At 47.8% G+C, this 131,412-nt stretch overlaps 3 protein-coding genes across 5 annotated transcripts in view; all 3 read left to right on the top strand.

Annotated features, from left to right (window-relative positions):
• LOC122929091 (transcription factor E3-like) overlaps positions 1-1,181 on the top strand; it is a 14,482-nt gene extending 13,301 nt beyond the window's left edge. Inside the window, exon 10 of the mRNA XM_044282549.1 lies at positions 1-1,181. This exon is cut by the window's left edge and continues 2,653 nt beyond it. The gene's annotated coding sequence lies outside the window, so the exon portion shown is untranslated.
• An 8,579-nt stretch (positions 1,182-9,760) lies between these two features.
• LOC122929085 (GRIP1-associated protein 1-like) lies at positions 9,761-71,350 on the top strand. Of its 2 annotated transcripts, XM_044282539.1 has the most exons (28): positions 9,761-9,918; positions 11,820-11,886; positions 12,208-12,269; positions 12,911-12,937; positions 13,728-13,835; positions 13,913-14,057; positions 15,226-15,365; positions 15,446-15,494; positions 16,525-16,595; positions 17,036-17,071; positions 18,909-18,940; positions 19,639-19,686; positions 19,766-19,865; positions 22,022-22,099; positions 22,231-22,323; positions 22,618-22,752; positions 23,958-24,053; positions 24,127-24,339; positions 24,745-24,858; positions 26,172-26,249; positions 26,633-26,728; positions 27,426-27,482; positions 31,158-31,257; positions 56,585-56,712; positions 57,325-57,447; positions 58,628-58,721; positions 65,845-65,999; positions 69,391-71,350. In XM_044282539.1, exons 1-28 carry the CDS (start codon positions 9,877-9,879, stop codon positions 69,478-69,480), a joined length of 2,577 nt encoding a protein of 858 aa, XP_044138474.1. In that variant the 5' UTR covers positions 9,761-9,876; the 3' UTR covers positions 69,481-71,350. The 2 variants fall into 2 exon arrangements, with proteins under 2 accessions (XP_044138474.1, XP_044138475.1); XM_044282540.1 differs by lacking the exon at positions 22,231-22,323 and having other exon boundaries at positions 9,762-9,918.
• Positions 71,351-91,575: 20,225 nt separating this feature from the next.
• Positions 91,576-130,732, top strand: LOC122929087 (potassium voltage-gated channel subfamily D member 1-like). Of its 2 annotated transcripts, none has more exons than XM_044282542.1 (7): positions 91,576-91,658; positions 109,758-111,296; positions 122,980-123,142; positions 123,635-123,718; positions 125,124-125,216; positions 125,564-125,796; positions 129,633-130,732. In XM_044282542.1, the coding sequence occupies exons 2-7, from the start codon at positions 110,182-110,184 to the stop codon at positions 129,823-129,825; spliced, it is 1,881 nt and encodes a 626-aa protein (XP_044138477.1). In that variant the 5' UTR covers positions 91,576-91,658; positions 109,758-110,181; the 3' UTR covers positions 129,826-130,732. The 2 variants fall into 2 exon arrangements, with proteins under 2 accessions (XP_044138477.1, XP_044138478.1); XM_044282543.1 differs by lacking the exon at positions 91,576-91,658 and adding an exon at positions 93,430-93,458.
• Positions 130,733-131,412: the final 680 nt, after the last annotated feature.

Raw genomic sequence — 131,412 nt, 5'->3', positions numbered from 1 at the left:
GTGTGACAGAGGAGTGAGCGTGTGACAGGAGTGTGCGTGTGACAGAGGACTGAGTGTGTGACAGGAGTGTGCGTGTGACAGAGGACTGAGTGTGTGACAGAGGAGTGTGCGTGTGACAGAGGAGTGTGCGTGTGACAGAGGAGTGTGCGTGTGACAGAGGAGTGTGCGTGTGACAGAGAAGTGTGCGTGTGACAGAGGAGTGTGCGTGTGACAGGAGTGTGCGTGTGACAGGAGTTTGCGTGTGACAGAGGACTGAGCGTGTGACAGAGGAGTGAGCGTGTGACAGAGGAGTGAGTGTGTGACAGGAGTGTGCGTGTGACAGAGGAGTGAGCGTGTGACAGGAGTGTGCGTGTGACAGAGGACTGAGTGTGTGACAGGAGTGTGCGTGTGACAGAGGACTGAGTGTGTGACAGGAGTGTGCGTGTGACAGAGGACTGAGTGTGTGACAGAGGAGTGTGCGTGTGACAGAGGAGTGTGTGTGTGACAGAGGAGTGTGCGTGTGACAGAGGAGTGTGCGTGTGACAGAGGAGTGTGTGTGTGACAGAGGAGTGTGCGTGTGACAGAGGAGTGTGCTTGTGACAGAGAAGTGTGCGTGTGACAGGAGTGTGCGTGTGACAGGAGTGTGCGTGTGACAGGAGTGTGCGTGTGACAGGAGTGAGCGTGTGACAGGACTGAGTGTGTGACAGGAGTGAGCGTGTGACAGGAGTGAGTGTGTGACAGAGGAGTGTGCGTGTGACAGAGGAGTGTGTGTGTGACAGAGGAGTGTGCGTGTGACAGGAGTGTGCGTGTGACAGGAGTGTGCGTGTGACAGGAGTGTGCGTGTGACAGAGGAGTGTGTGTGTGACAGGAGTGTGCGTGTGACAGGAGTGTGCGTGTGACAGGAGTGTGCGTGTGACAGGACTGAGTGTGTGACAGGACTGAGTGTGTGACAGGACTGAGTGTGTGACAGGAGTGAGCGTGTGACAGGAGTGAGTGTGTGACAGGACTGAGTGTGTGACAGGAGTGAGCGTGTTGGCGGGTGTCTTTGGGGTGCAGACAGTGGACAGTGGGGATTGTGCGGGTGCAGGTTTCACCCGTTTCCTCGCTGAGAATGTGTTTCTAGAGAATTCTGTTCTGTCTTTTATATACTACAAGCTGATAAATGTTACTGTATTACTTTAAATAAAACCTTTTACACACTACGGCCGGCTCCGGACCGCCAGCTCTTACCCCATGCCGGGGCCCTCACGCCAAATGCTGTGCAGATTTAAAGGGTTAATGAGCAAAATGCGCTCAGATAAGGCTGCACATTCAGAGGGGCGGTGATAGGAGATCAGACGTAGCAGTCGCCTGAGGGGGGCCGATTAGTTGCTGTGGGGGACGTCGTCACTTTTTGGTCACATTGGTTTTTATGCAGAGGTCTTTATGGACATTGTCAGCTCAATGTGAATGACAGGACTCTGCATCGCCATCTGATGATCAAAACCGGTACTGCATGTGTTTTTTATTTTACTCATTATTTATTTATTTACTTTACATAATTTGACATATTCCACAGCGTTTTACAGACATTATCGTCACTCACTGTCCCAAAATGGGGGTCACAATATACGTTCCCTATCACTACGTCCATGGAGAGTGGGAGGAAACTGCATAATAAAGATTATCAATCCCTGACACTGCGGACGTTATAGTCTATTTTTCCCCACCTACATACGACCCCAGACCAGACCCACCTACATACAGACCCCAGACCAGACCCACCTACATACAGACCCCAGACCAGACCCACCTATATACAGACCCCAGACCAGACCCACCTATATACAGACCCCAGACCAGACTCACCTACATACAGACCCCAGACCAGACCCACCTATATACAGACCCCAGACCAGACTCACCTACATACAGACCCCAGATCAGACCCACCTATATACAGACCCCAGACCAGACCCACCTATATACAGACCCCAGACCAGACCCACCTATATACAGACCCCAGACCAGACCCACCTATATACAGACCCCAGACCAGACCCACCTACATACAGACCCCAGACCAGACCCACCTATATACAGACCCCAGACCAGACCCACCTATATACAGACCCCAGACCAGACCCACCTATATACAGACCCCAGACCAGACCCACCTATATACAGACCCCAGACCAGACCCACCTATATACAGACCCCAGACCAGACTCACCTACATACAGACCCCAGACCAGACCCACCTACATACAGACCCCAGACCAGACCCACCTACATACAGACCCCAGACCAGACCCACCTATATACAGACCCCAGACCAGACCCACCTATATACAGACCCCAGACCAGACCCACCTACATACAGACCCCAGACCAGACCCACCTACATACAGACCCCAGACCAGACCCACCTATATACAGACCCCAGACCAGACCCACCTATATACAGACCCCAGACCAGACCCACCTATATACAGACCTCAGACCAGACCCACCTATATACAGACCCCAGACCAGACCCACCTACATACAGACCCCAGACCAGACCCACCTACATACAGACCCCAGACCAGACCCACCTACATACAGACCCCAGACCAGACCCACCTATATACAGACCCCAGACCAGACCCACCTATATACAGACCCCAGACCAGACCCACCTATATACAGACCCCAGACCAGACCCACCTATATACAGACCCCAGACCAGACCCACCTATATACAGACCCCAGACCAGACCCACCTATATACAGACCCCAGACCAGACCCACCTATATACAGACCCCAGACCAGACCCACCTATATACAGACCCCAGACCAGACCCACCTATATACAGACCCCAGACCAGACCCACCTATATACAGACCCCAGACCAGACCCACCTACATACAGACCCCAGACCAAACCCACCTATATACAGACCCACCTGCATACAGACCCCAGACCAGACCCACCTAAATACAGACCCCAGACCAGACCCACCTACATACAGACCGCAGACCAAACCCACCTATATACAGACCCCCCCAGACCACACCCACCTATATACAGCCCCCCCAGACCACACCCACCTATATACAGACCCCAGACCAGACCCACCTAAATACAGACTCCAGACCAGACCCACCTACATACAGACCCCAGACCAGACCCACCTACATACAGACCCCAGACCAGACCCACCTACATACAGACCCCAGACTAGACCCACCTATATACAGACCCCAGACCAAACCCACCAATATACAGACCCCCCCAGACCACACCCACCTATATACAGACCCCCCCAGACCACACCCACCTATATACAGACCCCAGACCAGACCCACCTAAATGCAGACTCCAGACCAGACCCACCTATATACAGCCCGCAGCCCAGACCCACCCATATACAGACACCCAGACCACACCCACCTATATACAGACCCCCCCAGACCACACACACACCTATATACAGACCCCCCAGACCACACCCACTTATATACAGGCCCCCCAGACCACACCCACTTATATACAGACCCCCCAGACCACACCCACCTATAAACAGACCCTCCCAGACCACACCCACTTATATACAGACAGATAGACCAAACCAACCTATAGACAGACCCACCTATATACAGACCCCAGACCAGACCCACCTATATACAGACCCCAGACCAGACCCACCTATATACATACCCCAGACCAGACCCACCTATATACATACCCCAGACCAGACCCACCTATATACAGACCCCAGACCAGACCCACCTATATACAGACCCCAGACCAGACCCACCTATATACAGACCCCAGACCCACCTATATACAGACCCCAGACCAGACCCACCTACATACAGACCCAAGACCAAACCCACCTATATACAGACCCCCCAGACCACAAGCACCTATATACAGACCCCCCCAGACCACAAGCACCTATATACAGACCCCCCCCAGACCACACACACCTATATACAGACCCCCCCAGACCACACCCACCTATATACAGACCCCCCAGACCACACCCACCTATATACAGACCCCCCCAGACCACACCCACCTACATACAGACCCCAGACCAGACCCACCTACATACAGACCCCAGACCAAACCCACCTACATACAGACCCCAGACCAGACCCACCTATATACAGACCCCAGACCAGACCCACCTACATACAGACCCCAGACCAAACCCACCTATATACAGACCCCCCAGACCACACCCACCTATATACAGACCCCCCCCAGACCACACCCACCTATATACAGACCCCCCCAGACCACACCCACCTATATACAGACCCCCTCAGACCACACCCACCTATATACAGACCCCCCAGACCACACCCACCTATATACAGACCCCAGACCAGACCCACCTAAATGCAGACTCCAGACCAGACCCACCTATATACAGCCCGCAGCCCAGACCCACCCATATACAGACACCCAAACCACACCCACCTATATACAGACCCCCCCAGACCACACACACCTATATACAGACCCCCCAGACCACATCCCACTTATATACAGGCCCCCCCAGACCACACACACTTATATACAGACCCCCAGACCACACCCACCTATAAACAGACCCTCCCAGACCACACCCACTTATATACAGACAGATAGACCAAACCAACCTATAGACAGACCCACCTATATACAGACCCCGACCAGACCAATCTATATACAGACCCCAGACCAGACCCACCTACATACAGACCCAAGACCAAACCCACCTATATACAGACCCCCCAGACCACAAGCACCTATATACAGACCCCCCCAGACCACAAGCACCTATATACAGACCCCCCCCAGACCACACACACCTATATACAGACCCCCCAGACCACACACACCTATATACAGACCCCCCAGACCACACACACCTATATACAGACCCCCCAGACCACACCCACCTATATACAGACCCCCCCAGACCAGACCCACCTACATACAGACCCCAGACCAGACCCACCTACATACAGACCCCAGACCAACCCACCTACATACAGACCCCAGACCAGACCCACCTATATACAGACCCCAGACCAGACCCACCTACATACAGACCCCAGACCAAACCCACCTATATACAGACCCCCAGACCACACCCACCTATATACAGACCCCCCCAGACCACACCCACCTATATACAGACCCCAGACCAGACCCACCTACATACAGACTCCAGACCAGACCCACCTATATACAGACCCCAGATCACACCCACCTATATACAGCCCGCATTCCAGACCCACCTATATACAGACCCCCAGACCACACCCACCTATATACAGACCCCCAGACCACACGCACCTATATACAGACCCCCCAGACCACACCCACCTATATACAGACCCCCAGACCACACCCACTTATATACAGACCCCAGACCACACCCACCTATATACAGACCCTCCCAGACCACACCCACTTATATACAGACAGATAGACCAAACCAACCTATATACAGACCCACCAGTATACAGACCCCAGACCAGACCAATCTATATACAGACCCCAGACCAGACCTACCTATATACGGACCCACTGTGACACTTCGGTGTGGGAGGGAAACACCACACTGAGCATAGGAGGGAAGGGGGAACAGGGAATCAGGCCTGACAACTAGGGAAGGAAGATGGACACCTCCTAGGGAAACCCTAACCAAAATCCTGACTGACTACCAGTATGAACAGACCCCAGAGGTAAGTGAGTTCATACGCAGGAATACCTAGAGTCCTATCTAGCCCTATAGGACCCTGGTACTAATGGCAGGGACAAGACTACCTGTTCCTCCAAAAGGAAGGACGAACAGGAGTCTCCTTCAGGCCTAATACAAACAATAGGGAAATGCAACACACAGAACCCAAACAAAATACAAAAGGGAAAGGAAAGACTTAACTTCAACAAGGCTATGGAAGCACCAGGAACTCAGCCGAGATCCAGCCACAAACAATCCACAGGCACAGAAGCTGTAAACCGCACAGCATTGTGGGAGAAGCAACTATAAAAAAGGAAGGTGAAATGACAACATAAGCAACACCTGAGGCAAGCGGTGCGGCCATTACCAGAAACAACACAGACGCCTATTGATCCACAAGGAAAACCTGTCAGATCAAACCACGTGTTGCCAGTCTCACAGATCTCCTGCCACTTACTGTCGCCGGGACGTCCGTATGATTCGGTACCTCTGTGACACCCACCTATATACAGACCCCCGACCACACCCACCTATATACAGACCCCAGACCAGACACGTCTATATACAGACCCCAGGCCACACTCAACTATACATAGACCCCCGACCACACCCACCTATATACAGACCCCAGACCAGAACCACCTATATACAGACACCAGACCAGACCCACCTATATACAGCCCCCAGACCAGACCCACCTATATACAGCCCCCAGACCAGACCCACCTATATACAGACACGAGACCAGACCCACCTATATACAGACCCCAGACCAGACCCACCTATATACAGACCCCAGACCAGACCCACCTATATTCAGACACCAGACCAGACCCACCTATATACAGACACGAGACCAGACCCACCTATATACAGACACCAGACCAGACCCACCTATATACAGCCCCCAGACCAAACCCCCTATATACAGACCCCAGACCAGAACCACCTATATACAGACCCCAGACCAGACACGTCTATATACAGACCCCAGGCCACACTCAACTATACATAGACCCCCGACCACACCCACCTATATACAGACCCCAGACCAGAACCACCTATATACAGACCCCAGACCAGACCCACCTATATACAGACCCCAGACCAGACCCACCTATATACAGACGCCAGCTATGGAAATCCCTATGCTTAGAGCTCCCTCTAGTGGCAGTGGCAGGCAGAATAAATTCTATGGGCAGTGCCAGCAGTGACAGCATCCAATAGGTGACATAAAACAGCCTCTATTCTACCCACATGTACAGTGTGGCGTTTTGACCCACACAGGGGTCTTCTCCAAGTGCCTCAATGGGTATTTACATGTTGCAGATTTGCTGCAGAAATTTAAACGGGGCCTGCAGAAATCCATGCACATCCTGCAGAAACAGCCCAATTCAGCTGTATAGTAATTAAAGGGTATTCTGGGGGGAATCACTTAAATTAAAAATGGGGTTGGATACATGGTATATATTATATAGGTTATATGTTAATATATCAAACCATCCTTACTCATCGCACCGATCCCCCACCAGTGCCGTTCTGCCGCAGCTCCGGTCCCTGCTACCCTCCGCTTCCTAGTCTCTGACGTCGGAAATGGCTTGCAATTACTGGCCACAACGGGGACCCCTCAGCCACACTGCAACCCCCGGACCACCAGGTCTAATGTCTATCAATATTAACCTCTTCATCACCTTAGAATACCAGTCTGACTACCTACCGTCAGCTATTAAAGTGAGACTTCAGTAGTCAGAAATTATCCCCTGGATGGGGATGGCTGTTTGACTGATGGGGATCTGTCCACTGGGACCTCCACCAATCGCAAGAGCAGGGGTCTTCTCCTCCCCCTCCCCCATATGAGCAGAGTGGTGATCGCACCCTCCATTCATCTCTACAGGATCGCCAAAAAAGCGCTTTGCTGTATGTATGGCAGAGATACAACCGCTAAACTACTCTAGACCACCAGGAGTATGGCAGAGATACAACCGCTAAACTACTCTAGACCACCAGGAGTATGGAAGAGATACAACCGCTAAACTACTCTAGACCACCAGGAGTATGGCAGAGATACAACCGCTAAACTACTCTAGACCACCAGGAGTATGGAAGAGATACAACCGCTAAACTACTCTAGACCACCAGGAGTATGGCAGAGATACAACCGCTAAACTACTCTAGACCACCAGGAGTATGGAAGAGACACAACCGCTAAACTACTCTAGACCACCAGGAGTATGGCAGAGATACAACCGCTAAACTACTCTAGACCACCAGGAGTATGGCAGAGATACAACCGCTAAACTACTCTAGACCACCAGGAGTATGGAAGAGATACAACCGCTAAACTACTCTAGACCACCAGGAGTATGGCAGAGATACAACCGCTAAACTACTCTAGACCACCAGGAGTATGGAAGAGATACAACCGCTAAACTACTCTAGAGCACCAGGAGTATGGAAGAGACACAACCGCTAAACTACTCTAGACCACCAGGAGTATGGAAGAGATACAACCGCTAAACTACTCTAGACCACCAGGAGTATGGAAGAGACACAACCGCTAAACTACTCTAGACCACCAGGAGTATGGAAGAGACACAACCGCTAAACTACTCTAGAGCACCAGGAGTATGGAAGAGACACAACCGCTAAACTACTCTAGACCACCAGGAGTATGGAAGAGATACAACCGCTAAACTACTCTAGACCACCAGGAGTATGGAAGAGACACAACCGCTAAACTACTCTAGACCACCAGGAGTATGGAAGAGATACAACCGCTAAACTACTTTAGAGCACCAGGAGTATGGAAGAGACACAACCGCTAAACTACTCTAGACCACCAGGAGTATGGAAGAGATACAACCGCTAAACTACTCTAGACCACCAGGAGTATGGAAGAGACACAACCGCTAAACTACTCTAGACCACCAGGAGTATGGAAGAGACACAACCGCTAAACTACTCTAGACCACCAGGAGTATGGCAGGGATATTACCACTAAACTACTCTAGACCACCAGGAGTATGGCAGGGATATTACCGCTAAACTACTCTATGTAAAGCATGTGATGTCATTGATATGGACAGTCAGCAAACACCACATAATCAGGGGATTTTGCCCCCTCACTACTGCGTTTGGAAGCTCTATGGGAACCACCACGGATTTTGCAGCGGATTACACGTGTGACACGCGGATTTCACTTCGGATTTCGCTCTTTGCCTGTCTGAGGGCGGCACAGACGTCAGAAATCCAGAGAACTGAAACTCACATTGTCCATCAATTTTCGGACAGTTTTCATACAGATTTTTTTCACGCAGCATGTGGATGAGATTGGGGGAACTCTCTGCATATATGTCCACATACCCGCCAAATACGCTGCCACAGAAATGAGATGTAAAGGGGTTCTCTGGGAGTACGATATTTTAGGTAACCAATATCTGATCGCTGGGGGTCCGGCTCCCAGCACCCCTGCTCATCAGCAGCGCCAGTGACGTCACGCTTATTGGCCTAGTCGCATTCAAGTGAATGAGGCTGAGCTGTAATACCAACCACATCCACTATCCAATGGAGGGCGCTGTGCTGGGTAAGCTTTGAGGAGAACAAAGCCCTCACTAGCGAGCTGCCGCCTCATCAGACAGCGGCGCGGAGGGGCTGCCGGGAGTCGGACCCCCACAGAGATAGATTTTGCGTAGGATTTGTGTGGATTTTCAGCACCAAAATATGTCGTGTGTGGGCAAACCTTTAGAAACCCCTAGGCACAGCAATGGGGGCTGCCAGGTGCTGGACAGCGAAGGGCCCATACCCAGGAGCCCCACTACTGCCTTTGGCTATATCGCTATCATATACATTGTGATCAGATATGGACCCTCTTGTCATGGAGACCACAGCTGTAATAGTCATGTATAAAATATGTGCATTCTGTGGAGCACTAGGTATAGGAATGGGAGACATTTCCAGCTACAATAATGTCGCACAAATGCAGCATAAGAAATAACGCATCATGCAATGTCATATATGGCCAGCAGGTGGCGAGCGTTCGCTTCTCTGTCTGTTTATCCCAGCCGCTGCAGCCTCCTTGGTAGAGCCCAGTTCCTGTCTGTTCTTGGGTTCTCTCTATGGTGCTGGGTGGACGATACCATTGAACAGGGAAGCGGGGGTGCACTGCCGGTGTCCACGGAGGGTGACAGGAAGATGGCGCAGGCTCTGTCTGAGGACGAGTTTCAGCGGATGCAGGTAACGTTTTCGCTGAGGCCTGGGCAGGTGACGGCTGACGTGTGACGTCATGAGAAACAACACGGTGACGTCATGTTGGGGAGGTTGTAGTGCAGTGTTTCAGCCCATAATACTGTCGGTTTTCCTCTCGCAATGAAATGAATGGAGGATGAGCAGCCAGCTGTCCTGCTGCCAGTCATTGTCATCCAGTGGTGTGCAGTGCCCATCACCAGGCTGTGCAAGCTTCCAGTGATGTCATACCTGGCTGCCAGGTGTGCCAGTGATGTCATACATGGCTGCCAGGTGTGCCAGTGATGTCATACATGGCTGCCAGGTGTGCCAGTGATGTCATACATGGCTGCCAGGTGTGCCAGTGATGCCATAAGTGGCTGCCAGGTGTGCCAGCGATGTCATACGTGGCTGCCAGGTGTGCCAGCGATGCCATACGTGGCTGCCAGGTGTGCCAGCGATGTCATACATGGCTGCCAGGTGTGCCAGTGATGCCATAAGTGGCTGCCAGGTGTGCCAGCGATGTCATACGTGGCTGCCAGGTGTGCCAGCGATGCCATACGTGGCTGCCAGGTGTGCCAGCGATGCCATATGTGGCTGCCAGGTGTGCCAGCGATGCCATATGTGGCTGCCAGGTGTGCCAGCGATGCCATACGTGGCTGCCAGGTGTGCCAGCAATGCCATACGTGGCTGCCAGGTGTGCCAGCGATGCCATACGTGAAATGAATGGAGGATGAGCAGCCAGCTGTCCTGCTACCAGTCATTGTCATCCAGTGGTGTGCAGTGTCCATCACCAGGCTGTGTAAGGTTTCTGTGATGTCCTGTGTCAGCACCCTGCAGTGATGTCAGACATGTCGTACAGATGTGTCAGTGATGTCAGGTCAGTGTAAAGCACCCGTCTGGACATAATGAGTAGAGCGATGGCTTTTGGAGGGGAGATGCCATGTCATTATGTGTAATGCTGTTTGCCAGTCACTGATGCCCTGTCGTCCTGGTGATGTGCCCCTAACACCCAGATGGCATTGTATGGTCCTGTCAGCAATATCATTTGTCGCCGTTAACTTATCCCCCAGTATTATAGGTGGTTACCTTGGATGATAGGGGGCCACCCGGGATGATAGGGGGCCATCCGGGATGATAGGGGGCCACCCGGGATGATAGGGGGCCACCCGGGATGATAGGGGGCCACTGAGGATCGTAGGGGGCCACTGAGGATCGTAGGGGGCCACTGAGGATCGTAGGGGGCCACTGAGGATCGTAGGGGGCCACTGAGGATCGTAGGGGGTCGCCCAGGATTGTAGGGGGTCGCCCAGGATTGTAGGGGGTCGCCCAGGATTGTAGGGGGTCACCCAGGATTGTAGGGGGTCACCCAGGATTGTAGGGGATCACCCAGGATCGTAGGGGATCACCCAGGATCGTAGGGGATCACCCAGGATCGTAGGGGATCACCCAGGATCGTAGGGGATCACCCAGGATCGTAGGGGATCACCCAGGATTGTAGGGGGTCGCCCAGGATTGTAGGGGATCACCCAGGATTGTAGGGGATCACCCAGGATCGTAGGGGATCACCCAGGATTGTAGGGGATCACCCAGGATTGTAGGGGATCGCCCAGCTCTCCCTTGTACATTCTCTACATTCCTCCCGGCATCCCGCGGTGCAGGCCTGGTCACACGGTCATGCGATTAGTTCTGCCTCCATTGCTCGGCAGGGTCACTAGGTTTGCGTTTGACTGGAGCAGACGCCGTGCTCTGTATATGACGTCAGCGCCTTCTTAAAGGGACCACAAACCTAAAACCTGCATCTTGTGCTTTATTGCGCAGTTGAGTGCGGTCTGTTGTTCCCTGTTATCAGCCATTTCCACATGAGGAGAGGCTGAGTGTAACCCCCCAATCACATATATCATCTATCACAGGCTCAGCTCCTGGAGCTCCGGACCCAGAACTACCAGCTGTCTGACAACCTGCGCAAAAACAACCAGGGTGAGTGTATAACCCCCACCATCCCCGAATATCACCTCAGCTTCCATTTCCTTCTCCACTGCACTTTTCATCTCTCTTAAAGGGGTTTTCCACCTTCCTTTTTTATAAAAATCTGATTACTAACACGGGCCGGGTCCTGTCTGACAGATTGGTTGCTAAGGTGCACTTCCTGTAGTTGTCCCTAGCAACCATTGTCTTATTCCTTCCAGAGTTTCCACTGATATGATGTCAGAGAAGAAGTTAAATGTTCGTTTGGGTGGGGGGCCCCTTTACTGTCCCGGGTGGCTCTGTATAACGTGTATTATTATTTTTTTCTTACAGAGCTTGCATCTCTCCGTCAGAAACACGTGTCCCTGGAGAAAGATTTTCAGAAGGCGCAGAAGGTCAGTGCGGTAAATGTGGGTGCTGCACCCCGGGGGCGACAACGCGTGCAGTGGAATAAAACAATGGGGCAGCCGTCCATTGCAGCCTATCAGATTGTGGCTCTTAGAGAATGAAAGAACCAATCTGATTGGTCGATAAGCACTTGTTTTAGTATTGTGTTATACCCAGTGCAGGGGCGGAGCATGACACAGGGATTCTCTGTTGGTTGTCACGCTCCGCCCCCTCAGTCCCTTCATAACACAGTGTATCAGTGTCACCTGTCCTCCCAATATATAATCCTATCCACAGGTTAAGGTGTTAGTATCTCATGTTTGGGGGTCCAATTACTGGACATGTTCTATTTTTTTGCGGAGCCGCGGCCCGGAAGTTCGGGGCCGCACTACAGAAATGCGGATGCGGAGAGCACATAGTGTGCTCTCCGCATCCCGTTCTGCCCCATTAAGAATGAATGGGTCCGCACCCGTTCCCGATATTGCGTAACGGATGCGGACCCATTTGCGGACGTCTGAATGGAGCCTAAAGGAACAGCCCCTTGATCCATAGCACAGTGCAGGCTGGGTGTGACTGTCTTGTGTACGTCGCCGTCTTGCTGTTTTGTCTCAGTTCACATTTGCTGCTGTTTTTTTCTTTTCTTTCACAGGCCCTCAGTAAAAGCAAGAAAGCCCAGGTACGGTGGGAGCTCCGAGAACCATGAATATGGCATTTCCTTCCTCTTGTTTGGGTGCTTGCAGCAATCTATGTGACAACTGTGGATCTCCATCATCCTGTGTCACGTAGACCTCCTCCAGGCCACCCTCTGTCCCCTGTGCATGATGTAAGACTAGTCGTTGATTAGCGCCTGCTCTAAGGGTGGCCATACATGATAGGTGAATGTCGACCGAACCCGCCGACCGTCTAGTGCGGGGCTAGGCAACCTCTGACACTCCAGCTTTTGTGAAACTACAACTCCCAGCATGCATACTTGCTCTGCTCTTCTAAGAACTGTCATAGAAATGAATGGAGCATGCTGGGAACTGTAGCTTCACAACAGCTGGAGCGCCGAAGGTTGCTGAACTCCGATCTAGTATGTTTGGTGTTCCCTGGTGGCAGTCGAAAGGAAGGTCGAGCAGTTGAATTTCAGCATGCCCAATCCTTTGTTCTTTCAGGAGATGCTGCCAATGGAGTCTGTGAGCAGCTTATTCTCCTCCCCTTACTGAGAGCACGTGCATGCTTGGCTAAGCTGAGTGTGCATGTGTATGGAGGGAAGGGGACAGGAAGAAATAGCTGCTGACTGATCAGCGCCCATAGATATAAAATATGGGATGAGGTAAAAGGACTTGCGTGTGATGAAACACGTGAGAAGCTCGGGGGCCACAGGGCCCAGGCACAAGAATGGCACAAGGTGCCGAGGGTTTGCAGTTGGCAGCATGGCAGTCAGTGGTGGCCAAGTGTGACTTCTTTGCTTGCTGTTTCTGCAGGAGGTGGAAGCATTGCTGGGCGAGAATGAGATGCTCCAAGGAAAGCTCCACAGTCAGGAGGACGACTTCAGGCTGCAGAACAGCACGTTGATGCAGGAGCTATCCAAGGTACGCCGGAAGAGCAGAGGGTCCGGGGGGGGGGCTCCTCCTCTGTTCCCTCTGCTCACTCATGTCATTGTTCACAGCTGTGTTCCCAAATTGAGCAACTGGAAACCGAAAACGGGCAGCTGAAGGAAGGCGTTCCGTCTCAGGAGGGCGTCCCCGTGGCCGAGGAAGGCGAGCTGAGAAGACTTCAGGCTGAGAACACTGCACTTCAGAGGACTATTGGCTGTAAGTCCCTACACCTTCAGTAGATGTCCTCCCCATACACATGCACGCTCAGTTCGGCTGAGCGTGCATGTCTTCTCAATTGGGAGACAGAAGTAAACCACTGAAGGACATTGGATCGGTCATATTGAAATGCAGCATGCCCGATTCTATCTATCATAGGGGGAGAGCATATACTTTCCATATATTAGGCTGGGTTCACACCTGAGCGTTGCGCAAACGCGCGTTTTACGCGCGTTTTTGTCGCGCATTTTTATGCGCATTTTTTGTAATAGTAAACGCGCGTTTGACGCGCGTTTGTGTGATTGACTACAGTGTCCTATGGCCACAAACACGCGTCAAAACGCCCCAAAGTCGCTCATGTACTTTTTTGAGCGTCGGGCGTTTTACAGCGCGTTCGTACGCGCTGTAAAACGCCCAGGTGTGAACCATTCCCATAGGGAATCATTGGTTTCTCCTTGTTGAGCGTTTTACAGCGCGTGGGAACGCGCTGTAAAACGCTCAGGTGTGAACCCAGCCTTAGATGGATGGCCAGGTTCAGCCGGCATGTGTACGGTCCCGTTTAGTTATATCGTACATTGTTGTATATTTGGGGTCCAGTCTGTTACCCTCTTAGGCCTCATGCACGCAAAAACGGATCCGCAAAAAAAATACAGATGACGTCCGTGTGCATTCCGTATTTTGCGGAACGGAACAGCTGGCCCCTAGTAGAACAGTCCTATCCTTGTCCGTAATGCAGACAATAATAGGACATGCTCTATTTGTTTGCGGAACGGAAATACGGAAACGGAATGCACACGGAGTACCTCCCGTTTTTTTTTTTTTTCTTTGCGGACCCATTGAAATGAATGGTTCCGTATACGGTCCGCAAAAAAAACGGAACAGACACGGAATGAAAATATGTTTGTGTGCATGAGGCCTTAGGTACTTGAGAGCTTCTATGGAGATTATCACCCAGCTTTCCCTGACTACTGAATAGTGACCCTACCTACTTATACTTTGCTACAGCCCCTTCCCCCATAGCAATGCTGAATAAGGTCACATTCACGTGTCTAGGGAAGGTGAATGGCCAAGCAGCCACATGGGATGACAGCCAGCTTTCCCACAAACATACAGAACCTGCCATGTCCTCTCCACTCGGTGGGTTCATGTGTCGATCTGTGCCTTTCAGCTCTTCAAGAACGACACGAGAAGGAAATAGCGTCGCTGAGGAGCCAAGAAACACAGGCCAGTAGTGTCCGCCCCTCACGTACAGGCCCAGAGAGCGAGGCCCAGGATGCACAGACAGATGGACAGGCCCTCGTACAGCAGGTGATCTACAGATAGCTGGTGTCAGTAATAGCGGCTTTTATATCTAGTCATTGCTCTAAGGCACCTGTCATCTCTTACAGGATGGCGAGCAGGCTGGGAGCTGGGAGCTGAGAGACGACAATCTGCAGGGTGAGTGGGCAGCATGAGTCAGCCCCGCAGTATACATGACACTGCAGCGGAGATCAGCAGCCTCCCGCGCTCCAGCTGTCGTCAAACTGCAACTCCCAGTATGCCAACTTGCTAAGCTGTCCTTAGAACTCACGTAGAAGTGAATAGAGCATGCTGGGAGTTGTACTTTTGCAAAAGCTGGAGTGCCTGAGGTGACCCCTGCGCTACAGGGTTATGTTTCTAGTACACAGAGGATAGCTTCCGGAATCTAATGTAATCCCCGTTATATTATTGGATAATGAAAGACAGCATCCCATAGGTTTGGGTAAAATGATTGGTCACCACCCCACCCCAATGCACATGTATCTCATCTTGTCCGAGCGTGTGTGTTGTCGGGAGAGGGGAGACTCCTGGTGGCTGCTTATTTCCAGTGGGAATGAAGGATTGGGCATGTTGAAATCCAATTGCCCGATCCTTCATCACCACATACGTTAGATCAGGGATCAGCAACCTCCGGCACGCCAGCTGTTCTGAAACTACAACTCCCAGAATCCTCCTTTCACTTCTCTGGGAGTTACATGCTGAGAGTTGTAGTGTGCATGCTGAGAGTTGTAGTTTCACAGGAGCTGGAGTGCCGAAGGTTGCTGATCCCTGCGTTAGATGGTTGGACGACATTCATCAAATGTGTATGTCCACCTTTTATAGGGTTGTTTACCCCCTGGGGACCTTTTCCACAGACCTGCTATAGTAATCATACTTACCTGATCCCTGCTGCTGGGTTCCAGCTCGATCGCAGCCCTGCTGCAGCCTATGTCTGGCTGCAGCGGTGACGTGTTACCTATGCGTCACGTGACCCGGACCCTGGCTGCAGCAGTCACGTTACCTGATGTCAAACTGGATGTTATTATTATTATTATTTATTATTAAAGCGCCATTCATTCCATAGTGCTGTACATATGATGGATGTTCATGGGAGACCCGGGACCTGCAGCGATGGAGCTGTTTATATCCAGCTCTTTTACTATTCTGTTTTTAACCTCTATTTCTTCAGGTGTAACGCTGAAACTGGCGACCCAGACGGAAGAGAACAAACTGCTGAGGGACAAGATAAACACCCTCCAGGTCAGTGCCGAGGCGCGGCGGTGCCATAGTAATTCTGGCTGCTTCTCAGAGAGGCTTTGATCATAAAGAGCATCTCCTCTCATTCTTATTTGGGTGTCTCCCCTGCATATTATACCTGCATGTAGCCCGTGCCCTAGAGTCAGAGACTGGCATCGGTCTTCTCCGGCAGTGGGTCTGCAGGGTGCACCACCAGCACTTTGGTACTCCATATTGTGAGTGCACTGGTCCTCCATAGAGTGTGGAGATCCATTGTGGTACTAGGCAGATGCATGAGGGCCTCTTAATTAAAATATAGGCCCTCGTGTATAAAAAGTTTCTGCAGTCAGTAAGTTAACCGATCTAGTTGGTAGCTACGGGCCGTGCCAACTCCTATGCACAAGACTTATGTTTTCTGTTGCTTGAATTTCATTTTCACTCTGGCATCTGATATTCCTATACAGGGGGAGATCTCCAGGCATCAAGAAGAAAACACCAAGGTATGAAGGTGGTTATGCAATCGCCGCAGATTAAAAGGTCTGCAGCTTTCTAATTTTAGGTTTCAGATTTCCACCATTTGCAGGATTTCTGCTTGCTGTCAGTGAATGGGAACAGTCTCATGACCCTTACAGACCTAGTACTTGCCACAGCGGAGGGGTTACTACTACTGTTGAATGCCAGACCTAGTCTAGACCCTCCAGTCTGGACTGCAGACTGACACATTTATACCTGCACTGATACATTGTAGCAAATTATCAGAAAATTGATATTTTTGTGCATCTGATTAGAGATGAGCGAATCGACTTCGGATGAAACATCGCTCCGTACAGTATTAGAATGTATTGGCTCAGATGAGCCGAAGTTATTACTTCGCGTAATAACTTTTTAAATAGATTTCTACTGTAACAAAACATTTCCCGAACTCTGGTTCGGTTCCAAGTGGTACCTTCGGCTCATCGGAGCCAATACATTCTAATACTATACGGAGCTCCGTACAGTATTGAAACCAAATTTTTTTGCGAATCGACTTCGGATGTTTTATCCGAAGTGGATTCGCTCATCCCTACTTCTGCTGTATTTAGCTTGCAAAAGATAGATGTGCCGGGTGCAGTTGTAGCAAAGTCCCAGCTGTGAAAAGTGTCACTGGCTTGTCTTAAAGGGGTTTTCTGAGTGTTTAACACTGATCACCTGCGCTCACGATAGGTCATTAGTATCTGATTGGCGAGGGTCCGACACCCAGGACCCCCACTGGTCAGCTGTTTGAGAAGGCTGTGGTGCCCGCAGCGCCATACATTGTATAGTGGCTGTGCTTGGTATTGCAGCTCATCCACTTGAATGTAACTGAGCTGCGCCTAGGCCACGTGACTGATTAACATGACGTCACTGGCATAGGAAGAGGCCGCAGCACTCGCCGAAATCGGACCCCTTCCGATCAGATACTGATTACCTGTCCTGAGGATAAGCGATCAGTATCAAAATCTTGGAAAACCCCTTTGAAAGTTCCAGATTTTTGTTCATTATGCAATGACTAAGCTTTATTTACATAACTGGAAAATCCCTTTAATTCTGGGTGGTTACTACCTACCAAAAGTGATCGAAGAGCAATTAGTGATAGGGTCACAGTTGCCCAAAGGTCATTGAGGGCTCAGCCCGTCTGGTCCAGTCCGACAAAAGATCTACTGTAGAGGCAATTACTGAGAAAGCTCTTGCTAGCGACGATAGGTGGCAGATCACATAGGACATGGCGGCTTGCTGTGTATGGGGCTGCAGACTGCTCAACGCACCCATGCTGCCCCCTTGTGCAATGCGCTGGAAAAACAAGTCCGTTCCTTAGAGGCCACAGCTCACAACTTAATGGATCTGCTGCTTACGTCTTAGCATCAGATGCCTCAGGACACTTCTGAGATCTTGTGGAATTCATACCTTGACCGGTCAGAGCTGGTTTAGTGGCTGGAGGGGATCTACATCGTATTAGAAAGGTGGTTTTAAAGGGGTATTCCGACATAAAAACACTCATCTGTTCACCATGTCCCGTTTCCATTGCCCATATAAATACTGATGCGTTGTATGACTGCTGCGGCGTCACTGGTGACATGCGCATGAACAGCACATGGCCGCCGAGCGGTGCCATACCTCATAGTCTAGTATTCTCATCTGCACTGGTTTCCTCATTAGATTATGTGGTGCCATCTTCCTATTGTTTTGGGGGTCAGTGTGATAAACACATGCACAGCCAGTGGTTCAGCATTTCTGGCAGTCCGGTGCAGTAGTCCCAAATTATTGGAATTTTTTCTATTATCCTGTCCGCTAATCTTGATTTTAATTTTTCTGTGACAGATATCTGAAAAGTTAAAGAAGAAACATGACAGGTAAGTGACTGATGGGTGCAGGAGAAACTGTATAGCCATAGAGTGGGATATGTCGGGCAGAGGCCCTCTGTAAGCTATGAGGAAAAAAGACACCCTTGGCCTCCGCTGGGGTAATGGGGGCCAATGGCATATACAGAGCTCTTTCAGCGAACGCCATCTTGCCCACCCTCCTCACCGAGAGTCAGGGCTGCAGGACGCTGCGATGTATGTACACGGTGCAGTGCTGTTTACGGGGTATTCCCATCTCAGACATAATGGCATATTACTAGATTGTGTCATCAGTGCCTGATAGGTGAGGGTCCCACCTCTGGGATCTGTTCCTATCTCCAGAACGGGTCCCCAAAAGGAGAGAGTACTGCACATGCGCAGCATGCCCTTCATTCATAGCGGTGAATGGAGAGCGCACTTGTGCATGCACGGCCACCTCTCTATTCTCCGCTATGGGACTGCTGGAAATAGCCAAGTCAGCGCGCATCAATTTTCATAACTCCCATAGTGGTAAATGGAGGGTGTCCGTGCTTTTGCTCACTTAGCTATTTTCGCCAGTCCCGTAGAATCGGATGAAGGGCGGCCATGTATACATGACTGCTGTAGTAAGGAGCAGGACCCAGAGGTGGGGCCCGCACCTATCTGACATTGATGGCATATCCTAAAGCTTAAAGGGGTATACATAAAACCTTTCCCCTCCTCCCGAACAGCTATCTACGTCTCCAAACGGACAAGGAAGCCCTGTACAACGACAGCAGGTAAGCCGATTATCCGCAGGTCGGGGGAGGGGAGGTTCTGATCATGTTCTGTGATGTAACGTTACTGTCTCCAACCCAGAACGAAAATAGAGGAAATCCAGCAGAGGAAAGAGGAAGAACTGAAAGCTTCCGCCTTACGGAACCAGAAGTTGCAGCAGGACCTGAATGCCGCTCAGCAGGTAAGCGAGGGCTGATCCTTCTCTAAGGGTCATTTGTGAAATTCCTGGATATTTCAGGAACATGAACTTCGGGCTTCCATGTGCTGCGCAGTATTTCTTGTTCTGCCTCCGAGCATTTAACCAGTTCCAGTCCGGTCCATTTACCAGGTAAAGAGCAGGCGTAGTTCTGACGTATTAGCCTCAGTGACAGGGAATTGCAGCCTCTGTAGAGCTGATCTGCAGGGCCGGTGCAAGGATTTTTGCCAACACAAGCGAAGCTACATTTTGGTGCCCCCCCACCCCCCGTCGCAGCTCACCGGGCCATGATCCCGTCTGCAGCAGCTGGCTTCTCCTCTGTGTGGTCCTGGTATCTTCTCTCTGCTTCAGACAATCGCTGGTTTGAGGACCGTATTTTCCGCCCTATAAGACGCACCGGCCCATAAGACGCACCTAGGTTTTAGAGGAGGATAATAGGAAAAAACTATATTTTCCATTACACCTCAGGTCAGACCAGCAATCAGACCCCCAATGTTAATCAGACCTCAGATCAGACCCCCATGTCAGCCATCATGCCCCCATGTCAGCCATCATGCCCCCCATTTCACATTTCGCTCCCTCCATGTCAAATCACCCCCCTATGTCACATCAGCTCCCATGTCACATTTCTTCTCTCCCCCCCCCCCCCCATTTCACATTTCTCCCCCTCCATGGCACACATCACCCCCTCCTTTTTACATCACCCCCATGACCCCTATTGTGTCACATTTCTCCCCCTCCATGGCACTGCCACTGGCGGTCACCTACCACTCCAGTTGGTAGTCTGGCTGTGTGTGACTCACAGCATGAGTCACCACCAGCTCCCTCCAGTCCCTGCTGCTGCCCGCCGCTGCGAGCCACTCCAGTCACACCCCCTGACCCCGTGAATGGCCGTGCTCACTCACGTGCTGCTCTGTGAGTGAGCTGCCGCTGGGGCCGCACACGCACGCAGCGCAGCTGCACAGGCTGGGGCGGGCGCCCAGCGTCGCTGCGGTGAAGTGATCTGATTTATTTGAAAAAAAAGGTTCATTATTTTCCGCCCACCCCTTCTCTGCGCTGGGTGTGCCCTAAGGCAGCCGCTTGGTCTGCCTTATGGTAGCGCCAGGCCTGCTGATCTGGGTCTACTGACAACTGCAGTCCCTTGGATTGCAGTATTGAGTGGCATTGCCACATGACCCATATACAAAGCGCTCGATGAGGAAGGCGAGGACAGTAAGAAACCATCTCTGCCTTCTCTGTGTATAATAGAGGTACTGAGTTGATAAAGCATGTTGTGACCACGTGTATGTAAGGAACATACATACCATAGAGAGAGTCCTTGAGGCTTCTATGGGGATCATAGGAATAGAGGGTACCCCATGATGATGAGGTCCTGTGCCGGGCTCCTCTATGCCAGTAATGGCAAAGAAAGACGGAGGTGATCATAGGGTCAGTATGTCAAGTGATCGGGTTCCAAGGTGGGAAAGAATAATGCTCATCAGTTATTGTGCGAAATTACGCACGACTCTAGTAAAGGCAAACGGGAGTGCTGGAGTTGGTCCCCTCCACAAACACTAGCCAACCGGTAGGAGCAATAGAGAGTCACCAGGAGAGAACAGGAATTTGACCGGACTGGTCCGACCTGGCTCAGACGTCTGGTAGGCGCAGTGATATGACCAACGGAGTGATGATAACATTCCTGCGGCTGATAAAACTATTTGTCAACGCATTTTGGAGCTATGGGGCTCCTTTTTCAAGTCTGAAGGGGTTAAACTGGCCATCTGGTTCCAGCATTATCCGGATTCACTGGTGACTTGTTCCATGCAGATCATAGCTGGAACCAGACAGCCTGTTTAACCCCTTCAGACTTGAAAAAAGATGCCCCTGACCCCCGAAACACGTTGTCAAACTGTTTTACTATCACTCCATTGGTCGTGTCACCGCATCTACCAGATGTCTGAGCCAGGTCGGACCAGTCTGGTTAAAGTCCTGTTCTTCCCTCGTCTCTGCGTTTTATACCATCCATATCTCCTGGAAGGAGGGGATCTACAACCTGTGGCTCTCCAGCTGCTAGGAAAGTACAACTCTCAATATTCCCAGTGGCTGCTGTGGGTTGCTTCCTAACATCTCGAAGAGTCTTCTATGGATGTGTGTCTCTACAGGTCTGTGCTGATCTGAAGGAGCAGATCCAGAGCTTGAAACAAGACCATGGGAAGTCCCTTCAAGGACTACAGGAGCAGGTACGTGGGGCACTGACTGGGTGATGCTGAGTGCCGACTTATGTTTCTGTCACTGAACTCTCCTCTTTCCTGCTCTTCTCCTGTCTTCTGCTTGCCTCTGCCTCCGTCTGCTGCTGCCTTCCTGGGTATAGGTAGCGTGGCAAAGTGCGGAGAGCCAGGAGCAGGTTGACAACATTTTGTCAGAGAACGATGCCCTGCGTACCAACCTAGCGGCCTTGGAGCAGGTATAACATCCTTCACTTTGTACCAGATCATCAGTCCGGTGGAGACCGACCCAAATCCTCTCAATCATGTCATGTCTGATGATCCCTCAGTTCAATCCCATGATTCTAATTAAATTGTTCACCTCCCCCCACGTATCCTGCACCTAATCACCACCAGATTACCAGACCGTTTGCATGGGTGACCCTTGCACACCTTGCATGTGCCACGCACTCCTATGTTGCTTCTGCTTAAACGATCTCCCGAATATTAATGCTGTTGGAATCCATTGCAGACCTTTTCTTTTTACAATTTAGATTCAGACATCCAGAACCCAGGAGCTAAGTTTATTACGGGACCAAAGTGCGGCTCTGACGGCAGAACTTCAGCAGCTGCAGAATGAGAAGGAGGCTCTGCTGGCCCAGAGAGAAGACCTTAAAACTCAGCTGCAGGTGGGTATATTAAGGACCTAGAAGATGGTGGTGGTAGTAGTTAAAGGATCTATATGTTGAGGCCGGGTCCACACATGGGTAGCTGCATTATGCATCCATATTTCAGATGTGTTAACCAGCCTGACCGTGGGTTTAACTGAGCCAAATCACAGCGTCATAGATGCCTATGATATTATAAATTTTGATCCGTAAACTCACAGTCTACTCGTCCAAAATGCGCCCATAATACATCCGTGTGAACTTGGCTTAAGGGTGAGAACACACGGTCTGACTGCCGCACAAGGCCGCAATTCTGCCCACATGCAGTGGGCACCTGGTATAAATGGCTTATTACATTCAGCCATTGCCCACCACCTGTGGACAGAGTTTTGGCCGCATGGGGCAGGTGGACCATCTGTTCGTATCCTCAGAGCCCTTTATTTTCTATAGTGCCTGATCACAGAGGTCTGCCAATCAATCAAAAATGTATTAAGTTTTATAAGAGAATAAGCCTGGACCTGAGGCTGCACCACTGAGATAATACGACCACGCATTCAATATTTGCACCCTGTCTGACTTTGTATCCCCCACAAGGATGCTGCACCTGACAGAAATCAGAAGAGGCCATGTCATCGAATCTCTCAGTAGTGCAGCCCCAGGCCTGGCGCTGTAAAGGGGTAGTCTCACCTCAAACATTAGTAACATTAGTGTCATGTGCCACCAATGTCAGATTCTTTAAGATAAGGCGGCCGCCCTCCATTCATTTCTAAGGAACTGACGGAACTAGCCGAGACATTTTCGGCAGAAATGGATGGAGGGCGGCCGCACATGCGCGGTTCACAGTTGTTCACTAGAGATAGGTGGGACCCCGACCTATCTGACATTAGTGGCATATCCTAGCGACATGCTACCAGTGTTTGAGGTGAGACAACCCCTTTAAGTGTTAGTTACAGTTTCGACCCTTCCCTGAAGCCAGGGGGGGGGTCAAGAGACCCCTTAACTACATCAATGATCATACAAAGTGCTCTTGAATCGCTCTGCCTGATCATAGTAGGAGCCGTGCAACTGAGGGAGGAAACATGAAGTTACTGCTGGAGCCTGGACAGGTGAGTAACCACTGGACGCCAGGTATGTAACCTCAACCCCTCCACCAGCATCCCTACGTAAACACCTTTAGGTACATGTTATAAGTTTCCACCATTTCACCCTCTCTCTCTTTTCGGCAGGAGTCCAGCCGTGCGAATGGCCGCCTGCTGGAGCAGCTGCAGGAACAGAAACAGGAGATTCAGCAGCTGCAGCAGGATCTGGAAGAAGCCCGAAAGGTACCTGATGTTCTTGCGCCTTCCTTTACAGTTTTCTTCACACCTGGCAGGTGACACTTGCCGCTTCTTGCAGAGCGCTGATAAGCGAAAAGGCATGTTGGATGAGATGGCCATCGAAATGCAACAGGAGAAGGCACGGCACAAAGAAGAGGTGGGCAATATTAAGCTCCAGCATGAGAAGGAGGTCCTAAGCATCAGAGCCAAGTACGAGAAGGAACTGAGGGAGCTTCACGAAGAGAAGAACCGCGGCGAGGAAGATCTGAGAGGTCAGCTGAGGGATGAGAAGGTATGGCTGACTGCTGCCAACCATGAGATATGGACCTAGACCTCAGAGAAAGGAAGGCAGGTTTACCGATATAAGGAGCCACCATGGAATCAAATGTTTAGTTTTAAAGATTAGTTTGTGGGGTTGGTCGTCTCACATCAGTAGTTGAACATTTTTGATACCGTCAGCGGTCAGATTGGACGAATTCCTAAAAAAAAAAGTTGTCCTGTTAGCCGGTTGGGGTTCACAGACGTAATGAGGGGTGAGGGATCGCCCTTTTTCTATCACCCAGAGAAGCGATAGAGCTGCTCTATGCAGAAGGCTGGCTCAGTATTCCCATGGACAGAGGAAGCCCCCAGTAGGCTAGTTAAATAGCTGGACGTATGTGCATCTATGTAATCGTTACAGAATATAATGTTTCTTCAGGCTCGAATTCGGGAGTTGGAAGGATTGCAGCAAACAACAGAAGAACTGCGCTTACAGATTCAGTCAATAGAAGGAACCAAAGGCTGGTTTGAGCGGCGACTAAAGGAGGCAGAAGTAAGTGTGGGGTCAGCGTGGTGGTCTGTCTATTTGTGGAAGCGGATGTAGATTTGCTGTGCCACTGAACAGATTTGACTTGGAACTACTCCCAAGCAGTCATGGTCAGTTCGCAGTGTTCGCCAACAAACACATGCGGGCTGCCATCTTGACTCACCCGTCCGGCGATGCACAGGTAAGCCCTCACCTGTGCCGGGAGCCGGTCTGAAATCAAATGCGGTTACCGGGAGCAGGCAGTTCCGAGAACAGCCCGATGAAGGCCCTCAGCGGCTGTTCTCGGAACTGCCTGCTCCCGGTGACTGCATTTAATTTCAGACCGGCTCCCGACACAGGTGAGGGCTTACCTGTGCATCGCCGGACGCGTGAGTCAAGATGGCAGCCCGCATGTGTTTGTTGGCGAACACTGCGAACTAACCATCACTGCTCCCAAGGTTGTTACCTAAGTGGCCCCTCTGCTCTTCACCCTTTAAACCCTATACAGAGATCTGGACTCTGTTGAACGGGGAACAACCACAACCCTACTGATTTCTGTAGTCTCTGTTAAGTGGCCTCTGACCCTCGCAGGTCAAGAGAAAACGGTGCGAAACACAGAGGGTTCCGGCATAAACGTATGCAGGAAACAAGCCGAGGTCAGTGCAGGAGTAATGCGCTAAATGGTCAGGATGGGCAGAACAGGGTCAGTACCAGGAAGAAGTAGAGGCAGCTAAGGGTCAATTACACAGTCAAACGGATAGTCTTGCACCCCTCTGCAGGAATCTAGAGACTAAAACCTATTCCTCAGCCATCTGACCCTTGGAAAGGCTGCCAAAGGGTGGGAGCAACGGAAGGTGTTCATGTGGTGTCCCTTTAAGAGGCCATTAAGAACACGTGCTCCACTTAGAGCAGGCATCCTCAAACTGCGGCCCTCCAGATGTTGTGAAACTACAACTCCCACAATGCCCTGCTGTAGGCTGATACCTGTAGGCTGTTCGGGCATGCTGGGAGTTGTAGTTTTGCAACAGCTGGAGGGCCGCAGTTTGAGGATGCCTGACTTAGAGAGACCAGGAGAGGCTGCATGTAGGACGTACAGGTCGGACAGGAACCCGGGCAGAGCACTGCAGCCCTCCGGACTCTGAAGCCAAGAGCAGAGGGGCTCCAGCGGGCATGCACCCAGGACATAACATCCAGCCCCATGTCTCACAGACTACATACAGCCCATGCTCCCAATATAACATCCACACGAGCCAATATATTTGATGTTGGGGGGACGGTTGAGCTGCCACTTTGCAGATCTTTTATTTTTTTCATATGTCTAATATGTATAATGTGTTTAGGAGACCATTGAAAAGAACCAGTTGAAACATGAAGAAGATTTGGCCAAACTGCGAAAGGAGCATTCTGCTGATCTTCAGGTAACATCTCTGGCCCTATGATGTGCTGGTTTATTAAAGGGGCCTCCAGACTTGGAGCAGTTGTGTGCTTTGACACATTTGTTATTTGTTGGAGAAGAGGAGGCGGTGGACCATAAGGTTTAGTGCACCATGCTGCCTCGCGGCGTATTGGTCATGCCCATGTTATATGATCAGGTGGGCTGCCCAGCACCTTCTAAGGGCCCCCCTTAACCCTTCCCCAACATTTCAAAACCAGGCTGCAGCCCGCAAAAATCATGACCATACAAAAATAATTGAATGATCTCCCATGTATACATGGGGAGGTAGGAATGCAACTCTCCTTGCTTTTTGGTAATGTGTCCCCTGAAGTCTTGCCGTTGATTTGGTCTTTCTTCCCTCCACAGGCGAAAGAACAGGAGCTGGAGACGCTGACAGAACAAATAACGTTTTCTGAGAAGGACAAAGAAAGTCTCAATGAAACAATAGAGCGGCTAAAGCAGGTAAGAACAGAGACAGCGGACCGTAGTCAGTAGTATCATACAGGGGTCCAACCACTAGGGGGTCCTATGTCCCCCTGTATGAACATGGTGACAGTCGAGCCTGTGCGTAGCCGCTCCATTCATTCTCTATGGGACTGTCAGAGATAGCTGACCACTTGGCTATCTCCACCAGTCCCATAAAGATGGAGTAGCAGTGCACATGCTCGACCTCCACTCCATTCTCGTGATCGTGGGGGGGACCAAGCAGTCGAACCTCAGCGATCAGGAATTCATCTCTTATCTTGGGAAAAAGTTTACATTTTGGGACAACCACTTTATGGTGACCACATTCCCGACCTCCAGTGCACACGCGTGCTCAGCAGTGTCAACCGTGTAGGAGTTCTTCATGGGAGGAGAGAAATAGAGCACTGGCAGACATATCTGACAGCAGCGTATCCCCTGCGGGCATTTTGAATTCCAACATGCCTGATCCTTCTTTTCCCCCAACATCTGCCATCGAGGGGGCTTTGGCACACCCTCCAGACACAGATGGTTGTCTCCCTCAGGATTCTCGTCTAATGCGTAAGGGCATCTTTTCTCTTGGCCCAAATTGTGAGTGATTTTCATGCAGAGGGAACCATGCGGTTCAGTGTTCCTTGGTGCAGAGGACTTGTCTCTTTCATGTTTATTGACTATTGATATGTGTTTTTATCATTAGGATGTAAAGGATACCGCTGATGGACAGAGAATCCTGGAGAAGAAGGGAAGTGCAGCTGTGAGTATACACGCATCCTTAAAGTGGTCAGGGCTTGGCATGGGGCGAATGGACATCACAGAGAGGGGTTGCCTGCTGTATCCCTCAGCTTTAAAGGGATTCTGTCACCAGATTTAACCCTATTAAGCTGGGAGCTAAACCTAACTAGCCTATTCCTACTTTTATCTATGCCCCTGTTACGCCAGAAATCTAACTTTTATAATATATTTTATAGCCTATAGGAGCGTGGGGGGGGGGGGGGGCATTGCTCCGAGAGGCTCCGTTCTCCCACCTTTGTCGCCTCCCTCCAAGTCCTAATTGACAGGGCCAGGCAGCGCTCGCATCCGTCTGCCAGCCCCGTGCTCTGGTGAAATCTCGCGCCGTTCAGCATTGAGCGCAGGCGTGGTGAGGGAAAGAAGCTCGCAGGCTGCCAGGTTCCTCACCGCGCCTGCGCCAAATACTGAACGGCGCGAGATTTCACCAGAGCACAGGGCTGGCAGACAGATGCGAGCGCTGCCTGGCCCTGTCAATTAGGACTTGGAGGGAGGCGACAAAGGTGGGAGAACAGAGCCGCTAGGAGCAGGAACAATGCCCCCCCCCCCCCCGCCGCTCCTAGAGGCTAATTAGTATAATATAAAAGTTCGATTTCTGGCGTAGCGGGGGCATAGATAAAAGTAGGAATAGGCTAGTTAGGTTTAGCTCCCAGCTTAATAGGGTTAAATCTGGTGACAGAAACCCTTTAAACCTAGCCGCTAACCGCTCTGTCCGCCTATTACATTGTTGGCCATACATTTCATTATAATTGTGGATGTGGGGCGGGGGGGCACTCTGATATCTCTGGCTGTATATATTATTCACAATACGTTTAAGTAGTTCAATAGAACAATAAAAATGGATCTTGGTACAATATAAATTTATTTGCTAGAATGCTGAATAAAAGGCGTCATACGCATCGTCAATAGGTCAACTGTAGTCGTTATAAAAATGTTGTTGTTATAAAAATTACTATAAAAAATGCTGTAAAAATTGATTAAGTGAACCTATTTCTTTGAATGGAAAGCTTAAAATAAAAAACAGATAATAACAAATAAAATATAGGAAAAATACTAGAAAAAGATAATAAAAAATAAAATATAGGAACAAATACTAGAAATATTGGAAAAATAAAAAATTGTATTATTAATTTGTAAAAATAGTCAATTCCTAAAATATCCCCTTCGTAGGGATTTTTCCTTCTGTTGATATTTGCAGGGTGATGGTCTTTTCACTTGTGTCCAGTAGGTGGCGCTGTTGCTCTAGAATTGGAAAGCCGTGAAGCGATCGGGATAGAATGACATCTAATTGCAGCTATTAGTTTTTCTTCCTTAATTGTCTGGGAAAAAAAAAGTCTTCCATATTGGTATATTGATGATCCTGATGTAGAATAGAGGGGTAAGGATTCAGCTGATCGCTGCTTGATGACAGAGAGGTGCGATTTGTTAAGTGGAACTAGGTGTATATATCGATCGATATGTCCGATATTCCCACATCAACAGAGATGGCTCTGCCAGCATACGCAGTGTGTATTTCACTGCAGGGAAGACTTTAACGCTATATGTGTTATCTCAGCCCTTCCGGTCTTTGTGTTATGACATTACCCGTCCTGTAGTTGTTGAATGGATCCGGAGTCCTCAGCAACGATTCGGCCGGTATTCTCCGCTGAGCTCAGCAGCTCCTAGCGCGGCGTCGGCTTCAGCGGCGTCTTGTCCTCCGGGTGAGTATAGAGGTGCCGGGCTGTTAGTCTTCTTTGATGTGTTCAGTTCAAACAGATTGGATGTTGAACTGAACACATCAAAGAAAACTAACAGCCCGGCACCTCGGTACTTACCCGGAGGACAAGTGGGGATGTGGGACGCCGCGCTAGGAGCTGGTGAGCTCAGCGGAGAAGACCGGCCGAATCGTTGCTGAGGACTCCGGATCCATTCAACAACTACAGGACGGGTAATGTCATAACACAAAGACTGGAAGGGCCGAGATAACACATATAGCGTTAAAGTCTTCCCTGTGGCTGTAATAGCTGCGTATGCTGGCAGATCCATCTCTGTTGGTGTGGGAATATCGGACATATTGATCGATAAAGGCGATATATCCACCTAATCCCACTTAACAAATCAAGCAGCGATCAGCTGAATCCTTACCCCTCTATTCTACATCAGGATCATCAACTATACCAATATGGAAGGACGACGAATACCTGCAATTAGATGTCATTCTTTCTAATTCTAAAGCAACAGCGCCACCTACTGGACACAAGTGAAAAGACCATCACCCTGCAAATCCCTATGAAGGGGATATTTTAGGAATTGACTCTTTTTACAAATTAATAATGTTTTATTTTTCCAATATTTCTAGTATTTTTTCCTATATTTTATTTTTTATTATCTTTTTGTTTGTTTTAATATTTTAAGGTTTCCATTCAAAGAAATAGGTTCAATTAATCAATTTTTGCAGCATTTTTTATAGTAATTTATATAACAACTAAATGTTTATAACAACTATAATTGTACCTATTGACGATGCGTATGACGCCTTTTATTTAGCATTCTAGCAAATAAATGTATATTTTACCAAGATCCATTTTTATTGTTTTATATTGAGCTACTTTAACGTATTGTGATTACTATATACAGCCAGAGATATCAGAGTGCCCCCCCCCCCCCCCCCCCCCAGATCCATTTTCGCCTAGCGACACTGGGGTGAGTCGCGGGGAGAGCACCGAAGCATAGCCTTCCAAATAGGTGCAGCCACTTACTGACCCATTCATTTCATTGCCTGCACTATTACACTTTCCCTGCAGCTGATAGCAGTGATCTCATATTAAAGGAGTGATGACGTCATGAGATATTATAATTCAGTGGAGCTGGTAGCTCTTTTATTCTGGTGATAGAAATATGAGGGCGTGTCCTCAGTGATTTATAGGTAGGGATTATTATCAGCCAGTGAGCACAGTCGTGACATGACCAATTTCTGGATTATAAGCGGCAAGATGAGAATTCCTCAGGTTTAGGGCTCATTCAGACGGCCGTATGTTGCTTTACGGGTCTGATCCGCAATTTTGCGGATTAGATGCAGGCCCATTCACTTCTATGGGGCCCCAAAAGATGCGGACAGCACACGGTGAGCTGTCCGCATCTTTTCTTCCATCGCACGACCCCGCAAAACAAATAAAACATGTCCGTGAAAATGAGGACGTGAAGTCTGTGGATCTGCAAAAATGCGGAATGCAATCCGTTTTATTCCGGATGTGCTGAACTGTCCACAAAAAAACGTATCTGCATTTTTGCATACAGCAAAAAACATGGTCTGAATGAGCCCTTATATTGCGTATTTTACTTATCATATGAATACAAACCATTAGACTGCTGTATCACCCATCTCACAATATCTATCTCAAATCCATCTTATATCTATCTATCTCATATCTATCTCATATCTATCTATCTATCTCATATCCATCTTATATCCATCTCATATCTATCTATCTCATATCTATCTATCTATCCATCTATCTCATATCTATCTATCTATCTATCTATCTATCTATCTATCTATCTATCTATCTCCTATCTATCTATCTATCTATCTATCTATCCATCTCATATCTATCTATCTTCTATCTATCTATCATAATCCTATTATGTTTACCTTTCCTTACAGCTTAAAGATCTGAAAAGACAGTTGCACCTGGAGAGAAAGAGGGCGGATAAACTGCAGGAACGTCTCCAAGAGATTCTCACCAATAGTAAAACCCGGACAGGTCAGTGTGTGGTCGCCCCCGGATCTGTTCTGGGGTCCACCAGTCTGTTTATTGATGACGAGCTGTGTCACCCTGACCAGGGGTGCAAAAAGTAATCATGGGGCCTCACAGCGTAACTCAGAATGGTTCTTAGGCCTCATGCACACGGCAGTGGCCGTATTGCGCCCCGCAAACGGCGGGTCGGCAATCCACGGCCGCCGGCCATGTGCACCACGCATCACGGATGCGGACCCATTCGCTTGAATGGGTCCGCAATTCCGGAGATGCAGAACGGAGTCACGGAACGGAACACCGGAAGCACTACGGAGTGCTTCCGTGGTGTTTCTTTCCGTTGTTCCACACCGCAAATAATTATGACATGTCATATTTTTTTGCAGTGCGGACAGACCACGGATCCATTCAAGTTGAATAGGTCCGGCCCGCTGCAAGTATGTTGCCTGTGCATTGGGGACCGCAATTGCGGTCCCCAATGCACGGAACGGCCGCACAATGGCCGTGTGCATGAGGCCTTACTGAGAGCTTCTGTCACCATGATCAACCTTATTAAACCAGACATTACTGCCGGTTAGGGTTGATCCTGGTGACTATAATCAGCCCTTTCTCTCTGCGATCGTAATTACCGATTTATTTTAGTAGGATTTTTATTTTATTTTTTGTTACAAGCAAATTAGGTGCTTGGAGCACCATGGGGCTGGCCTAGCTCACCCCTCCTCCTCCCAGTGAGATTGACAGAGCCAGACATCCTCACTGCTCAGGTGTCTGACCCTGAAATATCGCACATGCAACGGGCAGGGAAGGTGTCCGAGTAGTCTGAGATCGCACATGTGCCGATGGTACTGCTGCTGGCGCATGCGTGCAAATTCAGGGTCAGGCATCGGAGTAGTGAGGATTCCTAACCCTGTTACTCTCACTGGGAAGCAGTGCTCTGAGCGCCTAGGCCAGCCCCTCCGTCCTCTGAGCGCCTAGGCCAGCCCCTCCGTCCTCTGAGCGCCTAGGCCAGCCCCTCCGTCCTCTGAGCGCCTAGGCCAGCCCCTCCGTCCTCTGAGCGCCTAGGCCAGCCCCTCCGTCCTCTGAGCGCCTAGGCCAGCCCCTCCGTCCTCTGAGCGCCTAGGCCAGCCCCTCCGTCCTCTGAGCGCCTAGGCCAGCCCCTCCGTCCTCTGAGCGCCTAGGCCAGCCCCTCCGTCCTCTGAGCGCCTAGGCCCGCCCCTCCGTCCTCTGAGCGCCTAGGCCAGCCCCTCCGTCCTCTGAGCGCCTAGGCCAGCCCCTCCGTCCTCTGAGCGCCTAGGCCAGCCCCTCCGTCCTCTGAGCGCCTAGGCCAGCCCCTCCGTCCTCTGAGCGCCTAGGCCAGCCCCTCCGTCCTCTGAGCGCCTAGGCCAGCCTTACCGTCCTCTGAGCGCCTAGGCCAGCCTTACCGTCCTCTGAGCGCCTAGGCCAGCCCCTCCGTCCTCTGAGCGCCTAGGCCAGCCCCTCCGTCCTCTGAGCGCCTAGGCCAGCCCCTCCGTCCTCTGAGCGCCTAGGCCAGCCCCTCCGTCCTCTGAGCGCCTAGGCCAGCCCCTCCGTCCTCTGAGCGCCTAGGCCAGCCCCTCCGTCCTCTGAGCGCCTAGGCCAGCCCCTCCGTCCTCTGAGCGCCTAGGCCAGCCCCTCCGTCCTCTGAGCGCCTAGGCCAGCCTTTCCGTCCTCTGAGCGCCTAGGCCAGCCCCTCCGTCCTCTGAGCGCCTAGGCCAGCCCCTCCGTCCTCTGAGCGCCTAGGCCAGCCTTACCGTCCTCTGAGCGCCTAGGCCAGCCTTACCGTCCTCTGAGCGCCTAGGCCAGCCCCTCCGTCCTCTGAGCGCCTAGGCCAGCCCCTCCGTCCTCTGAGCGCCTAGGCCAGCCCCTCCGTCCTCTGAGCGCCTAGGCCAGCCCCTCCGTCCTCTGAGCGCCTTGGCCAGCCCCTCCGTCCTCTGAGCGCCTAGGCCAGCCCCTCCGTCCTCTGAGCGCCTAGGCCAGCCTTTCCGTCCTCTGAGCGCCTTATTTGCATACAACAAAAAAAGAGTAGTATTGTAATATTTAAAGGGGTTCTGCACTTTCAATTAACTGATGATCTATCCTCTGGATAGATCATCAGCTTCTGATCGGCAGGGGTCCGACACCCGGGACCCCTCCGATCAGCTGTTTGAGAAGGCAGCGGCGCTCCAGCAGCGCCGCGGCCTTCTCACTGTTTACCGCCGGGCCGCCCGCCCACTGACGTCACGACTTGTATCAACTAGAGTGGGCACGGCTAAGCTCCATTCAAGTGAACAGAGCTTAGCCGCGCCCACTCTAGTTGATACAAGTCGTGACGTCAGTGGGCGGGCGGCCCGGCGGTAAACAGTGAGAAGGCAGCGGCGCTGCTGGAGCGCCGCTGCCTTCTCAAACAGCTGATCGGCGGGGGTCCCGGGTGTCGGACCCCCGCCAATCAGAAGCTGATGATCTATCCAGAGGATAGATCATCAGTTAATTGAAAGTGCAGAACCCCTTTAATGTATTAAATTATTATTAATAATAAATTCTCAGTAATAGTCACCACGATAAACTCTAAACTGGTTTTATTAGGGTGAATCATGGGGACAGATGTTCTTTAAAAATGTATTATTTTATATTGACGTCCACATTATTTCTTAATACATTTTTAGAGGGTTCCGGGCTGAGTTTTATTTTTTTTCACCAATTAAGCTCCAAATTTTTTCCTCCCCTCCCACAGTCATAGAGTTGCATGATATACCTCTGGCCACCACTAGGTGGAGCTCACTGCACACAGATTGATCTAACTCACATTGAACTCAAGGTAGCTGTAAAAACTCTTAAACAATTCTTGTGTGTTTATTTCATTGGGGTTTACGTATTTCTGGAAGATTTCGATCATGGGTACCTGTCACATCCCGTACTGACGGCTGAGAAGGTTTTATTGCACCAGGCCGGTCTCTATGTATACTTCGGAGCAATGAGCAGCCGTAATGTGCTTGTCATACATCTTCACCCTCATATGAACATTTGGGTTGCAGAGATTTACTAATCTAGGTACTATTTGCACCAAAAACTGGTGCCCGTGTTTTGCTCTGCATATGTTGTGTGTGTTGGACCCTTTTTTTGCACCAAGATGCAACAAAATTCAGGAGCAAAATTTAGCTGCAAAGTAACCCAACCAATAGGTGCCACTTTGATAAATCTGCCGCATCTTCGCCTCCCTCTTCTAAATTTACTAGACAGGTTTATTATATTTGCCCCATCGTGTATTTGCATGCGAAAGCCCACAAGGGGGCAGCAGTGTTCATGATGTTCAGGCCTGTAGTTGTAGGGCCTCGTATAAAGAACCTGACACATAGATTTATCCCCCGTGTAGAAATGGAGCTGAGGTTGTCAGGCAGGACATTACTAGCAGGGATATTCCAGCCACCAGCATGTATCCCCCGGATAGTTGCTGACTGCTGGCGCGCCCAGTGCTGGCCAGACCCGGTTTATTTTTCCTCCCCGCCAGATGACCGGTGATCCAGTATCCGCCCTACTGCTTCATTCAAAGCCTATAGCGCTGATAGAAACGGCCGAGCAGCGCTCCAGTCAGTTCTTCCTGCAGCTGGGAGGAAGGAGCGGCATCCCCATTCTGGATGATGTGGGGGTCCCCTAGCCAATCCAGTGGATCGTTCATAACTGCTTCTGGCCGGAATACCCCTTTAAAGGGGAAATGCCATATACAGAGAATCAGTCTCGCTTATAATGGAATCCATGCAATTTATTATTATTTTTTTCCTGCTTACCCTGAATATTAGGGAATTGCTATTCAAGCGCGAGGTGGAGATCAGTTTCATACGTATTCATGAATCTTAGCGATTATCATTTCTCACTATGAAGCCCCGGGCGCCTAATGAGCCGCTTATTAGTCCAGGGCCCGTCTCCCCGGCCCCCGCTTAATAACCGGCTATACAGAAAAAATGAAAAGCTTATTAACGGCACAAGATACAATTATAAAAGGACGCAGATAAATGGCGGCCGCCCCGCACAGCGCCGATCTGCAGCCACTTCTGAGCCGTCACCGCACGGAGGAGAACGGCCGCCCTGGGAATGTAGAAAGCGTCAAACTCCACACAGATGAACAGTTCGGCGATGGCGGGGCCCGGAACCACAGAAAAAACAGCAAACGCAGTAAAGTATAAGGCAACATAAAAATCCAATTATCTTAATGGCCGCGTTTCCATTAGTTTACAAATGGACGAAATGCAGGATTGATACGGCTGGAGAAAAAAAAAAACACATGGCGGCTTTTTAATCCCTTTTCAGTGAGAAATTAAACTACCCGATGCAAGTGCGAGGCGAGGATAACTCATTACCGCTGCTCGAGAAAGTGGGGGCTGAGCTTAACCCTTGCTGTGCATTCAGACGTTTTTGTTTTTTTTGGGAGTGGAATATTGATGGCCATCAATATATATTAGATGGTGGGGGGGGGGGGGGAGTCTGACAACCAGCACCGCCGGGCGAGCAGCGCGGCCTCTTTCTAGGCCAGTGACGTCGCGTTAATCGGTCACGTGGCCAGAGCGCAGCTCCGTCCCTGTCAAGTGAATGGGCCTGAGCTGCAGTACCAATCGCAGCCACTATACCGTGTATGGCGCCGTGAGGAGGCCGCACCTCTCACTGGAGCGCCACGGCCTTTTCTAACAGGTGATTGGCGGGTGTCCCGCCTCTTGCGGAAAGGTCCTCAATATTGTGCTTTTAAAGGAGTTCTCCACTTAAGACAATCGGCTTTAGGTTAGTAGCATTTCCTGAAAATAAGCAGAGGTTGTCCCGTTTCTATAACTCGTTATCTCCTGTTCAGTTTTCCTGCAGCGCCTCCGGAGGAGGAGTGAAGAATTGCACAATATACACTGAAATCAATGGGCTGCTTTATAGAAAAGGAACGGCTCCCCCGATCACCACATGGCGTGCTGCTCCTAACCCGGAAGAACGCGTTTTTCAGGCATTTAGATGCTGTGATCGTATCACAAGAAGGAGTCGCATCCTTCAAAAATTTTAGACACTCTTTGTAGCCGTTCTGGCTAATTGTCGAGGGGCCGGCATTACCTGATGGGTTCTCTAAACTCCTTAAAATAACTTTTCCCACTATAAACCATCAAGCTACTGGGTTTGGTTGGAGAAAAAAAAAGTTGGCTAAGATTTTTATTAACATTTAGTCATATCTGTTCCTGGGAAAGGCCATCAATATTTAAGTCCTGGAAATCCTCTTCAAGTAATGGCCGCCATTTTCAGTCACCGAGTCACTCAGGCTTCATAGAAACGCATAGCCCCTGCCGTCCCCTCAGCACTGAAACTCCATGCGGTCGCTGTTTTATAAGGCAATCCTACACCTCTAAGTGTGTGTGTGTGTGTGTGTGTATGTATATATATAATTTTTCATTTTTTTTTATTTTTTTTATTTAGTATAGTTTAACCCCTAAAGTACCGGAGGATATTTGATTGTTTTTTTTTTTTTGTTTTTGTTTTTTCATTTTTATTCCCTGTCTACCCAGAGCCATAACTTTTTTAATTTTCCGTTCACTTAACCTTACGAGGTCTTGCTTTTGCCAGACTAGTTGCACTTTCTAATGGCGCTGTTTAATATTGCATGAAATGAAGCAGGGAGATAATTCCAAATGGGGTGGAATTAGAAAAAAAATAAAAATGCAGTTCCGCCACAGTTTTACGGGTGTTTGTCCCTACGGCATTTCCTCTGCAGTACAAATGGCCTGTGCCCTTCGTTCTCTGGGTCAGAACGATGACAACGATACCAGTTTTAATGCTGAAAAAAAAATTTAACTTTTTTTTTAATTATTATTAATATCGCCATTTTCTGATCCCCATAACTTTTTTATAGGTAGATCTAAAGAGCTGTGTGAGGGCTTATTTTTTGCAGGACGATCAGCCGTTTTTATTGATATCATTTTGGAGTGTGTCTGACTTTTTGATCACTTTTAAAAAAAAAATTGGGGGGGTAAGTGAAGCTATGAAAAAAAGGGTGCATCGGCCATTTTGAGTTTTTTTTTCCGTTACATCATTCACCATATGGGATAAATATTATTATATTTTAATAGTTCAGTCATTTTGGGACCCAGTGAAACCCATGATCATTATGTTTTTTATTCTTTATGTTTATTTTAATTGTGGGGAAAATTTGGTTATTTTAAAATATTTATATTTATATATTTTTTATTTTTTTTACTTTTAAAAAACTTTTTTAGCCCACTTAGGAGGCTACAATATACAACATTCTGATTCATAAAAGCTTAGACTGTAGTTCAATAGAACTACAGTCTAAGCTCCAGTTATCCAGTGCAGGGTTAAATGCCTGCGATCGGCATTATTACCGGTCGCAGACATTATCCCCGGACCTCTGCTGTTTGAACAAGCAGATCGATATGGCTTCCACTGCGCTCGAGAGTGGCGGCCATATTTCAAAAACCCCTCCTTCCGCCGTACACAGCGCTGGGACTCTGGTCATGGCAACCAGAATGAAGACCTCCATGCTTTACACCGCAGGCTCCACAGTACAAAACTGGAATAAGGTGTCATTTCTGACTAAACCACATCCTTGTGTCTTCCCCTTTGCATAATTGCTCTGCGGCCGGCGTACAGAGGGAGTTATCTTTACAAGCTGAAAGCAATCTATATGGCGGTAGCCGTTTGTGCGCTCTCGCCTCTCCTCCCGCCCAAAACCCCATTAGCTGCGGAAATCATTTTATTTCCTCTAAACTATGCAGGAGACTCCTAGCTGATTGATTTGCCGCATTCCTAGCAAATTACGCTAAACGCTGAATATAATTAACTCCGGACAGCTCATTAGACTGTGGCACATACATTTTCTCCAGTATAGGCGCAGAGCCGGAATCGGGGTTGAATAGCATAGCCGATGCAGGGACAGAAGGACGGACTACTCAGTTTTTGGGAACTGAAGGTGCAGCGCAGGTTAGATGTAGCAGTGCGTTGTAAACTGGAATAGCCGGGTCATGGAGAGAAGCAGCGGAGGTAGAGAGTAGAGCAGAAGACAAGACCGCAGGCAGGGGGCGCTGTTCATTGCAGACTGCGACAGACCTGTGTTCACACCGACCAGGGCCGTCTCTAATACGGATTGGTGTAGATGTTCTCTTTCCTCACCTTCAGACCAGACACCGTTATTCAGCCATTTCTCATCTCTGCAGTTTGACAAACAAAATCTTAGTTTACTACTTTTCCATCATCCTCCCATCTTCTGGACAAATCATCCTACCGCCCCCCATACTGTGCCGCTGTGCTCCCCAATACTATACTGCGGAAACAGATAAACCCCCTGGTAATAGTAGTACCACGCAGATAGTGCCCCCTTCAATAGTTATCGGCACACAGTGCCCTAAAATAACTGCGCCCAGCAAAGATCCATTCACACGTCCGTAGTGCATAGCGGATCCGCAATACACCCGGCCGGCACCCCCCATAGAACTGCGGACAAGAATATAGGACATGTTCTATTTTTTGCCGGAGCCGTGGACCGGAAGATCGGGGGCGCGCTCCGGAAATGCGGTTGCGGAGAGCACATAGTGTGCTCTCCGCATCCATTCCGTCCCCATAGAGAATGAATGGGTCCGCACCTGTTCCCCAATTTGCGGAATGGATGCGGACCCATTCTACGGACGTGTAAATGGTGCCTAATAGTGTAAATATAACGTCCCCCAAAAATAATTGTGGTAAGCTGATACTGTGCCAAGGTGCCCCCACAGTAATAGTGCTCCCAAAAGTCCCGCCAATAGGAATAATTCTCTGCTAGACCACACATGGTAGTAATAGTGCTCCTACAGTGACCCCCAGAAGTAATAATGCTCCCATAGTGCCCATACTAGTAATCATGTTCCCCTAGACCCCCAGTAGTAATAATTCTCCTTATAATGTGCCAGTGCAAAAATACCCCCTTTTAATGCCCCCAGTAGAGCTAATGTCCCCATAGTGCCCCCATAATGTGCCAGTATAAAATACTGCTATATAGTGCCCCCAGTAAATGCCCCCCCCATAATTTACCAGTATAAAATGCCCCATATATAGTGCCCTTAGTTTCCCCCATAATTTGCAAGTATAAAATACCCCTTCTTAGTGCCCCCATAGATGAGCCCATAGTACTCCTCTCTCCCTTTCCCTATTGTACCCACCATAATGTGCCCCAGTATAAAATGACCCTCTACAGAGCCTCCCCCCCATATAAAATACCCCTTCTTTGTGGCCTCAGTAGATGCCCCCAAAGTGCCACCCAATAATGTGCCAGTAAGTGCCCCCCAATAATGTCAGTAAGATGTGCCCCCATAGATGCACCCCAATCATGTGCCAGTAACAGGTGCCTCCATAGATGCACCCCAATCATGTGCCAGTAACAGGTGCCCCCCATAGATGCCCCCAATCATGTGCCAGTAACAAGTACCCCCATAGATGCCTCCTAATCATGTGCCAGTAACAAGTACCCCCATAGATGCCCCCCAATCATGTGCAGTAACAAGTGCCCCCATAGATGCCCCCATTCATGTGCCAGTAACAGGTGCCCCCATAGATGCCCCCAATCATGTGCCAGTAACAGGTGCCCCCATAGATGCCCCCCAATCATGTGCCAGTAACAAGTGCCCCCATAGATGCACCCCAATCATGTGCCAGTAACGGGTGCCCCCATAGATGCCCCCCAATCATGTGCCAGTAACAAGTGCCCCCATAGATGCACCCCAATCATGTGCCAGTAACGGGTGCCCCCATAGATGCACCCCAATCGTGCATCGGCCTAGTGCCTGCAGCCTATCAGAGGAACGGGCAAGGGAGACACCTCTCCCCTGCCCAGTTTATCTGTATCGCTGTCTTGAGGACGGCGATACAGATGACTATGGAGATGAGCGCTTCCACAATAGAAGCGCTCATCTCCCTGTGCCCTGCTGCCGCCCCCCACTTGTCACCAGGGCAGCGCCGCCTGGGGCCATCGCCTTACTTTGCCTAATTGGCGGTGCGGTCCTGTTAGCGCCCCCTGGAATTTTGCGCCCAGGGCAACGCCCCCCCCCCTCCCCCCACGCTACGCCACTGGCCAGCGGGGCTCAAGAGGCAACTGCCTTGGGCCCCCCAGGAGCAACTGGGCCCGGGGCAGCTGCCCCTTTTGCCCCGCGTTAAAGACGGCCCTGACACTCACCTTTTGGTTTCTGGCAACCATAGTACCAGATTCATCCCATGAGAGACGCCAACTGTGCCCGAAAGACCCCAATGATTTATAAAGGGGGGCTGTCATGGTGTGCGTGGTCTTGATGGGGAGAATACCCTGTATGCTATTGTATTAATATATGCCATTCTTTCCATCAAATGAAAAGGAACTACGGGCAGACTCTGAGGGTAGTGTAAATGTAGCCAGGCAGCTTTGTGGTATTGTGAGCAATGTCTGATGCAGAATCCTTAAAGGGCACCTGTCAGTAGGATCAATCCCATTAAACCAAGCATGCTGCCTGATAGCGTTACTCCTGCTGGTTAAAATGATACCCGTCTTGTGAAAATCGGTTAAGGTGTTTCCCGAGAAAAAGAGCGTTTTATTCTGTATACCAATGAGTGCTTCAGTACACCAAGGGGTGGGGCCAGCAGAGGAAAGCTAGACTCCGCCCCTCAGAGCACTGAAGCCCTTATTTGCATTAAAAATAAAAGTCTCTCTTTTCTCAGGAATGCTGCAACCGATTTTCACAAGACAGGTGTCGTTTTAATCTGCTGGATTAACCCTACCAGCCCCTGTACCTAGTTTAATAGAGGTGATCCTAAAATGTGCCCTTTAAGAGCATAAGTGTATTCAGTGAGTGCGGCCTCTGTGCCAGGGCCCACCGTGGGAATATATTCTCCATTGTAATGAGGCAAAATTATACCTCCGATCTATATTTGTAGATTAAAACTGTTTGGTGATGCCATATTTCCGTGCCATATGGCTGCACTACTGTTGGACTCGGATGACAACATGTCGTTTTCGGATTTGTAAGGTGCGGTGTTGTCATGTAGACCTTGTGCAGATGCAAATCACAACCCGCGTTAATATTTACATCCTAACTGGTTAGAACAGTGTTGGACGTGTGTATGTGGCGACGTTCCTCTAGGGTGTAACATGAATTCAAAAGATTTGAGAATGAATAAGCTTACGCAGGCTAAGTGAATAAATATATTTACTAAGTTTGATTAACTATGAATAATTAAAAGTAAATAAACATCGCTAGCCCCTCCTCCAGTGTGCATCGCGCATGTCTCTGGGATCACTCAGGAATGTGTTCTTATCAGCACAATGGTGGATGGGTACTATCCCTAACCCACTACATCACAGGGAAAACTTTACAGTACAGAGTATTGAACGTAATATAAAAGAGGACAGAATAAAATTTGGATAGTGCTTAAAAATACCCCTACAATACATTCCACCTATTCTATATACAGTATATTGCCTAGTCCAGGCATCCTCAAACTGCGGCCCTCCAGCTGTTGTAAAACTACAACTCCCACAATGCCCTGCTGTAGGCTGATACCTGTAGGCTGTTCGGGCATGCTGGGAGTTGTAGTTTTGCAACAGCTGGAGGGCCGCAGGTTGAGGATCCCTGGCCTAGTCATTAGACAGAAAACTACTTTGGAACACATGGCAACTGCACCTGACAGAAATCACCTTTTCAGAGTCTCTCGACTGTGTAGCCTGGAGGGTAGGATTGGGCATATGAATTTGAACATGCCCGATCCTTTTGTTAGCTGCTGCCTCAGGATGCCGTATTGAGAACGTATGGATGTGTATTGGAGGGGGATAGCTGTTCAGTAATATAGTGATGGCTGGCCTGGCTGGGAGGAAAGTGCAGGAGTCCCTAATGGTATCTGGACTGCTGAATGTTTTATTACTGACAATAACGAGATAATTACTGGACCGAGATAATTTTCCTCTCGCATTATAACGCTGCGGTCGTTCCTTTGAAAATGCTAAACAATCATTTCTGACCCTACTGATGACTTGCCACGGAGATCCTCATTATATGTGCTCTCCATCATTAGCTGGGAAAGCTGCCCTTATAGCTCATGCGGTGTGTTATTATAGACTATACAGATTAGTACACGCTGTGTTATTATAGACTAGTGCAGGATTATACACGGTACACGCTGTGTTATTATAGACTAGTGCAGGATTATACACGGTACACGCTGTGTTATTATAGACTAGCGCAGGATTATACACGGTACACGCTGTGTTATTATAGACTAGTGCAGGATTATACACGGTACACGCTGTGTTATTATAGACTAGTGCAGGATTATACACGGTACACGCTGTGTTATTATAGACTAGCGCAGGATTATACACGGTACACGCTGTGTTATTATAGACTAGTGCAGGATTATACACGGTACACGCTGTGTTATTATAGACTAGCGCAGGATTATACACGGTACACGCTGTGTTATTATAGACTAGCGCAGGATTATACACGGTACACGCTGTGTTATTATAGACTAGCGCAGGATTATACACGTTGTGTTATTATAGACTAGCGCAGGATTATACACGGTACACGCTGTGTTATTATAGACTAGCGCAGGATTATACACGGTACACGCTGTGTTATTATAGACTAGTGCAGGATTATACACGGTACACGCTGTGTTATTATAGACTAGCACAGGATTATACACGTTGTGTTATTATAGACTAGCGCAGGATTATACACGGTGCACGCTGTGTTATATAGACTAGCGCAGGATTATACACGTTGTGTTATTATAGACTAGCGCAGGATTATACACGGTACACGCTGTGTTATTATAGACTAGTACAGGATTATACACGTTGTGTTATTATAGACTAGCGCAGGATTATACACGGTGCACGCTGTGTTATTATAGACTAGCGCAGGATTATACACGGTACACGCTGTGTTATTATAGACTAGCGCAGGATTATACACGCTGTGTTATTATAGACTAGTACAGGATTATACACGGTACACGCTGTGTTATTATAGACTAGTGCAGGATTATACACGGTACACGCTGTGTTATTATAGACTAGTACAGGATTATACACGGTACACGCTGTGTTATTATAGACTAGTGCAGGATTATACACGCTGTGTTATTATAGACTAGTACAGGATTATACACGGTACACGCTGTGTTATTATAGACTAGTACAGGATTATACACGGTACACCGCTGTGTTATTATAGACTAGTGCAGGATTATACACGGTACACGCTGTGTTATTATAGACTAGTGCAGGAATATACACGGTACACGCTGTGTTATTATAGACTAGTACAGGATTATACACGGTACACGCTGTGTTATTATAGACTAGCGCAGGATTATACACGGTACACGCTGTGTTATTATAGACTAGCGCAGGATTATACACGGTACACGCTGTGTTATTATAGACTAGTGCAGGATTATACACGGTACACGCTGTGTTATTATAGAACTAGTGCAGGATTATACACGGTACACGCTGTGTTATTATAGGACTAGTGCAGGATTATACACGGTACACGCTGTGTTATTATAGACTAGTACAGGATTATACACGGTACACGCTGTGTTATTATAGACTAGTGCAGGATTATACACGGTACACGCTGTGTTATTATAGACTAGTGCAGGATTATACACGGTACACGCTGTGTTATTATAGACTAGTGCAGGATTATACACGGTACACGCTGTGTTATTATAGACTAGTGCAGGATTATACACGGTACACGCTGTGTTATTATAGACTAGTGCAGGATTATACACGGTACACGCTGTGTTATTATAGACTAGTGCAGGATTATACACGGTACACGCTGTGTTATTATAGACTAGTGCAGGATTATACACGGTACACGCTGTGTTATTATAGACTAGTGCAGGATTATACACGGTACACGCTGTGTTATTATAGACTAGTGCAGGATTATACACGGTACACGCTGTGTTATTATAGACTAGTGCAGGATTATACACAGTTACACGCTGTGTTATTATAGGAATAGTGCAGGATTATACACGGTACACGCTGTGTATTATAGACTAGTGCAGGATTATACACGGTACACGCTGGTTATTATAGACTAGTGCAGGATTATACACGGTACACGCTGTGTTATTATAGACTAGCGCAGGATTATACACGGTACACGCTGTGTTATTATAGACTAGTGCAGGATTATACACGGTACACGCTGTGTTATTATAGACTAGTGCAGGATTATACACGGTACACGCTGTGTTATTATAGACTAGTACAGGATTATACCCGGTACACGCTGTGTTATTATAGACTAGTGCAGGATTATACACGGTACACGCTGTGTTATTATAGACTAGTACAGGATTATACACGGTACACGCTGTGTTATTATAGACTAGTGCAGGATTATACACGGTACACGCTGTGTTATTATAGACTAGCGCAGGATTATACACGGTACACGCTGGTTATTATAGACTAGTGCAGGATTATACACGGTACACGCTGTGTTATTATAGACTAGCGCAGGATTATACACGGTACACGCTGTGTATTATAGACTAGTGCAGGATTATACACGGTACACGCTGTGTTATTATAGACTAGTGCAGGATTATACACGGTACACGCTGTGTTATTATAGACTAGCGCAGGATTATACACGGTACACGCTGTGTTATTATAGGACTAGCGCAGGATTATACACGGTACACGCTGTGTTATTATAGACTAGCGCAGGATTATACACGGTACACGCTGTGTTATTATAGACTAGTGCAGGATTATACACGGTACACGCTGTGTTATTATAGACTAGTGCAGGATTATACACGGTACACGCTGTGTTATTATAGACTAGTGCAGGATTATACACGGTACACGTTGTGTTATTATAGACTAGTGCAGGATTATACACGCTGTGTTATTATAGACTAGTACAGGATTATACACGGTACACGCTGTGTTATTATAGACTAGTGCAGGATTATAGACTAGTGCAGGAATATACACGGTACACGCTGTGTTATTATAGACTAGCGCAGGATTATACACGGTACACGTTGTGTTAATTATAGACTAGTGCAGGATTATACACGGTACACGCTGTGTTATTATAGACTAGTGCCAGGATTATACACGGTACACGCTGTGTTATTATAGACTAGTGCAGGATTATACACGGTACACGCTGTGTTATTAAGACTAGTGCAGGATTATACACGGTACACGCTGTGTTATTATAGACTAGTGCAGGATTATACACGGTACACGCTGTGTTATTATAGACTAGTGCAGGATTATACACGGTACACGCTGTGTTATTATAGACTAGTGCAGGATTATACACGGTACACGCTGTGTTATTATAGACTAGTGCAGGATTATACACGGTACACGCTGTGTTATTATAGGACTAGTGCAGGATTATACACGGTACACGCTGTGTTATTATAGACTAGTACAGGATTATACACGGTACACGCTCTGTGTTATTATAGACTAGCTACAGGATTATACACGGTACCCGCTGTGTTATTATAGACTAGCTGCAGGATTATACACGGTTACACGCTGTAGTTATTATAGGACTAGTGCACAGGATTATACACGGTACACGCTTGTGGTATTATTAGAACTAGCGCAGGATTATACACGGTACCGCTTGTTGTTATTATAGACTAGTGCAGGATTATACACGGTGCACGCTGTGTTATTATCGACTTATTGTGCAGGCTTATACACGGTACACGCGGTGTTAATTTATAGACTAGCTGCAGGATTATAACCGGTACACGCTGTGTTATTCTAGACTAGTGCAAGGATTATACACGTTTACACGCTGTGTTATTATAGACTAGTGCAGGATTATTTACACGGTACACGCTGTGTTATTATAGACTAGTGCAGGATTATAACACGGTACACGCTGTGTTATATAGACTAGTGCAGGATTATACACGGTACACGCTGTGTTATTATAGACTAGCGCAGGATATACACGGTTACACGCTGTGTTATTATAGACTAGCGCAGGATTATACACGGTACACGCTGTGTTATTATAGACTAGCGCAGGCATTATACACGGTACACGCTGTGTTATTATAGACTAGTGCAGGATTATACCACGGTACCGCTGTGTTATTATAGACTAGTGCCAGGATTATACACGGTACACGCTTGTGTTATATCGACTAGCGCAGGATATACACGGCACGCTGTTTTATTATAGACTAGCGCAGGATTATACACGGTACACGCTGTGTTATTATAGACTAGCTGCAGGATTATACACAGGTACACGCTGTGTTATTATAGACTAGTGCAGGATTATACACGGTACACGCTGTGTTATTCTAGACTAGTGCAGGATTATACACGGTACACGCTGTGTTATTATAGACTAGTGCAGGATTATACACGGTCACGCTGTGTTATTATAGACTAGTCAGGATTATACACGGTACACGCTGTGTTATTATAGACTAGCGCAGGATTATACACGGTACCACGCTGTGTTATTATAGATAGTCGCAGGATTATACACGGTACACGCTGTGTTTATATAGACTAGTGCAGGATATACACGGTGCACGCTGTGTTATATAGACTAGGCAGGATTTACAACGGTACACGCTGTGTTATTATAGACTAGTGCAGGATTATACACGGTACACGCTGTGTTATTATAGACTAGTGCAGGATTATACACGGTACACGCTGTGTTATTATAGGAACTAGGCAGGATTATAACGGTGCACGCTGTGTTATTATAGACTAGTGCAGGTATTATACACGGTACACGCTGTGTTATTATAGACTAGTGCAGGATTATACACGGTTACACGCTGGTTATTATAGACTAGTGCAGGATTACACGGTTCACGTTGTGTTATTATAGACTAGCGCAGGATTGTACCACGCTGTGTTATTATAGACTAGTGCAGGATTATACACGGTGCACGCTGTGTTATTATAGACTAGTGCAGGATTATACACGGTACACGCTGTGTTATTATAGACTAGCGCAGGATTATACACGGTACACGCTGTGTTATTATAGACTAGTAAGGATTATACACGGTCCACGCTGTGTTATTATAGACTAGTGCAGGATTATACACGGTACACGCTGTGTTATTATAGACTAGTGCAGGATTATACACGGTACACGCTGTGTTTATTATAGACTAGCGCAGGATTATACACGGTGCACGCTGTGTTATAGACTAGCGCAGGATTATACACGGTACACGCTGTTTATTATAGACTAGTGCAGGATTATACACGGTACACGCTGTGTTATTATAGACTAGTGCAGGATTATACACGGTACCGCTGTGTTATTATAGACTAGTGCAGGATTATACACGGTACACGCTGTGTTATTATAGACTAGTGCAGGATTATACACGTACCGTGTGTTATTATAGACTAGCGCAGGATTATACACGGTACACGCTGTGTTATTATAGACTAGTGCAGGATTATACACGGTACACGCTGTGTTATTATAGACTAGCGCAGGATTATACACGGTACACGCTGTGTTTTATAGACTAGTGCAGGATTATACACGGTACACGCTGTGTTATTATAGACTAGCGCAGGATTATACACGGTGCACGCTGTGTTATTATGGACTAGTGCAGGATTATACACGGTACACGCTGTGTTATTATAGACTAGTGCAGGATTATACACGGTACACGCTGTGTTATTATAGACTAGTGCAGGATTATACACGGTACACGCTGTGTTATTATAGACTAGTGCAGGATTATACACGGTACACGCTGTGTTATTATAGACTAGTACAGGATTATACACGGTACACGCTGTGTTATTATAGACTAGTGCAGGATTATACACGGTACACGCTGTGTTATTATAGACTAGCGCAGGATTATACACTGTGCACGCTGTGTTATTATAGACTAGCGCAGGATTATACACGGTGCACGCTGTGTTATTATAGACTAGTGCAGGATTATACACGGTACACGCTGTGTTATTATAGGCTAGTGCAGGATTATACAGGGTACACGCTGTGTTATTATAGACTAGTGCAGGATTATACAGGGTACACGCTGTGTTATTATAGACTAGTGCAGGATTATACACGGTACACGCTGTGTTATTATAGACTAGTACAGGATTATACACGGTACACGCTGTGTTATTATAGACTAGCGCAGGATTATACACGGTACACGCTGTGTTATTATAGACTAGTGCAGGATTATACACGGTACACGCTGTGTTATTATAGACTAGTACAGGATTATACACGGTACACGCTGTGTTATTATAGACTAGTACAGGATTATACACGGTACACGCTGTGTTATTATAGACTAGTGCAGGATTATACACGGTGCACGCTGTGTTATTATAGGACTAGTGCAGGATTATACACGGTACACGCTGTGTTATTATAGACTAGTACAGGATTATACACGGTACACGCTGTGTTATTATAGACTAGTGCAGGATTATACACGGTACACGCTGTGTTATTATAGACTAGTGCAGGATTATACACGGTACACGCTGTGTTATTATAGACTAGTGCAGGATTATACACGGTACACGCTGTGTTATTATAGACTAGTGCAGGATTATACACGGTACACGCTGTGTTATTATAGACTAGCGCAGGATATACACGGTGCACGCTGTGTTATTATAGACTAGTGCAGGATTATACACGGTACACGCTGTGTTATTATAGACTAGCGCAGGATTATACACGGTACACGCTGTGTTATTATAGACTAGCGCAGGATATACACGGTGCACGCTGTGTTATTATAGACTAGTGCAGGATTATACACGGTACACGCTGTGTTATTATAGACTAGCGCAGGATTATACACGGTACACGCTGTGTTATTATAGACTAGCGCAGGATTATACACGGTACACGCTGTGTTATTATAGACTAGCGCAGGATTATACAGGGTCCACGCTGTGTTATTTTGGGGGGCTGCGGACTCCTCCTGTAGCGAGATGCCAGGCGCGGTGCATACGTGCCTCTCGCTTCGCCCTCCTCCAGGCTCTGCAGTGAGCGGCTCGGTCTCCAGAGACGTCTCGTTATCTCCACATCATTGCCAATCCTCGGCTGCCCGGTTATAAATGGAGCTGTCAGGGCTTTTGTTTTCCTCCTTTATTCCTGACACAGAATCTCCGATACTTGGACGCGCTGCAGTGGAGCCGCGCGCTGTAAAGTGATCCTGCTGCAGCACCGAGCCTCTGCCTCCAAGTCAATGAGAGCGTCTGGGGTCAGGAGCGCCTCGTCGCTGTCTCGTCACCCCAGGCTCCGCGTCCTCTCTCTCTGCGCCCTCCCTAGGCACGGGCGCTCAAAGGGCAAAACTTATGCCAGCCAAGGGGGTAGGTAGCCAGGTCCCTAACATGGGTGATGCCCCCCATGGGAGCTTTCATAGCGTTAATATGGGTTGTCACCCAGCTATAATAGAAAGTTGTCTCTATAGAGCAGGGGTCACAGCTGGTGTGAAACTACAACCCCCAGCATGCTCCATTCATTTCAATGCTAGCTCCAAGAACAGCCAAAGAAGTGTACATGCTGGGGGTTGCCTGTTGCTGACCCCCTGGTATTGAGCGTGCTCGGTGGGAGTTGTCACTCCGCTTCCCAGTGGACGGAGGTCTTTTAGACCGCGCGTACTGTTTACACCTACTTTTTGCTTCATTTAATCTGGCATAGACAGGATTATTATATATTCTGGATCATCGGATGGGCAGAGCGGAGCAATCTGAATGCAGCGGTAATCTAAAAAATCCTTGACAAGTGTGCATGCTGGGAGTTGTAGTTTAACACCAGCCTGGGTGCCGCCGGCTTCATGCCCCCTGGTATTGAGCATGCTCATTGGGGTTGTCACCCCGCTTCAAAAGGGGCGGAGATCTTCTACTTTTTGCTTCCCTTAATCTGGCATAGACAGGATTTAATGTTCTGGATCATCGGAGGGGCAGGGCAGGACACTCTGAATCCTGCATGCTGGGAGTTGTAGTTTAACAAGAGCCGGGGGGTGCCACTGGTTGCTAATCCCTGGTCACTGTGCATCACAGGGGCGGAGGTCTTCTAGGCCGGCCTATGCATACCTTCTACACATACTTTTTGCTTCCCTTAATCTGGCATAGACAGGATTTAATATTCTGGATCATCGGACGGGCAGGGCGGAGCACTCTGAATACAGCAGTAATGTTAAAAATCCTTGTTACGTGTGCATGCTGGGAGTTGTAGTTTAACAACAGCTAACCCCTGGTCACTCTGCACCTAGACCTGCCTATGCGTACTTTTTACACTTACTTTTTCCTTCCTTTAATCCGGCATAGACAAAATTCCTATATATTCTGGATCATCAAACGGGCAGAGCGGAGCAGTCCGTATATAGTATATTGCGGTATTCAAAAAAAAAAATCCTTGAGAAGTGTCAGGCCGGGAGAATTTCTGGACTAATGAATGTCGGATTAAAGGAATTTTCACTGTATACGGGTACTTTCACACTAGCGTTAAAGTTTTCCGGTAGTGAGTTCCGTCATAGTGGTTCAATACCAGAAAAAAAAAACCGAACGGAGCAATCCGTATGTCTTCAGTTCAGTCCCTCTTACGGTATTTGGCCGCAGCGGTATTTTCTCCGGCCAAAATTCCGGAACACTTGACGGAATTCCGGAGGCGGCATTAATTTCCATTGAAATGTATTAATGCCGGATCCGGTACCAAGTCCTCCGGTGAAAACAGGCCTTTGAAAATGTGAAAAAAAATACCGGATCCGTTTTTTCCAGATGACACCAAAGAGACGTATCCGGTATTTCAATGCATTTGTCAGACGGATCCGCAAACAAATGGTATCCGGATTTCCGGATCCGGCAGGCAGTTCATCTAACGCTAGTGTGAAAGTAGCCTAAATTTGGTATTCTCCTGTGAAGGATCCTGATAAGTTAGAAGCGGCCACTAGGGGCGCTGTCCCATTGGAATTGCCTGTGCATGCGCGGCTCCACTGACTGCGCACGCTCTTTATATTCTAGGGGACATTTCTAGAGAAATCATTCTCTAGAGATTCGTCCAGTCAGTAGGAGACACTGCCGCGTCCTGACGTCTGGTGATTGATTGTACATTGACCCAGTGCTCCGAAAATAGTCCTCAGGTCATCCTCCTGGCAGAGCTCACATTTAAAGGGACACTACGGGCAAAAGATGGAATTTTAGTCATTGGCCGCATTAGAGGTGCCCCATCCACCCCCAAAATTTTACTTTCAAGGTCCGGGCTGTATCGGCAGGCCCAGGCAGTGGGTTTCATGGCCAGCTTTGGCGCCTTCACTATTTGCAGCTCGGAGTATCTGGGAAAGCTGGGTGGATAGCAGCCATATTGGTTGTCACCCAGCTTTCCCAGGGACAGAAACAGCCCGGGCTGTAAAGAAACTGCTGAATAATTTAAGAGCCCATTGGAAGGATGTGGAAAGCATGAGGTTTCCGCTGCGCGTCCGTCGTCTACATGTATGCGGAGCCCCCATAAATATTACAGTGGATTCCCGCAGTAATGCGCCGACCTCCCGGCTCCTGCTTCTGAAATGGACTTTCCAGTTTTACGTAAAGGAGGCGGAAGAATCGTTAGCTAATGAGAAGCCCAGCCGCTTCGGAATAAACTGTGGATTTTAGTTTCATGTCACTTTCAAGATCTCTGCTTGCTGCTAGTGAATGTACTTTACATTTAGAGGTTGCGAAAAACGTTCCTGATCATGAGGGCCCGAGTACAGTCAGCAAGCCGCACACCAAACGCTCTGGACAGTTTTCTATCCACTGACAGCAAGCACAGCTCTGACTGGTGAGGAATTAAAGAGAACGTTTTACGTCAATAGACTTTGTGCTTAAACTGAAAAACCTTCCCGAGTACAGTCAGCATGTCGTGTAGGACAGCTTTTGAGCCTCTGTGGCATGTTTCCATTCACTGACAGCAAGGACATATCTGATGAATGAGTAATTAAAGAGAGTGTTTCGCACAAGTAGACTTTATGAGGGCCCCTTACAAGAGAGGGCCGGAGTAAAGTCAGCATGCAGCACACAATGACACCTTTTGAGCCTCTAGGGTGTGTTTCCATTCACTGAGAGCAAACAGTTCTGAATGATGAGAAATTAAAGAGAGCGTTGGACATACAGACCTACTGTACATGTCAGTTCTGCCAACCCCACACACACACACACACACACACACACACACACACACACACATACACACACATCTGGGCGGGGCCTGTACCACCTTTCATCCAGGGCCTCCTGGTTCATGAATATAATGCTAGAATTGAAGAGAATACTGAAACTTCGACAGGCAGAGCGGTGGGAAAGCACGCAGCAGGTGACGAGCATATGCCGGCTTTGTCAGTTCTCACTTTTACCCAGTATGCGGGCAACAGGGGTATATGAGGGTGTGATTGGCACCGGACGGGCTCCTTCTCTCTGCATACAGACGAGGATGCTCTGAAGCCCACCCGCGCCTGTTCATGGATGCATGTGAGCAGCCGGTCTCCCACCCCTCTGCCGCTGTAGTGCAGGCCGCCCCACCGCTCCCTCCTTCCCCGTAATCCCACTAGAAGCATTAAGACTTTCAGCAGAGCATTAATATTTCATTGCTGTGATGAGTCAGGAGGAGGGAGGCAGCGAGAGGCGAACCCAAAATCAGGGTGGAAAGTGCTGAGCCCAAGGAATGCTGGAAGTGATGGCTGCACCAGGAGGATGAGGATGGAGCGTCACTGCGTATAGGGCAGGGGGTGACCGGTCCTGTACACTGTGTATAGTGCAGGGGGTGACCGGTCCTGTACACCACGTATAGTGCAGGGGGTGACCAGTCCTGTATACCGTGTATAGTGCAGGGGGTGACTGGTCCTGTACACTGCGTATAGTGCAGGGGTGACCGGTCCTGTACACTGCGTATAGTGCAGGGGGTGACCGGTCCTGTACACTGCGTATAGTGCAGGGGGTGACCGGTCCTGTACACCGCGTATAGTGCAGGGGGTGACTGGTCCTGTACACCGCGTATAGTGCAGGGGGTGACTGGTCCTGTACACTGCGTATAGTGCAGGGGGTGACCGGTCCTGTACACCGTGTATAGTGCAGGGGGTGACCGGTCCTGTACACTGCGTATAGTGCAGGGGGTGACCGCTCCTGTACACTGCGTATAGTGCAGGGGGTGACCGGTCCTGTACACCGCGTATAGTGCAGGGGTGACCGGTCCTGTACACCGTGTATAGTGCAGGGGGTGACCGGTCCTGTACACCGCGTATAGTGTAGGGGGTGACCGGTCCTGTACACTGCGTATAGTGCAGGGGGTGACCGGTCCTGTACACTGCGTATAGTGCAGGGGGTGACCGGTCCTGTACACTGCGTATAGTGCAGGGGGTGACCGGTCCTGTACACCGTGTATAGTGCAGGGGGTGACCGGTCCTGTACACCGTATAGTGCAGGGGGTGACCGGTCCTGTACACCGTGTATAGTGCAGGGGGTGACCGGTCCTGTACACTGCGTATAGTGCAGGGGGTGACCGGTCCTGTACACTGCGTATAGTGCAGGGGTGACCGGTCCTGTACACCGCGCATAGTGCAGGGGGTGACCGGTCCTGTACACCGTGTATAGTGCAGGGGGTGACCGGTCCTGTACACCGCGTATAGTGCAGGGGGTGACCGGTCCTGTACACTGCGTATAGTGCAGGGGGTGACCGGTCCTGTACACTGCGTATAGTGCAGGGGGTGACCGGTGACCGGTCCTGTACACTGCGTATAGTGCAGGGGGTGACCGGTCCTGTACACTGCGTATAGTGCAGGGGGTGACCGGTCCTGTACACCGTATAGTGTAGGGGATGACCGGTCCTGTACACTGCGTATAGTGCAGGGGGTGACCGGTCCTGTACACCGCGTATAGTGCAGGGGGTGACCGGTCCTGTACACTGCGTATAGTGCAGGGGGTGACCGGTCCTGTACACTGCGTATAGTGCAGGGGGTGACCGGTCCTGTACACTGCGTATAGTGCAGGGGGTGACCGGTCCTGTACACCGTGTATAGTGCAGGGGGTGACTGGTCCTGTACACTGCGTATAGTGCAGGGGGTGACCGGTCCTGTACACTGCGTATAGTGCAGGGGGTGACCGGTCCTGTACACTGCGTATAGTGCAGGGGGTGACCAGTCCTGTATACCGTGTATAGTGCAGGGGGTGACTGGTCCTGTACACTGCGTATAGTGCAGGGGGTGACCGGTCCTGTACACTGCGTATAGTGCAGGGGGTGACCGGTCCTGTACACCGTGTATAGTGCAGGGGGTGACCAGTCCTGTATACCGTGTATAGTGCAGGGGTGACTGGTCCTGTACACTGCGTATAGTGCAGGGGGTGACCGGTCCTGTACACTGCGTATAGTGCAGGGGGTGACTGGTCCTGTACACTGCGTATAGTGCAGGGGGTGACCGGTCCTGTACACCGTGTATAGTGCAGGGGGTGACCGGTCCTGTACACTGCGTATAGTGCAGGGGGTGACCGGTCCTGTACACTGCGTATAGTGCAGGGGGTGACCGGTCCTGTACACTGCGTATAGTGCAGGGGGTGACCGGTCCTGTACACTGCGTATAGTGCAGGGGGTGACCGGTCCTGTACACTGCGTATAGTGCAGGGGGTGACCGGTCCTGTATACCGCGTATAGTGCAGGGGGTGACTGGTCCTGTACACTGCGTATAGTGCAGGGGGTGACCGGTCCTGTACACTGCGTATAGTGCAGGGGGTGACCGGTCCTGTACACTGCGTATAGTGCAGGGGGTGACCGGTCCTGTACACTGCGTATAGTGCAGGGGGTGACCGGTCCTGTACACCGTGTATAGTGCAGGGGGTGACTGGTCCTGTACACTGCGTATAGTGCAGGGGGTGACCGGTCCTGTACACTGCGTATAGTGCAGGGGGTGACCGGTCCTGTACACTGCGTATAGTGCAGGGGGTGACCGGTCCTGTACACCGTGTATAGTGCAGGGGGTGACTGGTCCTGTACACTGCGTATAGTGCAGGGGGTGACCGGTCCTGTACACCGTGTATAGTGCAGGGGGTGACCGGTCCTGTACACCGCGTATAGTGCAGGGGGTGACCGGTCCTGTACACCGCGTATAGTGCAGGGGGTGACCGGTCCTGTACACTGCGTATAGTGCAGGGGGTGACTGGTCCTGTACACTGCGTATAGTGCAGGGGTGACCGGTCCTGTACACCGCGTATAGTGCAGGGGGTGACCGGTCCTGTACACTGCGTATAGTGTAGGGGGTGACCGGTCCTGTACACTGCGTATAGTGCAGGGGGTGACCGGTCCTGTACACTGCGTATAGTGCAGGGGGTGACCGGTCCTGTACACCGCGTATAGTGCAGGGGGTGACCGGTCCTGTACACCGCGTATAGTGTAGGGGGTGACCGGTCCTGTACACCGTGTATAGTGCAGGGGGTGACCGGTCCTGTACACTGCGTATAGTGCAGGGGGTGACCGGTCCTGTACACTGCGTATAGTGCAGGGGGTGACCGGTCCTGTACACTGCGTATAGTGCAGGGGGTGACCGGTCCTGTACACTGCGTATAGTGCAGGGGTGACCGGTCCTGTACACTGCGTATAGTGCAGGGGGTGACCGGTCCTGTACACTGCGTATAGTGCAGGGGGTGACCGGTCCTGTACACCGCGTATAGTGCAGGGGGTGACCGGTCCTGTACACCGTGTATAGTGCAGGGGGTGACCGGTCCTGTACACCGCGTATAGTGCAGGGGGTGACCGGTCCTGTACACCGCGTATAGTGCAGGGGGTGACCGGTCCTGTACACCGCGTATAGTGTAGGGGGTGACCGGTCCTGTACACCGTGTATAGTGCAGGGGGTGACCGGTCCTGTACACTGCGTATAGTGCAGGGGGTGACCGGTCCTGTACACCGCGTATAGTGCAGGGGGTGACCGGTCCTGTACACCGCGTATAGTGCAGGGGGTGACCGGTCCTGTACACCGCGTATAGTGCAGGGGGTGACCGGTCCTGTACACTGCGTATAGTGCAGGGGGTGACCGGTCCTGTACACCGCGTATAGTGCAGGGGGTGACCGGTCCTGTACACCGTGTATAGTGCAGGGGGTGACCGGTCCTGTACACCACGTATAGTGCAGGGGGTGACCGGTCCTGTACGCCGCGTATAGTGCAGGGGGTGACTAGATGACTATGGTCTCTGTCGTGGCTCATGGTAGCCTTGGTTTCACCTAACATCTGACCAGCCATGTGAGCTTGTGTCTTTTCTCCATGTTCCGCAGCTAACAACCCCCATTCTCCGCTTTAGGTTTGGAGGACTTGGTACTGGCCGAAATTAGCTCTCCCAGCCGGACCCAGACGGGCGATAGCAGCAGCGTCTCCTCCTTCAGCTACCGAGAGATCATGAAGGAGAACGCAACCCCCAGCAGCAATAAGGTAATGGTGTACTGTCGGGGCATGCTGAGAGTTGTAGTCTAGCAGCCGCTGGTGGTGGAGACCACTGCTCCAGATCACCGTCATCTTGGATACAACTTTTAATCGCCATCCTTCTGACATTGGACTCTCCTTGCGTAAATCGTTTGCGTCATCGGCCCTCGCTCTAGATGTGTCAAGTCTGGGCCTCCTCAGATCTTCAGTCATGGAGGAGAAGATAGGACTTTGTGATGTGGCGGAGATATGTCCGGGCGTCTTCCGATCTCTCGGGCGGCTTTTCTCCAGACGTCTCAGGAGGTTAATTAGCTGGTAGGATCTTTGCTCCTGGGTTCATCTGGATGAATTCTTCCTCCTTGGAAGACAATGGGATAGAAGATGAATGGCTGATGATAGGGATGTTCTGTAGATGCCACCCAGGGGTCTCCTCGTGGTCTGGCCTCGGCTCAGTCCTCAGTACATTAAGGATGGCGGGTGAGATCGGAAATAAGGGCTGTGCGCCAGCGGAAAGTATTTGAGAGAGCAGCTCTGAAGGCTTGGATTATGGAGGGGTTTAGGGTGGGGTGTAATGTGGAACTGTGTTCATGCTGGGTCCTATATAACAATTCTCCCCTCTAGTCTAACAGCGGAAGCCCCCAGTCCCAGCCGCAGAGACCGGCCGAGCTGTCAGATGATGAGATGTCCGACCTGTTCCAGAGATTAGCCGAAATCCAGCAGGAAAAATGGTTGCTGGAAGAAAAGGTAACCTGCCCTTGTCCCGTCTTAAAGGGGCTGTGCCAAGTTTTGAGGTTAACCCCTATCCACAGGATAGGGGATAGCATAACTGATCTGTGGGGGTCCTCCGACCACTCCCGAGATCCCCCAATCTAATGCGTCATGCTGCTCCATTTATTCTCTAAGAGACCGCCGAGTGCAGCCCTCGACGTCCCATAGAGAGTGAATGGAGAGGCATAGTCCATCAATATCTGATCCTCTGCACAAACTTGTCTACCTGCTGCCACCACTAGAGGGAGCTCCCTGTATACTCGTTCTGGATTGAACTCCATAATAACAGTATGCAGTGTGCTCCCTCTAGTGGCGGCTGCAGGTAGTCATCCTATAATTATTTGTCAGTGCAAGTCTTAAACTGGCCGTACACATTCAGTACCTATTCCTCCTGAACCCCCCCCCATCGCTCGCTTCATACACATGCATGCTCAGTTTGGTTGAGCATGCGTGTGTTCTTGATGAGTTGGGAGTAAGCCGTGGCCATAAACCCTCGTGAAATTGAGCATGCCCTATCCTCTCCAAGTGAATGGGATTGATCTGCAATACCAAGCACAGCCACTTTACAATGTACGGCGCTGTGCTTGGTGTACTGTGAAGTGCTCGTGCTAGAGGTCAGACCCCCCACTGATTTGATATTGATGCCCTCTCCTGAGGGCTCTTGTCCATGGGCTGCATCTGGTATTACGTCTCAGCCCCAGTCTCCCAGCTGCAATACCGGACAACGCCTGTTGGCAGGAGTGGCGCTATATCTCCACATCCTGCTTTTGTATCTCTGTCAGCTGCTCCTAATTTGCCCATCTGTGCCATGAAGCTGATGGTGATATGATAAATCTTGACCACTTGACGCCCAGTGTATTAAAGGAGTTGCCCAGGATTAGAAAAAGATGGCTGCTTTGCTGCAACAACAGCGCCACACCTGCCATAGGTTGTATGTGGTATTGCAGCTCAGTCCCATTCACTTCGGTAGAGCTGAGCTGCAGTACTAGGACCAACCCGTGGACAGGCGTGAAGGAAGCAGCCATGTTTTTCTAATCCCGGGCATCCCCCCTTTAAGGCTTTCTGAAGCCGGTTCGTCCGGACGGATCATCCGCCGTTTTCATCTCTTACCAGCGCCGACTGTGGATTTAATTTGAGTTTTGTGTCTCTGCCGCAGGTGAAGCACTTAGAAGTGAGCAGCGCGTCTATGGCCGAGGATCTGTGCAAGAAGAGCGCCATCATTGAGGCATACGTCATGGACAGCAGGATCGGTGAGTGCCCCCTTAGGCCGGGCGGTTCAGAATACGGATGCACTTCAGTCGCCCTTACTCTCTGGTTTCATGCACCGTGATTGACAGCCGTCGTTTTTTGTTACTGACACCTTTTCCTTGTCATTTTGAAATGAGCCAGAATGTTAAAATAGCCTCAGGCTGGGAGAAAAGGGGTCCGAAGTCATACCTAGGGGACCCACCACAGCCCTATTCACACCTGACATTGGATTACACTCACTTTATATACAGGGATATGTCTGCGTCTGGACCTGTTCCACCAGAGATAAGCGGTGCCACATATATTAGGTGGCCACTTATCTTATGTTGTCCACCTGTTAAAAGTAACTGGCACATTCTTCTGAACCACGAGCAAGGTCAAGATGGAGTCAAGTCTGAGAGCTACTGGCCAAATGACCTGTGATATATCTACAGGCAGCTTACAGGGGTTGTCCAGGATTTTAATATTGATGGTCCATTAATATCTGATCCTCTGCACAGACTTGTCTACCTGCTGCCACCACTAGAGGGAGCTCACTGCATACTGGTTCTGCATTGAGCTCAGTCATAACACTATGCAGTGAGCTCCCTCTAGTGGCGGCTGCAAGCAGTCATCCTATAATTCTTTGTCAGTGCAGGATAGGCCATCAATATCTGCACCCCCACTGATCAGATGTTTCAGAGTAGCTGCAGTGGCGGAACTACACAGCTCCGTCCATTTGCAGTGGACAGGGATGGTTACTGCAGCATTAACTTCAGCGGGAGGAGCATGGTTGTTACTAGCTCTGTCCACTACACGTTGGATGGAGCTGTGTAGTTCCAGCACCGGAGCTTCTCTAAAACAGCTAATCAATGGGGTTGATAGATCCCTGCCAATCTAGCACTGATATACAGTTATAGGATGACTACCTGCAGCCACCACTAGAGGGAGCTCACTGCATACAGTGTTATTATTGAACTCAATAGAGAACCAGTACGCAGTGCGCTCCTTCTAGTGGTGGCTGCAATGTAGACATGTCAGTTTATAAAGCTTGTCCAATCCGATATTGGTGGCCTATCCTGAAGTTAACTGTTAACATCCTGAACAACCCCCTTAAAGGGAATCCTAAATATTCAACAATGTGTCATTTGTAAGTACTAAGTTCTGTTGTAGTTAATTCCTCAGTATAGCGATTTGAGCTGTTTTTCTGATACAGAGCTCCAAACCCTTTGCCTAGATATAGAATTACAGGAGGACGTGTTCTATCTGCAGCCACCACTAGAGGGAGCTCACTGCATACTGGCTCTCTATTTAACTCAATAATAACACTGTATGCAGGGAGCTCCCTCTAGTGGTGGCTGCAGGTAGAACACATGTCCTGTAATTCTATATCTAGGCAGAGGACTTGGAGCTCTGTATCAGACGCTTGGATTGCTATACTGAGGAATTAATCAGAACTTAGGACCTACAAATGATACAGGTAGTCCGGGATTTTAACAATTGATGATCTATCTTCAGGATAGGCCATCAGTATCGGATTAGACAAAACTTTAAATGCTGTCATGTCTACTTTGTAGCCACCACTAGAGGGAGCTCACTGCATGCAGTAGTATTATTGAGTTCAATGCAGAACCAGTATGCCGCGAGCTCCCTCTAGTGGTGGCCGCAGGTACACATCTCTTTTTTTTTTTAATATAAAGTCTGTGCAGAGGATTTGGAGCTCTGTATCAGAAAATCGGTTCTCTGACTGCTATAAAGATGTATTGACAACGTAATTGGCACAGAATGTTGTGCCAATCTAGCTAAAAAATAAAAAAAAACGGAATTTCGCTCCTTTTCTCTCCCCCCGGTGTCCACCCATATCTTATATGGATGCACACCCTGATATTACCTGCCTAGAAGGCGTCCTGGTAAGTGCTGCAATACGTTCTCCTGCATCTGTGTAAGGTAATCGTATAAATCATCCTCATTCGTTCACTTAGGCATCATTAGCGCTTTACTCCGGTTAATGCATCTTAAGTACATGGCTCTCCTGGACGGCAGGGGCTGCGTGTGTCTCCAGGAACGCAGCATGGGTGTAACCGCCGCCAATAATAACCCATTTTCTTCCCTCTCCCTGCGGTTATTTACTCGTGAGCGATCTCTCGCTGTCATGAAATAAACACTTCCCTGTAGAGGTTTGCCCATTGCCAGGCGCTGTGGGTGTTTGAGCGGATGTGGCTGAGATGCCAGCGCTGCCATTCCTCCCACCACCTGTTTGCCAGTCTGCGTTGGCATCCATGCCTCCATCCTCTCTTCCCCCCTCCTCCTTCCCCGACTTGTGTTGGCTCACCTCTCTCTGTCCTTGGATTGTCACCGGATCTCGTTACCTCTTCTCTCCACTTGCGTCGCCTTAAAAAAGTGACCTACAAAGTTATCAAAGACAGTTCTTCTCCTCCACAGGGTCCTCCTGCCCTATGCCAAGGTACAGCCCCTGGGTCATTGTGGTCATGATGTATCCCACGGGGGAGCGACCTATCGAAATTATAATCACGTCCTCTCGATCGGATCTAATGAGTGGCCATAAATTATTTCAGATTTAGTGTTGAATATAAAACCGGAGAAAAAACATTTTGGGCTTTGGGGTGAAGAGTATCTGAATTGGTTACTTGCAAAATGTAATGGTGCCAGCCCTAGATCCTAACATCCACCTTAAATGGAAGGACCAGGTTCTTTAGGATGTCCATCTTCTCCACTAGGGTATAAGGCATTGTCTTAAAGGGGTTTTATGGGAGTTTTACACTGATGACCTATCTGCTGGATCTGATCGGTGGGGGTCTGACACCCGGGACCCCTGCCAATCAGCTGTTTGAGAAGGCACTGGTTTCTTCCAGTAGTGCTGCGGCCTTCTCAGCTTTTCCTAGGCCAGTGACGACACTTTCATCATTCACGAGGCCTAGGCGCAGCTCAGCCCCATAGAAGAGAATGGGGCTGAGTGTGATACCAAGCACGACCACTATACAGTGTACGGCGCTGTGCTTGGTGAGCTGAGAGCAGGCCGCGGCGCTCACAGGAGCAGCAGTGCCTTCTCAAACAGCTGATCTGTGAGTGTCGGACCCCAACCAATCAAATACTGACGACCGGTCCAGAAAAACTCCCGGAAATTTATTTTAACCCGTAAAAAAGCGGTGGCCCAGCCTAAGACCCCCTAAGTGGCGCCCACCGCATGTAAAGTGCTGACAGAGGGAGCGGACTCCCTCTGTCTACCATCGGCACCCTGCAAATGCGATCGCAGGGTGCCAATGTGTGTGAAGGCTGCATGGGGTCTGATATGGGCCCCAGACCAGCCTTGAGTAATTTCAAGCAGCCAGCTGGTCAATGTCAGAATAGCACTGATATTAAAATGCAATGCACTATAGGGAAAATGCATTGCATTTTAAAATCAATCAGAATGTTGTCCGTTATAGTTCCCTTGTGGGACTATAGAGTGGTAAAAAAAAAAGTAAAAAAAAAACAAAAAAAAAACGTATTCAATAAAAAAATTGCAAAAAATAATCTCCCCCATATGTTTGGAATTGCCGCGTCCGTAATGACCCAGACTACATAAATATCATGTGAATTATACCCTACGGTGAACGCCGTAAAAAATAAAAGACAGAATTGCTAATTTATTCTTAGTTGCCACCAAAAAAACTTAATCAACAAGCGATCAAAAAAGCATCATTTACCTCAAAATTATACCAATGAAAAATACAAGTAGTCCCGCAAAAATCAAGCCCTCACACAAATCCATAGAAAGAAAAATAAAAAAGTTATGGGTCTTGGGAATCGACGATGCAAAAACATTTTTTTCTTAAAAAAAAAAAGGGTTTTATTGCAAAAAAGTTATAAAATGGAAAGAAAAAACTATATGTATTTGGTATCACTATAATCGTAGTGGCCCAGAGAATAAAGATATTATGTTATTTATACCGAAAAATGAACGCCATAAAATTTATAACGTAAAAACGCAGTGGCAGTATTGCTGTTTTTCCCATCTCCCTCCCAGAAAGAGTTAATAAAAGTTAATCGGAAATGTATGTGTACCCCAAAATGGCGCCATTAAAACTACAACTTGTCCCGCAAAAAACAAGCCCTCGTAAAGCTATATAGACGGAAAAATAAAAAAGTTATAGCTCTTGGAAAGTGACGACGAAAAATGGAAGAAAAACGCTTGGTCAGTAAGGCCCAAAACAGGCTGGTCACTAAGGGGTTAAACAGACAACACTTTTTACACTCTGGTTTTCGAAAACCACCAATAGGGGGAGCTCAGGCGTTCCATGTGTAAACAGAATGCAGTAAGCTCCCCCTAGTGGTGACTGTAGACAGACCATTGTATCAGAAGGACGGGCCGTAATGTTCTGCAGATGTCGCTAAGATCTGCAGATGAGGAAATTTTGAAGCACCTAGCTCCAATCTGTGGCACGTGGGAGGGGCATAAAAGCCAGATTGAAAGCAAAGTTTTTAAAACCAGAAAAATTGGATCAAGTCGTGTGGGGTGATTGTTCACGGCCTCCTGTTCGGCCATGTGCCGGACAGAATCCTTGAACTGAGAGAGCAAAAATTGCAGAGAGGAGAAGGCCTGCCCGGATGGATCGCCTGATTAGAAGAATGGCGCATAGTCATCTATTCTGTACTGCAAGTGCCAAACCTAGGGCGGCAAACAGCGTCTACCCAAACCATCAGAAGGCGTCTGCACAACATTGGGCTACGAGCAAGACGTCCAGTTACAGAGTGTAAGCTCTACTGGGTACAGGGACTGGTGAGCTGATGGCAGTCTATGTACCGCACTATGGAATATGTTGGCGCTGCATAAACCATGTTATACCCTGCAGTCAAATCTGGCAAACTGATAAAAGGAAGAAAAGAAAAGGAAGCCGGCGCGCGCTCCCCATAATCCCTCCAGAAATTAACACTTTAGGGTACTTTCGTGTTAGCGGCAGGGGAGTCCGGCAGGTGAACAGCCTGTTGGATCCGTCCTGCTGCTAGTTCACGTGTGCCCCCGGATGATGTCATCATGTGACATCACCCGGATTCTTGTTCCATACCACCCAGTATAAGGCATTATTGATTGAATCACAAGGGACACCCAAATCTATAAATGTAGGAGAGAGAGAATCGGTTAGATTTGGGTTTCCCTTGTGGACATGTATCGATATGTGCCTTACCTAGTTATGCGGGAATCCGCGTATCTTCAAGTAGGCCCCATGCAATTGAGAATGTCAACCAAACCAGAGACTCTTCCGTAAAGAAGCCCGCTGTCTCATCCAGCCCACCAGCACCCTGCTCTGTCCTGACCGACACAGCTGTCTACATGTGGGTCACTCCTCATTTTGGAGAAGTCTCTGGTGTGGCTGATGTAAGGTAGTTCCCACTGATGTGAAGGCAGCAGTGGCTACGCTTGCGCAGTGCGTTCTCCATTCATTTCTATGGGACTGATGAAAACAGGCCACACTCGCTCAGCTATTTTCGGAAATTCACGGAGAGCGCGCCGCGTAATGGAAACACCGGAGAGAGCCGATCCCGGTCTCCACCATGTCTGGCAGTCCCATAGAAATGAATGGAGAGAAAGCCATACATGCGCAGTGTGCCCTCCTTTACTTTCGGGGGCCCGTTCTGAAGAAAGGTGCGGGCCCCAGAGGCCCGTCCTCTTCGTAGCGATGGGCCATCAAAATTCCAGATGACACAACCCTATTTAATATGGATGACCTCTCCTCAGGGTAGGTCATCAATATCTGATCGATTTGGGGTCTGGCTACCAGGTCCGTTATCGATCAGCTGTTGGAAGGGACAGCGGCACCCGGGCACGCGTTACGGCCTGTATCTCAGCCCGTGATGTCACGTCCATCGGTCACGTGACCATACTGTAGCCCAGTCCCGTTCAACTGAATGGAATTGTGCTGCAGTACCAAGCACTGCCACTACACAATGGACGGCGCTGTGCTTGGTATAGTATGAAGAGGCCGCAGAGCTCAGCCCTTCTAACAACCGATTGAGTGCCGGGAGTCAGACCCACTACTGATATGATGTTGATGAGCCATGCCCTGAGAGGGCATTGCAGCTCAGTACTGCCTCTGGAAGACGAGGGGTTAAATAGCACTGTACTATGCCCATCTGAGGCTCGCAGTGATGGCGGATGATTATGTAATGAGCTCTGGAAAGAAAGGAGTTAAACTTTGCTGCGGAGAGGAGATCAGGGCAAACGAGGGTTAAACGCTGCCCATAACGTGCACAGGAGGTGGATTTCACCAGGGATTGGAGGCCATCTAGCGCAGATTAGGTGACCCAATGATTTTATCATGCGTCTGGATGCCCGGCGGTCGCGCCGCCACCGTACTTGTAATTCGTACCCTGCCAATCTGACATGTGTTACCGCCGGAGCCTGGCGCGATTCTGGGAGGACAGCATTGTGATGATTTTAATCGTGAGCTGACATGCCCATGTCTTCTTCACGTTCTTTACCCCCCCCCCCCCCCCCCACCGCCCTTCCCCTTGCCCGACACTTGCCACCTCTGCCTCGACGAGACCGATCACTCTTTAAGTATAGCGTGGCATCAGGGGACCCTGCTTAATGCAGTGGCAGGCTTCCCCTCCAATCATATATGGCACGGTGATGCCAAGGCCTCGACCCCATCCTCCCGACGTGAGACTAACCGGACCTGACACGCATTGTGGATTTTGAGGCCGTCAGCAAGTAGGGGGGCTGCAAGGTGTGAATAATTTAGCTGCAGGAAGATTGGCTGATGTTTTATTTACTAAGGCAGAAAATGGAGAGGTGAGGGGTGCGCCGCCGCCGAGGAGGGAGCGGGCAGACCAGCGCGGGCAAATTCAGCGTCTGAGAATGTGGATGGAGATGATAAGACCCTAAATTATTTAAATTACGATCAAAACACCGTTGTATGATTCCCGTCTAACAGAGCGAGCCGCCCTCTGCCGGGGGATGAGATCTTTCAGCCTCCCAAGTCCTCCTTTCCTGCAGATCCAGACTCTTAAATCCTCCATGTCTCGGAGGCAGAACACTAGTGGATCCTGCCATGTGGGCCATGACGTTGTATCTTCTCCAAGGCCTTCTCTTTCCTGTAAGGCAGCAGGTTCCTCATTCCTTCAGGTCTTTTCTCTTTCCTGCAGATGTGTCGGCCATCCACGGGCAGGTAGATCGCAGCAGCCTCAGCAGCGTCCTCAGAGATCTGGTCAAACCGGGCGACGAGAACCTGAGGGAGATGAACAAGAAGCTGCAGAACATGCTGGAGGAGCAGCTCACCAAGAACATGCACCTGCAGAAGGTGAGCGCATGATGCCACTCCACGTTCTTCAAGTGGCACTGTGCTTTCAGGAAACTTTTTTGATATGTCAGAGGGACATATCAAAAGTTTAGATTATTGGGGGTCTGAGCGCTGAGACCCCACTGATCTCTGGAAGGAAGGGGGAGAAGCGCTCGCTTATTGCGGCCCTCTCTCCTAGCTGCACAAGATGGGAACCAGATGGGCCCATAGACTTTCTGTTGAGCTTGTCTCCCTTCCTGTCCTGCAGCGAGGATAGCGCCCTATCCGAACACTTCTCTCGCCTCGTTCTAGAGATTGGTGGGGCATCAGCGCTCAGACCCCCAACGATCTAAGATATGTCCCTATGACATATCAAACGTTTCCTAAAAGTACAGTGACCCTTTAAGGTGGCCATACACCAGGCATCCTCAAACGGCGGCCCTCCAGCTGTTGTAAGACTACAACTCCTACAATGCCCTGCTGTAGGCTGTTCGGGCATGCTGGGAGTTGTAGTTTGCTGGAGGGCCGCCGTTTGAGGAAGCCTGCCAGGGGGACCGGTCAACCATCTTTTTCCCTACAGCAGATGTTAAATCACCTGTTGAGACTGCAGCTGATTAGGAGAGACTTGGTACCCCAGAAGAGACAGCATGACGGTAGAGAGAGACTAAGGGCTGTTTCAGAGGAGCGTGGGATTCCCCGTTATGGACACTGCTCGTTTCGCAGGAGCACACGGCATTACACTGATTTATAATGCTGTGTGTCTCTACATGACCTGTATCTATAGAATTGGGGCTCGTGCACACGAACGTGGGGGACCTGTTGCTGTGCTGTGGACCGCAAATTGCAGTATGCGTTTGTGGATGTGGACCCATTCACTTGAATGGATCCACGATCCACAATATTCTGTCCGCACCGCAATTTTTCTTTAACATGTTCTATATATTTTTTTTTGCGGTGCGGAAGCACTGACCGAAATCCCATGGAAGAGCTCTGTGCCTCCGCTCCGTATATTGCGGACCCATTCAAGTGAGCGCGCACAGCCGGTGCCCATATATTGCAGACCCGCTATTTGCCTCACATGTTTGTGTGCATGAGCCCTTATAGGATGCGGGAATCTCTGAGCGGCACCAAAGGGGTCCGAGCTCCCGGTAGACTATCAGTCGTACTTATCTATGACGTATCAAAGCATCAGCATTCTCCTTTAAGGCTTCTATAGGATGGATACATAAATGCTGTCGAAATGTATCCTCACTCCAAGCCCTGAGATAAGGAAAATAATTGCACTTGACAGTTGTCTCCATTCATTCAGCATGTAATCGACTGGAGGCTTTACCCCACAGAGGGGGACGCATGTTCTCCCCCCCAGTAGCTGGCACCTCAGGGATATTTCTTTTGACGTAGCGGAGGTCGCTGGATGTTGCTGAGGCAGGTAATGGGCTCAGTGGGAAATGAGCCACGAGGCAATATCACAGTATCAGCCTTATCATTTCGCAAGACTTTTAATCAATACTCGGTAATGGCCGTGTTAGCAATGTGCTGATACAGGAGCACTCAGGGGCTGTCCTCACGCCAGTGCTGGCTGCTTGGACAGGGATAGAGAAGATAAGGGTAGTAGTAGAGAAAGTGTCGATAATATTGGCAGCGAGGATAGTTTGTATAAAGATGCCGAGTCTCATAGCGATGGGTCAGGTCCCCCGTTACTGCAGATAGAAGGTATCAGTGGCAGATCTTAGTAAAGCCGTTCTAAGGTCAGAATGATGAAGCATCGCGGCCGAATCACAGTGTCCTAGCTCAGCACTGGTCCGGGTACACGGTCCCTCAGAAGAGTCTGTCATGTACTGGAAATGGTTTACCCCGTGGCTAGTCTTCCTGCACACACGGCCCGTCCCCTCCGGTCACTACACAAACAGTCTGTCCCCACTGGTCATTACACAAAAGGCTCATCCACTCCATGTCCGGTCACTACACACGGCCCGTCCTCTCCGGTCACTACACACGGCCCGTCCTCTCCGGTCACTACACACGGCCCGTCCTCTCCGGTCACTACACACGGCCCGTCCTCTCCGGTCACTACACACGGCCCGTCCTCTCCGGTCACTACACACGGCCCGTCCTCTCCGGTCACTACACACGGCCCGTCCTCTCCGGTCACTACACACGGCCCGTCCTCTCCGGTCACTACACACGGCCCGTCCTCTCCGGTCACTACACACGGCCCGTCCCCTCCGGTCACTACACAAACAGTCTGTCCCCACTGGTCATTACACAAAAGGCTCATCCACTCCATGTCCGGTCACTACACACGGCCCGTCCTCTCCGGTCACTACACACGGCCCGTCCTCTCTATGTCCAGTCACTACACACGGCCCGTCCTCTCCGGTCACTACACAAACAGTCTGTCCCCACTGGTCATTACACACAAGGCTCATCCACTTCATGTCCAGTCACTACACACACGGCCCGTCCTCTCCGGTCCCTACGCACGCGGCCCACCCTCTCCGGTCCCTAACGCACGCGGCCCGCCCTCTCCGGTCCTTAACGCACGCGGCCCGCCCTCTCCGGTCCCTAACGCACGCGGCCCGCCCTCTCCGGTCCCTAACGCACGCGGCCCGCCCTCTCCGGTCCCTAGCGCACGCGGCCCGCCCTCTCCGGTCCCTAGCGCACGCGGCCCGCCCTCTCCGGTCCCTAACGCACGCGGCCCGCCCTCTCCGGTCCCTAACGCACGCGGCCCGCCCTCTCCGGTCCCTAACGCACGCGGCCCGCCCTCTCCGGTCCCTAACGCACGCGGCCCGCCCTCTCCGGTCCCTAACGCACGCGGCCCGCCCTCTCCGGTCCCTAGCGCACGCGGCCCGCCCTCTCCGGTCCCTAGCGCACGCGGCCCGCCCTCTCCGGTCCCTAGCGCACGCGGCCCGCCCTCTCCGGTCCCTAGCGCACGCGGCCCGCCCTCTCCGGTCCCTAGCGCACGCGGCTATTTCTTGCGGGTTGTACTATCTTGTGTGCAGGGAGGACATGAGAAGGTCAGATCTCGGCTGCCACTGTGCAAGGAATCCATTCCATTGATTTTCCGATTGCATAGAACCTGCAGCCTGGGAATAGCAATATGAAAAGCCTCTTCCTACTGCTGGGAGAAGCAGATTTCTTAAGTGTCGCCTTAACCTTCATGTACCGAGAAGGGGGCGCCACGTGACAGACATGATCACAGAGCACCGGGGGACGGCACGGTCAGCGGACATGAAAGTGATAGGACAAGTGGCGGTCTGTCCCTATAGACGGAGTCTGTGGAGTTCTTCTGCCCAAATATTACTAGTTCCCTGTAATTACCCCAGAAGATATCCCGTGTGTTAGTGGCGCTGTTTCCTAATCCTGGACAACCCCTTTAAGGCCTCTAATTCTTTCTCCTTCTCTCACGCAGGACCTTGAAGCTCTGTCCCAGGAGATTGTCCGACTAAGCAAAGAATGTGTGCCTGCACATGGGAGCCCCCAGACCCCCTCCAAAAGCTGAAACCAGGACTGCGGCTTTATTTCGACCATCTCAGACGTCCCCCCAGTATAGTCGCCCCTCTATGATTTAACTGAACTGTATCCCCCCCCATAATTTTGCTCTTACATTCCCCCTAGGCTGGTGCATTCCACGTGTGCGTCCATTTTATGTCTTTTGCCTCTTATAATGTTGGGGGGGGGGGGGGTAGCAAGTGATGAAGATAAGGGCACGCCCGCCTCGCAGTTTCCTTAGGGTTCCTCTCACTGGCATGTCCACCTTCATCTACTGTGGGAGGTCTAACCTCTCTCGCCCCTCACATCCCCAGATCCCACCCATGTACACCATTCATCTTTCAGACATACAATGATCCTTCCTGCCTGCAGCAGCCACTAGGGGGAGCTCACTGTATACTGTTTTACTATGGAGCTCAATGTATAAACTGTATGCAGTGAGCTCCCCCTAGTGGTGGTCACAGGCAGACAGAATTTTATCATTAGTTTAAGAGAAAACTAAGCTCCGACTAACACACCGCGTTAAAACTCAAAGTTCCCAAGTCCCCTGTGCGAGTGGAGCAGCACCTCTCCATTGACTCCTATGGGACTGCTGGAGATAGCTGAGCGCTGCACTTGGCAGTCCTACAGGATTTAATGGGCGAAGTGGTCTCTACTGGGACCCCAGTTCTACTGATCACAGTGTTCCCACCATTGATTATACTGATAGGAGAACCCCTTTAAGGAAACTCTAGCCATGAGTCGAGTTGCTTCTTCAAGGGGTATTCGTGCCTGAAGCATTTCTCACCTATCCAGTGGAGTCCCCCTTTAAGCCCGGGAGGTCTAGGCAGGTCCGCTCACTTATAGATGCCAGTAAGTGTTATTTATTTCTGGGCCTGAGCACAGTAGATGTGGATAAAAAAATTAAATATCTGGTGTATTCTTAACTTCATACCTGTTCCCTACACACAGTAGAGGCGGCCATCTTTTAAAGGGGTTATCCCGTGTTTAATGTAAAAAAATGTAAATCCAATATCACATAGTAACAAACTTAGAACCAGCCCTGTACCTCACATAGATCCATTAATTTCTGAAATTGCTCTTTTACATTTATTTCAAGCTGTCAGTTCAAGGTGTGTCCTTTCTGCTGCAGCTCACGGGTTGGGGCCGTCCTCAGGGGGAGCGTGCAGCGTTTTTGCAGCAGCTGGTAACATTTGAAGGATGGAACTGAGCATGTGCGTCCACCTTAGTGAGCTGGACAAAGAATTTAGAAAATGAGCAACCAGCAGGTGGCGCTATACAGATAGATTTCAGTGAATAACTCAGCGGGTATGCAAAATTTTTAATGACATGCAATTACAAAAGTGTTCAGATCCAGGTGCTGGTTTGAAATATGTAGAATATTTTTTTATAGGTCAAACCCCTTTAAGCTAGTCCATTATTTACGTGCATTGTGATGGCTAGCTTATGACAAAATGGCCGCCTCCTGTGCGCACAACAGGCCAGTGATGGAGACTTCGCTTTTTCTTGCACCCAGGAGGTTGATATACTGTATATAATGTCATGTGCTCCGCTTTCTATACATATATGTATTTAATGACCTGTATATATATCTATCATTGTGCGTGAGATTGCGCGTCCGTCCAGGAGCGAGGACTGGGCGTGGACCTTGTTACACTGGAGGCACGTTGGTCGCCCGTGGCAGTGACCGACGTCTTTTAACGACTTGTGTTTTTTTTTTTTCGTCTGGACATTTTAGTTTCTTAATAATAAGGCGGGAGCGGTGCCAGCCGCGGAGCTCGAGGACGCCCAAACAGCCATGTTCTAATGTCGCGCATGCCGCCTGCCAGCACAGGACTGCAACATGTACGTGACTGGAAAATAAAGTGTTAAAACTTTCACACTGGTGGTGTTTGATTGGCGCCTGATGCTTGTCGATAAAGTTGGCGGGCTACACACGCCAACCGTAATTTATTCAAGCTTCACGTGGAGGTCTGAGGGCCACCTCTGGTCTTCAGCTTCATCCCGACGGACATGGGACCGATTGATCCGTGTTCTTTACGGAGTGCGTCGCCTTAAAGGGGATCTGCCATGATTGATCTAAAGACACCATGAGCGCATGCGACCACCACAGTCAGGTGGTCAAAAAAAATAACAAACAGGAGGTGGCGCTATACAGATACGTTTTATTGAATAACTCAGTGGCTATGGAAAATTTTTAATTACATGCAATTACAAAAGTATTCAGATCCAGGTGCTGGTTTGAAAAATGTTAAATCTTTTTCATAGCACGACACCCTTTAAGCGTCCGCAGCAGTGTTTTTATTGCAAAGACTTAGTGGGTACAGCCATTTTGAATATATTAAAGAAGCATTGTACTTAAAATGTAGGTCAACGGTCCCTTCCTTGTTGTGTTTCTCCTTGTGAAGTTGTAAGTATGGCGCTTGCTCTGGGGTTGCCATGGCAATAGCCCAGAATAAATTCCTGTCACGTGATCTCCACTCATGTCCGGATGTCCATGTGGAGGTAGTGTGTTGAAGCTACCCACCGAGAGCGAGCGCGAGGGGAAGAAATGCAGAACGCTTTTACCATTGGACTGATACTGTTTATAGCGGAGGCGCTTGCTCTGGCTTTGCCATGGTAACAGCTACTGACTATTTCTGCATGGCCTTCCTGTCATGTGACCTGCATTCATAAGAGTGAAAGTCACATGACAGGATGTCCTTGTGGAGTTAGTCTGCTAATGCTACCACGGCAACCCTAGAGCGAGCATGACGTTACCGTGACCGGTAGAAGAAATACAGAACCCCTTGCCTACTGGACTGACACAGAGGTGCCACTCTTCCCACAAGCTGTGCCTGGCATTGCAGCTTAGCCTCTTAAAGGATTTTTCCACAGATAAGTTTCTGATCCCCAGGGGTCTGACCACTGGGACCCCCATAGTTCACAAGAACGGAGGTCCGCTCAGCTTTCCCACCATCAGTCCCTTAGAAGTGATTGGGGTAATGGTCACAAAGAAGCCATACGGCTCCATTTCCATGGGGACCTCCAGTCTTGTAATTAGGCCTCATGCCCCACGAACGTATTTTCTTTCCGTGTCTGTTCCGTTTTTTTTGCGGACCGTATACGGAAACAATTTATTTCAATGGGTCTGCAAAAAAACCTGAAGTTACTCTATGTGCTTTCCGTTTCCGTATGTCCGTTTTCCCGTTCTACCAAAAAATAGAACATGTCCTATTATTGTCCACATTACAGACAAGGATAGGACTGTTCTATTGGGGGCCAGCTGTTCTGTTCCGCAAAATACGGAATGCACACGGACATCATCCGTATTTTTTGCGGACCGCCCGGTGCATGAGGCTATCCCGCATACAAAGAGAATAAGTGTTCTTTGTGGGAAAAACCCTTTAAGCTGCAATACCAGACACAGCCTGCGGCCAAGAGTGGCGCTAGGAACAACAGTAGGGCGAAACAGAAATTTGTATATGTATAGTAGTAAGTAAAGTAGTGTCAGCGGTTTCCCATGGCAACCAATCCACTCGGATTCAACCGTTTTCCTACAATATGGCGGCTGGGATTCGGTTACTATGGGTGACATCCTGATAGTAAGGCTTTGTAAGGTGTTCTGTCCTCTGTTAACATTTCAGTTCAAAATCCTGCAGGTCGCCCTTGGAGACAGACAGCGACTAAGCTCCGCCTTGTTGTCAGACACCCGAGCTCCCACAATGCACTTCTCTCTACCAAAAGGAACCCAAAAGAGGTCGGAGTTCTGCTTTAGTCGCGGACGGCGACGTCCTGTAGCTCAGTAAGATAAGTAAAGCGTTTGTAGAGTTCCCCAGGGTGTTATGTAGATGTCTGCAGCAGGTGCTGTTCTGTTAATTAAAGGGGTTCTCCGCTTTTCCAAACCCTTTGTCTAGATCTTAGGGGATCTAGAGTTGGACCTCCATCATGCGTCACGCGTGTCTTGTTCTGGAGGACCCCGCCGACGTGCGTTACACAGACAGTCCATTGATTTCATTATGAATGTGTAATGCTTGTTTTGTCCTGCGGGGGCACTGCAGGGAAACTGAACATTTGAAGATGGTTTCTTTCAAAGCTCTATGGTAAACCTCCATTCAGGCTCGGAGATCCTTCAGATCTTCATACGTGAGACATCAATCCCTGAAGGAAGTGCCAATTTCTTAGCGATAATCACTGCGCTTTACGATAAGATGGCGTCTCTTAGACTTGTTGACAGTTCTGGAAATCCTCCGCTATCTCCAGGGTCTCATCCATAAGTGACTGCAGATGACCTCAAGATTCCCCCCGTTCCTAGGAAGCTGAAATATGAGGAGCTTCTCATACTGTAGAGCTATGTTAGGCAAAAGTATGCTGGGAGTTGTAGTCCTCTTATACCTTCTCCCTGAAATGTCCTCTGATATCCTATAATACCTGCCTGGACATGCTGGGAGGTATAGTTCTCTCCTCTTATACCTCATTCCTGTAAGGTCCTCTGATATCCCATAATAATGACCTGAACATGCTGAGAGTTGTAGTACTCTGAACTTATACCTCCTCTCTGAAATGTCCTCTGATGTGGTTTCCTTCTTCTGGGGGTTCTGAAAGTGGTCACCCTACTAGAGCTGTCTCCGGTCACAGGCAGAGCTAAAACCGCTCTAGGGTAGAGGAACCTTGCAAACAGCTCCTCAGGTCTCAGCTTCCAAGATCCCTGTACTAGGAAGGGGGGTGGGGGGCAGATATTTATATTAATACGAAGTTGTGACATCCTGCAGTTTTTACTGTGGCCACAAATCCTAATAATAAACTGACACTTCCTGTTTTGTAGTGATCACTTCCAGCAGTTATCTCATTATCATCACAGACAGGATTACAATGACAGGTAACACACCTATTTAAATACAACCAGATCTATCATTTGCAATAGGTCATATATATTACTGCACATTCCCTCCTCCTCCTCTCTGCACAGGTCCCAGAGCATGCCCACAACTGTCTCCTATCAAAGTCACTGAGTCATCTCCACTCTACAGGTTTCTGTAGTCCATGTGGCTGCTGTAAATCATGTGTCTTAGGCCTCATGCACACAACCGTATGTATTTTGCGGTCCGCAAAAAATACGGATGACGTCTGTGTGCACTCCATATTTTGCAGAACGGAACAGCTGGCCCCTAATAGAACAGTCCTATCCTTGTCCGTAATGTGGACAATAATAGGACATGTTCGATTTTTTTGTGGAACGGAAATACGGAAACGGAATGCACACAGAGTAACTTCTGTTTGTTTTTTTTGCGGACCCATTGAAATGAATGGTTCCGTATACGGTCCGAAAAAAAACAAACAGAACAGACACGGAAAGAAAATACGTTCTTGTGCATGAGACCTTAAAGGGAGTCTGTCAGCAGTCCTGACCATGCTAAACTACTGACAGCACCAAGTAGGGGCTGGCGGGGGGCAGTACAAACATACCTTTTATCATCAGAAGTAGTGCGAGTATGAAGTTTTATTCTGCCAGATTTTGCTCTCTCAAGTACCCAGGAGGCGGAGCTTCACTGTGACGTGCCCTCTTCAGTGACATGATTCACGGCCCCTCCCCTCTGAGTGACAGCTCTAGCATCCAACCATGAGACCACTACAGCTGTCACTAGGTGGTGAGGGAGTATAAAGCAGCTCAATAAAGAGAGCAGAAGTCACTTCATAATGAGGCTCCTCCTGGTCACTTGCAGGAGCAGAACCTGGCAGAATAAGGCTAGATCTACAATACGACATTTGTTGCACCAATGTCGCGCGACAATTTTTATAACGGCAGTCTATGGTGTCGCACTGCAACATGCTGCGACTGTGACGCAACAGTCGCAAAAAATCAATTTGAGGTGTCGCAGCATGTCGTATGTTGCAGTGCGACACCATAGACTGCCGTTATAAAAATTGTCGCGCGACATTGGTGCGACAAATGTTTCAGTGTAGTTGTGCCCTATCTGTCGCGCGACAAATGTCGTTGTGTAGACCTAGCCTAAAACTTCATATTCACACTACTCCTGATGATATAATTCTCCTCAAAATAAACCTATCTGCTGCTCTCCCAAGCCTATCTGGTGCTGTCAGCAGTTTAGCATGGTCACTGCTGCTGACAGACTCTCTTTAATGCTGTTAACAACAGCTCAAGCAAGATGGCCAACCCCATTGTTATGTACAAAAATAGGATTACATTTTTTTTGAAAATTGAATAATACAGATTACAAAGAATATCAGAATCTGGGTTTAATTAGTAAAATATATAGGTGATACATTCCTTTAAGTATTGACTGTGATTCCCCTTTAAGAGATATATAAAGTGACTACTGAAATATATGTATATGTGGATTTGGAGGGTGGTCCTCACCTCCCGAGAACCCTTGATTGACCCCACAATGTACAGGGGCTTTCACAGAATGTATGCATTCTTTGTCAGTTTTGTCTTTTTATTACATTGAGTTGTTTTTTGTTCTCCTCCATCCCGTACCCCGGTGACTGCTTCTGTTCTTCCTGCAATGGCACAGGGCGCAGAGTACAGCAGGGTCCGTCAGAGGAATGGGAGGAGACTGATCTCATCAGAGGTAATCAGCATCATCAGCGCAACAGATTTCCATCTTAGGGCTCATTCACACAAACGTTTTTTGCGTTCCGTATACGGGCCGTTTTTTGCGTTCCATATACGGAACCTTTCATTGCATTGCAGTCCGCAAAAAAACAAATGACATCCGTATGCCATCCGTTTTTTTTGCGGATCCATTGTAACAATGCCTAAAACGGACCAGAATAGGACATGTTCTATATTTTTTTCTTTTTGCGGGGCTACGGAACGGACAGACTGATGCGGACAGCACACTGACTTCAATTGGGCTGAGCTGCGCCGAGGCCACGTGACCGATGAACGGGACGTCACATGGCCTAGGAAAAGCTGAGAGAAGGCTGCGGCGCTTCTGCAAGTGTCGGTGCCTTCTTAAACAGCTGATCGGCGGGGGTCCTGGGGGTCGGACCCCCCACTGATCAGATACTGATGACCAATCCAGAGGATAGGCCATCAGTAAAATGTCCCTCAGTGTATGAGCTTTTCCTGGAATGTTCCTTTAAGTGCAGAGCATTGCACCGCGTTGCAGACGTCTCCTGTCGCATATTTCGCTCCCAGCTCGCTCAATCGCTCCGCACTAATTAAAGTTCTCATTTATGTAATTATTTTGGCGAATGTATAAGCCGCGCGTTCATCGTCCACTCCAGGGTGGAAAAAAAATAAAAAATCAGCCGTTTTACAATTTTTCTGTTTTTCTTGATAAATGTCCACGTTCCCTCTTCTTGCTGGAGGCTGACATTACCCAGCCATGTAATTTGCTGTAAAAAATAAAAATTAAAAAAATGTCCAAGTTAACTGCAGCTGTTGGCAGCGTCGGGGAACGGCTCCTCTGTGGGTCACAAAAATCCCAAAATGAGGCTTCAATCAAGGACAAAACTGACTCGCCTGCTGCCGAGAACTTCTGACGCCAAAAATGGAGCCTTAGAAATACATGGCCGCTTCTTTCTGAAACAGCGCCGCCCTTGTCCTCAGGTGGAGTGTGGTATTGCAGCTCCTTTCTTTTCAGCGGAGAGATACAACCAATAGGGCCATATTTTCAGTCTGTGTCCCATCCGCATTTTTTCGAATCGAACATGGACCCCGTTGTTTCTATGGGTCGCCATAGTCATCCATGTGCTGTCCGCAGCCAGGCGGCAAATCATAGAATCTGCGGACAAGAATAGGCTTTATTACAGTGGGTCACGGGAAAATCCGTATTTTGTGGATCCCAGATCTTTCGCTGGAATCGGCTGTCTCTCCCCTGTCGACAGATGTTGGGGAAGAAGATGAGATCAGACAGTTGGTTTTCAACATGCCCGATCCTTGTGCAATGCGGGAGAAAAGCCACCGCCATAAGTGTCTGGCAGCGCCTTTCTCCTATCATAGCGCATGCTTGCCAAGGATGCATGTGTGTGACGGAATCGGAACGAGTCTATGGTCATCTTTACCCACTAAAATCATTGGTTGTTATGGGCAATCAATCAGAGGCAAATATCCTAGCGCCCTATATGCAAATAGCATAGCCCGCGCCATGTTGGCATGTTAAACGGATGTCCGTGGAGCTGCCCCATAGTGGTAATCGCGTGACACCCCACGACCCTTTGAATTGGCTTTCTGGATGGCGGGGTGCCTCGTTAACATATAGCGCCTCTGGGGTATGTAGGGCATGGCATGATTTAAAGGGCCGCGTTTTGTGATACCGCACATCGTCATACGAAGGTTTCACGCGTCGGGACGTAGTAAGGATTTGTAATTAACGTCATTACACCAGTGGAGCCCCGGCATTACCTGCACGTCAAAACAGGACAGAGACGAGACACAATTACATGGGCCTGCGCGTGGCGAGACAGGAAATCGGTGCATCACCGAAGGACGGAGAGAGAACTCCTGGCATTACATTACAGATAAGTACCATGATAGATGGCGGCACGTGTACACGGCTGACTCCACATGTCTTTACCAACAAAATGTGACCTAGACTATTTGTAGCCATTGTAATTATATACAGGTGCCCAGGTTATACTGGCTGTGCATATATAATTATATATAGGATATCCCCAGGTTATACCGGCTGTACATATAGAATTATATATAGGATATCCCCAGGTTATACCGGCTGTGCATATATAATTATATATAGGATATCCCCATGTTATACTGGCTGTGCATATAGAATTATATATAGGATATCCCCAGGTTATACCGGCTGTGCATATATAATTATATATAGGATATCCCCAGGTTATACCGGCTGTACATATAGAATTATATATAGGATATCCCCAGGTTATACCGGCTGTGCATATATAATTATATATAGGATATCCCCATGTTATACTGGCTGTGCATATAGAATTATATATAGGATATCCCCAGGTTATACCAGCTGTGCATATATAATTATATATAGGATATCCCCAGGTTATACCGGCTGTGCATATATAATTATATATAGGATATCCCCAGGTTATACCGGCTGTGCATATATAATTATATATAGGATATCCCCAGTTTATACCGGCTGTACATATAGAATTATATATAGGATATCCCCAGGTTATACCGGCTGTGCATATATAATTATATATAGGATATCCCCATGTTATACTGGCTGTGCATATATAATTATATATAGGATATCCCCAGGTTATACCAGCTGTGCATATATAATTATATATAGGATATCCCCAGGTTATACCGGCTGTGCATATATAATTATATATAGGATATCCCCATGTTATACTGGCTGTGCATATATAATTATATATAGGATATCCCCAGGTTATACCAGCTGTGCATATATAATTATATATAGGATATCCCCAGGTTATACCGGCTGTTCATATAGAATTATATATAGGATATCCCCAGGTTATACCAGCTGTGCATATATAATTATATATAGGATATCCCCAGGTTATACCGGCTGTACATATAGAATTATATATAGGATATCCCCAGGTTATACCAGCTGTGCATATAGAATTATATATAGGATATCCCCAGGTTATACCGGCTGTACATATAGAATTATATATAGGATATCCCCAGGTTATACCAGCTGTGCATATAGAATTATATATAGGATATCCCCAGGTTATACCGGCTGTACATATAGAATTATATATAGGATATCCCCAGGTTATACCAGCTGTACATATAGAATTATATATAGGATATCCCCAGGTTATACCAGCTGTGCATATATAATTATATATAGGATATCCCCAGGTTATACCAGCTGTGCATATATAATTATATATAGGATATCCCCAGGTTATACCGGCTGTACATATAGAATTATATATAGGATATCCCCAGGTTATACCAGCTGTGCATATATAATTATATATAGGATATCCCCAGGTTATACAGGCTGTACATATAGAATTATATATAGGATATCCCCAGGTTATACCGGCTGTACATATAGAATTATATATAGGATATCCCCAGGTTATACCAGCTGTGCATATATAATTATATATAGGATATCCCCAGGTTATACCGGCTGTACATATAGAATTATATATAGGATATCCCCAGGTTATACCGGCTGTGCATATATAATTATATATAGGATATCCCCAGGTTATACCGGCTGTACATATAGAATTATATATAGGATATCCCCAGGTTATACCAGCTGTGCATATATAATTATATATAGGATATCCCCAGGTTATACCGGCTGTACATATAGAATTATATATAGGATATCCCCAGGTTATACCAGCTGTGCATATATAATTATATATAGGATATCCCCAGGTTATACCGGCTGTACATATAGAATTATATATAGGATATCCCCAGGTTATACCAGCTGTGCATATATAATTATATATAGGATATCCCCAGGTTATACCGGCTGTACATATAGAATTATATATAGGATATCCCCAGGTTATACCGGCTGTACATATAGAATTATATATAGGATATCCCCAGGTTATACCAGCATGCTCCATATCACTATATACAAGCAGATAGTAACATAGTTTATAGGGCCGCTGATGGCGCCGGACGCATATTTTGCTAGCTCCGCACCAGACATCCAAAAGCGGCTCACATAGGATATCCAAGTGAAACTTTAGAGACCCCCGAGAGACCCTCCTGAGATGGGCAAGCGAAGGAAAAGGCCGGCGCCGAAGAAACTCACGGAGTTCTTTGTCAGACCAGCGACTGCCAGTCCGGGTAACACCGGATCACCGCCCTCGGTTCATTCGGCTGCAGTCTCCCCTGCTTTTATGCCGGAGACTTCCCCGGACGTAGTGGATTCTTTACCATCGGGGGGTCACCCTCCCTTCCGCTAACATTAGGCGCCATGCGCTCCATGTTGGAATCGCTACGCTCCTCTAGTCTCAGGCGAAACGTGAGACTACGTTGAGTTCCAGAGTCAGTTGAATCGGAGGTTTTGGAGCCGCTCCTTAAAGGTCTACTTACAGAAGCTATGCCTAATGTGTCCGAAATGGGTCTAATTATTGACCGCATACATCGCATACCAAAAACCAAAAGGATTGGATCTCTCGCTGCCACGCGACATTGTGGCGCAAATCCACTTCTATCAAGTCAAGGAGATGTTCCTCAGGCTGAACCCTACTCCTACAGCTTTATTTAAAGGCATTTCTGTGTTCCCCGACCTGTCTGCAGCCACTTTGGCCAAAAGAAGGGAATTTGCTCAAGTCACTAAAATACTACGTGATCGACACATCCGATATCGCTGGGGTTTCCCCGTCAAGCATCTCCCCTCAAGAGGCGGCACACAGTCTGCACAACGGGGACTGCGCCCTAATCTACCCAAGCCTGACAGGATCACCCCGGAATGGGAGACCGCCTGAGTTCCTTGGATCTTCCATTGACTTCCATCTGCTACACCTCCCCCATTTATTTATTTTTTGGAGGTGATGTTTCTCCCTCTGAGCAGACATCTTGGTATACCTGACCTTTTATTCTACCCCATATTGGTCTTTGACAGTTACAATTTTGCAGAACGAGATCATTTTCTGTTTCTCGTCAGTTTTGGTCTTTTTTTTTGTTCTATTGTCTTCACAGGTGTTCTTGGGTCTCAAAGTTCAGAGCTTCGCACCGTAATGCTCTACATGTTTACAAATGTTTATACAGTTGTGTTCAAAATAATAGCAGTCAGACATCACTTTAAGTGTTTTTGGTAGAAATTATATTTCTAAGTGGCAAAAAATTTACTAGCAGGTGTAGTAAAGTAATAGAAACCCAACAGACATGACATGCATGCTGCTGATTCTGTGTAGTTCAATCACTTATTGAAAGGGGTATGTTCAAAATAATAGCAGTGTGGAGTTCAATGAGTGAGGTCATTCATTCTTTGAAAAACAGGTGGCAATTATTTCCCTTATTTAAGGAAGGAAGGCAGCAAATGTTGTACCTGCTGGTTACAGTGCATTTCTCTCTGAAATTCTGAGGAAAATTGGGTCCTTTCAGACATTGTTCAGAAGAACAGCGTCCCTTGATTAAAAAGTTGATTGGAGAGGGGAAAACATATAAAGAAGTGCAGAAAATGAGAGGCTGCTCAGCTAAAATAATCGCAAATGCTTTAAAATGGCAACCAAAAACCTGAAAGACGTGGAAGAAAGCTAAAAACTACCATTCGAATGGATAGAAGAATAGCCAAAATGGCAAGGACTCAGCCAACAATCAGCTCCAGGAAGATCACAAAAGGTGTAAAGTTCCCTGTGAGTCCTGTTACACTGAGCAGACGCCGATGTGAGGCCGAGCGATCTGCAGGAAGCCCCCACAAAGTCCCACTGCTGGAAACAAGACATGTGCTGAAGAGCTTACAATCTGCCAAAGAGCCCATTGACGGCCTAAAGAGACCTTGTGTGGACTGATGAAAGTCAGATTGTTCTTTTTGGGACTAGTGGCCGGAGACAGTTTGTCAGACGACCCCCAAACACTGAATTCAGCCGCAGAACATTGTGAAGACAGTAAAGCATGGTGGACAAGCATCATGATACGGGGATGTGTCTCAGACTACGGTGTTGGGCCTATTTATCGCAGACCAGGGATCATGGATCAGTCTGAATCCATCAGAATACTGGAAGAGGTCCTGCTGCCTTATGCTGAAGAGGAAATGCCCTTGAAATGGATGTTCCAACAAGACGACGACCCCAAACACACCAGTAAACGGGCAACATCTCGGTTCCAGACCAACAAGATTGACGTTATGGAGCGGCCGGCCCAATCCCCAGATCTTAATCCAATAGAAAACTTCTGGGGCGACATCAAAAATGCAGTTTCTGAGGCAAAACCAAGAAATAGAGAAGAACTGTGGAATGTGGTCCGATCCTCCGGGCTGGAGAACCTGGTCACAGGGGCAGAAGGTGGTGACTCCGAGCAGCACAGACGTCCAGCAGGTCTCAGAGACAGCGGGTATACAACTAGATACTAGTGACGGGATTCAGAGGAAAGGAAATCTTCAGACATTTCTCAGTTTATATAGTGAATGTTTGAGTTTGTAAAGAAGAAGACAAACACTGCTATTATTTTGAACAGTCTAATATTCACTTTTCTTCAATTTTTTTAGAGGAACACAAATTTGAGGAACACAAATTTGATATATTTTTCTTAATGTTTTGATTTGGAACAGAATGTGTAGTGTTCCCAATGCATCTGTGTGGATGGAAATAGAAGCTATTAGAAGGATTTGGAGCTTTATTCACTTTTTTTAAAAAACACTGCTATTATTTTGAACACAACTGTATATAAAAAGTTCCCTAATCTCTCAGTATGGGGTTAAAGGTCTACTCTACTGTAATAATGTGAGAGGTCTGAATTCACTGTTCAGGCGCTCTCAGCTCTGGTCTGACGTACTAAAGTCCAGATGCGACGTGGCCCCGATTCAGGAATCTCCTCTATTGGAATCCGATCAGCATCGGTGCGCACATTGTCGTTTTCCATTTATCTTTCACTCTCCATCTGTTAAGAAGAGGAAAGCTGGGACATTCATCTGTATTAGATCCTCCGCGGCATCACACGTTCTGCAGGTCGTTATGTTATCTTGTTATGCTCAGTGCACCATCGTGTCTGTGTGTGCACCGAATGTCTGATAAAAGACCTTGCTTCACAAGCTCTTTAGGAAAACTCAGAGGGTGGCTGTGGTGGTGGGTGGCGATTTTAATATTACAATAAATGCAGAATGAGATTGCTACACCACTGCTAGCTCCCGCCGCGAGGATTTACAAAATTCTCTTGAAGATGCATCATTACATGACATCTGGAGATATCAGCATGGCGGTGAACGTGATTTTACACATATCTCATCATCTCACTCATCGCAGTCCCGCATCGACTATTTTCTAGTTTCGAGAGGCCTATTGCACAAGGTGGTCAGGTCGGACATTGAGTGAGCTACCTGGTCTGACCCTGCGCCAAGATCACTTGAAATTGATATTGGTCTCCCGAACCACTTACCCCCACAGTGGAGGCTTAACCCAAGAGAGTGGAGGAATATCGTGCCCACCTGCGGGAATTCTTCAGCTTCGATGATGCATCGGAGGTATCTATCTGGCGCCTGAGGCTTGCACACAAGGCGTATATGAGAGGGATCTTGTTAGAAGAAAAATAGAGAGCGACGGTTATCGGAAGCTTGAAGAGGCAAACAGCCTTTATAAGTCCTATCCTTCCCCCTCACAACTAGCAGAACGCCAGCGTCTACGGTTACATTTAGGATCCCTTCTCCTGTAGTCGATTGAAGACATCCTTTTATCATATGGGAGATAGAGCAGGGGCACTACTTGCAAGGAGACTCAGGGTACTTTCACACTTGCAAGGATATTGAGTTCCATCCTCGGGGCTCAATACCGGAAAAAAACTGATCAGTTTTATCCTAATGCATTCTGAATGGAGAGCGATCCGTTCAGGATGCATCAGTTCAGTCCCTCTTACGTTTTTTTGGACGGAGAAAATACCGTAGCATGCTGCAGTTTTCTCTCCGGCCCAAAATACTGATCACTTGCCGGATCCGGCATTCATTCACATTAGGTGTTCCGGCAAAACGGATCTGGCTTTCTGGTCTGCGCATGCTCAGACCTTTACAAATGCAAAACAAATTAATACCGGATCAGTTTTTCCGAATGACACCAAAGAGACGGATCCGGCATTGCAATGCATTTGTGAGACAGATCCGCAACCGGGGCCGTCTCACAAATGCATCGGTTTCCATCTGAATTGCCGGAATCCTCTGCCGCAAGTGTAAAAATACCCTTAGGCTCAGGGCAGCATAAACTAGAATAGAGAGACTCCACTATAATGGCTTAGTGATTACACATCCACAATAGATTGCAAACGCATTTGCCTCCTATTATGCTCGCCTGTATAATCTTCAAGATGATGCCTCCACTCCTCAATCCACTCAGGAAAAGATAGGATCCTTCTTGGATCCACTCGCTCTCCCCTCCCTTATTGGTGATCAGTTATTGTTACTAAACAATCCGATATCTGAAGGAGAGATCCTTTTAGCACTCAAAGCCACCCCATTAGGTAAATCACCAGGCCCAGACGGCTTCATCTCCAATTATTATAAAACTTTCCAAGCACAATTGGTTCCTTACTTGACCAAACTGTACAATGGCTTCCTTTCCACAGGTACCATTGCCTCAGACATGTTAATGGCTAATGTTGTCACACTTCCAAAACCAGGTAAATCCCCTGATGACCCCACAAACTTTCGTCCTATATCTCTATTAAATGTGGATTTAAAGCTAGATGCTAAAATTCTGGCCTGCTATATTAACACTATCCTACCCTCTCTAGTAGACTTAGACCAAGTTGGATTTGTTCCTGGGAGAGAGTGCAGAGATGGTACTAGGCGCATGGTCAACCTTATTCAGCTAGCGGACAGATCCGGATCCCCGCAATGATCGCTTCTCTTGACGCTGAAAAAGTTTGGCTTTCACGGCCTCATACTTTCAGCCATCATGGTTTTATATACCAAACCATCTGCTAAAGTGCTGGCCTCTGGTGATCTATCCGACCTCTTCCAAATTTCAAACGTCACCCGGCAGGGTTGCCCGTTGTCACCTTTAATCTTTGCACTGGTCATGGAGCCTTTAGCGGCAACGATCAAGAAATGCCCACAGATCACAGGAATATCAATAGGTGATGTCCCATGTCATTGGTTTATATGCCGATGATGTAATCCTCGTCCTGACCAATCCTGAGGAACACTTATCTAAAAAGCTAATTGCACCGCTTCAGTCAGATCTGACGAGCTTTATATAATAACCGTCCTACAGTATCAAAATTGGCTTTATACCCTCCAATAAGATCTGGGGGACTGGGAGTTCCTGATCTTTATAAATATTATCTGGCAGAACAGGCACTAGAATGGTGGTCCCCGTCCACCTCGCAGAGGTGGCTTCAAATTGAGGAGACGTATGTCAGGGGGCAGTCTCTGAAAGCGGTGCTGGCTGCATATATTATAAAGCGTTTTCAGCATAACCTGCCATTGCTAACCATGCAGGCCACAATGTTTATCTGGGCTCACCTTGTAGACTCCCAAAAAACGTTGTCCCATTTCACTAGTCAAATTCCCTTTTTATCATATTCCTACCATATCCCTCGCAGTATGGGTAACGCAGGGTATCCATTCCATTGGGTGCCTATATGATAAATCCTCTCTAGTAGATTTTGCAACACTCCATAATAAGTACCTAGTCCCAAATAAACTGTTCTATCAATATCTCCAGATACGGCATTTACTAAGTTCCCTGCCGTCACCGCCTATATCTCAGGAGAATAAACCTCTCAATGCCTTCCTTGATAACCGCAAGGTCCCACGTCCCAAATGATCTACCCACTACCCCAGTATATTATCCTCCGACACAGAGAGTAAGCAGTCATTCATGTTCAGATGGGAACAGGAAATTGGGAAGTCCTTCTCTGTTTCTCAATGGTGGAAGGCCGTCTATTGGTCCTTTGAAGGGAACCCGTCATCAACTTTATGCTGCCCATACTAACGGCAGCATAAAGTAGAGACCGGTGAGTTGATTTCAGCGGTCTGTCATTTAATAGCTAAAAGTAAGTGGTTGCCGAGAACCAACATCACAAACATTGCAGACTGGGCCTGGAAAAGAGTCCTGGCCACCTGAGAAGAGTCCTGGTTACTCATGAAGTCCTGCCCACCTGCTGATGACTGACCGGCTTCTCCCTTTCCCTCTAGGAGAGAACTGCCAGTCATCAGCAGATGGGGAGAGAGCAGGAGATTAGGAATAACCAGGACTCTTCTCAGGTAGATGTGACTCTTTTCCAGGCCTGGGCTGCAATGATTATGATGCTGGTTCTTGGCAACCACTTACTATTAGCTCATGAGTGACACACCGCTGACATCAGCATTTCTGTCACTACTTTATGCTGCCCTCAGTGGGGTTAGCATAAAGTTGATGACGGGTTCCCTTTAAATGCTCCAAATGTGTCAATCATGTAGAACAAGCGAGGAAAATCCAGTTGCGCTGGTACCTGACCCCTAATAGACTGGGCCATCTGGTTCCCAACTATTCCCCATTATGCTGGAGGGGATGTGGTGAGATAGGAACCCCACTTCATATGTGGTGGTCATCTTCACCAGTTAGCACCTTTTGGGCTGAAATTACTGATATTATTAAAGAGGTCACAGCAGAAAACCTTATTCTCTCCTCGGAACTAGCTATTCTAGGCATTGGATTAACAGATATCTCTACTAAATCCCGGTGGTCTGTTGCTCACATCCTAAGTGCGGCCCGCAATATTTTTGCCCGTCAGTGGAAGTTGGCACAAAGCCCTTCAGCTGTTGAGGTTGTGCAATTGGTTAATTCGCACATGCATTGTGAGATGGTTTTTGCCCCCACCTTAAGCTCCAGGATAGGTGCTCACAATCAGTGGATTCCTTGGCTTTTGCAGTCGCTTTGCCGCTGCTCTGTCTGATTGTATCATGTAACTTACACCCTGTATGTTCTTACATCCGTATTCTATTTGCATTTGTATCATACTGCACCTGTATCTTATTGTCATGTCATCTCAGTATGCCTCACTTCATGATGTACTACATTGCGGCCGCTGATTTACGCTCAAGAACAATGTAGTCCTGCTTTACTTTGCTTGTATTTCTTGTTTGTAACTCTTTTCTTTATTGAAAACTTTAATAAAAAACTATTGAACCATATAAGACCTAAAAAAGCCGTCCGCCCGTCCAGGTAGAAGCCAATTTTCCCCACTTAAGGGGAAAAATAATTCCTTCCCGACTCCAATCAGGCATCAGAATAACTCCCTGGATCCCCGACCCCTCTCTAGTAGCTATAGCCTGTAATATTATTACGCTCCAGAAATACATCCAGGCCCCTCTTGAATTCCTTATTGTACTCCCCATCACCACCTCCTCAGGCAGAGCGCTCCATAGTCTCACTGCTCTCACCGTAAAGAATCCTCTTCTATGTTTGTGTACTAAACCTTCTTTCCTCCAGACGCAGAGGATGTCCCCTCGTCACAGTCACCGTCCTGGGAATGAATAGATGATGGGAGTGATCTCTGTACTGACCCCTGATATATTTATACATAGTAATTAGATCTCCCCTCAGTCGTCTTTTTTCTAAAGGGAATGACCCTAATTTTGATCATCTATCAGGGTACTGTAGTCCCCCCATTCCAGTTATTTAGTTACCCTCCTCTGGACCCTCTCCAGCTCTGCTATGTCTGCCTTGTTCACAGGAGCCCAGAACTGTACACAGTACTCCATGTGTGGTCTGACTAGTGATGTGTAAAGTGGTAGGACTATGCTCTCATCACGGGCATCTATGCCCCTTTTGATGCAACCCATTATCTTATTGGCCTTGGCGGCAGCTGCCTGACACTGGTTTCTACAGCTTAGTTTGCTGTTTACTAAAATTCCTAGGTCCTTTTCCATGTCAGCGTTACCGAGTGTTTTACCATTTAGTATGTACGGGTGACTTGCATTATTTCTTCCCATGTGCATAACCTTACATTTGTAAGTGTTAAACCTCATCTGCCACTTATCTGCCCAAGCCTCCAATCTATCCAGATCCCTCTGTAGCAGTATACTGTCCTCTGTAGTGTATATATACAGTATACTGTCCTCTGTAGTATATACAAAGTATACTGTCCTCTGTAGTGTATATATACAGTATACTGTCCTCTGTAGTATATACAAAGTATACTGTTGTCACAACCAGACAGCTGAGAAGCTCTGACAGAGGCCTTTCAGAACCTCCTCCTTGAATTTCTGTGTTGTGGTATTCAGCTCCTCCTCTCGTCAGCCTCTCTCAGCTGTCATGTGTTAATTGCTTCCCTTTAAATTCTTCCCCAGAAGGCTTTTCTGAGCGGCTTATATTACTTCCTGGAGTGTGTGTGCACGCTGATCTGTCCTCCTGTTTGCTTCAAAGCTAAGTGTACCTTTATCTGTTAATATCTGTTTGCTGGATCCCAGGTGACCCTGACTCCCTCCGTATCTTGTGTAGGGAGCCGGTGGTCGTGTCCCCTCACTATTAGTAGGGTGCTCAGGGCTTTATAGTCAAGGTTCGTGGATATGCAAACCTCCACCATTCGGATCTTTGCATAGGCTGAGCAGCCAGGGAAAGTGCCAGGTCTTCTGCAGGGGTCTCCCTTGGTTCCTTAGTTTTTGGATCCAGCGAGTCGTTTATACATGTTGCTTTGCCTTATTTCCTGTACACCGTCCATGACAACTGTCCTCTGTAGTGTATATATACAGTATACTGTCCTCTGTAGTATATACAAAGTATACTGTCCTCTGTAGTGTATATATACAGTATACTGTCCTCTGTAGTATATACACAGTATACTGTCCTCTGTAGTATATATACAGTATACTGTCCTCTATAGTATATATAGAAGTATACTGTCCTCTAGTAGTATATATAGAATATACTGTCCTCTGTAGTATATATATACAGTATACTGTCCTCTGTAGTATATATAGAGTATACTGTCCTCTGTAGTAGATATACAGTATACTGTCCTCTTCCGTGTCAATAACTTTACACAGTTTAGGGTCATCTACAATTTTTTTTATTTTACTGTGCAAGCCTTCTACAATTAATAAATATATTGCAGAGAATAGGGCGCAATACTGACCCCTGAGGTACTCCACTAGTGGCAGTGACTCCTCCAATACTGACCCCTGAGGTACCCCATTAGTAACAGTGACCCAATCTGAGTGTGTACCGTTAATAACCACCCTCTGTTTTCTATCACTGAGCCAGTTACTTACCCACATACAGACATTTTCTCCCAGTCCGAGCATTCTCATTTTATATACTAACCTTTTATGTGGTACAGTGTCAAATGCTTTGGAGAAATCCAGATACACGACATCCATTGATTTGCCGCTGTCAAGTCTAGAACTTACCTCCTCATAGAAACGGGATAAATTAGTTTGACATGACCGATCCCTCATGAAACCATGCTGATATGGCGTTATTTGCTTATTTTCATTGACGTACTCCAAGATAGCATCTCTTAGAAAACCTTCAAACAGTTTACCCATGACAGATGTTAAACTTACCGGTCTATAGTTTCCAGGCATTGTTTTTGGCCCCTTTTTGAATATTGGTACCACCTTTGCTATGCGCCAATCCTGTGGAACACTCCCTGTCAGTATAGAGCCTGCAAATATCATAAATAAGGGTCTTGCTATGACATTACTTAATTCTCTTGGGATACGGGGGGGTATGCCATCTGGTCCCGGTGATTTGTCTATTTTAATCTTTTTTTAGACTTCACTGTATTTCTTCCTGGGTCAGACAGTGCAGTTTTAATGGGGAAGATGTATAACTTATACCAGCTGTACATATATAATTACATACAGGAGATACCTAGGTTATATCAGCATGGTCCATATCACCATATACAAGAAGATGTATAACTTTTACCAGATGTACATATATAATTTTATACAGGAGATACCCAGGTTATACCAGCGTGATCCATATCACTATATACAAGAAGATGTATAACTTATACCAGCTGTACATATATAATTATATACAGGAGACACCCAGGTTATACCAGCTGTACATATATAATTATACATAGGAGATACCCAGGTTATACCAGCATGGTCCATATCACTATATACAAGAAGATGTATAACTTATACCAGCTGTACATATATAATTATATACAGGAGATACCCAGGTTATACCAGCATGCTCCATATCATCATATACAAGAAGATGTATAACTTATACCAGCTGTACATATATAATTATATACAGGAGATACCCAGGTTATATCAGCATGGTCCATATCACTATATACAAGAAGATGTATAACTTATACCAGCTGTACATATATAATTATATACAGGAGATACCCAGGTTATACCAGCTGTACATATCTAATTATATACAGGAGATACCCAGGTTATACCAGCTGTACATATATAAATATATATAGGAGATACCCAGGTTATATCATCATGCTTCATATCATCATATACAAGAAGAGCTATAACTTATACCAGCTGTACATATATAATTATATATAGGAGATGCCCAGGTTATACCAACATGGTCCATATCATCATAAACAAGAAGATGTATAACTTATACCAGCTGTACATATATAATTATATACAGGAGATGCCCAGGTTATACCAGCATGGTCCATATCACTATATACAAGAAGATGTATAACTTATACCAGCTGTACATATATAATTATATACAGGAGATACCCAGGTTATACCAGCTGTACATATATAATTATATACAGGAGACCCTATCTCATCACCTTTATCTGGCTCCAGTTTTGCAGTGCAAGTATTACTCCTCCCATTTTGCTTTGGGTTAATACTCCCATCATATCTATGTATCTGACTCCAGTTCTGCAGTACACAGGTAAATACTCCTATCACAATACCTGTATCAGACTGCAGTGCAGAGGTGACTACTCCCATTATCCAGTCCAGTGTATCTACCTCCATTGCTGCACTGCCCAGGCTAAAATTGCCATCGTAACCACTGTGTTTTGACTCCAATGCTGCAGTGCAGAGGTTAATACTCCCATCATCTTCCCTTTTTTTCACTGTAGGGTTGCAGAACTTGCAGGACCGAGGTCAATCCTCCCCGCTGTATGTAGTCCTAGTGCTGCAGTGACCGGTAAGTGCTCTAATTACATTATATATGTCTACAAGTTAATACTCCCATCCTGTTTCCCATATTTGGCTCCAGTACTGCAGTGCAGAGGTTAACACTGCTCTCCTGCCTTCCATATCTGAGACGGTGCTGCAGCAATCTAGGGGTTAATAGTACTCATTGCAGTCCTTTAGCCCTGGCTCTAGCACAGCAAATCATGGGTTAATGCCCCATGCAATCCCAAATACTTGCATCCCCTGTTCCCTGGCTTGAGTGCTAGAACCTCCGCCAGGTCCCTCCTCCTGCAGAGCGATTAAGAGATGAGAAGAAGGGAGTGAGGATGGCGAGAAGAGGGAGGGGAGTGATGATAGGGAGGAGGAATACTCCTAATCCAGGCTCTGAGATGAGGGAAGGCAGACCCGCGCTGACCCCTGTGTCTCTGCTGGACCGCTGTGGAGAATAGGAGCCACCTGGACAGCAAGGACTTCTGATGGAGACCAGGTAAGAACTGCTCATGTAGACCCTGGTATGCCACAGGCTAGTCATCATAGGGGATACAGGCACAGCTGATGGAATACAGACAGGCAGGGTGGTGGAAAGCACAGACTGCAGGTGGCAAATAGATAGGGACTGTTGGTGGAGGAGATCTGAGGGGGACTGCTAGTGGAGAAAGGGAAGGGACTGCTGGCGGGGCTCTGAGAGGGGCTGCTGGTGGAGAAAAGGAAGGGACTGTTCGTGGAGCTCTGAGGGATACTGCAGGAAGAGCTCTGAGGGGGACTGCTGGTCACGAAAAGGAAGGGACTGCTGGTGGAGATCTGAGGGGGACTGCTGGTGGAGAAAAGGAAAAGACTGGTGGTGGAGCTCTGAGGGAGACTGATGGTAGAACTCTGAAGGGACTGCTGTTGGAGACAAAAAAGAGCCTGTTGGTGGAGACAAGGAAGGGGCTACTGGTGGAGTTGTGAGGGGGACTGCTGGTAGAGTAAAGGAAGGGACGTGGAGATCTTAGGGAATGCTGGTGGAGAAAAGAAAGGAACTGCTGGTGGAAAAAAAGGGACTGCTGGTGGAGCTCTGAGGGAACTGCTGGTAGAACTCTATAGGGACTACTAGTAGAAATCTGAGGGGGACTGCTGGTGGAGAAAAAAAAGAGACTATTGGAGGAGTAAAGGAAGGGACTGCTGGTGGAGCTCTGAGGGAACTGCTGGTGGAGGAAAGGAATAAACTGTTGGCGGAGAAAAGGAAGGGAGTGCTGGTGGAGATTTTTGTGTAATGCTGGTGGAACAACTGATGGGACTTCTGGTGGAGAAAAGGGGCTTCGGTGGGAACTCTGAGGGAGACTACTTTTGGAGCTTTAAGGTAGGCTTCAGATGGAGCTTTGAGGAGGCCTGCTGATGTATCTGAGGAGGACTGTTGGTGAGAAAAAGGAGAGGATTGCTGGTGGAGAAAAGAAAAGGACTACTTAGTGGATAAAATGAGATGACTGCTGGTGAAAATCATTGAGGAGACTAATTATGAAGAAAAAGAGGAGAATGATGGTAGAGATCTGAGGGGGGCCTACTTGTGGAGTAAAGAAAGGGACTACTAATGAAAAAAAAAAAAGGGACTGCTGGGGAGACTGCTGGTGCAGATTAAGTGGGGGAATGCTGTTGAAGAATGGAGAAATTACTAGTCTAGAACCGAGGGACTGTTGAGGGTGAACAAATGGGATCTTCTGTTGTCCAAAAGAGGGGGACTGCTGTTGGAGAACAGAGAAGGTTTTGCCTTCTGGTTGGGAGCAGAGGATTATCTGATGGTGAACAGAAGAGAACTGTTGAATGGAGGGGGTAACAAATGGATGGGCAGCAGAATATACTGGTGGAGAATTAAGGAGGGCTACAGGTGGAAAACAAGAGTAGACTGTCAATGGTTAGTAATTTTGGACTACTGGACCATACATATACGGACTGCCATGGGTAAAGGACTGTTGATAGCACCATCTTATGAAGACATTGCCACTGATTGACAGTACCAGGGCAGGGAGTTAATGTGAGAGAGTGTATAGAAAGGGCCAGCTGAAGAAGATCACCTGAACATGGAGAATGTATAATAATAATTTCTTGTAGACAGTAGATGGACTGGTGGTGGACAGCAGCAGATGGAGGAGTTCTCACTGTGAAATCTGGTGGAAAGCAGTGAGAGACATCTTGCTGGGAACAGGCTGAGACATCTAATGGAGAACTCAGAGAGACAGCTGGTGGAGAACTGTGAAGGAACTTTGATAGAGAGCTTGATGGACAGCAGACTGAGGTTTATGATGGAGAACAGGTAGGTACAGATGGTATCATGAATGCAGACGGTGGAGAGCAGCACGGGACTGTTGATGGAGACCTGGTGGGGACTATTAGTGAGCAGAACCCAGGAACACCTGGCGGACAGCAGGCACTGTTGGTAGAGGGACATCTTTTGGAGGCAGCATCTGTTGTGGTGGTCACAGCGTTACATGGTGCCTGTAAGGCAGGGGATGATGTCTTGTACACATGCAGTAAATACTGGTTGTATACAGCCGTCCAGGTATACGGGTCAGCCTGGCACAGCATAGAGTAGCTATGTGCCACCCTGCCAATGCCAGCTTCTACAGATGTGGTCCAGGGCACTGTGTTTGCCTGCAGAGCCGTGTGTGAATGATTCCCATTACCTACAGCGTCCAGGGCTCAGCAGATGAGCCGATCGATAGGATGCAGAGATATGCACTGTGGAGATGCTCCGTGTAAACAGTCCCCCCCGGTACACGCACCGCATCCTCCTGGACGCAGCGGAAAGGGAAAAGCCGCAACGTATGAAACCCGAAGAGAACTGCACAGATAATGTACAGAGAACGTCCACTAATCCAGAATCTGATGGTCTAGAAACAATGCACCTGGGGCTGCGGTCTCATCCTCTAAGGCTAGTCGCCTCTGCGCCATACTCACGATAGATAGAACATAGGCAGACGGAGCAGAGACGATGTTGGTATTTCCCATCAGTACGTTTAGTAGTTTTATTTAAGTGTTTTATTTCCCAGCTGTAGCTCACATTTGTTGTATAATTAAGTGAGTCGTTCTCCTGAGCAGCGCTCATCGTCTGTACGGCGTCATTAGTGCGGATAATCAAGATTTCATTGTATTTGTTGGGAAGTGAACAATCCAGCGCAGCGCTCGTGAATATGTCAGCGTCACATTAGGACGACTGTGATCACACGTCCTCACTAGCTTATATCAGTGGATACACACGCACCCCCGGCTCTGTAATACTAGGGGGGTAGTCGGCTGTGTAATGATGGGGGATGGGGGGGTCTGTAATATTGCGGGGGGGCAACCAATCAGATTCCATCTCTGCTGCTTATTATCAGCTCTCTGATGTAGCTCTCCGAGGGGTGTCCCAGGTGTGACCACCTCCCTCTATGATGTCTGTATGCTCAAATAGTCCTGGTGGGACAAGCAATGGGCCATGCGTCCTTTCACTGAAGCCAGCCATTTTGGTAGTTAAAGGGACTGTCTCATACAGATCAGTCGTTTACATTTCCAGAGACGGGACCCCTCAATGATATAATAGGGCAACTGGACAGGGGTATATAGCCCCTGGAAACAGGTATATAGTACATACATTCTGCACCAGCAGAATAGTGAGTGCAGCTCTGGAGTATAATACAGGATGTAACTCAGGATCAGTACAGGATAAGTAATGTATGTACACAGTGACTCCACCAGCAGAATAGTGAGTGCAGCTCTGGGGTATAATGCAGAATGTAACTTAGGATCAGTACAGGATAAGTAATGTATGTACACAGTGACTGCACCAGCAGAATAGTGAGTGCAGCTCTGGAGTATAATACAAGATGTAACTCAGGATCAGTACAGGATAAGTAATGTATGTACACAGTGACTGCACAAGCAGAATAGTGAGTGCAGCTCTGGAGTATAATACAGGATGTAACTCAGGATCAGTACAGGATAAGTAATGTATGTACGCAGTGACTTTACCAGCAGAATAGTGAGTGCAGCTCTGAAGTATAATACAGGATGTAACTCAGGATCAGTACAGGATAAGTAATGTAATGTAGAGTGAGGAACAGAAGTATTTGAACACCCTGCGATTTTGCAAGTTCTCCCACTTAGAAATCACGGAGGGGTCTGACATTCACATTGTAGGTGCGTTCCCACTCTGAGACAGAATAAAAAATAAATAAATCAGGAAATTACATTGTATGATTTTTAAAGAATGTATTTGTCTTGCACGGCTGAACATAAGTATTTGAACACCTGAGAAAATCCGTTTTAATATTTGGTCCAGAAGCCTTTGTTTGCAATTCCAGAGGTCAAACGTCTCCTGTAGTTCTTGACCAGGTTTGCACACACTGCAGCAGGGGTTTTGGCCCACTCCTCCACAGAGATCTACATCTGTCAAGTTTCGGGGCTGTCACTGAGCAACACGGAGTTTCAGTTCCCTCCAAAGATGTTCTATTAGATTTAGGTCTGGAGACTGGCTAGGCCACTCCAGAACCTTGATATGCTTCTTACGGAGCCGCTCCTTGGTTATCCTGGCTGTGTGCTTCGGGTCGTTGTCATGTTGGAAGACCCAGCCACGACCCATCTTCAATGCTCTGACTGAGGGAAGGAGGTTGTTGCTCAAAATCTCACAATTAATGGCCCTATTCCACCCCATGCTTCACAGTAGGGATGGTCTTCTTGGGATGCAACTCATCCTTCTTTTTCCTCCAAACACGACGAGTGAAGTTTAGACCAAAAAGTTCTACTTTGGTCTCATCTGACCACATGACTTTCTCTCCGGCCTCCTCTGGATCATCCAGATGGTCATTGGCAAACTCCAGACGGGCCTGGACATGTGATGCCTTGAGCAGGGGAACCTTCCGTGCAATGCATGATTTGAAACCATGACGGCGTAGTGTTCTACCGACAGTGACCTCTGAAGCTGTGGTCCCAGCTCTCTTCATGTCATTGACCAGCTCCTCCCTTGTAGTTCTGGGCTGATTCCTCACCTTTCTTATCATCAGTGATACCCAACGAGGTGAGATATTGCATGGAGCCCCAGTCCGAGGGAGACTGACAGTCGTCTTTAGCCTCTTCCATTTTCTAACAATTCCTCCAACAGTTGATCTATTTTCACCAAGCTGCTTGGCAATTGCCCCGTAGCCCTTTCCAGCCTTGTGGAGGTCCACCATTTTGTCTCTGGTGTCTTCTGACAGCTCTTTGGTCTTGCCCATGGTAGTAGTTGGCGTCTGACTGACTGTGGGGTGGACAGGGGTCTTTACAGAGCTCAGACAGGTGCTACTAAGTTAGATTAATGAGTGGAGTAGAAGTGGACCTTTTAAAGGCACAGTAACAGGTCTTTGAGAGCCAGAATTCTTGCTGTTTCTCAGGTGTTCAAATATTTATGTTCAGCTGTGCAAGACAAAGACATTCTGTAAAAATCATACAATGTGATTTCCTGATTTATCTATTTTTTATTCTGTATCAGAGTGGGAACGCACCTACAATGTGAATGTCAGACCCCTCCATGATTTCTAAGTACTTTTGTTTCTCACTGTTTGTACAAAGTGACTCCACCAGCAGAATAGTGAGTGCAGCTCTGGAGTATAATACAGGATGTAACTCAGGATCAGTATAGGATAAGTAATGTATGTACACAGTGACTGCACCAGCAGAATAGTGAGTGCAGCTCTGGAGTATAATACAGGATGTAACTCAGGATCAGTACAGGATAAGTAATGTATGTACCCAGTGACTCCACCAGCAGAATACTGAGTGCAGCTCTGGAGTATAATACAGAATGTAACTCAGGATCAGTACAGGATAAGTAATGTATGTACCCAGTGACTCCACCAGCAGAATACTGAGTGCAGCTCTGGAGTATAATACAGAATGTAACTCAGGATCAGTACAGGATAAGTAATGTATGTACACAGTGACTCCACCAGTAGAATAGTGAGTGCAGCTCTGGAGTATAATACAGGATGTAACTCAGGATCAGTACAGGATAAGTAATGTATGTACACAGTGACTCCACCAGCAGAATAGTGAGTGCAGCTCTGGAGTATAATACAGGATGTAACTCAGGATCAGTACAGGATAAGTAATGTATGTACACAGTGACTGCACCAGCAGAATAGTGAGTGCAGCTCTGGAGTATAATACAGGATGTAACTCAGGATCAGTACAGGATAAGTAATGTATGTACACAGTGACTCCACCAGCAGAATAGTGAGTGCAGCTCTGGAGTATAATACAGGATGTAACTCAGGATCAGTACAGGGTAGGTAATGTATGTACACAGTGACTCCACCAGCAGAATAGTAAGCGCAGCTCTGGAGTATAATGCAGGATGTAACTCAGGATCAGTACAGGGTAGGTAATGTATGTACACAGTGACTCCACCAGCAGAATAGTGAGTGCAGCTCTGGAGTATAATACAGGATGTAACTCGGGATCAGTACAGGGTAGGTAATGTATGTACACAGTGACTCCACCAGCAGAATAGTAAGCGCAGCTCTGGAGTATAATGCAGGATGTAACTCAGGATCAGTACAGGGTAGGTAATGTATGTACAAAGTGACTCCACCAGCAGAATAGTGAGTGCAGCTCTGGAGTATAATACAGGATGTAACTCGGGATCAGTACAGGGTAGGTAATGTATGTACACAGTGACTGCACTAGCAGAATAGTGAGTGCAGCTCTGGAGTATAATACAGAATGTAATTCAGGATCAGTACAGGGTAGGTAATGTATGTACATAGTGACTCCACCAGCAGAATAGTGAGTGCAGCTCTGGGGTATAATGCAGGATGTAACTCAGGATCAGTACAGGATAAGTAATGTATGTACACAGTGACTCCACCAGCAGAATAGTGAGTGCAGCTCTGGAGTATAATGCAGGATATAACTCAGGACCCGTACAGTATATGTAATGTATGTACACAGTGACTGCACCAGCAGAATAGTGAGTGCAGCTCTGGAGTATAATACAGGATGTAACTCAGGATCAGTGTTGGGGGGGGGGACTCCACACTGAACACAGGAGGGAAGGGGAACAGTAGCTGGGCCTGGAAACTAGGGAAGGAACAGGTCACCTCCTAGACAACCCTAATCTGGGCCCTGACTATCTAACAATATGAATAGACCCTGAAGTTAGGAATGTTCATATGCAGTATACCTAGGCCCTGATTTCCCTATAAGGCCCTGTAATAAGTTTAGGACCAGAGACAACCTATTCCTCCCCAGATGGACGATTGGAAGTCTGTGTCTCCGACCCAGATACGAACAACAGGGAATATAACAAACACAAAACAATAAGAAAAGACAAGACTTATCTGAAAGTAGAAACCTGGCAACTCCAGAAGCACCACAGAGTACAACCGACCAGCTAGTGAGAAGGCAGGAAGAAAATCTATAAACCGCACCTCCAAGAGTGAGAAGCGGCTACTTATGGGAAAGGTAAATTATCAACAAGCAACACCTGAAGCAAGGGGTGTGGTATTCACCAAAACACAGACACAATAAGATCCACAGTGAACTTGTCAATTTAACCCACAAGTTGCCAGTCTCTCCGATCTCCTAGTACCTGCCACGGGAACGTCCGTGACAGTACCCCCCCCTACTACGGTTGACCTCCGTGAGATCTATGAAAGGCATTATTTACAAAACGATTGGCATTAATGCCGGATGCCGGCACCCACATCCTCTCCTCCGGTCCATAACCTCTCCAGTGGACAAGATATTGAAGGGATCCACGGAGAACTCGAGAGTCAACTATTTTCGCGATCTCCAATTCCAAATTACCGTCCACCATGACGGGTGGCAAGGAAGGTGGATGTAAAGGTTCCACATATTTTTTCAACAAAGACCTATGGAACACAATATGAATTTTCAGGGCCTGAGGAAGCTCAAGACAAAAAGCTACAGGATTATAATGGCCGTGATCTTATATGGGCCGATAAACCTTGGACCCAACTTCCAGGAAGGTACCTTCAACTTAATGTTTCTTGTGGACAGCCACACAGAATCACCCACACTTAGATCCGGACCATTAATATGTTTCCTGTCAGCCACACGTTTATATTTGTTGCCGATATTTTTCAAGTTATTTTGAATTTTTCGCCATATTGATGACAATAATGACGAAAAACGTTCTTCCTCAGGGATACCAGAAGTATTAGAACCAGAAAATGTGCTAAACTGCGGGTGAAATCCATAGGCCCCAAAAAACGGCGACTCACCAGTGGACTCCTGACTACGATTGTTTAGGGCAAATTCTGCCAAAGACAAAAATGAAGACCACTCCTCCTGGTTCTCAGATACAAAACATCTCAAGTCTCCAGACTCTTATTAGTACGCCCCGTCTGTCCATTCGACTGAGGGTGAAAAGCCGAAGAAAAGGACAGTTGAATTCCCAGACGAGTACAGAAGGCCTTCCAGAATCTGGAAACAAACTGAGTCCCACAATCTGAGACCACGTTAGAGGGAATGCCATGAAGTTTTACAGTGTTGTCAACAAATACCTGTGCAAGGGCTGACACATAGTCCTTCACACACTTACGCCACCCCGGCCACCAGAATCTACGAGATATGAGGTTGGCAGTGGACCTACTCCAGGATGTCCTGTAAGAACCATACAATGATGTTCCTCCAACACCTTGTGACGCAATTCCGGTGGCACAAGTAGTTCCCCAGAGGGACATGAGTCCGGAACGTCGCCCTGAGCCTCTAACACCTTCACCTCAAGGTCAGGGTAGAGGGCGGATATCACCACCTCCAGGGAAACTACGTGACAAGGCGTCCGCCTTGACATTCTTAATCCCAGGACTATAGATGACCGTGAAATTGAATCTGGTGAAAAACAGGGCCCATCTGGTTTGTCTTGGGTTCAGTCGTTTCGCCGACTCTTGATAAGCCAGATTTTTGTGATCAGTGAATACCGTGATCAGATGAATCGCCCCTTCCAACCAATGACGCCATTCCTCAAAAGCCAATTTAATGGCCAGCAACTCTGTTACCCACATCATCATTTTTCTCAGCGGGGGATAGTTTTTTTGAGAAAAATGCACATGGTCACCATTTACCAGGTGATGGGCCCTGTGACAAAATTACTCCTACCCCTGCCTCAGATGCGTCCACTTCCACAATAAACGGTTGTGACACATGTGGCTGCACCAGTATGGGAGCAGAAGAGAAGCTTTCCTTAATCGCAGAAAAGGCTTGCAACACCGAATCAGACCATACAGAGACATCCATCCCTTTCTTAGTCATGTCCATTAAGGGTTTTACTATTGTCAAATAATTCTTAATACATTTTCGGTAATAGTTGGTGAATCCTAAAAAACGCATAAGAACCTTCAGATTTTCGGGTCGATCCCAGACCAATACAGCACGGACTTTCTCAGGATCCATTCGAAAACAGCAGGTAGCCCAAGAACTGCACCTCGTGTACCGCAAAAAACACATTTCTCTAAGTTTGCAAACAATTTATTATCCCTTAGAATCTGTCTAACGTGATCCTGATGTGTTTCCATGTCAGGAGAATAAATAAGAATGTCATCCAAATACACGACCACAAACCTCCCCACCAGGTGATGAAAGATGTCATTTACAAAATGTTGGAAGACCACCGGGGCATTGGTCAACCCGAAAGGCATGACCAGGTTCTCAAAGCGCCCCTCAGGAGTATTAAAAACAGTCTTCCATTCATCTCCTTCCTTGATCCTAACCAAATTATATGCCCCCCTTAAGTCTTACATGAAGAACACCTTGGCACCAATAATCTGGTTAAACAAATCGGGAATCAAAGGAAGAGGGTAAGGATCACGGATAGTAATCTGATTGAGTTCACGTAAATCCAGACATGGCCAAAGACCTCCTTTTTTTTGCCACTGGAGACTTGGAAGGTCTTATGTGCCCTTTCTTCAAACTCTCGGCAATATATTCTCTCATGGTCTGCCTTTCAGGTTCAGAAAGATTATACAACCTAGATTTAGGCAATTTAGCCCTGGGAATAAGATTGACAGGACAATCATATGAAGGTTAATCCTGACATCCACTCTCGGCAAACTCAGATATAAAACAGGGTACAGCCTTAGTAGTAACCACAGAAAAGGATGTATTGAGACAATTATTAATGCAATAGTCCCCCCAATCCAGAATCTGCCTAGCTTGCCAATCGATAGTTGGACTATGCTTGGTAAGCCACGGTAAACCCAGAACCATAGATGCCGGGAGACCTTCCAAGACAAAACACGAGATAACTTCTTGATGAAAGTCACCCACTCTTAATCTGCTATCATGCAATACCGTGGCACCTCTGAGTAAGAGGGGCAGAATCAATAGAAAATACAGGATCGTCCTTTTTTATTTTAATGTACTTAGTGATAACCTGTGCATGCAGCCAAACTGAGCATCAATCAGGCCCCGCTGTGGATAAATACTTCAATTCCCACCGTTTTTTTACTCTAGCGCCACCTCGGCAGTCAGGAGAAATCTGGTACTACCAGCAAAGGATAAATGCACATTCTCTGACTCCCCATTCACACCTCCGATAGTCAGATGGGATTTAGACGCCCCTTTTTGTTTCTCTTTTTGCCGCTGAATGCTTGGACATATATTGACAAAATGTCCCCTTGCGACTCCTACTTTTGCAAGCAGATCCCGGAGTCGCTCCCCCTAATTGCATGGGTTCATCCCCAGGTATAAGCTCAGGAGTCTCTTCACCCAAAGAGTCAAAGGAATACGGTACGTTATGTAATAGAAAGTCCTGAGAGAGCGGGCCCTTAGATCTCTCAGGCATCAATCAATACGTACAGCTGTACAGCCAAAGACATAGCGGCTTCCAAAGACTCAGGATTCTCATGAAAGGTCAAAGCGTCCTTCAGCCTCTCAGATAATCCCTGACAAAATTGGCTACGGAGAGCTGGATCGTTCCACTCAGTATCCGTAGCCCACCTCCTAAATTCGAAACAATAGATCTCCGCCAAACGCTCTCCCTGACGCAGGCCGCGTAATTTAGTCTCGGCCAGGGAGGTTCGGTCCGGGTTATCATAGATGAGACCTAAAGATCCAAAAAATGCATCTACTGATTGGAGAGACTGTGATCCGGTCGGAAGAGAAATCCCCAAGACTGGAAGTCCCTTTTAAGCAACAAAATAATCACACCCACTCTCTGGCTCTCGTCCCCAGATGAGTGTGGACGCAACTTAAAGTACCATTTGCACGCTTCCCTGAACCAAATAACATTATCACTCCCCTCGAGAATCTATCCGGGAGAGCAACTTTAGGTTCACGACAGGTCGAGCGGAGGTCAGCTACCTCCAGAGACAGCCCCTGTAGCTGTCCGGGAAACTCCACACTGAACACAGGAGGGAAGGGGAACAGTAACTGGGCCTGGAAACTAGGGAAGGAACAGGTCACCTCCTAGACAACCCTAATCCGGGCCCCGACTACCTATCAATCTGAATAGACCTTGTAGGTAGGAATATTCATAAGCAGGATACCTAGGCCCTTATATCCCCATAGGGCCCTGGAATGAGGTTAGGACCAGAGACAACCCATTCCTCCCCAGATGGACGAAAGGAAGTCTCTGTCTCAGGCCCAGATACAAACAACAGGGAATATAACAAACACCAAACAATAAGAACAGACAAGACTTATCTGAAAGTAGAAAACCGGCAACTCCAGAAGCACCACAGAGTGCAGCTCTGGAGTATAATACAGGATGTAAATGAGGATCAGTACAGGATAAGTAATGTAATGTATGTACACACTGACTGCACCAGCAGAATAGTGAGTGCAGCTCTGGAGTATAATACAGGATGTAACGCAGGATCAGTACAGGATAAGTAATGTAATGTGTGTACACAGTGACTGCACCAGCAGAATAGTGAGTGCAGCTCTGGAGTATAATACAGGATGTAACTCAGGATCAGTACAGGAGAAGTAATGTATGTACACAGTGACTGCACCAGCAGAATAGTGAGTGCAGCTCTGGAGTATAATACAGGATGTAACGCAGGATCAGTACAGGATAAGTAATGTAATGTGTGTACACAGTGACTGCACCAGCAGAATAGTGAGTGCAGCTCTGGAGTATAATACAGGATGTAACTCAGGATCAGTACAGGAGAAGTAATGTATGTACACAGTGACTGCACCAGCAGAATAGTGAGTGCAGCTCTGGAGTATAATACAGGATGAAACTCAGGATCAGTACAGGATAAGTAATGTAATGTGTGTACACAGTGACTGCACCAGCAGAATAGTGAGTGCAGCTCTGGAGTATAATACAGGATGTAACGCAGGATCAGTACAGGATAAGTAATGTAATGTGTGTACACAGTGACTGCACCAGCAGAATAGTGAGTGCAGCTCTGGAGTATAATACAGGATGTAACTCAGGATCAGTACAGGAGAAGTAATGTATGTACACAGTGACTGCACCAGCAGAATAGTGAGTGCAGCTCTGGAGTATAATACAGAATGTAACTCAGGATCAGTACAGGATAAGTAATGTAATGTGTGTACACAGTGACTGCACCAGCAGAATAGTGAGTACAGCTCTGGAGTATAATACAGGATGAAACTCAGGATCAGTACAGGATAAGTAATGTAATGTATGTACACACTACCTGCACCAGCAGAATAGTGAGTGCAGCTCTGGAGTATAATACAGGATGTAACTCAGGATCAGTACAGGATAAGTAATGTAATGTGTGTACACAGTGACTGCACCAGCAGAATATTGAGTGCAGCTCTGGAGTATAATACAGGATGTAACGCAGGATCAGTACAGGATAAGTAATGTAATGTGTGTACACAGTGACTGCACCAGCAGAATAGTGAGTGCAGCTCTGGAGTATAATACAGGATGTAACTCAGGATCAGTACAGGAGAAGTAATGTATGTACACAGTGACTGCACCAGCAGAATAGTGAGTGCAGCTCTGGAGTATAATACAGAATGTAACTCAGGATCAGTACAGGATAAGTAATGTAATGTGTGTACATAGTGACTGCACCAGCAGAATAGTGAGTACAGCTCTGGAGTATAATACAGGATGTAACTCAGGATCAGTACAGGATAAGTAATGTATGTACACAGTGACTGCACCAGCAGAATAGTGAGTACAGCTCTGGAGTATAATACAGGATGTAACTCAGGATCAGTACAGGATAAGTAATGTAATGTGTGTACACAGTGACTGCACCAGCAGAATAGTGAGTGCAGCTCTGGAGTATAATACAGGATGTAACGCAGGATCAGTACAGGATAAGTAATGTAATGTGTGTACACAGTGACTGCACCAGCAGAATAGTGAGTGCAGCTCTGGAGTATAATACAGGATGTAACGCAGGATCAGTACAGGATAGGTAATGTGATGTAGGTACACAGTGACTGCACCAGCAGAATAGTGAGTGCAGCTCTGGAGTATAATACAGGATGTAACTCAGGATCAGTACAGGATAAGTAATGTATGTACACAGTGACTGCACCAGCAGAATAGTGAGTACAGATCTGGAGTATAATACAGGATGTAACTCAGGATCAGTACAGGATAAGTAATGTAATGTATACAGTGACTCCACCAGCAGAATAGTGAGTGCAGCTCTGGAGTATAATACAGGATGTAACTCAGGATCAGTACAGGATAAGTAATGTATGTACACAGTGACTCCACCAGCAGAATAGTGAGTGCAGCTCTGGGGTATAATACAGGATGTAACTCAGGATCAGTACAGGATAAGTAATGTATGTACACAGTGACTGCACCAGCAGAATAGTGAGTGCAGCTCTGGAGTATAATACAGGATGTAACTGAGGATCAGTACAGGATAAGTAATGTATGTACACAGTGACTCCACCAGCAGAATAGTGAGTGCAGCTCTGGAGTATAATACAGGATGTAACTCAGGATCAGTACAGGATAAGTAATGTATGTACACAGTGACTGCACCAGCAGAATAGTGAGTGCAGCTCTGGAGTATAATACAGGATATAACTCAGGATCAGTACTGGATAAGTAATGTATGTACACAGTGACTGCACCAGCAGAATAGTGAGTGCAGCTCTGGAGTATAATGCAGGATGTAACTCAGGATCAGTACAGGATAAGTAATGTATGTACACAGTGACTGCACCAGCAGAATAGTGAGTACAGATCTGGAGTATAATACAGGATGTAACTCAGGATCAGTACAGGATAAGTAATGTGATGTATGTACACAGGGACTGCACCAGCAGAATAGTGAGTGCAGCTCTGGAGTATAATACAGGATGTAACTCAGGATCAGTACAGGATAAGTAATGTATGTACACAGTGACTGAACTTTTTTTTATCAATAGACTTACAGTAACATGGTAAATATACATTTAGGAAGAGAATCCCTTTAAGGAAGGAGTGCTCGTCATTAAGTCCTCTGACAGACACGTAATTTGGGAGGCTAATACACGTCTCATGCCCATTTAATTGCACATTTACAGCCACAATGGAGTCAGACTCAGCTCCACTGTCAATCACCGGCACGATGAATGGGGTGACCTAATGTCCTCCATTAAGTACTTCTCTTGACCTATGAAAGTTCAGTATTCTCCCAGCCCATTAGGATGTCAGGATTTTGAGAAACGATGTTGCAAGATTTTTTTTGTATCTGTTCCATACATCTTCTGTGATTCTTTCTACTTTTTGGAGGCCGACCAACAATCTTCATTTCGTTTTCGTTTTGCGCTTATTTTTTATTTCAGGTCGTTCTCTTTTACTGTCAATACAATTTCCCTCCTACGCTTTCTGTATCTGAAGCCCATGGCGCACTTTGTGGCCAGAAACAAAAGGGGGACTCCAATCATTAACTGGCGTCAGCATTTGGAATGGCATAAGTGCAAAAGCCCTGACTTGTACTGAAATGGCCCCCTTTGCCGGCTTTAAAGTGGTGGTCCTACAAAAAAAAAATCCACATTTTTGAAACAACCAAATTTAAAATGTTAAATGTATTTCAAAATTAATTTAGACCCCGAGTTATTCAATACAATGTATATCTTTATAGCGCCACCTGTTTGTTCTTTACCTTATTGCCCTGTCCGTCCACCTCAGTAACATGGCTGAGGTGGTCGCACATGCTCAGTTCCATCAGCCATATTTTCTGTGACAGTTACAGCAGAAAGGACACAGCACTTGAGCTGAGATAAGGAGAGAGCTGCAGCAGATAGGAAATGCCCCCTGAGCTGTGATATTGAGAGAGCTGCAGAAGAAAGGACACACACTCACTGAGCTGTGATGAGGAGAGAGCTCCAGCAGAAAGGACACACCCCCTTAGCTGTGATAGGAAGAGAGCTGCACACAGGGGCGTAATGGGAAGCAACTGCTTTGGGGCCCAGACGCAGAAGGGGCCCACCCAGGAGGAGGACTAAAAGATTTTATTGTCAGAGCCCCCTCAACAGTATTATAAAATGACATTATATACAGTGACACTGTGGGGGTTGCAAAGAAGTTGCTGGGGTGAGGGGGTCCCCGTTCACAAACTTGCTGTAGGGCCCACTGTAGGGCTGCAACGATTAATCGATGTAATCGATTATATTCGATAACTGGATTCGTTGTCGACGAATCCAGTTATCGAATAATCGCCGATTCGTTGCTATGCGGGCGGGCGCTGCATCTTTATTTTACCTTTTTACAATGACGCTCCCGCTCCTGTAACAGCCAGGCAGAGCGGACGGCGGCGTAACGTCACTCAATCACGTGACGCGCCTGCTCCGCCTCCTTCATTCATGAAGTGGGCGGAGCAGGCGCGTCACGTGATTGAGTGACGTTACGCCGCCGTCCGCTCTGCCTGGCTGTTACAGGAGCGGGAGCGTCATTGTAAAAAGGTAAAATAAAGATGCAAGCGCCGGGGCTGTTAGGGGGAAGGGGGGTCTGTGTATAGCACTGCTATGGGGAGGGGGGAGGATCTGTCTATAGCACTGCTATGGGGAGGAGGGGGGGTCTGTGTATGGCACTGCTATGGGAAGGGGGGTCTGTGCACTGTTATGAGGAAAGGGATCTGTGCACTGTTATGCCCATAACAGTGCACATATCCCCCTCTCCATAACTACGCCGTCCACAGATCCCCCATAATAGTGTCGTCCACAGATCCCCCATAAGTGTCGTCCACAGATCCCCCATAAACGCCGTCCACAGATCCCCCATAAACGCCGTCCACAGATCCCCCATAAACGCCGTCCACAGATCCCCCATAAACGCCGTCCACAGATCCCCCATAATAGTGTCGTCCACAGATCCCCCATAAACGCCGTCCACAGATCCCCCCATAAGTGTCGTCCACAGATCCCCCCATAAGTGTCGTCCACAGATCCCCCATAAGTGTCGTCCACAGATCCCCCATAAGTGTCGTCCACAGATCCCCCATAAGTGTCGTCCACAGATCCCCCATAAGTGTCGTCCACAGATCCCCCCATAAGTGTCGTCCACAGATCCCCCCATAAGTGTCGTCCACAGATCCCCCCATAAGTGTCGTCCACAGATCCCCCCCATAAGTGTCGTCCACAGATCCCCCCATAAGTGTCGTCCACAGATCCCCCCATAAGTGTCGTCCACAGATCCCCCCATAATGTCGTCCACAGATCCCCCCATAAATGTCGTCCACAGATCCCCCATAAGTGTCGTCCACAGATCCCCCATAAGTGTCGTCCACAGATCCCCCATAATAGTGTCGTCCACAGATCCCCCATAAGTGTCGTCCACAGATCCCCCCATAAGTGTCGTCCACAGATCCCCCATAAGTGTCGTCCACAGATCCCCCATAAGTGTCGTCCACAGATCCCCCATAAGTGTCGTCCACAGATCCCCCATAAGTGTCGTCCACAGATCCCCCATAAGTGTCGTCCACAGATCCCCCATAAGTGTCGTCCACAGATCCCCCATAAGTGTCGTCCACAATTTGTTTTAATATGGCCTTTGAACATAATTTTTCAAGTAAGATCATATAAACCTCTGTTTTGTAATTTTGTCGTTTTTCCCGATTAATCGATTAATCGTAGAAATTAATCGGCAACTAATCGATTATTCAAATAATCGTTAGCTGCAGCCCTAGGGCCCAGTCATTTCTAGCCACGCCACTGGCTGCACAGAAAGGACAGGCTCCCTGAGCTGTTATAGGGAGAAAGCTGCAGCAGAAAGGACACGACCGCAGAGAAAGGACATGCTCCCTGATGTGCCAAGTTGAAATAAATCTAGCAGAGCGATTGGAGCAATGAACGGGGAGATCTGTAGAGCCATGTGAGGTACAGGGCCGGTTCTAGCTTTCTTAAAAAAGATATTTATGCACTATATGATCTTTTTTTTTTACATTAATCATAGGATAAATCCTTTAAGGGAAGTCATAGAAATAAGGGAATTACTAAAACGTACTACTATAGATCGTATACAGTATCTACAAAGAAACTGTAGTCTGCTTTTTTTTTATTTTTAAAGGAACACTCCAGGGAACACTGATCCAAAGTGGACGGAGCATGACACAGAGATTCCCTCAGGACTGATTAATTCTGTTTAAAGTGGAGTCCACTTTGGTTGCTCAGGATCCTGAGTGACAGTCCCTTCCGAGGGGGACAGCTCCTAGACAGCAGCGGGCTCTATTGGAAGGGAATTAGTCAGATGACGGATAGTAAAGAGAGTAGTCCTTTTCTTCAGATTTGAACTCAACGAGAAGGAAAATTAAATGATGAAATGTCTAGTACTGGTTTGCGACAGTGACATCTTGGGGAGTTTTTAGGCCTACTGCATTCCTCATGGATTCCGGGGTTCGTGTATCTTAACCAAGGGTGGGGTAGCGGCCGAGGGTCCATAGCCAAAAGGGTCTTCAAAGTCAGTGCTCATCACAGAAAACTCCTTTGTACCACCATTCCGAGGGGTCGAGTTCCCAGAACGCCCAGCAAACAGACGATTCCTGAAAGCCATGGCCAACAGGACATCTACTCAGAATGGTCCCCCACATGGGAAATGTAGTAATTCATGACGGCCATAGACAGCTAAAGTCCACCTGAGTGTGGAGGGACCACCTAGCAGGAAGTATAGACAGGGGGTTTTCCAGTATGGTTTTTGATAAAAGTCAAGTGCTGTACCTTCTAAATATTTCATAAAAATTACAAGATTCTATAACCATATATTAGCCAGGGGATAGGATGACCATGTATTGGTGGAGGTACAGAGTCCTCAGGACTTTTTAAGATAAAGGTAATAGAAACCACCTGCCCTAAGGTTTTGTGTATTGGGAGGACTTGAATGGTCTATAGTTGGTATCCATTGGCAGTAAGAGGTCTAAGTCATGATGTCCACTTATGGGTCATGAAGTTAGTCTCATAAGAGTCCTCAAGACTCTTTTAAGGTGGAGGTGATAGGAACCTCTCCTAAGGTTTTGTGTATTGGGAGGACTTGAATGGTCTATGGCTGGTATCTATTTGCAGTAGTAAGAGGTCTAATGTCCACTAATGTGTCATGAAGTTAGTCTGCTAGGATTGGGAGAAGGTATTTAACACAAATAAGACTTTATTTTCTTCCTTACATCTTATATATTCAAAAATTTTCTTAATCTGCCAACAGAAAAAGAATATATTGGAAAGAAATCTAATTACAGATTGTGTGGGAGAAGAACACAGGAAGAATCTGTAAAATGCAGTCAGAGAATCCAAGAGCGAGAATTTGGAAAACAAAATAACAAAACGGCCGACAACTATAGTGTACTATGACCTGACTAAACCTCCAGCGCAGCTGTGGATCTAGACCTTCAACTCAAGCCCACATGTTCCCCGCCTTGTCTTACTGAAACTGGAATCTCTAGAGAAGTATTGCTGGGACGAGGTCACCATCTTTGATTATCCCTCACATCTGCCTTCTTGGACTTGCACTGAAATACCAAAATTCTTCAACGCCCCTCTGGTTCCCTAAGGCAGGTCCACTTTTTTTATGGTCACATACTGGATCCAAACACTGGACTTGTGGCCACTGAAGACTTAGCCACTGAACTATGGCGGCTGGAGTGGCAACATGGCTTCCCTTCGCTCGAGCAGCAGCGGTGGGATGGCTTCCTCTTGCGAAGAGGCCAATGCCCAAGCCTCCAAGCGACAAGAGAAAAAGAAGCGACGAAATACTGGTGGTGAACGTCAGTGGTAGGAAGTTCCAGACGTGGAAAAATACGTTGGACCGCTACCCGGACACTTTGTTAGGAAGCACTGAGAAGGAATTCTTTTTCAACCAGGAGACACAGGAATATTTTTTTGACCGGGATCCAGAAATGTTTAGGCACATTCTCAACTTCTACCGAACAGGCAAGCTACATTATCCACGCCATGAGTGTATCCAAGCCTTCGATGAAGAGCTGTCATTCTATGGTATCATACCGGAGATCATCGGAGATTGTTGTCTAGAAGAATATCGCGACCGTAAAAAAGAGAACCTGGAGAGACTCGCGGAGGATACGGAAGCAGAAACAGCTAATGATACCCCTCTACCCCCCGACAGTACCTTCCGACAAAGACTGTGGAGGGCCTTTGAAAACCCTCACACCAGCACTATGGCTCTTGTTTTCTATTACGTCACGGGTTTCTTCATTGCCGTCTCAGTGATCGCAAACGTGGTGGAAACGGTGCCTTGTCGTCCACCACCCGGGCGCCTTAAGGATCTGCCTTGTGGGGAAAAATATGTGACAGCCTTTGACTGCATGGATACGGCCTGTGTCCTCATCTTCACCTTCGAGTACCTTATGAGACTCTTTGCAGCCCCAAGTCGTTGTAAGTTCATGCGTAGTGTCATGAGTATCATTGACGTGGTGGCCATCATGCCCTACTACATACAGCTGGTCATGCCAGAGAACGATAATGTGAGCGGTGCCTTTGTCACGTTACGTGTTTTCCGAGTCTTCCGCATCTTCAAGTTCTCCCGCCACTCCCAAGGACTACGGATTCTCGGGTACACCTTGAAGAGCTGCGCCTCCGAGCTCGGCTTTCTCCTTTTCTCCTTGACCATGGCCATCATCATCTTCGCCACTGTGATGTTCTATGCAGAGAAGGGAACGAGCAAGACGAAGTTTACTAGCATTCCGTCGTCCTTCTGGTACACTATTGTTACCATGACAACGCTGGGGTGAGTCACGTGATCTCTTATCCGCGGTGGATTGTTGCTATGGTTACCCACTGTTTAAAGGGTTAGTACAGGATTGGAAAAACATGGCTGGTTTCTTCCAAAAACAGCACCATGCCTGTCCCTGGGTTGTGGCATTGCAGCTCGGCTTGAAATGAAGGGAGTTGAGCTGCAGTACCACGTACAAACTGCAGACAAGTGTGATGCCGTTTTTGCATAGGTGTCAACAGTCCCTGCAAATTCAGTGTGTCATGGGATGAAAATGGGCGGGATTTAACTAAGCCCCACCTTGCAATTGGTTTGGGACAAATAAGCCTTACCTGGGGAACATCCAGAAACCATGTGACACCTCCCATTTATGGGTGGGTTTACCTAAGCCCCACCCATTTTTGGCTCTTGATAAATCTGCCAGCAGGTCCACCCATATTCAGCAACAGTCCAGAATTTGCAGGGACTGCCTCTGAAAACTACCGACAATCCCTCCAAATTTGGGACTGTTGCCAACTATGGGTGGTCCTGGTGGTTTTGGGGGCATTACTTGGGGTGGGGCTTACATGCCCTAAATTTACCAACTGCTAAGTATATTTTCAGAAGGAAGCTGCCATGGGTTTTTTTTTATCAAGGACAACCCCTTTGTTCATTTGATAAATAAACGGCGACTATGACATGTTTTTCTTAAGACCTTTAGCCCCGAAAGCGCCCCCAAACCGCCATGGAACGCCTACTGTTGAGTTGGGTTTGCCCAGACCCTGCCCCTTTTCCTATCCAGCTCCCAGGATTGTCCCAGCAAAGCTAGGTCTGTTGCTACATATCAACCAATCACAGCGCAGTTTTCATTTGGAATAGCACTCTTCAGAATTGAAAGCTGTGCTGTGATTGGTTGCTATGGGCGCTGAAGTTAAAACATGACTGATCCGAAACAAGACTGGTTGCTAAGGATGCTCAGCCTGACAACCCCATGATAGTTGTTAGTCAGTATGCCCTTAGCAACCGGCCTACCTAAAGTGACGCAGCTCTTCAGCTCCCAGCTGGCACTGTGCTGCCAGCTGACAAGGGGGAAGGCAGCTTGGCAGTAGTCATACCGCGCCATTTCCCACCTCAGCCTGCATTATTGATTAGATGCTTCTAAAAATACATGTGGGTGAGGAACCTCTTTAAGATGCCTTCAAAGCGGAGGCTCAAGGACCCAGCAGTCACATCACCTCCCTGTATTCACCTACATTGCTTTCCGTACACCAAAGATGGAGGATGGGAGCGTTACATATATCATAGCGACAGCAGTATGTATAATACATGATCCAGGGTGGGTCACGTGACACGGGATGTATGTACTGAGACATGGACACGTATGGCGAATGCGGGGAGTTCAGGAGCCATCATCTTCTGCTCACATCCCCGCCGCCAGAACAATGGTGGCTGTGGGTTAACTACACCGGTAATCATCCGCTGGCAGGATGATGGCGGTAATAAAGGCGGGCGGTAATCTCTGGAATGTCCTCCGACTGTAATCTGCAGAGGCGGATTAGAGAGATCTGAGGTTCTGGAGGTAAAGGAAGGGTTAATAACTTCAATAAGAATGTAATGAAAGAGTCACCCATATACTTCATAGATAATTCTATATACAGTATTATACTGTCCTGTATACTCCATAGATACTTCTATATACAGTATTATACTGTCCTGTATACTCCATAGATACTTCTATATACAGTATTATACTGTCCTGTATACTCCATAGATATTTTTTATCTACAATAATATACTGTCCTGTATACACTATAGAAAATTCTGTATATAATATTAGACTCTCCTGTATACACTATAGATAATTCTGTATATAATATTACACTCTCCTGTATACATTATAGATAATTCTATATATACACAGTACAGACCAAAAGTTTGGACACACCTCATTCAAAGATTCACACTGAAGGCATCAAAACTATGAATTAACACATGTGGAATTATATACATAACAAAAAAGTGTGAAACAACTGAAAATATGTCATATTCTAGGTTCTTCAAAGTAGCCACCTTTTGCTTTGATTACTGCTTTGCACACTCTTGGCATTCTCTTGATGAGCTTCAAGAGGTAGTCACCTGAAATGGTCTTCCAACAGTCTTGAAGGAGTTCCCAGAGATGCTTAGCACTTGTTGGCCCTTTTGCCTTCACTCTGCGGTCCAGCTCACCCCAAACCATCTCGATTGGGTTCAGGTCCGGTGACTGTGGAGGCCAGGTCATCTGGCGCAGCACCCCATCACTCTCCTTCATGGTCAAATAGCCCTTACACAGCCTGGAGGTGTGTTTGGGGTCATTGTCCTGTTGAAAAATAAATGATGGTCCAACTAAACGCAAACCGGATGGAATAGCATGCCGCTGCAAGATGCTGTGGTAGCCATGCTGGTTCAGTATGCCTTCAATTTTGAATAAATCCCCAACAGTGTCACCAGCAAAGCACCCCCACACCATCACACCTCCTCCTCCATGCTTCACGGTGGGAACCAGGCATGTAGAGTCCATCCGTTCACCTTTTCTGCGTCGCACAAAGACACGGTGGTTGGAACCAAAGATCTCAAATGTGGACTCATCAGACCAAAGCGCAGATTTCCACTGGTCTAATGTCCATTCCTTGTGTTCTTTAGCCCAAACAAGTCTCTTCTGCTTGTTGCCTGTCCTTAGCAGTGGTTTCCTAGCAGATCTTCTACCATGAAGGCCTGATTCACACAGTCTCCTCTTAGCAGTTGTTCTAGAGATGTGTCTGCTGCTAGAACTCTGGGTGGCATTGACCTGGTCTCTAATCTGAGCTGCTGTTAACCTGCGATTTCTGAGGCTGGTGACTCGGATGAGCTTCTCCTCCGCAGCAGAGGTGACTCTTGGTCTTCCTTTCCTGGGGCGGTCCGCATGTGAGCCAGTTTCTTTGTAGCGCTTGATGGTTTTTGTGACTGCACTTGGGGACACTTTCAAAGTTTTCCCAATTTTTCGGACTGACTGACCTTAATTTCTTAAAGTAATGATGGCCACTCGTTTATCTTTACTTAGCTGCTTTTTTCTTGCCATAATACAAATTCTAACAGTCTTTTCAGTAGGACTATCAGCTGTGTATCCACCTGACTTCTCCACAACGCAACTGATGGCCCCAACCCCATTTATAATGCAAGAAATCCCACTTATTAAACCTGACAGGGCACACCTGTGAAGTGAAGACCATTTCAGGTGACTACCTCTTGTAGCTCATCAAGAGAATGCCAAGAGTGTGCAAAGCAGTAATCAAAGCAAAAGGTGGCTACTTTGAAGAACCTAGAATATGACATATTTTCAGTTGTTGTTATGTATATAATTCCACATGTTAATTCATAGTTTTGATGCCTTCAGTGTGAATCTACAATTTGCATAGTCATGAAAATAAAGAAAACTCTTTGAATGAGAAGGTGTGTCCAAACTTTTGGTCTGTACTGTCTGTATATATATATTACACTCTCCTGTATACACTATAGATAATTCTATATATAATATTAGACTCTCCTGTATACACTATAGATAATTCTATATATAATATTACACTCTCCTGTATACACTATAGGTAATTATGTATATAATATTACACTCTCCTGTATACACTATAGATAATTCTATATATAATATTAGACTCTCCTGTATACACTATAGATAATTCTATATATAATATTACACTCTCCTGTATACACTATAGATAATTCTATATATAATATTAGACTCTCCTGTATACACTATAGATAATTCTATATATAATATTACACTCTCCTGTATACACTATAGATAATTCTGTATATAATATTACACTCTCCTGTATACACTATAGATAATTCTGTATATAATATTACACTCTCCTGTATACACTATAGATAATTCTAGATATAATATTACACTCTCCTGTATACACTATAGATAATTCTAGATATAATATTACACTCTCCTGTATACACTATAGATAATTCTATATATAATATTACACTCTCCTGTATACACTATAGATAATTCTATATATAATATTAGACTCTCCTGTATACACTATAGATAATTCTGTATATATATATTACACTCTCCTGTATACACTATAGATAATTCTATATATAATATTACACTCTCCTGTATACACTATAGATAATTCTGTATATATACAGTATAGATAGTTCTGTACACTAGATTATCTCACTTTGGGACCCCCCGCGATCAGCTATAATCAGTTTAAGAACATTGCAGGAACTGCTCACTTCCACTGCAGCTCCACCACAGGTGAAATGAAGTATTACAGTATCAAATCAATAAATCAATAGGACGTCCATATAATGTATGAATGCGCCGGGTCCTCCAGAAAGACATATTCTCTGCTGTGACTAATAGGGACCCCCCCCCCCCCCCCATCTATCGGATCGGACTTCCCTAATAGAGTATCTGACAATAGGTTTTCTAAACCAGACAGCCCCATTTGGACCCTATGTAATTATTCATGATAATGCAGCCACTAGGGGGCGCTAACATAGCTCAGTGAATAGGAGCTTGCTATACCTTGTGACGATGTAATTACTGAGGCTCTGTAATGGCCTGAGTTACCGATCCGCTCTGTTGCTCCCCCCTCCCCCCCTTATGTTCTCCTTTAAATGTATTTCAGCATAATGGTTTTAACGCGGCTGAGATGTGAACACGAGCAGTCTGCCAAGTTTCTCTTTAGTACCGAGAATCCTAAAATGAAGGCTGCAGCCACACTTTATGACGCCTCGTAATATCCTTCTCCTGGAACTCGGCCTGAATCTGAAATTTCCTCCTTTGGAAACCTTCTCAGCCACCAAAAAAAATCATCTAGTGTAAAACTGTAAATACTAGATGGGGAGGAGGGGGATGAAGCTGCAGTATTTTCCCTCAGTCTGTCTGTGACTGCATGCTGTGAGAGGGGAGGAGGAGCAGCCAGGGGAAGATATCTGCATGTACTACGTCTAATACAGAGTTAAATGGGTTGTGCAAGAATGTAGGAGGGGTTTGCCAAACCCCTCCCTTTGTCACTTGGCCGGACCGCACTTTGTGATACCTTGTAATGTCCTTCTCCTGGAACTCGGACTGAATCTGCGATTTTCTCCTTTGGAAACCTTCTTGTGTAAAACTGTAAATACTAGATCGGGAGGAGGGGGATGAAGCTGCAGTATTTTCCTTCAGTCTGTCTGTGAGTGGGGGGAAGTTGCAACCAGGAGGAGATATCGGTATGTACTACATCCAATACAGAGTTAAAGGGGTTGTGCAAGAATGTAGGGGAATTTGACAAACCCCTCTTTTCCTCACTTGGCCGGACCACACTTTGTGACACCTTGTAATGTCCTTCTCTTGGAACTTCGCCTGAATCTGAAATTTCCTCCTTTGGAAACCTCAACCACCAAAAAAAATAATAATCTACTGTAAAACTGTAAATACTAGATAGGGAGGAGGGGGATGAAGCTGCAGTATTTTCCCTCAGTCTGTCTGTGACTGCACGCTGTGAGAGGGGAGGAGGAGCAGCCAGGGGAAGATATCTGGATGTACTACATCGAATATAGATTTAAAGGGGTTGTGCAAGAATGCAGGGGGATTTGGCAAACCCCTCCCTTCCTCAGTTGGCCGGAGCACACCTTGTGATGCCTTACTACATCGAATATAGATTTAAAGGGGTTGTGCAAGAATGCAGGGGGATTTGGCAAACCCCTCCCTTCCTCAGTTGGTCAGAGCGCACCTTGTGATGCCTTGTAATGTCCTTCTCCTGGAACTTGGCCTGAATCTGCAATTTGCTTCTTTGGAAACCTTCTCAGCCACCAAAAAAAAAACAATCTAGTGTAAAACTGTAAATACCAGACAGGAATGAGGGAGAAGAAGCTGCGGTCTTCTACTTCAGCCTGTCTGTGACTGCATGCTGTGAGAGGGGAGGAGGAGCAGCCAGGGGAAGATATCTGGATGTACTATATCCAATATAGATTTAAAGGAGGAGAAGGAGCAGGGAGCCAGAGGCGATAAGTAAGCTTCCCTTTACAGGTTTGGCCAACCCCCCTTCCCCCATTCATGCACAACCCCTTTAAGGAGCCAACTGTATGGTTGCCAGCAGCTGCCCGATACAGTTGATCAGTTGGGGGTGCCGATTGTGAAATCTGATATTGATAACCAGTCTGAGGATCAGTGCCATGACCCCCAGCCTCCACCCCCGGTTCTAGCACTGATGCTCGAATGCAATGTATATTAGATGCAGTACATCCAAATCTCCCTGCCGCTCTTCCTCCCCTCTCACAGCGTGCAGTCACAGACAGACTGAGGTAGAAGACTGCAGCTTCATCCCCTTCCTCCCTGCCTAGTATTTACTGTTTTACACTAGATGGATTTTTGGGTGGCTGAGGAGGTTTCTGAACAGGTAAAGGGGAACTCTGGGCTCCCGGAGGTCGGTGAGATGCCGCTTTGAACTGTAGCTCCGCTTTATAACCTAAGGGCTGTGCCACACGTCACATGGATTATGTTACAGCGTCCGGGAACTGTGCTCGTTTACAGCGCACGTATCGCTTCCACATAGCACGTTGATGTGATTATTACCCAATTAGTAATGGATTCCTAGAGGGGAGCGGCGGCCATCTTACCGGAGAGCAAAGAAGCATTCACACAGGAGTAACCGGAGAGTCCCCCGATCCACAGGTTCTAACAGGGCTGTGCTATGGTCAGGTCATGTTGGGGGTTGTAGTGTGGTCTTTTTAGAGTATATTTCAAGTAGTGGTGGGGTCTTGTTAGGAGTTGTAGTGCTGTATGTATTAAGTAAAACAATGAAATTATGGTCAGGTCAAGCTGGGAGTTGTAGTTTTTCTCTGACAGAGTATAAGAGGATTGTATTGTGAGGATATCCAGTGGTAAAATCGTGTTGGGAGTTGTAGTATCCTATGTATTGAGTAAAATAGAACTGTAATTTGGCTGGGTCATGTTGGGAGTTGTAGTATCCTGTGTATTGAGTAAAATAGAACAGTATTATGGTCGGGTCATGTTGGGAGTTGTAGTGTCCTATGTATTGCATAAAATAGAACTGTATTATGGCACGGTCATGTTGGGAGTTGTAGTGTCCTATGTATTAAATAAAATAGAACTGTTTTATGGCACGGTCATGTTGGGAGTTGTAGTGTCCTATGTATTGAATAAAATTGAACTGTATTATGGCTCGGTCATGTTGGTAGTTGTAGTGTCCTATGTATTGAATAAAATTTAACTGTATTTTGGCTGGGTCATGTTGGGAGTTGTAGTGTCCTATGTATTGAATAAAATTTAACTGTATTATGGCTCGGTCATGTTGGGAGTTGTAGTGTCCTATGTATTGAATAAAATTTAACTGTATTATGGCTGGGTCATGTTGGGAGTTGTAGTGTCCTATGTATTGAATAAAATTTAACTGTATTATGGCTCGGTCATGTTGGGAGTTGTAGTGTCCTATGTATTAAATAAAATAGAACTGTATTATGGTCTGGTCATGTTGGGAGTTGTAGTGTCCTATGTATTGAATAAAACAGAACAGTATTATGGTCTGGTCATGTTTGGAGTTGTAGTGTCCTATGTATTGAGTAAAACAAAACTGTAGTATAGTCGGTCATGTTGGGGGGAGTAGTGTTCTGTGTATCAAGTATAATAATATGATACTGCGTCATGTTCAGTGATCGGGTCATGTTGAGGGTTGTAGTGTATGATGTATAGAAGATAATACAATTGTAATATTTCATTCACTGGCAGCAAGCAGAGATCTGAAGCATGAATTGAAGCACAGTGTAGACAGGGGCAGGCAATGAACGTAATGCAGGTAGAACAGTCCTTGTGGTCCATGTGCCCTGTGGATGTTATGGGGGGTCCCTGTCTGTCTGGCGGACTCCGGAGAGCAGCGAAGTAGTAAAATGGTTTCCTTGTGAGAGCGCCTCCATAACGATAGCCGGTCTCGGGAAGTGTTGTGAGCATGCTCTGTACAGAGATCGCCGTGGAGGGAGGAGGAGCATTTATAGGGGGTGCACTGGGCCCTGGAGCCTGAGGGGCCCCTGTTATGGATAGGAGCTTCAGAGCTGCACTCAGAGGTTGATGGGACCTAGAACTTTATTTCATGGCTGCAAGTTCCTATCTCCAATAGGAAGAGCAGCTCTGGAGCACAAACTGCTTCCCTATCAAGACAAGTTCTGTAAATAGAACAAGAACATTTATCTTTTCTTGTCCAACTTGTCTGTAAATGACTCTAGAACTTTTCTAAAGGAGTTTTTAATTAAATTCTTGTCGTTCGTCATCACGTGGCGAGGGGGACATGTCCATATCATTATCTGCTTTGCTGGAAGCCAAGGATTCAGGGTTTCTCTTCCTTTTGTTGCTTGCGTGAGCCTGTCTGGTTACATCGCCTGCTCTGTACTGACGAGCCCGGCAGGATGAGCGGCAGTGTCACACACACTCACAGGCATCCCTGTCATCCCTCGGGCACCCCGCTTCCACATGGACAACACGTTTAGTGACTTATGTATATCATGCTCTTAAAGGGTTAACCTCCCCCCCCCCCCCATCCCCAGCCACCTAAACTATAGCCACTGCAAACAGCGCCCCCTGCTAAGGAGGACTCAGCGCAACTTTGTATTAATGGTACCCGTTGATTTAAATGGACATTATGCAATACCATATTTGTCCTGCAGGGGTCTAAATGTACAACCATCTGCAGCTTCCCTCCACCGATGGCCTGCAGCACCTCAGTTAGAGAAGGGGTTCTCCCTTAATCAACGGTTATGACAGCAGGAAAACATAGGTGTTTTTTTTTTATAAACAGCGCCACTTTTGCCCTGTGGCGATACCAGGTATTGCAGCTCACAACCAATGACTGCTTTCTTCTATAAACAGCGCCACTTTTGCCCAGTGGCTGTACCTGGTATGGCAGCTCAGTCCCAATGGCTTCTTCCTACTATAAACAGCACCACTCTTGCCCAGTGGCTGTACCCGGTATTGCAGTTGAACCCCAATAGCCTCGATCTTCCAGATACAGCGCCACTTTTGTCCTGTGGCTGTGCCTGGTAATGCAGTTTAGCCCAGTAGGCGCTGTTTATGGAAGTGAGCAGCCATTTTTTCCTAATCTCATAAACCCCTTTAAAATTCTCATCTGCGACCAATTTAACCATTTGCGGTCGGAGCGACATATCTAACGACTCCCCACAAGAAGCGCGCACGTCTCATAAATCGGATATTTCCCGCTGTGTTCCAGGAGGGGCTGGCAATTGCTTTGCCTGGAGGTTGCCGACTCGGCTGATAGATAACTGCAGTCAGTTCTGAGCGCCGACGCGCTTTATAATGTGCAATCATTGGACTTCCCTGGAGGGAACCACAGGGGGCGCTAATGACCTGCGCAGGGATTTCATACCTCATGGAGAGGCTGTTGATCTTCACCCGTTTGCTAGGTCTGTATGATGCGTCTCCGTTCTCCCCCTCCTGTCACTTGTCCTCCACGTTCCCCTGTCTTCAGTAACATAAGCAACAGTCATCTCCTTAAATACTCTGTGCTGCTGTGTGACCATGCTTCTTTCCCCTGCCGATTTGTATCAGAAGCCACCACCTGTCCCCAGGCCCGGGTTATCTGCAGCCCCTATAGCTACTGCCTCACCAGCCACATCCAGACTTGTCTCCACTAACACTGCCTCCTGGGCAAGGTAGGCGCATTGCTGCCTGAAATACTCTGTGCTGCTGTGAGACTTTACTCCTTTCCAGCTTGTCTCTGTTCCCCCTATGTCTCCCTTCCCCTTCTTCCCGTCTGGGTGCTGCTCCTTTGACACACAGCCTTGGCATCGCTAACACTGCCTCCTGCCAGGTGAGCACAGTCATCTCCTGAAATACTCTGTGCTGCTATAGGATGCTCCTTTCAATGCCTGTTAGTGGTGTCCCCCATTTACCTTCCTATCACATCATTGCCCCTTTCACATGCAACACTGCCTAGTACAACATGAGCAGACTGCTTCCTAAAATACTTTGTGCTGCTGTGAGACACTGTCCCTGCCTCTGTTCTCCACTAACTCCCTTCCCCCTCTTAAACATAGGCATACTTCCACCTAAAATACTCTGAGCTGCTGTGAGACACTGTCCCTTCCCCTGCCTGCCTGTGTCCTGCCCGATCTCTCTTCCCATCAGGGTGTTGGCCCTGGCACCAGCAGCTTGGACCTCAGTAACACTGCTGCTTACAGCAAAAGCGTGCTGCCCCTAAAATACTCTGTACTGCTGTGAGACACTGTCCCTTCCCCTGCCTGCCTGTGTCCTGCCCGATCTCTCTTCCCATCAGGGTGCTGGCCCTGGCACCAGCAGCTTGGACCTCAGTAACACTGCCGCTTACAACATAAACGTGCTGCCCCTAAAATACTCTGTGCTGCTGTGAGGCACTGTCTTTTCCCCTGCCTGTCTGTCCTCCCCTATCTTCCGTCATCTCTTCTCCATCAGGGCACTGCCCCTGGCACATGCCATGCCATTCTCAATAACACTGCCTCCTACAAGATGAGCAGACTGCTGCCTGAAATACTATGTGCTGCTGTGAGACACTGTCCCTTCTCCTGCTTGCCTGTGTTCTTCTCTATCTCCCACCTTCTCTTCCCGATCAGGACACTGCCACTTGCACAAGCCGCATCATTCTCAATAGCGCTGCCTGAAATACTCTGTGCAGCTGTGTGCAGCTGTAGGCCTTGTTCCTTTTCTGCCCACCTGCATCCTGCCCTATCTCCCGTCCCCTCTTCCCCATCAGGGCACTGCCCTTGGCACATGCAGCCGGGGCCTCACTAACACTTCCTCCTACAAGATGAGCCCTGCGTCTTTCCTGAAACACTCTGTGCTGCTGACCTCCCGCGCCCTCCTCCTATCACGGCTCTGTCACTGACAGCCCTGTCTTTACTAGTCTGCCGGCTCAGGTCACTGCCTGTAATTGGGTTTTCTGCTCCAGCTCTGAAACACTCTGTGCTGCTGTGCGTATCTAATTACAGGCCGACGCTCTAATTATCTTCCTTTGCTCGGTGTCACTTTTCATTAATAACCATTTCTTACACGTCTTGGAATAAAATGTGGAAATGCCAAAAATAGGGCGGCCATTATTGACGAAGAACACGGCCGAAGATGAATGAGAGAGCTGAGAAGCGCGGCTGTGCGGAGAGCAACAGCGCCCCCTCTGAGTCAGGCCAAAGGAGGTACTGCAGTCATAACCCCGAAACCACACCACGGTAAACCTCTTTCACAGCCAACGTGATATTCTGATGTAGTGGATCATCAGTTCATTTTCTCGTCTCGTTATGCGGCATACACATGAAAGTGTCGCCTTCTTAAAGGGAGAGTAGCTCGTTTTTTTGGTTTTTATCTAGATAAGTCCAAAATGATGTGCTGATTAATATCACAATACATCCAACACATTGCTCCAGAAATCTCCTGCATAGAACGAAAGGATATAATTCTTCCTGCCTGCAGCCACCACTAGAGGGAGCTCTTGAGCTTTCTGCATACTGGTTTATTTATTGAAGCCAATCCAGCTCATTAGCTCCCTCTAGTGGTGCCTTCAGGAAGCAGGATTCTATCATCTGTGACCCTGCAGGGGATTTGGATAAGGGTCGCGGTCGACATTCCCTTTAAGTTAGAGCGCAGTGATTAGCCGCCTGGTTATAGACGCCTTTCCTCTTCCCCCAGGTATGGAGACATGGTACCAGACACCATAGCCGGGAAAATCTTTGGCTCCATTTGCTCCCTTAGTGGTGTGCTGGTGATTGCACTGCCAGTCCCTGTCATCGTATCGAATTTCAGCCGTATTTACCACCAAAACCAGAGAGCCGACAAGCGGCGGGCACAGCAGGTAAGATCCCACGGGCCCCCCCTGAATAATGCAAAAATGAGCGCCACACCTGCCCATTGGCAGAGTCTGGTATTGCAGCTAGGCTCCATTGTAGTGTATGGGGCTGAGCTGCATTACCACACCTAACCTGTGGACTGGGGTGGCGCTGTTTTTGACACAAATCTGCTTTTTTCTAGACACAGCGCCTCTCTTTCCCCTAGGCTGCGACTGGTATTGCAGCTCAGACCCATTTAAACGAATGGGACTGAGCTGCCATACCAGACACAGGGTAAAGACAAGAGAGGCGCTGTGACAAGAAGAAAGCAGACTTGTATCTGTAGTCTCAGACATCTCCTTTAAGAAGTCATGGGGTTGTTTTTGTCAAGTCTTTTTGAAATGTGCTTTTTGACAGCTTGCAGTACCACTTCTCACCACTGTTGCAGCAGATACTTTCCATAGACGTTAATGCAACAGCGCCCCCCCGAATACTGACTGTGTCATTTCTTTTCGCAGAAAATCCGATTGGCCAGGATCAGATTGGCGAAAAGTAACACGACCAACGCCTTCCTGCGTTACAAGGAGAGCGGCGGCCTGGAGGTAAGGGGGTGGCGGACAGCAGCAGGACAATAGCATGACTGCTCAGTACGGACTTAAAGGGCATCTCTACTTTCGATCACTTTCTGATTCTCTTGTACGGTTTTTGAGTTATTTAATGTTTTATACTCTAATCACACCCCAAGCTTCAATGGCAGTTCTGAAATCCCATAATGCACTGTATTGATATTAGTTTTAGTGTGCAAAAAATTAACTCAACTTCTATAGACCTTCAGGAATACTTTATACTCCAGTCACACCTAGAGCTGCAGTAACAAATCTGTTGGCTGCCACTTCAAATCCATCCACAGCACAGCAAGCCCTGTATCGACACATGTATTCTATGCAGACGCTAAATAGGTAGGATCTCACAAGACAAGTTGTAAGGAAATCAACAGAATTCTGAATGCAGCTCTGGTTGTGATTAGAGTGAAGTCTGTACCAGGTAAATGAAGCGAGGTAATTTGCATTTGTTAACCTATTGTTTTTACATTTTATTCTACAGTTGGAATTAGGTAACTGTGCAAATGTTTAACCTGCCTTGGACTGATCGTATCTTGTCCCTAATATTTTATGCTCCAATCACACCCAGAGCTGTAGCGACATTTTGGTTTCTTGTCACGTCAATCCATCCCATCAGAGCATGCCCTGTATTGGCACAGCAGGGGACAGTTAAATGTTTTCTCTGCAGACATTACATAGTTGCAGATCTGAGGAATTTGGCAGAATTCTAAATGCAGCTCTGGATGTGATTGTAGTAAGACGTGTACAAGGTGAGTAAGATATTTGCAAAGTGATTCGATGTTTGCTTGTATCCTGTAGATCAGTGACCTCCAGCCTTTGGCTCTCCAGCTGTCAGGAGATGCTAGGAGTTGTAGTTTTGCAACAAGTTGGAAACAGCTGCTGTTAGGGAATGCTGGGAGTTGTAGTTTTTCAACAGCTAAACAGCCACAAGTTAGTGACCACTGCTGTCGGGGCATGCTGGGAGTTGTAGTTTTGCAAAAGCTGGAGAGCCACAAGTTGAAGACAGCTGCAGGGCATGCTGGGAGTTGTAGTTTTGCAATAGCTGAACACCCACAAATTAGAGACCACTGCTGTAAGGGCATGCTGGGGGTTGTAGTTTTTCAGCAGCTGGGAGGCCTCAAGTTAGAGACCACTGCTGTCAGGGGATGCTGGGGGATGTAGTTTTTTTAAGCAGCTGGAAGGCCTCAAGTTAGAGACCCTGCTGTCAGGGTATGCTGAGGGTTGTAGTTTTTCAGTAGCTGATGAGCCTCTTGGCACGCTAGGAGTTATAGATTTGCAACAGCTGAAGAGGGCTGAGCTGCAGATCACTGCTGTCAGAGCATGCTGGGAGTGGTAGTTTCCACTGGGTTCGGAGGGGTTCTCAGTCTTCTTTGCTTCCTTCCAGGAGGACACTGAGGCTCACGCCCTTTGTGTGAAGAACCGCTCGGCCTTCGAACTCCAGCATCATCACCTGCTGCACTGTCTGGAGAAGACCACGGTAAGGATCTATAGACAAATCCATGTGGTCCCAACCCCTCTCACACGGGGGTCCTGTGAGATCATAAAGACCCCCTCCTCCACCACAGCCTTCTTTTCACATGTGCCAAATCCAGACTCATCCATCACCGCCAGATAGCAAAGCGTGATCCATCCCTCCACAGAACACGTTCCAGTGACCACATGCTTTACACCGCTCCAGCAGACGCTTGGCATTGAGCATTCTGACCTTGAGTGCAGCTGCTCGTAGAGCACCCCTCTAGCGTAGGTTAGGTCTCCACATCCAGTGCTTGCATGGTCGGGCTCTGAGCTTGTATTGCTGTCTCCCTCTCTTCTTCTTCTCCCCAGTGCCATGAGTTTACCGATGAGCACAACTACAGCGAAGCGCTAATGACCGAGTCCTTCGGGTATCGGACCAGCCGCAGCACCTCCATCTCCTCGCAGCAGGGTCTAACCACGTCTTGCTGCCCACGAAGAGCCAAGCGCCGTGCCATACGACTTGCTAACTCCACTGTCTCCGTCAGTCGTGGCAGCATGCAAGAGCTGGAAACCCTGCATGTACAGAAGGGTCTCAGCCAGAGGTGAGCACCACGTCACATAGGACGCCCCCTCCACCGGTGCTGACCATTACCTTAGGCTCCTGACAACCGACTACCAAATGGTGCCTGAACTACGCATTGACTTCTGTGGTTCACAGATGCATGGAGTCAGGCATGTTGTGCTTGTGTGGCTAGTGCCTCCATTATAAAAGGGCGCTCATACTTATGCAATTGTATAGATGTAGCCTAATAATGCTAACCATAGAGTGCCCCCAATAACACTGCCAGCCAGAGAGTGCACCCATGCACAGTGCCATCAAAAGAGTGTCCCCCATTAACATTGCCAGGTAGAGAATGCCTCCATGAACAGTGCCTGAAGGAGAGTGCCCCCAATAACATTACCAACCAGAGAGTGCCCCCAATAACATTACCAACCAGAGAGTGCCCCCTTGAAGAGTGTCAGCTAGAAAGTGCACCCCCATGAACTGTGCAAGCCAGAGAGTGCCCCCATGAGCAGTGCTCTCATGAGAGAACACCCCTTAACGTTGCCAGGTAGAGATTGCCCCCATTAGACAATCTAGCCACTGAGTGCCCCATGAAGAGTGCCAGAAGGAGACTGCCCCCATATAAGAGTGCCAGGTCCAAGTCCATAAACTTTGCCATGCAGAGAGTTCCCCCACGAACAGTGCCGGAAGGAGTTCCCCCCATAAACATTGCCGTTGAGAGAGCCTCCATTAGCAGTGCCAACCAGAGAGTGCACCCAACAAGAGTGTCAGCCAGAAAATACCCCCATGAACAGTGCAGGCCATAGAGTGCCCCCATAAAACAGTGCCACCAACAGAGAGCCCCCATTAACATTTCCAGGTAGAGAATGCCCCCATTAGCAATGCCAGAAGGAGATTGCCCCAAGTTAAGAGTGCCCCATGAACAGTGCCATGCAGAGAGTGTCCCCTTGAAGAGTGTCAGCCATAAAGTGCTCCCATAAACAGTGCAAGCCAGAGAGTGCCCCCATTAGCAGTTCCCAATTAAGAGTGCCAAGTCTAAGTCCATAAACAGTGCCATGCAGAAAGTGCCCCCATGAACAGTGCCAGAAGGAGTTCCTCCCATAAACATTACTGTTAAGAGAGAGCCCCCATTAGCAGTGCCAGCCAGAGAGTACCCCCTTGAATAGTGTCAGCCAGAAAGTACCACCATGAACACTGCAAGCCTGAGTGTACCCTCATAAAACAGTGCCACCAACAGAGAGCCCTCATTAACATTGCCAGGTAGAGAATGCCCCCATTAGCAGTGCCAGCCGGCAAGTGCCCTATGAGGAGTGTCAGACAGAGGGCGATTACCCCTAATTAAGAATAACCCTATGAACAGTGCCAGAAAGAGCAGGCTCCCTCCCCTACCCCAGTAGTTACAGCAGTCCCCTTCCATGTCCTCACTTGACCCCCTCCACTTCCCTAGTAGTCACAGCAGCCATCTCCATTTTTCCACTAGTCACAGCAACCGTCTCCACTTCCCTAGTAGTCACAGCAGCCATCCCCACTTCCCTAGTAGTCACAGCAGCCATCCCCACTTCCCTAGTAGTCACAGCAGTCGTCTCTAATTCCCTAGTAGTCACAGCAGCCGCCTCTACTTCCTTAGTTGTCACAGCAGTCGCCTCCACTTCCCTAGTTGTCACAGCAACCGTCTCCACTTCCCTAGTAGTCACAGCAGCCATCCCCACTTCCCTAGTAGTCACAGCAGCCATCCCCACTTCCCTAGTAGTCACAGCAGTCGTCTCTAATTCCCTAGTAGTCACAGCAGCCGCCTCTACTTCCTTAGTTGTCACAGCAGTCGCCTCCACTTCCCTAGTTGTCACAGCAGCCATCTCCACTTCCCTAGTAGTCACAGCAGCCGCCTCTACTTCCTTAGTCGTCACAGCAGCCATCCCCACTTCCCTGGTAGTCACAGCAGCCATCTCCACTTTTCTAGTAGTCACAGCAGCCATCTCCACTTCCCTAGTAGTCACAGCAGCCGCCTCTACTTCCTTAGTTGTCACAGCAGCCATCTCCACTTCCCTAGTAGTCACAGCAGCCGCCTCTACTTCCTTAGTCGTCACAGCAGCCATCCCCACTTCCCTGGTAGTCACAGCAGCCATCTCCACTTTTCTAGTAGTCACAGCAGCCATCTCCACTTTTCTAGTAGTCACAGCAGCCGCCTCTACTTCCTTAGTCGTCACAGCAGTTATCCCCACTTTCCTAGTAGTCACAGCAGCCATCTCCACTTCCCTAGTAGTCACAGCAGCTGCCTCCATATCCCCAGTAGTCACTGCACCCCCTCCACTTCCCAGGTGGTCACTGGATAGGCCTTTATTTCTCCCAGTAGTCACAGCAGGCCCCCTCCATATCCCCAGTAGTCACAGCAGGCCCCCTCCATATCCCCAGTAGTCACAGCAGGCCCCCTCCATATCCCCAGTAGTCACAGCAGGCCCCCTCCATATCCCCAGTAGTCACAGCAGGCCCCCTCCATATCCCCAGTAGTCACAGCAGGCCTCCTTTTTAATGCTCACAACAGGACCATCCACCTTTAGCAGGCAGTAACAGCATACATTGCCTTGACCATCCCTACGAGTAGTCACCAGTAGTTATTGCCCTTTCCCAACGTACGCCCCTCACGTACACAGCCATGGTGCGCCCTCTACAGGCAGGAAACTACTTACAAGCTCCCAGCAAGAGCGATCGGCAACATCTTCCAACTCCGTACATAAGTGCCGAAGGTTGCTGATCCCTGCTCTATACAATCACTTCTAGATCACAAAATGCGCTCAGCCATTACACCGCACAAAGCAGAGGCCGAAATCCAATACCGCCGAGGCAGCAATCGCAGTGTCCACAGCACCGCCCGCTGCCAGAGCCGTAGGGAGGAAAGTTATGTCTTAAATAAATGCATTAATAATGAATACGAGCAATGCGGAAAAATGTGCAGAACGGGGGGGCGACTAATGGACACCTCAGCACCTCTGCCCGGTACTGCAGCTTCTGGTGCCACCTCTTCTATAGTCTTTTCCAGACACCCGTCTGTGGCATCACTAAGGCCACATCTGCGACTTAAAGGTAAGTCCCCGGAGCCATCGTAGGATGCAGCTTCCAAAAGCATGAGCACAACCGCCACACCCCAACCTCCGTCACTGCAGCTGTTCTGAAACTACAACTCCCAGAATACTCCTTTCACTTCAGTGGGAGCTACAGGAACAGACAAGTAAGTGTGAATACTGGGAGTTGTAGTTTCACAGCACCTGGAGTGCCGAAGGTTGCTGATCCCTGCCATATCGGTATGATTGGGCAGCAGTGGCACAGTGTGACCCCATGGGTGTAGCTATAGGGGATGCAGAGGCAGCAGTCGTACCTGGTCCTTGGACACCTCCGGGGGGCTCCAAACCCTTCTGCCACTACCCGCAAAACCGGGCCAGGTCACATTCCCAGCTTCTCTCCAAACTACAACTCCCAGCATTCCCACAGCTATCAGCCTACAGAAGAGGAGTTGTAGTTTTACAACAGCTGGAGAGCCGCAGGTTGACCATCCCTGTTATGTTCATTCACTGCGCAGTTCTACTGCTCCCTGTTGTCAGCCATTTCAAGAGAGGAGAGGCCGACTGCAGTCAGAGGCGAAGCTTCTGGGGCCCAATACGAAATCCGTAGCCGGGCCCCCATCTATCATTTAGAATACGGGTTTCTCCTAATGTGGCATTGGGGCCCTGTAGGACTTGGCAGTGACTGCACTCTCAGGCATTAGCGTTGTGTCAGCAATGAGTCTTATAATGCTCCCGAACTTTATAAGCTATGGGGGGGGGGGTGCACGGTCAATGCTTCTCCTGTGTCTCACCCACTCCTGGTCTCGTCTTCTTTTAGCCGCTCCAGCCTCAACGCCAAAAGCCTGAAGCTGAACTGCGAGACGACCGATCTAACGGCGGCCATTATCAGCATCCCGACGCCACCTGCCAACACTCCGGACGAGCCCTCGTCACCAAACGCCGGCGTCGTGAGGAACTCCAGCGTCACCGCCAGATACTATCAGGAGACTGTCAGGATTTCCAGCTTGTAGGGTCCGGTATACCGTCTCCAGAAACACTGTGACACCACACGAACACCTCACATCAGGACAATCAATCCATCTCCACCAGGACAGCAGAAGCCATCCGACAAAACACACACCGGGACAACAAAGTCCACTGCTACTGCACAACAGCCTCACGGCAGCAAACACGCTTCCCTCATCCAATACAGCACAACTTGAGTCGCCTCCATTGCCCATGGCATCTGTACTCCATGTCAGACCACTGTCCCCCACAGCACCCGTAATACATGGCAACCGAATGAAAGGGTTAAAAGAAACTGGCGTATTAAAAGCACATATCAATTCTACTAGGTACTGATGGGGGTAGTAGTTCCTGGCAGGAGAGTGTAGTCAGCATAATCTGGACCTTAATGCTTTGTGTGGAGGCTCCGGACTAGGACTGTGTTATACCCGACCACCATGCAGTAGAAGGAAAGTGACCACCAGATGTACCAGAAGTCACTTGTCATAGTTGTCACTTGCCAGTGCAGTGCCCCTGGTTGGTGAAAGGACCCTCGCGGAAGGTAAAACATGGCAGTGCAGGGGGCAGTCACACTTGGTGGAGTGGGGTTTTCATTTCATTCTGTGACCACATCAAGATGGGTTAAGGCAGGTCATAAGGGGTCAGGACCATCACAGATACTGAAAGTCAAGTTATGGGGTAACTGAAGGTCAGTTATAGGGTGTAAAGACCTTCAGAGATCCGGAATATCAGATTATGGGGTAACTGAAGGTCAGTTATGGGGTGGAAGAACCTTCAGAGGCCCTGAAGGTCAGGCAATGGGTCAACTGAAGGTCAGTTATTGGGTGCAAGAACCTTCGTAGATCCTGAAGGTCATGTTATGGGGTAACCGAAGGTCAGTTATGGGGGTTATGAACCTTCAGAGATCATGAAGATCAGGTTATGGGGTAACTGAAGGTCAGTTTCCGGGTGTCAGAACCTTTGTAGATCCCGAAGGTCAAGTTATGGGGTAAGTGAAGGTCAGTTATGGGGTGTAGGAACCTTCAGAGATCATGAAGATCAGGTTATGAGGTAACTGAAGGTTAGTTGTTGGGTGTCAGAACCTTTGTAGATCCCGAAGGTCAAGTTATGGGGTAAGTGAAGGTCAGTTATGGGGTGTAGGAACCTTCAGAGATCATGAAGATCAGGTTATGAGGTAACTGAAGGTTAGTTGTTGGGTGTCAGAACCTTTGTAGATCCCGAAGGTTGGGTTATGGGGTAACTGAAGGTCACTTACGGCGTTAAGGTAAGGTTATGGGGTAACTGAAGGTCAGTTGTGGGGTGGTAGAACCTTTACAAAACCTTAAGGTCAGTTTATGGGATGTAAGACCCTTTGTAGATCCTGAAAGTCAGTTATGAGTGTAAGAAGTGAACCCTTCAGAGACCCTGAAGGTCAAGATAGAGAGTGTGAAGACCATCACAGACCTTGAATGTTAGTTTAAGGCCTCATGCACACGACCATTCCGTTTTTTTGCGGTCCGCAAACCGCGGATCCGCAAAAAAACGGAAGCCGCCTGTGTGCCTTCTGCAATCTGCGGAACGGGCGTCCGTCAATATAAATGCCTATTCTTGTC

This window comes from Bufo gargarizans, chromosome 2 (assembly GCF_014858855.1).
Source record: "Bufo gargarizans isolate SCDJY-AF-19 chromosome 2, ASM1485885v1, whole genome shotgun sequence".
Lineage (NCBI taxonomy): Eukaryota > Metazoa > Chordata > Amphibia > Anura > Bufonidae > Bufo > Bufo gargarizans.
Note: the sequence above shows the minus strand (reverse complement) of the source record. Positions and strands in the feature narration are given on the sequence as shown.

Excerpts from the sequence above, each read along its gene's own strand:
- LOC122929085 (XM_044282539.1), top strand. The coding sequence starts at position 9,877 with ATGGCGCAGGCTCTGTCTGAGGACGAGTTTCAGCGGATGCAG. Across the intron at positions 13,836-13,912 it reads TGATGCAGGAGCTATCCAAG|CTGTGTTCCCAAATTGAGCA; the intron begins GTACGCCGGAAG and ends CATTGTTCACAG. Across the intron at positions 57,448-58,627 it reads AATGGTTGCTGGAAGAAAAG|GTGAAGCACTTAGAAGTGAG; the intron begins GTAACCTGCCCT and ends TCTCTGCCGCAG.
- LOC122929087 (XM_044282542.1), top strand. The coding sequence starts at position 110,182 with ATGGCGGCTGGAGTGGCAACATGGCTTCCCTTCGCTCGAGCAGCAGCG. Across the intron at positions 111,297-122,979 it reads GTTACCATGACAACGCTGGG|GTATGGAGACATGGTACCAG; the intron begins GTGAGTCACGTG and ends CTCTTCCCCCAG. Across the intron at positions 125,217-125,563 it reads ACTGTCTGGAGAAGACCACG|TGCCATGAGTTTACCGATGA; the intron begins GTAAGGATCTAT and ends TCTTCTCCCCAG.